The sequence below is a fragment of the Poeciliopsis prolifica genome, unplaced genomic scaffold (assembly GCF_027474105.1).
Source record: "Poeciliopsis prolifica strain line A6 unplaced genomic scaffold, Auburn_PproV2 SCAFFOLD019, whole genome shotgun sequence".
Lineage (NCBI taxonomy): Eukaryota > Metazoa > Chordata > Actinopteri > Cyprinodontiformes > Poeciliidae > Poeciliopsis > Poeciliopsis prolifica.
The window spans coordinates 2,746,624-2,890,802 of NW_026562394.1; the positions used below are offsets into that span (position 1 = coordinate 2,746,624).

General features: G+C 38.1%; 6 protein-coding genes across 13 annotated transcripts; 3 read left to right on the plus strand and 3 right to left on the minus strand.

The window, feature by feature from the left end:
• Window positions 1-4,405: 4,405 nt before the first annotated feature.
• LOC129368710 (transmembrane protein 47-like) lies at window positions 4,406-15,560 on the plus strand. Its single transcript, XM_055043802.1, has 3 exons — window positions 4,406-4,735; window positions 7,401-7,541; window positions 13,154-15,560. The coding sequence occupies exons 1-3, from the start codon at window positions 4,519-4,521 to the stop codon at window positions 13,333-13,335; spliced, it is 540 nt and encodes a 179-aa protein (XP_054899777.1). The 5' UTR covers window positions 4,406-4,518; the 3' UTR covers window positions 13,336-15,560.
• Window positions 15,561-21,540: 5,980 nt separating this feature from the next.
• il13ra2 (interleukin 13 receptor, alpha 2) lies at window positions 21,541-30,321 on the minus strand. The gene is made up of 9 exons (XM_055043954.1): window positions 30,105-30,321; window positions 29,820-29,971; window positions 27,303-27,459; window positions 25,883-26,003; window positions 25,373-25,557; window positions 25,046-25,200; window positions 24,553-24,700; window positions 23,443-23,566; window positions 21,541-22,701 (listed from the first exon to the last, which is right to left on the minus strand). Exons 1-9 carry the CDS (start codon window positions 30,187-30,189, stop codon window positions 22,578-22,580), a joined length of 1,251 nt encoding a protein of 416 aa, XP_054899929.1. The 5' UTR covers window positions 30,190-30,321; the 3' UTR covers window positions 21,541-22,577.
• Window positions 30,322-32,690: 2,369 nt separating this feature from the next.
• On the minus strand, window positions 32,691-75,497 carry lrch2 (leucine-rich repeats and calponin homology (CH) domain containing 2). Its single transcript, XM_055043344.1, has 21 exons — window positions 75,187-75,497; window positions 64,590-64,734; window positions 64,251-64,377; window positions 64,045-64,150; window positions 61,852-61,988; window positions 61,532-61,662; window positions 61,346-61,433; window positions 59,462-59,558; window positions 59,238-59,335; window positions 59,061-59,128; window positions 54,609-54,713; window positions 53,673-53,741; window positions 53,292-53,354; window positions 52,582-52,630; window positions 52,348-52,488; window positions 51,319-51,369; window positions 51,187-51,250; window positions 45,373-45,485; window positions 40,405-40,542; window positions 40,213-40,290; window positions 32,691-39,891 (listed from the first exon to the last, which is right to left on the minus strand). Exons 1-21 carry the CDS (start codon window positions 75,434-75,436, stop codon window positions 39,772-39,774), a joined length of 2,238 nt encoding a protein of 745 aa, XP_054899319.1. The 5' UTR covers window positions 75,437-75,497; the 3' UTR covers window positions 32,691-39,771.
• Window positions 75,498-78,281: 2,784 nt separating this feature from the next.
• zgc:163098 (uncharacterized protein LOC100037380 homolog) lies at window positions 78,282-88,636 on the plus strand. 2 transcript variants are annotated; one of them, XM_055043342.1, is made up of 24 exons: window positions 78,282-78,463; window positions 80,197-80,281; window positions 80,469-80,580; window positions 80,866-80,975; window positions 81,094-81,161; window positions 81,247-81,356; window positions 82,055-82,119; window positions 82,200-82,365; window positions 82,452-82,651; window positions 84,044-84,087; window positions 85,219-85,323; window positions 85,405-85,471; window positions 85,561-85,730; window positions 85,807-85,969; window positions 86,103-86,182; window positions 86,270-86,357; window positions 86,435-86,563; window positions 86,679-86,868; window positions 86,947-87,012; window positions 87,079-87,142; window positions 87,223-87,355; window positions 87,582-87,692; window positions 88,088-88,254; window positions 88,335-88,636. In XM_055043342.1, exons 2-24 carry the CDS (start codon window positions 80,204-80,206, stop codon window positions 88,453-88,455), a joined length of 2,607 nt encoding a protein of 868 aa, XP_054899317.1. In that variant the 5' UTR covers window positions 78,282-78,463; window positions 80,197-80,203; the 3' UTR covers window positions 88,456-88,636. The 2 variants fall into 2 exon arrangements, with proteins under 2 accessions (XP_054899317.1, XP_054899318.1); XM_055043343.1 differs by having other exon boundaries at window positions 86,682-86,868.
• Window positions 88,637-88,713: 77 nt separating this feature from the next.
• Window positions 88,714-99,656, minus strand: wdr44 (WD repeat domain 44). Its single transcript, XM_055043341.1, has 20 exons — window positions 99,107-99,656; window positions 98,040-98,073; window positions 96,929-96,991; window positions 96,191-96,806; window positions 94,991-95,130; window positions 94,775-94,870; window positions 93,574-93,710; window positions 93,410-93,493; window positions 93,189-93,295; window positions 92,596-92,747; window positions 92,389-92,527; window positions 92,225-92,289; window positions 92,001-92,117; window positions 91,795-91,917; window positions 90,802-90,993; window positions 90,606-90,707; window positions 90,406-90,521; window positions 89,626-89,753; window positions 89,411-89,545; window positions 88,714-89,330 (listed from the first exon to the last, which is right to left on the minus strand). The coding sequence occupies exons 1-20, from the start codon at window positions 99,175-99,177 to the stop codon at window positions 89,242-89,244; spliced, it is 2,706 nt and encodes a 901-aa protein (XP_054899316.1). The 5' UTR covers window positions 99,178-99,656; the 3' UTR covers window positions 88,714-89,241.
• A 2,033-nt stretch (window positions 99,657-101,689) lies between these two features.
• klhl13 (kelch-like family member 13) lies at window positions 101,690-140,451 on the plus strand. Of its 7 annotated transcripts, XM_055043606.1 has the most exons (9): window positions 101,690-101,845; window positions 104,127-104,199; window positions 106,968-107,039; window positions 122,273-122,414; window positions 124,498-124,630; window positions 127,578-127,774; window positions 128,832-129,627; window positions 133,596-133,709; window positions 139,874-140,451. In XM_055043606.1, exons 1-9 carry the CDS (start codon window positions 101,692-101,694, stop codon window positions 140,359-140,361), a joined length of 2,169 nt encoding a protein of 722 aa, XP_054899581.1. In that variant the 5' UTR covers window positions 101,690-101,691; the 3' UTR covers window positions 140,362-140,451. The 7 variants fall into 7 exon arrangements, with proteins under 7 accessions (XP_054899581.1, XP_054899582.1, XP_054899586.1 ...); XM_055043607.1 differs by lacking the exon at window positions 106,968-107,039 and having other exon boundaries at window positions 101,691-101,845; XM_055043611.1 differs by lacking the exon at window positions 106,968-107,039 and having other exon boundaries at window positions 101,703-101,802.
• Window positions 140,452-144,179: the final 3,728 nt, after the last annotated feature.

The following is a 144,179-nucleotide window of genomic DNA, read 5'->3' on the forward strand; positions in this document are numbered from 1 at the left end:
GGGTAAATGATGGGAAAAAACTCACTATCTATATGTGACAAATAATACATTTAGAGTAAAAGATTTTTAATCATTGGGTTCTGAAAGTGAATAAAACTTTGAAAGTGGACTCCAATGAACTTATGGTTCTTGACTTGAGAGATACGGAGGCATATCCTGGTGAGAGGATATGAAATATTGCCTGTCTTAATAATTAATTGTTATTAATTGAAACACGTTCTTGTCCTTGCAGGACATCCAGGACAGGACGCATGTCCTGGATGTCATTACAGGAGGGTGGTCCTGTGTCTTTACAGACACACAGGACAAACAAACAACTGTAAGATCAATTAATAAAACTGTAGAAATTCAAAGATTCTTGATAAATGATGATTAGCAGTACTTGGTTAAATTAAAAATGAATGAAATGTAAAATGAAACAATTTAATTTTGTTTGGCAACAACAACAAAAAAAACAATAAAATTTTTTAAGTGAGTGGAGACTTAAATTTTTAATAACTAAAACAATTAGTAAAAATAACCACAACAAAACTTATACTAAACTAATACAATCTAAACTTATGTTTGGTGTCAATGAACTCTGCATACATCTAAAATAGTTGTTTCTTTTATTGTGCTAATACAATCTAATTTGATATAAAAACAATAAACTGCTTAAAGAATGATAATGTCTGATTTATGATTCAATAAGAAGTGTGATATTATCTCCACCTAAACCAACAGGCAGCAGATTGTTTATTGAGATGTTGTTGATAAACATCTTCAGAGCAAAGTAAATTTTGGTTTGTTTGCATTTATGCCAAAAATAAATGAAGTACCAGTCAGAAAATATATACAGTAGAAAACGTATGCACTTTTTCCTGTAAGTGGTTACAATTATGTCTAAGATTTATAAAAACGATGGTTAATCGCAGGACGAGTAATAAATCCAGGCAGCAAATCATTCTGAGTCACAGGCAGTTTGAAATACCTTTTGGGTCTTTTAAGGACCTGCTTTTGTAGAGCTGGATAGCAGCACGGATCCTCTTGATTCACTGTTAGGAGATGAGTAGGACAGCGATGTGTTAAAATGTGCCGCCATCGTTAAACAGGGCCTTTACCAGTTACCATGGAAGCTCATTCACAGGCAGAAAAAAAGGCTTGAGAGGCTTACTGCCATTTAATCAGCCACTTCAGGAAATCCATGATGATGACATCAGGTGACGATGAAGCCTGGTCCTCATCACAGACACAGTGTAACCTGTCACCATAAAACATGTTGAATCTCACATTCCAGTTCTCCTCTTCCATCCTTTCTGCTACTAGTTTCTTCTTTGTCGTTTATGCATTTGGTTCTTTATACACTTATCTCAGTGATACGTGTGGCAGCGTGTGGGAGTCTGGACAAATTTATCTTCATGTTTCAAGTGTGGCTCAGACTAGCAGGGGTTTTGTAGGAGAAGACAATCCAAAACTATAATGCAAGACTTGCGTTCTCTTTGTGGCTCGTTTAAATCTCTATGTGGGCAGCTACCATTTTGCTGTCTCAAGTAGCTTTGTCTGCTCTGCAGATTTTCTAATGAGGGGCTTTTGGAGGAGGATGACAGGGCATTCTGGGAGGAGGGGCTTTCAAAATAAACCGGCGACGCGCTGTTCATGGATACACTTAATGCCAGATACCCCCCTACTCAGATGCCCTGCTGGCAGCTTGGCAGCAGTATTAGGATGGAGAAGGGTGGTATTAGTCTGAAACTCTCATTATGTCAGATATGCTGAAAACCTGTAATCCAGGCTCCAAATGATAGGGGAGGAATTAAAAAAAGAAAGAAAGAAAAACTCGACAACAAGGCTGCAGAGTCTCTTTGTTTGTACAATGTGGGGCACAAAGTGAGGAGCTTCTGGTCTCTTTATGTAGCAGCAGAAAAACAGGAAACAGCAGCAGAGATTTGTCGAAACCTGCAAACAAAAATGAAAAGAAGATGAGTGTTTGTGGTTCTAGTAAAACTGAAAGTAAATATCAGACCCTAAAAGTTTAGTTGCTTAGTACAGAAAAAAAAATCACAAAGAAATCTCAGCAGACAGGACCTTTATGTTACAGGTATTTTATGTAAGTGTTGCTCAACTGCTGCTTGAAATGCAGACAGTTGTTCAAATCTTTCAGGTCAACGAAACTCCTAAATGTCGAGGGTAATGTCTCCTGCTGTGTTTTATAGTCGAGGTGCAAGCAACCGAATCAAGAATAATGAGTACAAAAGGTAACAAGGCAAGCAAACAGAGATCCGGCTACCACTGGACTGAGCAAACAAGCCCACAAGCAGAGTGGATATACTGGGAGGTATTGACTTGCCTTGACTAAGAATAGAAAACAAAGTGAGGAGCTTTTACAGAAGCACTGGGGACATCATGAGGGCACAACAAGAACAACAGTAAAACTCAAAAAAGCATCACAGCCTCTTGGCCTCTGCAGTTTTTGATCTTTGTCCACTTTTTTTTTCAGTTATGAAAAGGACTTGAATCCCCAAAACAGGATTTAGAATAACAATCGGTACAAATATGGTGCAATATAAACTACAGTGCTACTATATTGGGTCACATTTTAGACTTTTGTTTTTGTTTAACTCCATAATTATCAACAATTGCTGAACTATCAGGAGAAATGCTTTAGTTTTGATATACTGAATACATTTCAGAGCTTCTATCAGGTAAAAACCATGCAGACTCCTTTAACTACCAGAGATCATCATAATGTTTTACACTTGCTTCTGTGCATATTTACCAAAAACACCAAGACAGTTTTAAGGAAGAAAGTTTTGATGCATTTTCATGGTCCAGTCTGCAATATAAATCTACTGTGGTGCAGCAAATATATAAAAACATTAATTTCAGAAAAATTATGACTCACAATTATGATCTTCTTTCTCTACAAGTTTTTCAAATAAAATGTGAAATGAAGACTCCCCATCCTCTGCATGAATATGGGTCCATTTACACCAAGAATCTGTATGTTTAATCATTAAATGTAAAGATTTATGTTCTGTTTTTGCAGTAGTGTATATGTCCTGCTGAAATCTCTTAACATTTGTCAGCAACCACTGACCATGGGAACAATTCAGTAGTAAATTAGTATATCCGACTATTTGCTAAATGAAAAGGGGAGAAAGAATGTTGCAAGGCTGCCCTCTGCTGGACGCTGTCAGCGGTGCAGAGCAGCTGCATCGACAGGGAGTTCAGAGAATGATGGATTCATACTGGATGTTTTTTTATTTATTTATTTTAAAAAGCCAAAAGCATTTTAAATTTAATCAGTCCAAAGACAAAAGGTGCTCTTGTTTTTGTTCTTTAAAAATAAACTGTAGAGGTTACTTTATTATGTGTTGCTGATTTAGTGAGTTATATAAAAATTGTTGTCTGAAAAACTGCTTGGAAGTTCCTTAAATTTGTGTTATGCATTTTCCAGGCACATAGTCCAGTATTAAAGCACAGTTGAGTAACTATTTGTTACCTTCATTTATTAAAAGTGATGCATTTTTAGATTTGAAATATATTTATATACCAAATAGAAAAGTTGAAGAAATTTAACTTCTTAATTTGATGCCTTGAAATTGTGCCTATAATAAAGAGTTTTCTCTTTCCAACACGGCTTCTTCAACAAGTTGTGTTGTTGAAGAAGTCAACAACACGACACGACATTTTGTCATGGTGCCGTTATTGTCAAAATGGAAGAGAAAAAAAACACATCATCACAACCATACTCATCATATGGTTGTGATGAGTATTACAACCATAATGCCCTAGGGTTGTAATATAACCCTATGGTTGTATGTAACTTTTACCAAAAAACTCATATTTTTTATATATTTTTTGTATAAAACAAATATCTTTACATTAAGCAATTTGGCATAATTTTTTATTAGCAAAATTATTTGGAATGATTGATGCTGAAAGTTATTTTGGAAAAACATCAGGATTATTTCTAGATACAATAATAATAATAATAATAATAATAATAATAATAATAATAATAATAATAATAATAATAATAATAATAATAATAATAATAATAATAAAGTACTGGTGTAATAATAATAAAGTACTGGTTGTAGTTCAATAACTTATTGGTTATTTCATTAATTGTTTATTTTTATCTTACATTTTAAAATTACAAATATTTCCACTCATGTGCTAAATTTGACAAAACAGATGAAAATGTTACAAATACAATATTTTGTATTATTATTATTAGCAGTAGTAATAGTAGTCGTATTATTTAGTAGTAAACAGTTTTTATTAGTTGTAATTACTTACTCAATGACTCATAAATCATTAATAAAACATCAACTGAGGCCGCTGCAATAAAAACAAACAAAAACTCTTTTTCACGTGGTCCTTTATTGTGAAAGGTCCATGCAACCGGAAGTGTCCCAGGCAACCTTCCCAGCTGGGCTCAGACAAAGCGGAGAGGGTGATGGTAGCAGAAGAGGCGCGTCGACCGCCGGAGAGCTGCTGCCGCCGCTACCGCCGCTGACCGGGACTGAGAAGATGTCCGTGGACGAGGTGTACGTGTTCCGGCCCTTCAAGCTGATCGCGCTGCTCTGCGTCTTCCTGGCGCTGTGCCTGGACGTGGTGGCTCTGCTGAGTCCAGCCTGGGTCACCGCCGAGCATTTCTCCCTGTCTCTCTGGGAGTCCTGCTCCCAGTCCGAGGCGCGGCGAGCCGCGGAGGAGGCTGCGTGGAGCTGCTTCTCCACCCTCACGTCTGGTAGGAGGAGGAGGAGGAAGAGGCTTTTGTTTGTTGTTTGTTTCTGCTGGGTTATTTTACAGAGGTTGTTGTCTTTAGTTTTCTGGAATGACTTGGAGCTTCTGGTGCTGAACACTCCTAATATAATCAGATTTTTTTTGGCGCAAAAAGCTTCTAAAAATAGAGAGCAAGACCTGAATGATGTTGTTTGATGGGAAAAGGTGTGAAGTCTTTACTGCTGCTCATTTAGGAAGCCACTTGGTGTTCTTTTGATCAAAAATACCACAAATCAGGAAGGTTATTTACTAAATAATTTGCTAATCTCACCTTGAAAAAGATGCACCTGTGACAAAATCCCTGTCTTCTTATTGGTGTAGTTTTAAGAAATCTTTCAGTGTTTGGTAACACTGAAAGATCTTAACTCAAATAGCATCTCTAAGAAATATACTGCTTTCTATTATTATTATGCTTTCTAAAAGCTCCTTTTGCCAGGTAAAATTTGCTTTATTTACTTTTAGGAAGAGACAGTAAAGGTTGAACTGAACTTTTGGTTCATGTATTTCAAATCTTGATGGTTGGACATTGTTTTTCTGTAATTTTAGTTTGTGTTTTAGGGAAATGTTCAGTGAAAGGATGAACTGTGACTGGTTTCTGCAGATATGTTTTTAAAAGCTGAGTTGTCCACATCAAATTTAGTCAATATCTCTTTCCAAAAAGTGCAGATATGTCTGTCTTTCTCAAACTATTTAAATTAGAAGCACAGGCAACATTTAAAACGGCCAAACTAAGAAAAGGATTTGAAGTTGACGTAAATTGTATTCAGCATCATATGTTAGCAACTAGCATTGCTGGCTTTAGCAGCTGTTGCTGTCTTGGTGTGGACTCCCTAGAGAATATTTTAAATCTAAAAGTTTTCCACCGTTAAGTAAATCAAGCGTGGCCCATAACACTCATTGTGTTTTGTTTTATTTTGTTTTGCAGCCACAGATTAGAGCTGACGACCCAATGTACTAGCTGATTTGACATTGAATTCCTTAAAGAAAACTCCACCGTAAACATCTCTGGCACATTAAACTCCAACCACCAGAAGGATTTAACGTGGTTTAAATTGTCACGTTCCACATCCTCCTCCTTTCTGGCTTCAGAGGGGCCAAACCTGGACTTGCTAAGTCAACATCCAGCACCAGTTTATCTCACAATCCTCTCCAGAAACAAACAGGGACCTGCAGCCTGTGGAATGTGTTGGGGTGAATAGGAGGCGGGCCCACTGCTTTGAGCTCATTAAAACAACAGTGGAGTGGGGCGTGTGGGGGTCAAAGGTGGAGATCTGCAAAAGGCAACAAAGGGCGATCATCCACATGTCCTCATGCTCTCCCAAAGGTTCGTTGACTTATTTGATTTTGGAGTGACATCATTGTCCCAAAGAAAATCACATGCAGGTGACTGGATTGATTAAAAACAATGTTAGAGAAGAAGCATACTTGTAATGTGAGAACATTGTTTCTCTGTGTGTCAGAGCAAATATGTAACCACATAATGGAATAAAGATGGTGAGAAAAATATCTTCTGGAGTTTCAGCAAACTACGTTCAGAGAGCAGTGATAAAATGTTTCTTTGGAGGACAAGAGGGGGATGTAAAAACAACTCGACTTATCCTTTTATGGTTTGGGTCAGAGCTCAAGGCTTGGTTAGATTGTTATGGTCCAGTCTTAAAAAAAAGAAGAAAAATAGGGTAAACGTGCAGTTTTATCCGCCTGCGGTTGTGGAGGTATTCTCAGGAAAAATATGTTACGATGGAAAGAATGTCTGAGTTTTACTTTTCTGAAAGGAGCAGCAGCAGTTTGCTTGGAGTTAGACTATTGACATTTTGTTTTACAAGTCACCAAGGATGACTGTAAAAAGGGATTTGCCAACACTAGAGCACCAAAATCTCCAAGTAGAACGTCCTATACTTGTTGATTTCCACGTGATAGCTGCAGTTGTGCTACGTTTGTGAAACTTTCCCACGTTCACTCCTTCAGAGCCTTCTTAAAAGATACGATTCTTCTTGTTCACCAGCCCATACACAATCCTCCACAGGTTCAAAGCTAAAGAAGCTTTAGCAAACTTTTGGATTTTTCACATTCCTGCTAGAGGAAACATTTGGACTCAACCTGGTTGTATGAAGAACAGCAGTGGAGAGATTTCTGCTACATTCGGTTCTCGAAGCCTAAAGGCACTGTTGTTCCTTCAAAACTTGCATTAAAAGTATGTCATTATTTACCAAATGACACTTCATGACAACAGTCATAAGCATTCATGAAGACTCCTTCATGTTCATGTCAGGTTTTGTCATGCTAAGGACATATCAGTGTGCATAAGACGCACCCAAAAGGTAAAATGTTACCCAACATCCTGGTTTTCCTAATATTTTAATTGCATGTAAGTAAAATGTTGAGACCCCAATATCAGTTACCTTCTCTCTACAGTAATGCGTACATTGTTTTTGCGGCTTGTTACTCGTGTTCCTGATTCTCTCCTGCAGGCTTGAGTCTGTTCTGCTCTGTTCGGTTCTCTGTGTAGGATTAGCACTTCCTTTGTGCTGTTTGACACAACGCTTCAATTCAGCCGCGTTGCGCTCTGAATCAGGTGTTTTGTTGTCAGAGTGGGATGCTCCTCTCTAACCTGCCTGTGTCCTGTCCTGCAGACTGGCAGATCGCCACCCTGGTGCTCCTGGGGGCCGGCGCCATCGCGACTCTGGTGGCATTTCTGGTGGCCCTCATTTCCCTCTGCTGGGGTACGAAGAGGCAGCACTACCGCATTGTGGCGATGTTCCTCTTCACTGCAGGTGGGCCGGCCTTTACGGCTCTCTTTGAGCGAGCGCATTTGGGGATGGAAGGGACAACTGATTTGCATTCACCACAATAGTTTCTGTGCTTCCACGTTTTTCTTTTCTATGCTCCCATTAAACAGAGGCGATGCAGAAATGGAAAAAAAGAAAACCATCAGAATGAGGTTTGGTGGTTGAGCTCATATTTTTGTGAGGTTCAGTCTGGAGAGTTGCTGCCGCTGCTTGAGCCAAGAAACGGCAGCCGCAGAATTTCCAACCCTACCAGCTAAAGTAAAGGGGTGGGGGAGCCATTAGAGACAGCTCACCCAGCATTGCCTCATACGATGGAGTCCTGCTTTGTGGAAAGATCTTTTGGGCCAAACCAAACTCTGTAGCGGAGGATCTAAATCTGAAACGTGTAATTAGGAAGAATCATGAAGACACATTCTTCCATGAAGACTATAGAGACTGTAATAACTGAGTCATAACTCAAGCCTCATTTAGCTTAGCAGTAGTGAAACCCTAACCACTCACTATCACAGCACGTTACTCACACTGACTTCAAGCAGTGGCAACTTCCAAAATAAAGTCAAATTAAATAAGAAACAGATGTCCAGCACACTACAAATAAACCTAATCAGTTTCAGAGTGTCAAGAAAACTTTATGCTTCTCAGCATGGAAACTTTATGACACGTTTATTATGTGCTAAATTAAGTCCAGGGTCAAAAGGCTTTTAATTCCCCATTTGTACGCTGCAAAAACACAAAATCTTACCAAATAGTTTCTAGTGCAAATATCTTCGTAAACCTGAAATAAGGCAAAACTAACTTACAAGTTACTTTCTATCAAAACATAGAGACTTGTTTTAGGTGAATAATTTCATAATATTGATGAAAAAGTGCTTGTTTTATTGGCAGAAAAATTCACTTATAACATGGGAAGAATGTCGTCTTCTAAGTGAAATAATTGTGTTTTTGCATTGTATGAGGATAAAATACACAAAAGTTGGAACTCTCTGGAAAATTGGTCAAAATATGCAAAATTGAACTTTTTCACTAGATAAATCCCTAATTTCCTTAACTTTGGGAGATCGGTGATGAGTGATCTACATACATTTGTTGGCCGGAAAGTTCAACTTTGGTCTCCCGAAGCTCTTTCTTCTACATGTTTGTTGTGTCTCCTTCATTTAAAATTGATAACTGCAAATAAAACTTCTTTCAATGATGGCTTTCCTTTGACAACCAATTCATCTATCTGAGCTGCAGATCTCTTCTAAAGCAACCGTGGGATAAGCCTGTTAGATTAGGTAAGCGGTTCATACCCAACAGCAGCATACTCTTTCCATTTTCAGATAACGTTAAGGTTCTTTGCAAGCTTTTCTAAGGTTGGGATGTTGTTTTATATCCTAGCCCTGCTTCAAACGTCCCCTTAAGCTTCCTGTTTTGTTCCCTGGTCTTTATGATGCCATTTAGTCACTAATGTTCTCTAGCAAACCTCTCAGGCCTTCACACAACAGCTGGATTTAGAGTGAGATTAAATTACACGCATGCTGTGGTGGAACGTCATTTTATTTATGGGTATCTGATTAAAGGCGGCTGAATATAAGTGGAGGCCCGACTTCTCAGATTTTTATTTGTTGAAAATGTTTCTGTTCTTTTAATTACGAGTGTGAAGGCGGTGACAAGACTTTTGTTAAACGTCCGCTTGAGCTTCCTGCCTTCTGCCATGGTCTTTATGTTACAAACATAAACCATTTTTCAGCTTTCCACCATGAATACAGAGACATCACAGCTTTATCCACTTCGTTTGATGATAAATTTCCCAAATTCTTGGCAATTTTACACATACAACATTAATCCAAGGTTGTTTATTGACCTGTTAACACTTAGCCTAATTAGCGAGCCGGACCGAAGGGGGCATCCTGACCCGGCTGTTTGTCTTTCAAAACTCCAGTTTGTACAAAACCTGCAGAAAAATTCAAACTGACATAATTAGTCAAAGTTTTGAAAATCAAATGGGTGTCTTTGACTTTACTATGAAAACATTTGGTCATTGAACTTTCACAGGGATCTGAGCTCAAACGCTGAGATCAAATTTCTGAAGTCTGCTGTTCTGGGCTTTTGGGCCACATAGTTCACATATTACAACACAAGTCTGTAGTGAACCGCTGTGGATCCTGAGCTCAGGCCATCACTCATCAGAAACATTTGGCGCAGTTTGAAATGAACTACAACTGAGAAGAAACACGATCAGCATAAATATGGAGGGGAAAAAAAAGCTTTTGCTGCCTGAAATAGCTTGGTCTCCTTTTGATCAACCACAATTAATGGTGTGTTTGCAAAGGCATCACAAGAAGTACCCGGCGGCCATCACGGAGAGTAAACAATGGCCGCAACCGTGGCAACACATGCAGGAAATTCATTCAAACAAGAAGGGGCGGTTTCTGGATCAATGAAATCTAATTGATGGACTAGACCCATCACTGATGCTAGTTAATGAGCGCTTAGGCTGCCAGGCATCTCTTACAACAAGTTACTGCTTTTTCTAGTAAAACGCAAAACCACTTCAGTTGGGTCATGTTTGGGAAAACATGGTTGTTGTTACTGGCAAAGGAAGAATTTCTGTTTGTTCTTTTTCACGATTAGTTTGTGCTAATGGCCACCGGCTTCGAATTGATGAAATAAAATTTGTCACGGCTCGGAAATTTTATTTTTATTTACGTTGTTGCTCCAAAAGCAGTGGATGGTGAGGAATTTAGGAAAAGGTACCAAAGTTCACAAATTGTGTTTTAAATAGTTTACGTTTAGTCTAAATGTAGACGACACAACTACAGTGGAAGTGTGGAGATTAACCCGTATTCACTTCTCAGAATGACCTAGTCAAAGTCCAGACTTCAATCAAATTGAAATCCTGTGGCAAGACTTGCAGATTGTTTTTTGTTGTTGTTTTATGATCCAATTATCTATTTTGCAAAAATGATAAATCATGCAGATGGAAATTATTGAGCTTGTTCTAATATATTATGCAATTATTTGATTTATTATTTATTATTTATTGTTTATTGCGATGGGCCTGGTTGCAACTTGACAAAATGTGAAAGTAGATAACAGACTTTCTCAAGCCTCTGTAAAACGGAGCAAAATGTAACTTTCTAACACTGAATGGCATTGAAAAGGAAGCTTTGTATTGTTCTCTCTGTGCAAACAGCTGCCACAAAGGAGCACTGTAGTCCTGTCAGTGGCTGAGGCTCTCCCTGTTATACATTTACTGCCAAGCGTGGGAATGCCGTGTTATTCCTTCCTGTGTGTAATTGCCTTAAGAGCCTGGAGAGAAAATGTCTCCATACAGACTCAGGAGTCCTCAGCAGAGCAGAGCAGAAGGGCTGGATTGTTAAAAGCCTCTTGGCAGGAGGACTGTGACTCTCTGGTATTTATTTTCTTTCCAGAAATATGACCTCAGCTCACTCTGCCGGGCCTCAGCGAACACGGCCCGGGTCTCCACTGCGTCTTGTAGGAAGGAAAGGTGGAAACACCTTTAAAGTCCTCAAGAGTCGCCCAGCATGCGTGCAAAGGAGCGAGCGCAGTGTGAATTATTTTGCGTCCGAATGGTGGGGAGGAAAGGATGATTCATGACGTTACAGCAAAAGCCTTCGCCCATATGTGAGGCGGAGATTAAGAGAATAACGGCTGATGTTTGCGACTCTTCACACTTCCTTGCGTGAACAAGCCTTATGTTGTGGGTGCCAACATCTGCTCTAAATGTCTGTCGCTGTCGGGGAGAAGCCACTTCAAGCAGAAACAGAATCCACCGTCTTTAGAAAAACCTTTTTATCTGTGAAGTTGTAAGGTATGCGTAGTAATAATTCACAACACACCAAACTAATTTAAGGCCTTTTTTGCTTTGTGACTTTCAAGTATTGGCATCTTTCTTCACATTAGAGCCATTTTTTTATTGGGTTTTTAGATAAACCAAGATGAAGCTTTGCATATTAGTGAAGTAGAAAGGAATTGATTCATGATGGCTTTTGGTTTCATTCTTACCATGTATGAAAATCTGATTTCTTTTAACCTGAAATAAAACCAACCATAACCAGCTGCCATTAGAAGTACTATTTACACCTGTATACAATAATCCTACAATTGCAAACAAATGTATAAATTGTAGGTTTGTTTGAAATCATTGGCAGACAAAATGAATCATGGAGCTGCAGTTTTTAAAACTATAAGAAAATCATGACTATACCCTTGATATTTTACGGGTTAATATTTGCACTTTTATTCATTTTTTTATTATTAAATTAATTTTACAGCAGAGTACAAGATACGTGGTAAAAGTAGATTACATTAATGAATGAATATATAGGACCGTGTGTGAAATTTATGGTTTTAAATATGGAGACAAACAACTGTAGCTGCAGCAAAAGAATAATCTACACAGTATTGAATCGTGGCGATAAATCCAATAATTCAGGCCGCACTATTCAGCATTGCTTTATTTATATATGTATAATGCAGAAAAGCAAGGATTGTTTTTTTTTATTCACTCAATAGGCATGTTTATGAATTTGAAATGACAAAAAGTAAAAGAACAATAGACTTAAGCCGAAGTAAATATTTAGTACGTCAGAATATGATCATTTCAAGCATCAGAACAAATAAATTAATAATCATTAATCAATAATCAGTCATTGTGTAAACATGTTATGTTCAGTTTATTTTTGAAAAAACATCTCACTGGTTTTATCCATCAGGTCTTGTTTATAGTCAAACCATCAACTTTTAATCATCATTTCAGCCTGGAAGCTGTTTCATGTTCAGCTTCATTAATATCACATTATCTTCTTTAAACCAAGAACTGTTTACACTGAATGTCTTCCCACTGATAACGGCGCAAACATGTTACAGACCGTTAGTTTGTAAAATGGGAGGAAAAAAGAACTTCAAAAAAGAGAATTAATCCAGAAGCAATGTTAGATTTTGAATTTGGAGAAAAATCTCCAAATTATTTCTGCTTCTCTAAGGCAGAGAGAAAGAAAAACTATCAAAATAACTCGAAAAATATCTGAATAAACTAAGTGAAAGACTTCAGTGAAACAATAAAAGAAAAGTGGAGCACATATTCTAGATTGAGTATGGTAATGGTTGCTGCCATCAATCATGGCCAATGGAGCAGAAAATTGACCAATTTTGCTCACAAGCTTATTTTTGTAATTTTTTTATGCTGTTTGCAGAGCACTTTAGGAAAGATTTTCCCTATTTTAAACCACATATGTGGGAACTCTACAATGCGTTGAACAACCATTGGTTTTTTTTCATGTTTTCCTCTAATACACTTTGTACAGTATGACTACTAATCTATGCTTTCATAGATTAGGAATATGCTATTGTTTGCATTTCCCTGTGTACATTACAGGCTTTGACTTTTAGGTTATGAAAGAAATAACAGTGAGTCTCTTTTTTTTCTGGTTAGAAGAGTCAATACCCCAATAACATATATTTTACAGAACAAAAAAACTGAACAGTTGTACGACATTTCAGTTTATGTGAGTAATGTAACGTGGAAGACTGCTGATAAAATCTTTGTTTGTTTATTGAGGAGCATAATCTCATGGCTGTCTTTCTGGTTGTAGTTGTTTTGCAGGCCTGTGCCCTGGTGCTCTACCCAATCAAGTTTATTGACGGAACGGTTCTACAGACCTATCACGAGTTCAACTGGGGCTACGGACTCGGCTGGGGAGCCACCATTTTCATGCTGGGCGGAGGGATACTCTTCTGCCTGCGGACGGACATTTACGAGGATGCCATGTATTAGTGAAATCCCTGCCGCGCTGCTGAAAATGCAAACATAAACCCACAGAAACTTCTTTTTGCGCTGCACAGGGCCTGTACGTCAGCAGAGCCCATGTCTTGTTTCTGCCTCCTGTCTTGCTCTTGCTGTTATTTTTAGACAGGTTGTGAAGGTGCTATTTAGGGCCAGGGCTGTGGGAGTGGATCTCCACCTCCACCCTGCAGTCACACTCAGCTGCCGGTGGCGTTTGGTGGAGGGGGCGAAGTGGCAACACTAAAGCACAGAGTTTTCCGGACTGGCTTGGGCTGCTGGACGTTTCCAGGATGTTTATTGTTAGAAATGACCTGAATGTGCCGGGGCTGACTAATCACCAGGACTGACTGACCTCCACATTTCTTTTTTTTTATTATTTTATTTTTATAGTGTATTTATGGCATAATTCTCTTTCTTTCCAGATATTCAGTGTAAATTTCCCCTCTTAAATTAAAGCATATCTAATAAGTGTAAATTAGACATTTTTTTATAGATGTGTAGCCTCTGAAAAACAGTCACAGTAGTTTGTCCCATAAACTCTACAATACAAATATTTCTATGTGTTTTGTTTGACATATTTTTTTACAAACTGTCATAACTGTACACCACAGAAACAAAAATACAAACCAGTTTGAAGCATAATATTGCATTAACAAAAGGACATTTTCAGTCAGACTCATTTTTTTATGCATTAATAGACAAATCCCTACATTTTAAGAATGTCAACAAAACCAAAAACTGCAGGAGGAAAATCCTGGACCAGAAAACATTTTTAAAGTCTTAATTGTATCATGATTACAGGCCATAGTCTCCCCTTCATCTCTTTTTATTATTATTGTTTTTATCTCGGCTCTCTCTCTCTCTGACTGCTGCCTATGGACTCCTGTTTATCAGAGCTGAAACTAAGACATCAACAGTCCCACAATGCAATGCGGTTTGATGTCTGCGCTCATTCCCATGACTATTTCAGTTAACATCTTAAATGTGGCACTTTAAAAAAAAAAAAAGGTTTGTCCTTCAAATTCTTAAAAGTGTGCAAAGCAGTTCTAAGTTATTATATCTGGTTGCCAGCATGAAGTCCAGGCTGCTAGCTGATGAGTGAAATTCATTGAATCATGCTTCACTACATGACACATTTGACATATGTTTGTAGTTTGAGAGTTTACACAAACTCTCATTTTGTGTATCTTCATCCCTCTGTCTAGTGTAAACTTCCTAACTTTGTTAATACAGGTTCTTTAAAACAAAAAACAAGGAATTGAGATATTTCAGTTGTAACTAAACCAGTGATTGTTTAGCTTCACCTTGGTTCACCTGAAAGCTCTTTACTGGCAGTTCAAGTATAAGGAGCCGTTGCAGCAGGTACATAAATAAAACGAGGCCTTGACTCCGGTGGACGGCTCTGCTGCAGACTAAACAGCCACCGAACCACCATCATTATCTGGAACACATTCCTCAGAGGAAGGCGGAAGCTATTTAAAGAGGCTCCAACGGGGCTGCGAGCTAGCAATGTAGCTACATGGAACATTTTAATGTTCAGTACCTCATTTTACTGCATTTTAACAATTTACTCATAAATTTAGGATGGAAAATTGTTTCTTAAACAGCATTTAACAAAGTCACTGAAAATAAATCCCTTTTTATTGCTGTGCTTTAATAACAATAATAGCAAAATCTAGATTTATTTTATGGTCTAACTGTTGTATTCACAGCCAAATAGACTTTAAATGGAAACTGGAGGAAAATAAACAATATAAAAACAAACAAACAAAAATAACCAAGAAAGAAGTGGCAACAATTTATCCAGAAGTTAATACAAATGAAGCACTATTATTATTATAATTATCATTATTCTTTAAAAAAAAAACAAAGAAAGTATCATCCAAAAACCAGAATATATAGGAAAACAAAAAAAAGCCTAATTTATGATTAGGTGTCCAATAAATGTATACAGGTTAGGTGAGTAGTTTTTGTTGTGACTAATTCATGACATGAGTATTAACACACATCTTTCTTGTTGGAATATATTCTCTTGGATGCTCATTTAGAAGAGAAAATGGGCGTCTGTCATGTATTTATACCCCAAGAGAAAAGAAAAAAATTAGAAAAAGTTACATTCAAAAATAGAAGGGGTGCAACTACAGCCAAGTTTGTATGTTTGTTGTGACATTACTGTATTTCTACCCAAATAATTAAAGATATTTAGTTCAAAAGTTGTATGTTTCTCTCTTTTTTTTTTTTGTGGTGAATAGAAAATTCAGTTTGAATATTTTTGCACATCTTAACCATCGTGGCTGTGATGTGCCAGAAATACATAGACAAGGGAGAAGCTCACAAAATAATTGTAAAAAAAAAAAAAATCCTATTTTCACTAATCAAGTGCATTTTCATTTATGGTGCGATTAAAGATGTTAAAAGTTTAAGGTGGCATTCCTCCCGTGTCTGGTGGAAAAACGGGAAGCATTGTCACACTTGAGCTGGTGAAGGCTGTCTGCAAACTGCTGCAGCTGAAGAGGGATAAACATTTCCCACAGCTGCAGCAGCGTGAAAACCGAACAGCTGCGAAGAGTATTTACACCAGAATCATCAACCCCCAAGGGAGAAAGGAATCGAGATTATTTCACCGTGGAGACTTGATGAAGTTGTGCAGTCCTGTTTTCTGAATGTATGTTCTTATTTATTTATGCAGGGTATCTCATTGAGGTCCAAGCTCTCATTTACAAAGAGAGACCTGAATTAAATTAGCTAAAAACAAGAGTAGGTTTCGTGAGAAGATTTCTCTCTTTGTCTTAAGAAATTTGAGATTTTCAAAGTGGATTGTTTCAGATCCTGCTTTAGTGTTTCACATTAAAGCAGCAGAGAGAGAAAATGTTTTTTTCCCCCAAGTTCTGACCTTTACTAATGGAAAATCAAAGGAGAGCAAATCTTGAAAGTGTGGCCTGTGACTGGGGAGCTTTATAGATAAAAATGTACCAATGCATTACTAAAAAATATAAATTACAGTAAGTGAAAGCCTCATAGCCTGCTGAACTTTACCGCACCATGATTGACAGCATCCATACATATGTAGACAAGCGGAGTGTGCATTTTTATACACATCACAATAATCAAAGCGAGGCAGGAAGGTTGTTAAACAAGATGCTTCCTAGCACTTTAGCTTTCTGGGTCTTAGAAATGTGACCTAAAGGTCAGAGGTGAGGCGTTCTAGGCCATCATAATTCAGCTTTTACAAATTGTGACTCCATTCAGTCTATATAGAGCATGATTTAGTTACATTAGTAAAGAACAGTTTGTAAAGTTGAGCATTTTTGACATAGCAGTGATCAAAAACATAAAGCGTCCTCCTACTCCCACATGTAACCTTGTTTATCCTTGAACTATGCACATTCATTATCTGCTGTCGGTTTTCTTTACTTTTAATCAGCAGCAGAGGCTGTAAAATGCATCATCTCACTGCCGAGATCCGTCTTAAAGGTCAGTGGTGGGAATGCCTGCAGGCTTTCACCCTCAGGTTTCTGCCCACACAGATGCTCCAACTTTCTGCTTTATCTCTGACAATAGAAAAGTCATAAGAACAACATGAAATGTCTCGACAGAGACACAGTTTCTGTGTGCTGGTAGAAAAGCGAGTTGCTACATTTCCTGGTGCCCAGACTGTTTTCTAAGTGCACTTAGTGGGTGTTGTGTTTAACAGCAGCCTTTATAATGGTGGTATTCTTCCACCTAGTGGTCAGATGAATGTGATGTCAAGTTGTCTAGCATAAACATACATGCAATGCCACTTTTGGTCAAATGCAGATCGCAATTTATTAAAATTAACAGCTGGTTCTGGGAGAGAAACATTTGTTAATGTTTTCTTTGTTTCTACCTAAGCTTGAAACGGTACTCTGTATTTTGTTTTTGTTTTTTATTGTATCTACTTCTGCTCATTCTGAATATATTTTATTAGATGGTGTTTTCTTTATCAACAGAAAATAAGCAGAACCACTACAGACCAAAGCTTTGATGGCAGATGGTGAATCCTGCAAAATCCTGTTAGTCAGAATTTGAAGGGAGTCTGTCCTGCGGAGATTCGCCTGGCCCCTGGGTGTAGTAACCAGCCAGGCCCTGCACGCTTTCACTCTGCAGGGACAGATTCCAGTTACTGAACCCGGGGGTCAGAGACACATCGGCTCTGACATGCTGTCACCTGAGGGAAAACAATTCATTGCTTTACCCAAACATTTAAAACATTTATGTTAGAATTTTCTGAAAATAAGCACAAAATCTAAAGACCAGACCTGAAGTAGTTCAGCGCCGCTGATCGTCATGAAGATGAGAGTCAGCGAGCTGCAAGGCTGATGAACTGACTGAACAGCAACACCTGGGCTGTACATTACCCTCCTACCAATCTATTATCGACACTGGCTCCGCCAAAATTACACATTAACCCAAATAACTTTACTTGCTTCTCTTCTACTGTCACCACTCTGCAGGCCCCAGGGTCCCATTTAACCTACATGTGTTCTTACTGAGGGCTGTGAATGGTGCAAATCCTGCACTCAAGTAACTTGTGTTATCTCTTTAGGTGCGATAAAATTATCTGAATATCTTGCATAATATTCCACTTTGTCTTACAGCGTCCAGATAAGATGAAGCGCAGTGTGAGCACAATTCTTATCCACAAACTCTTATTACCATTTATCTATGACCATAAATAAATCCAGGCCTAAGCAGAGTTCAGAAGAAAAGGGCAGCGTGAACCTGACAACATTGGTGGGAAGCAGTCAGCTGCCATGGCTGACCTTGAGGATGTCAATGAATGCTGGATCAAACATAGAGCTGTGGTCAACCTGCAGCCAGGTGGTCATTTTCTCAACCACAGAGAGAGAGAGAGAGTATCATGCACCAAGCAGGTTTGTGCTGGATAAGTATTTGAGATGCGTACAGGACAATCTTCTTGAATCATTATAGTCTTTTGTAATCTCCCAGTTTTTCAGAGAGTTCATGACTACTAAGGTTCCCTGGACATTTAGAAAAGAGCAAATATTCCACCACATTTAACAAACAAATTACTGAACATGTTTGAAAAACTCCCGCTGAGTTTAATCTGGCTAACGGACACAAAAGTCCCAGTGGCTTTAATAAACTGGTTAGAGTTTAAACAGATCCTTTCCATGGAGACTTTGTGATTCCACGATGTCTCTCTTTCATCCAGACCCTTAATCTATATTCTTGCACATAATCTGCTTCCTTCAGAAGATATTAAATGTTTTATCTTCCCATGTTTAACCAATACCCTGCCTTTCACACCATGTTTCCTTAGGTCTTGTTTTCTCTCTACTCATCCTGAAAAACATAACTAAAAAGCAGGAAATCAGGAAGCGAAGACGCTTATTTACTCCACTGTGTCTCCAGTGAACTTTCAGTGGATCATCTAATGTGTCCCTATTACACCCTGGAGTTTATTTAACATTTGACAAAAAAAAATCTCATAAAAGCATTAAAATATGAGCAAGTTTCACAAGGCATTGTAAAAGATTTTAAGGTAATTTAATTGAAACTTGTGTCCTTGATCCAACATATTTGAAACAAATAGCTCAACTAAAGCTAAAGACTAAATACTGAAGTTTCTTGAAGCAGACGCATTTAAACGTTGAAGGATATTCTGGCTACCTTAAAGTCTGCAACTGTGTGACTCGTACCAACTAATATGAACACGCCGATAAAACAGAGAACAATTATGGGTTGTATTTATCTTGGGAAAACAGTGTCTTCAGTCAGAGATCCGCCTTGCCAAAAGCCGTCACCATCTACAAAACCTTTTTGAATAATTTGAATTAATTTGATTTTATTGATCCCAAATTTCTTTTGTTTCCTTTGTGATCAATAAAGTGTTTTTTGATTTAATTGAATTAGTGAGTAAGTTACAAATCCATTTCTAATAAAACTAACGCATTTTAGGTTGCTTAAAATGCTCCTAATAAATCTTAGGAAGGCATCCTTTTATGATTACAGCAAACAAAACAGAAATAGGTTTTTCTATTTCCTTTCAATTATTTGACCAATCAATCTTTTTTTATTAAGTTTTATCAGTTTAAATTTATATTATTCTGAGTTAGATCATGAAATATTACTCCTCATGTTATGCTTTTAATTTTACATGATTCAAATTTTCCTTCTAGCAACAGAAGTGCAATACTGGTATTTGGCCAGCAGATGTCGCCCTTGATACACGGTCCCTGGAGTAAATTTACCTTATTATAATAATATTAAGTTATTATAATGTGGTCATAAATGTGCATCAGCAGCAAACACTCATTGAGGATGTAACTAACAGAGCTGGGCGTCATTTCCGGCCTTTCTGGATCATTTCTCTCACCATGATTAATTGACTTTGTGACCCTTCTAAGACTGATGTCGACGACTCTTCCTCTTCTTTTTTTCAATTTCTTATTTCTGTATTTACTTTGGTTATCTTTGTAAGACATTAAAATCTGACAAAAACAAAAAAAAAGTCTAGGATAAAATTATGAACAAATCTGCAGATTATTTGTGATGACAGGTAAAATGCAAAAGATATAAAAATCAGACCATATTTAATCAAAGTTAATTGGAATGAGTTTGAAATATTATTTTAAGACGCAATAAAAAGCATAAATCTTCTGACAACCTTTTCTGTAAGCCTTTTCTGACACATAAAACTCTAAACATTCATGAGAACATTAATAAAATCTGCATAGTTGTGCAATGAAATAAAATAAAGCAAAATTGCAGCAGTCAGGGAATGTGGTAGCTGAGTTTTTTTTTTTTTGTCCTTTAAATATACATTTTTTTTTATATAAAAAAACCCCCAGAATATTCCTCTTTCACTAAAAGTGTGGAGTGTTTTTGTTTATTTTGGTTTTCTTCATCATGCAGTCATGCAGTATGAGCTACTGAAAGATATTCTCAGTTCATTAACTCTTCAAAGTCTACATTTTTCTCAGGAATATTTTTTCCTCTGGCAGCAGAGTTTGGCTCACTGTCGAGATGAAATGCATCCCTCCTGCCAGGCTTATCAGAAGACGGGAGGAATCTCGTCGGACTTTATTTATGTATCCCCAAAGGCACTAATTCATCATTGCCAAGTTCTCAATATATTTATTATTCCACAGAAAACTGACTGTTACCCAGCACATATTTCATCCACATTGACAATAATTACAGTAATTAATTCTTGAGTCTGTAGTTGAGTTTGCAGAATGAGAATTATGCCGATTATACAGTTAAAAATAAAAGAGATGTGATGAGAGAAGTGCACAAAGTTAAGAAATGACAATAACAGTTTTTATTTTCATGCACAAGGATTCATGTTTTCAAGTGTCATAATAAAAACTGACTTTCTCAGCTCCGGTGTTTCCTCCTCTCCGTCCTTCATGTGTTTCACTGCAGGTTCTGTTGCGTCTTTCTGACTTTGGCTCCTTTGGCCTCCTGAGTCCATGACTCGTCCAGGCTTCGTCCCCAAAATACTCACTTGTTTTTTATACCTGGCCCTCCTTCCAAGGAACTGTCTTACAAGGCAGGGGATTGGAAAACTCTTGGTAATTTGCCTTGGCATTATGTGATTTTTACACTTTGAATCTTTGTGCTCTTTCGGTTTGAATCCATTTATTTTGTCAACCTGGTTTGTTTTGCATATTGTCTTTAGTTCTTGTCTAAAGTGTCTTTGGATCCCTTGCAATCCCAGCCACGGTTAGGTTTAATCACTTTGTTGATCTACTTTCTTTTGCTTTATCATTTTAGACTCAGAAATCGTGCCTGTTCTATTGTCTCTACGATGTTTTGTCTTCAAAAGTTCCTGGGAGAGACGAGAGTAAATCAGGTCAGATGGTGTAAAGTTTAGCAAACGTTATGAGCCACAAATTCTGCATTTCTTTTCTTAGCTGTTTTAAGTTAAGAATCAGAACATAACATTTTAAGAAATACCACATATATTGTTTATTCATAATACCGTATTAAAAATAAATTACAAAAAGGAATGTATACAAATCTCTTCCAAGCTTCACAAAAGCAGATATTTATCTAGACTGTAATATTTTCTTCCCACTTACAGATATGAAGCTACTAGGAAATGTCAAGTTCTTAATTAAATGAGGAGAAAATACTATATTTCAATATGAATATTACCAATTTTAAAATCTTGTGCTTTCCTTTATATGCAAACCACAATACAAATTATTTTAACTCAATTTTATTTGTTGAACAAAACCTAAAATGTTTCACATCTGAAAATGTATGTCCAACAAAAAACAAACATGAAAAAATACATTCGTAAAAGGTAGTATAGGAGCATAAATAAAATCTCCTTGTTTTAGTGCTAAATTGATAAACATAGAAACAAACAATTCATCCCCACAATTTGAATATGCAACAAACTAAGATATGCTGTGTATATGAAGGCCTACATCCATTAGATCTATACTTCTATTTACATTTTCAGGTTATTAGAGCCATAAAGTAACATTAAAATTCAAATGAAACCAGGAGGCAAAGGGAGTGCGGTGATTTTTAACTCTTACTGTCAAGGTACCAAACATGTCTGCTTGTATTGGAATAAAGCAACCATGGCAAAAGTCCTACTGGGGTCAATTCCCCAAAAATGGCAAAGTTTGTGGCATTAAAACACTTACACACTCATTTCTTCTGGTCATGTTACACTTTGAGTTGCAATAGAAATACTAGGCTGGTGAATAAAAACTTCTCTGGTTCAAAGTGTGCAACAGAGATGGTTACAAATACATTTTGAACACATTAACATCACGTTTCTTTTATTTTTTGTTACATAAAAAATCACTTGTTTTATCAGGTTTCTGGCAAGATTTGAGGCCCATATTAAACAAGTAAATACATTGATAAAATACATAAATGTACATGGATATACAATACGCAACAATTTTGCAACTTCTATTAAGTAAATCACTTGGCAAGACATGTGGCAAACTGTAAAACATCTTGGTTAAGTAACTTCAGCTCGTTTAATCCTCCAGTTTTGACAAAAAAAAATAAACACTAAACCGAAAACTCTTGATTTTTTTTTTAATTTCCCTATAAAATAGCTTCCTTGTTCTGCTTAACATATCTGTTGAATGTTAGACAGTTTTGTAAAAAGAACACTGTACAGCGTAGCACAGCAATAAACTTATCTGGACAGGCAGCGTCAAAACTTAAGTAGAAGTGCAATGAACAAAAAAGAGACGAGTTCTGAAATGTTTTTAAATGACAACATCAGTGCAGATTTTCTTGCCACTGTAGATCTTTGAAACTCTCTGAGTCAAGTTGTTGGTCAGCAACTTGGGAAGCAGAGAGTCCACTTTGCTCTGTGGTCCTGATTTCCTCCTGTTATAAAAGCACAGACTGGTCTTTAGTTTATTTTATATTCTTTGCCCTGCAAAGGTATCGAGCCTCCTTCAATATCTTCACATTTAATCACTGCAAACTTCAACTTATTTTGCAGTGTTTTTTCATTTCAATTGCTAAGAACAACTGGTGCACAATTGTGAAGCAAACAGAAAATGATGAAAGACTTTCTAAATCTTTCAGAAATAAAAATCTGGATGATGTGGCATTTGTGCTCAGTCAGTTTCCTCAAAATAAATTCCAGTGCAACCGATTATTATTAAAGATCACTAGGTTATTATAACAGTATTGTGTATTTTGGACATCTTAATGGATAGAGTATTGCACTGTACTTAACTATAAACTTATCAAGAAAAAGCACATTATCAGAGTGACCCAATAAAAGTCCAGAGCTAACTCCGATAGAATCTCTGACAGAAAGATGTTTACAGATGTTTGCCATTCAATTGGTCTGAGCTTATTTTTGCTCAAACAATGGGCACAAATTTTAGTCTAGACATAAACCTGATAGATATTATTACCCAAAACCGACAGGGAAAGAATGAAAAACAAAGAAATAAATCATGTTATGCAGCAAAGCATAACTCCCCCCCAGAAAGTAAGGGAAATAAAGAGTAAAGAACATTTAATAAACATGAGCAAGCTGTTGTTTGTGCTTACTAATATCAACAATCACATGAGTGTGTGGAAAAATCACATTGTGCACGTGTTTAAACTCACATGCTGACTGCTGCCCACACACACAGACACACCACCAGGGAGACAATGATGACAACAGCAATGTAGATGTAGATGGACACAGAGTTCATTTCTGGTCCCAGAGGGGTTTGTCTGTTATCCAAATCTGGAACAAAATCAAATAAAACCAGGTTTGTTACAAAGAAATACTTGATTATAATATTTGATTAAAAACATGTGTTAATAAGTAACAAAATCCACAAAAACCTAAAAGCAAATGATAAATGTGAAAGCGGTGTAAAATATTCATTTCAATAGTTTTGGAAATCCAAGTTTTTGATCTAATAAAAGAGGGAACCACCTGCAGGTGGTGCTGTAAGAAAGGTTAATGCAATCTGTGACATGCTGGATTGCATCACATAACCACAATAATCTGAAATCTTACTGTCACATGTTGTCTGATCGTAGAGGAATTAACAATTAAAACTCAACTTCAGGTGCTGCAATGCCCCATGAAGCCACAAACGGTTCCAACACAGATTGTATTGAAAAGACTGAAGCAAATTTCTGCTTTACTATAAAAAGAATCACCCCAAAGAAGCCAAACTAGATATTTGGCAGATTTCGTAAATGTAGGTTCAAAAGGGAAAATTATATTATAAATAAATAATTTTAGGGTAAATATTGTTTACAGCATCATTAGGGCTTTCTAAGATCGACCCACTCTGTTAACAATCATTCAAAGCTTTCATGGGTTATTTCCAGAAAACATAAATGTTTTCTAACTGTAACATCCCAGAATTTTAGACGCTTATATTTTCATCTCTGCAGAACAGCAAATCTAACTGTCTACAGCAATATTTTACACTTTGATTTAATACAAAATTTGCAGCACAACTTTAGTAATCGTCCATCTTGCCATTTTCATGCGCAATAATTTTTGTGGACAGCATCAGAGGCGTCTGTTGCAAACTTATTGCATTAAAGGGCTATTTTTCCATGTTACTAGCCCAGACTCCATCTGTCTGGATCATTTAATATTAGCTCAATAGATTTAAAACTTAACACAAATTACATTTAAAAAGATTGTTTGTCGTTATTTTTATTTATCTAAACAGGGGTGCAGGGGTGCACAGATTTTAGAGTCACTACCTGGATGGCAAGTTTCATGGCTCCAATCACTCCAGAAGCTTTGGTCCACACAGTAAAAGTTCAGTCTGGACCGAACCTTGAAGCAGTTTCTCTCATTGCTGTTGTTGAAAGGCAGAGTCAAGCGAGGCTTCTCGGTGTGAATGTCGTTCTGTCAAAACAAGTAGTTTTATAAAAGAAGTTAAAGACACAAGGGGAAGTAGAATGACTAAGTGTTATTTTAAGAGCTTAAGCACAAAAATCCGATGCGATTTAAAAATTTAAAAGTGGCTCAAGCTTTGAAAATTCTTCAAAATGCACTGGAGACCAAACGCTGAACGCTACAGTTTCCATGAGATTTCAGCACACCTTCACCAATGCTGCCTGCGTTAGCAATACATTTTCAAATTCATTCAAATAAATATTTGTGCAGAATCTTTCGACAGGATTTTTTAGAAAGAACATATAAGCTGATGCAGTGAGTCTTATCAGAAGGTTCATATCTGATCAACCATACCAGAGATATTTTTCCATCAGCCCCCACATGATGATGTCTCACTTCCCACTCAAGGCAGTGGGCAGGAAGCCTCCCAGCGGGATTCTCCCAGTGAAACTCCAACTCCGTGTCAGAACTCGTTTGCAGATGCAGCTTATCTGGAGCTGCAACCTTCACTGCAAAAACATTAAAACCAAGTACAACATATCACCAAAGGAGAAAGGAGGAAAACCTAATCTGGTTCAGAAGAAGAACGAGAAGAAGAAAAAAAAACAATGACAGAGTCAAAATATCAGAACGAGATACTGAACTACCACAGAGCTTGCATGGCAGCTGTCATGTACACACCTTGGTTTTGAATCTGCAGAGAGACGAATGTTGCCTTCAGGGGCCCTTCATGGGAGGAGCCGTTTACACAGAAGTAGATGTCAGTGAATTCAGGAAGAGATTTTCCTGGGAAGTTGCAGCCCTTCCGAACTCCACCTGACACAATGTAGCTGGGGCATTCAACTGCCTGATCCAGGGGCTTATGCCTGGGAGAAAAAAACAAAAATCCAGTCATACAGGTGGTAATGCTTAAGATTAACAAAACAAAAGAGTTGCTGCCAAAGTAAACATATATATCCGCAATAATTTACGACAAGCATTGAGGTGTAAGGTGGGAAAATAATGACTGAAAGTGAAGAATTTATGAGGCATGACGGATGAGTCACATTCAGAAAGTTTCCAAAATGTTCATATGCAGTCGTTTTTCACTAACAAGAACCGCTATCTACAAAGGATTTACAACAAAAACAATTATTTATGAGCAAGCGAGCATCCAGCCAAAAAGCTGCCTTGTTTAAGCAGGTTACATACCAGAAATAGAGAGTCTGCAGGGCGCTGGGTGGCGTCTGCAGGCTGCGTGTCCAGCTGCACTCCAGCTTCTCCATATTATAGTACACGCAAATAAACGCTTTGGCTTCTGTATCCAAAACTCCTAAACACAACAATAAAAAAAGCCACACAGCAAATGTTTCTTATAACCTTCTGTACCATTTTATATATCCCATGTTATAGGGCAGAGATATCTTTGGATTTTGTAGGATTTTATGTGAAGAATCAACAACAAAGTGTCGTAATTGAGACACTTTAATTGTTATAAGTAAAGTGTTTATTTTTAAAAACTAAAAATTAACACTTCTTAGTGTTAATTTATGGTATTTAGTTTTAAAAAACATGGATTTTATTTTTTTATAAAAGGAAATGAAAAAAGAAATCACAAAATAGTGCAGAATATTAGTATTCATCCACACTGAGTTAATGTTATTTTATTAATTTTGTTTTGCAAAAGAGTTCAACCTCATTTCTATTTGATATTCATTAACTCTGACCAGCTTCCCAGTCTCTCCTGATTATTTTGTATTATTATTTTGATTTAATTATGAGGGTCCATCTGAAAATATTGTATGAGTTTTGGAGTTCTTAAGTTTCATACTTCTTCCTTTTCAAGCATGTTAAGATTATTGTGGTAGAAAAATGTGTCTTTTGCATTTCTTGTTCATGTGTGAAATTTTATTCTTCTATCCTGTCTGAAATAAATAAATAAAATGCATCCCCACTGCCACCACCGTGTTTCACAGTTGTATGATGTATTGAAATGCTTTGTGTCCATTTTACAACACAAAGCATTTCAAATGCATCTCAAATTGTTCAGTTTTGGTCTCATCTGACCAAAGCACTTTTTGTTTATATCTGTCTAAAATGTTTACTTCCACTTCCTAATTATGCACCAATATTTTTTGGTCTATTAAATACATTCACGATGAAATACATTCAAGTTAATGTTTGTTAGAGCCATAAATAGGAAATATTTGTTATTTGTATGATGGTTTGTTTTTTTAGTTTATCATATTTATTTAAGAAGACTAATATTTGTCCAGGTCATTTTCATTGTGCAATTTAGCTTTATTTTGAAAGGCTTACTTCCTGTCGAGGCATATGGATTACCTATATGCAATGCAGTTTTTGTTTTGCAAAAGAGTTCAACCTTTTTCTTTTGGCAAAAAGGTATTGTAAAACTGATTTATCATCATTTTTGTGTTTGCAATTTTTACAGATAAAGAATTTTTGTTAAATTCATGGTTTGCACGCATCCCTTTACTTCCAGTGTCTAAGGAATGACAGATATTGGACCTGCTGCCATGACAAGGTTTGTGATCAAGTTCAGGGTGTGTCCATGCTTCTGCAAAGCACAGCATTTTGTGCTACAGATGTGAAGCACACGTTTAGGGCTGACCTGTGCTGGGAGGCTTCAGAATCAGCTCCGTGCAGTTTTTGCTCATGATCATCGTGTTGTTGGTGCACTCTCCATTCAGAATGGTGTAAACTCTTATATGGACGTCTTTGGACGGGTCAAACTGGGCGCTGTGGGTCCTCCTCGGGGTTCTGAGAATCTGTCAAGCCAAACATCCAGACATGTTGTTACACATCAGAAATACACTTGAAGAGTTTTAACTCTTTGTGTACATTTACACGCGAAGACAGATGAACAGAAAGAATAGGTGTTAGCTGTTTCCAGGTTTGATGGAGCGGCCTTTAATCCAGAATTGACACAAATGGTTTTTTTCCTGTCAGGTTTATCAGAGCGTAATAGTTGCAAATATCCAATTATTTTCTTTACCTCAAAGTTTCAACATCAATCCTTCAAACGGTTGTTCAAAACAAGTTTGACAGTAGAACCTGGTCTCTTCCAGTACTGTACCAATCTGCCATTATCTTCCCTGACTGTGATTACAAGTCCATAGTGCTTGAATGATGTGTCATCTACCTGTTGTGTCATTATTCTTAGGAAACAAATCTATGACAGCATGTTTGTGAGTCAGATTGGCAGTAATGAAAACCTTAACCCTCGGTTGTTAAGGTGTCATTCAGAAAGTCTTAATAGCGTGAGTAATTTTCCACTGCTAGACAAGCTCATGTTTCAAGGTGCCAAAATGATGACATGACTTTAAATGTAGCATTCAACAATTCAAGTGTGTCTTCTCGATTAAGCGCTGTGTCAAGAAAATATTTTCATTTAATTAATTTATGTATTGTTTTTACTACGTTATTTCAAAGCTCAATATCCAGAAAGTCAGTCCAAGGCTCTGTTAGACCCTAAACAGAGGTGCAAATTTATTTTAAATGCACTTTTCCCTGATTTTTAATCTTATTTTTAATCTCCACATCCTTATTCAAGTCTATAATCTTACTATGCATCTTAAAATTTGATTATCTCCTGTGGGATACGTCTTTAATGTCACCAGTATCATCTCTTTATTTGTTCAACTGCTATTTTTGATTTTGCCGCTGTATCAGAATGTACTCTGTTCAATGATTAAATGAATAAGGTCCTGCTGCCTCAGATACTCTGCACCGATTTGGCACGTCGGCAGGAGAATGGTGAATCATCACGTTGTAAACCTGCAAAGACTGAAGGAATTCTAATAAAAAAAATGTACCAACAATTTATAGCTCCACAGCTATAAATCAATTTAGACATCAATTTAAAGACAGTCACTGACACTCTTAACATGGAGGGTAAGCCACAAAATGTCATTGTTGAAGAGTTGGCTGTTCACAGAGTTTTGTATCCAAGCATATTAATACAAAATTGAGTGAATGGAAGACGTTTGGCAGGAATAGGTGCACCACTAACAAGGGGAGACCAGCACCCTTGGGAGGATTGTCCAATCCATTCCAGACACAGACTAGACAAATGTTGCATGTTTGGGTTTCCATGTCATCTGATGGTTTTCTGAAGTCCACAGTCAACGCAGCCGATTACCAGGAAATTCCCCGAACTGACAAGCTGTTTTATTTTCCTGCAGGACTTGCCACCTACTTACAAGGTACCAGAAGCTGGGACAGTGGTGTTCCTGTTCTTGATTGGCCAACAAACTTCTCTGACCTTTAACCCATAGAACATCAAACAGGGAAGACAACCCAAAGACAGCTATCAAAGCAACCTGGTCTTTAATTACTCCAATGCATTAATAAGTCACAGCCACTGATGCATTCATTCATGCAGGAGAAAACACAACCATAGAAATGTACATACTGTAAAACTGATAGTTGTGCTTAAAACCTGAGTTTTTGGTTGGACTGACGTGGTACTTTGATTTTTGTGATTTCTGTAATAATCTCTATAAAATGATTATTTTATATATATATATATATATATATATGTGTGTGTTTTTGATATTTAAAATATATTTTAAATACTATTTAAATATATAATTTAAAAATATATATATATATATATATATAGATAGATAGATAGATAGATAGATAGATAGATAGATAGATAGATAGATAGATAGATAGATAGATAGATAGATAGATAGATAGATAGATAGATAGATAGATATAGATAGATAGATAGATAGATAGATAGATAGATAGATAGATAGATAGATAGATAGATAGATAGATAGATAGATAGATAGATAGATAGATAGATAGATAGATAGATAGATAGATAGATAGATAGATAGATAGATAGATAGATAGATAGATAGATAGATAGATAGATAGATAGATAGATAGATAGCTAGATAGATAGATAGATAGAATAGATAGATAGATAGATAGATAGATAGATAGATAGATAGATAGATAGATAGATAGATAGATAGATAGATAGATAGATAGATCGATAGATAGATAGATAGATAGATAGATAGATAGATAGATAGATAGATAGATAGATAGATAGATAGATAGATAGATAGATAGATCGATCTATATATGTGATAATGGGATCAGCACTCACCTCCCAGTAGTTCTTGTACGTGTTGAAAAACTCCAGCTGGTACTGATGAAGGCACTTTGTCATTTTCGTCAGGCTGCTTGGTGGACTCCAAGTAATCTGCATTTGTCCGAGGAGACCAGAGTCCAATACCGCCAGATCCTCAGGGGGATCCACTACAAAATAAAGAGGACATCTCCACTTATTGATCCTCCACAGCATTTCTCTCCTTTATTTTATCATAGAAACGGTATTTTAGACACAATCATCCATACTACAGCTCCAATAATCATATTAAAGGATGTTAACCTGTGGTTGCACAGCAGCGCATGCTCCCCCTCCAGGTTATGAAGATCAGCATTAGTGAATGAAGAACACCGGATTCATTAGCCATCGGTGAAAACCAACAAATCAATAACAACAAAAGAAAACTAGAAAACAGAAAGATACTGTAAAAATAAATAAAATCCTGAGAGGTGTGATGTGACCGCTGGATTTAACGACTTTGAGGAGAATGTGTTTAGCTTAAGCTTTATAAAAGTGGGCGGGTTCCGTCGGTGAAGAACAAAACTCAACTCGTTCGTCTTTCTTCCCCCTTCTGGTGATTTAAGGTGAAGCTGAACAGACAGCTTCACTGTCGAGTCTCCCGTGTTTTACCCCTCTTTCCCGTCCTCCCACATGACTAATGTCGCGTAAATCTCCCGTATTATAATACGATGTAAAAACAAAACATTCCTGTGCCTCTTCAAATTTTATCATTTCACCAGCCTACTGAGAAATGCCACCCAGGCTGCTGCAGGGGCCGTCAGCGGGAACAAACCAGGTGTTGTGCACAAAGTGGTGATCGGTACTGAAAAACCACTGATCGGGTGAGATCGGCGGGGTGCGCGCCAGGGAAGGAAAACGCGCGCCAGGTGCGCGTCAGGGAAAGAGCGCGCCAGTGTCTCCTCCAGTCGTTTTTAATGTTTTTTCTCGATTGTTTCTTTAAGACAAATTATGTAAACACCAACAAATTTCCATAAAGCTACAACTAAGGTTAAATGACACGCAGTTTGTGCGTGGAATGACTTTGTTGAAGATTTAAAAAAAGAAGAAGAAGTTCGCCAGTTCCCACAGGCTCTATGACAGGAATGCATGTGAATTTCCACAGTATATCAGGGAACTGAGGTAAACCTGTCAGATTGCGGTTTGTAAGTGGCTGACAGGTAGTTGTTTTAGACTTCTTGTAAGCCTGCCTTAAAATATAAGAAATACTGGACCTCAGTCGAGTATTTTGCGGTCCAAAATTTGAGAGGCAAGTGAGAAGATGCATCCATTTCCACGTGAATGCGTGGATCATCACGAAGTAACCCACGGAGAATACTCTCCCCCATTTTTTATTGTAAGAAATTTAAGATTTAAATAAAACTGAACATCCATTTCCTAAATCTCCATCATCCGGTGGTGGTTCTTATAATTATTAATACAATTATTATTATTATTCAATGTTATTGGATTTCCTGCCCTGCAGGCACTTCAGTTTTTTTCCACTTTTCCTTGTAAAGACTTTTTTTTTCTGCTGGTAAGCAGGTCATAAACTGAAATGTATGATGTCACCATGTCCCAGTTCTTTTGGTACCAGGATGTCAAGTCTTGGCAGGTTTTTTTTTATAACCACGTATTCAAGTTTAGTTCAAAGGCAGAATGTCACCGCAAGTTTTTTTTTTTTTCAATGTGTGGTGAGATTGCTCACCTGTTTTATTTACAGTGAATTGCTGCCCAGAAGGTGTGCTAATGTTTGGTTTTGTGAATTTGTCTATAGACTTCGACAGAATTCCCTGCAGAAATATTTTTGAAAATATACAGGAAAGATTCTGCTGTTTTGATTTTGATGATGTTTGTGTGTAACAAAATTCTTCTACCAAACCTTTTAGGACAATTAATATTGAATCGTGTCCACATATAAGTGACAAGAGATGCTATCAGAAATCCACAGAATGATCTGAAAACAACACAGGCCCCAAACAGAACCAGAAGAATGCTGAACTAAACCAAAGCTACAGATATAACCAAAACCAAATCAGAGTTTTCTGTTTCATGAACAGTTCTATAAAGTTATAAAGTACCTATTTTTCATTCAGCTTAACCAATTCTGATTATTTCTTTTTCTTCAAAATCGCTGAAATTTTGCATTGTCCCATTTAAATCCTCAGAAGCGAAGCTGGTGAGGCAGCAGAGCCGAGCCTCACCTGGGATTGATCAACATCTCTAACTACCAATCGATGGGAGGATGTTCCTCCTGTCTGTACGCCGCCAATAAAATGGCTAAAAAAAACATTTAATATATGAACTGATTTGATTTAATTTAGCTTATGCACATAATGTACATAATGTACAGTATTTGTTGTCTCCAACTGTGTGTGTAACGTGTTTCCACTAATAGTATCCCTACAGTTCATATGAGCTCAGAGGCCCTTAACAGGAAGGAGATACCAAACAAGTCTCAAACCTCTGAAGGAGTCCCATTGTTTCCAGGGAACAGCTATAGAAACGAGTTGGCTGGCTCCCACAAAAGGATGGATGAAATATGCTCCAACACAGAAATGGTTATAAGAGAGAGCTTATATCACACCATAAGGGCTTGGCAGCAGATGTGCTGGTGAGTGTAAGACAAACAGAGAGGCAAATATTTTAACAGGTTCAAAAGAGGCCATGCTGAGCCAAGACTACCCCATAATAAGTCATCATTCATTATATGGTTTGCATGTAAGACGTTGTTTGACACCAACAACCACAAATGATTTCAAAGGCTGCTGTAGTTCCTTCATAAATTACCAACTAGATTTTTATGATGGTTTTTCGAAGTTGTTTTATAACCCAGACACAGTGCCGTGTGTAATAAAGACACTCATAACCTGAGGTTGCAAAGAGTTTGATTTATTTGTACATCGACATGAATTGTTTTAAGAAATCCTTGGATTTTTATACAGATCATATTTACAGAGGTTCACTGTTAGTCATTCAGTTGTCTTGCATGCATCAGATTTTTAATAGAAAAAGGTTTTTGTACATGAAGTTTGACTTGTCTTGGCAGTGTAGTATTCAGACGTGACTCACTCTGTCACTTATGGATCCACGCGATTCGTTAAATCACAAAATGATATAGAAAAAAAAAATTAAGTTGATAAAGATGAACTCAATGCATAGAATTATCAGTTATTAATAGATTAGCACCAAAACAATTAATTCTGTTTTCTTCATATTACTGAAATTACAGCTTGTTCTGCGGAAGCTGCTGGAAAAATGTGTGAACCTGAACCCAAACCTCTTGCAATTTAGAAATGAGTACAAAATATGAAGTGATGTGATAAAAGTTGCTTTGATCTTTGAGAAGTTGCCATATTTTATCTCAACCTTTCTTTAAAGCAGGATTCATTTTTCTGCCTACAGAATCCGAGCCAGAGCCTTAAATGACGCTGATTTACAACAAAAAGCCCAGTGCCAAACATTGCGATGGTACAGATTAAGTAGATGTTTTTTTCCACGTTCCACGTTGCATGCATTTAAAAACAAAACCTTATGTGTGAAGGAGTCAAAGTAGACATTTATCAGTCATTACATTTCTCCAGTCACTGCTGGCCATGATTTAAACACGTGTTTTTCAAGGAAGTGCAAAAATAATGAGTCTTTGTTCTGAGTGAAGCTGCTTTCTTGAGGTCTGAAATTTCAGAGTTTTGTCTTAGTGTCCCATTGTTTCCTAAACTGTTTAGTACTTGTCAGTACATGCAAAAATAAAAACAATCGACCTTTTCGAATACTTTCTGTCGTTTCTAACAAAGGTCATGTTAATTTTGTCTGGCATTTGGAAACCACATTTATCATTGTTGTTTGTTTTTCTTTTACAACCTGCGCAAAACTAGCCATCTTTACAGCTGCAAAACCATCCCAGAGTTTGCATTTCTCCTTTCAACAAGCCTTATTATGAACCTACACTTATACAGGTATCTTGGCAACATACAACTAAACCCACAGATGTACAGCAGTTTTTGATACGATTAAGGCGATCACCACGGAGAGCATGTTTACCAGTACAGAAAGGAATGCATGAACAGCATGTTTGTGATTTTGCAGAGCGAGTGGAAGACGGTTGGGTAAGCATCAGTGCAAATCACCAGCATGTCTCGTTCTCTGACATTTGAAAAAGTGATGAAAGTTTTCCATACAAGCAACAACTGACTTTGTTTTTATGTCCAACAATCAGATAAGGTGATGACAATTCATTCGTTACTGTTTCCACTCCACCGTAACGAATGCAACTGTTAGAAAAAAGCTTCATTTCACCTGTTTAAGCTCTACAACGCAAAAAGGAATTCAAATATCATCATTTCACTTTCAGTCAAATTGGATTTTATGGGATGCACCAACACAATGTAGCAAATAATTATGAGATGGAAATAAATGAATACATGCTGCCTAAAGTTGTTTTTTTTAATAAATATCCTACAAAGTGCAGAGTCCATTTACATTCTGCTCCTTTGGTCGCAAAAAACTTGCAGGTGTAATCGCAGAAAAAGTGGGTTCGGGAAAGTACTGACTCAGAGTTTTATTTTTAAGAAATTTTGACAACACTGTTTATGTTTGGCTTCCACTTCACAAATATGTGAATATGTGACGTGGAAGTCAAAACTAATCACAAAAAATGGTGTTTAAAACATAAATTTTGCAAGACACCATTAGAGAGAAACTGAGCTAAGCTATACTAAGCAAGACTCTGCAATTTGAAATCTGTGCCACAAAACATTTTGTATTAGATGGATCAAACTGCATGTACCAGCAAGTGACGATTCATAACTACATAGAAAAAACAGAGGAACACAAGCACCTCAGTGTTGTGACACACCTTGTTATGTGCTTTACAGAGAAAAGTAATGAGTCATCTTTTACAACAAAGAAAAGCACAAACGCAGACATAAGTTCTGCCCCAGTCCTGCCCTCAAACATTGTGGAAAGATTTTCATGTAATTGCACTTCAAAGCAGCTTATACACTTTTCTCTTTTTGTCTGCAGGAATTAATTGTACTAAATTGTGTCTGACAGGTGATTATACCTTTTGTGAAAATCATTGCTAATCCTATTCACACACAAGTACAATTTAATGGTGACTATGTAGTGTCATCATGAGCAATTATTACATATACATTTTAAATAAGTAATGATGGGCGACACGCAAGGCAACACAACTGAAGTATAAATCATAGCTGCACATCGTTTTCCTGTGCTATAAAAGCCTTTTGCATGACCTAGCAGAGCTGAGACTTTGACATAGTGTTATAAAACACTACAGTTTATAATCTTATCAATTTTTTCATCAGTTCAATGATGACACAACAACTTCACTGTATGCAGTGGGAGGAATTACTCAAACTGTGCTAAAGAAAGTGTCCTTGGGGGACTTCACACAACCATAACACAGATTAAGCCGGAAACTGGAAAAGTGAAAGCGATTCTGTGTTCTCCATATGTATGATAAACAGGATGCTTTGCATTGTTTTGTATATATACAGCTCCAGGTAGAAGAAAAGGACTTTCAATGCACATGAACCTGCTGTGTGATGATAGGAAGAGCTGTGGCAAAGCATAATCTTTCTCTTTTTTTAACCAGACATTTAAGATGGAAATTTCTACAAACATCACACCAGCTCAAGACATAATGAATCACTTTTTTCTCCCAAGACGACAGGAAACTGTGGGTGTTTTTGCATTTGCTTGTTTGCTGACTGTTACTATTTTACAAATTGTTAGACACAGTGAATGACACAAATGTGTGGAACTAATAACACCCCAAAACTGTCTGAGAGGGCAAATATGACTGGCATCCGAATCAAAAGCCAAAATAAAAACCATTGCATGCACAAAACACATTTTTCTTGCTGTCTGACATCAGTCTTTGTTACGTTAGGATGACCAAAATGAGTTCTGTTTGCTAAATGTGAGAATGATGAGAGAAAATGCTTTTGGAGAATGTTTTTCTTACTCTCATCAATTTCAGGAGTTTATATGTCGAGATTAGTTCACCTTTAAACAGTCTGATAAGCCAACATGACGTCATAACAGGTTTAAAATCAGGCAAGATGTCTGCAGGAGAACCGTTCTGCAGAACAAAAGCAAAAGCCGACGTTGCCTGAAGCTGATAAATGTGTAATTCTTGACTGTGAAACGAGTTCTGGCCACTCAACTATCAAGTATCACAAGCCTCAGAGTTAAAAGTTGTGTGGAAGAAAGTCAGTTGAAACTACTGACAGAACCGAGTCGAAGGATTTGCAAGACGAAATGTTTGAAACAAGTCAAACAGCTTGGAGCTAAATCAATCGATATGCATGTAAACTACATAAAAAATATCTTTTTCATTACTTGCATAATTAGCAAACAGAAATATTTCTGGTAATCCTACCTGATGTTAAACAGAAACATTTTACTGTGATTTGAGTGAAAACAATGAATAACAGGTTATGTATCTTTGCAGAGTGTAATATGAATTTCAACTGTGTTTAGATCCAAAGGCTCCCCTGAATAGTTCTGAGTATTATGAAGATATTAGAGGAAAAACAACAAAAGTACATTTTAACTGATAAAAAATATAAATAAAGGAATAAATAATAAATACCCCTCAATTAAGGCACAATATTCCAGGTTTTTGATGCTCTGATGGTGAATACTGGAACACAATCCTCACATGTTTTCAGGAACTGAAGCTCTTCAACATTAGAGATTTAGAAAACTGATTTGCTACATCTTCACTCAATATCAAAGCAGTTCTTTGCTTTCTAACATTTTGGGGGGTTTTGTGTGGTTTTAGTTGCAAACATTTGATGGAATTAGCTAATCAGGTGATGCTGAAGGTGAAAATCAACGTGGCACTAGAGAATATCAGATTTTCTATTTGACTGAGGTAATGAAACCATAATGACCATAATGAGAACAACGTGTGCAACACTGTTCTAATTATGGTTCAAAATAATTGTACATACACACGGATCTGTCCACAGGTAAACATGTACACAGTGCCTCATAAAGACATTCCCACCATTTCCTGGGAAGCCATTTTCAAATTTATTCTGTCCCTTTTGAAACTGGAGCAACCAGTTGACTGTAGAAATAGGAAAATACTGAGGAACAGCTACTTTGATATCATTTCCTTTACATAAATGAAAACAAATCTGGCTTGTTGGAATGGCTTTTCCTTTTGAAAAAATGTCTCAAAGTGGTCAATTTGTGTGCATAAACTTAAGCATTTACAATAATAAATGCTTCAATTTTCTTTATTTCTAGAAATTATTTTGGTCCCTATAATTGTGGTGATAATTTCTTTTTTAATCCCACCTCACTGAGTAACTGCACTTAAATGCAGTGTCGTAGTGTTCAAAACATTTCTGGGGTTTCCACACATTGTTAAACTTGCCACACAGTCTTTTTCTCAGAATCCAGCATTTGCAATTACAATAATTCATGCATTACTTAATTTGGCAGTAATTTAATCTAACAAGTGCCTGTAGATGACCTCATTTTCCAAGGTAATTTCTTTTATTTGCATCATGATGCACCAATTATTTCCAAATAACACTGCACCACTTGTGCCTGAGGGAATGCTATCATGTAGTTAAGACATGTTGCTGCAAAGGCATGCAACTCCCAATGTGAAAGAAGGATTCTGTTTTATCAAACATGTTGAGAAAAAAGAAAACACTTTTGAATATATGCTCATTTGATTTGTTTCCTGAGATGACAGGAAACTATGGGTGCAAAGTTTGACATCCTGGTGTAAATACAAAAAGCCTGCATCCGTAATTTTTGAGTCTATTACATTTTTTAAATCTATAAATGCTTTATTCAGGCTTGTGTGGTGGATATATATATGGCAAATGCATATATATCTTGAGGTCAGAAAAACAATATTTAAAAAAAAGACTCCAGACTGATTTGTGTGCAAAAATAACAGGCTATTTTCATGTTTTGAGGTGTTGCTACGATCAAAAGCTATTCTTCCCTTTAGATTTGTCAGGCAGGTTTCTCCAGCTGCAGGTGAGCTGAACCTCAAACTGCTGGAAGAGTTCAACCAATCAGAGGAATCAGTGTGTTGGCTAGCAGCTTATTGTGATGTTTGATCAGAAACAAATGTTCTGCTGCACCTGAACAACTTGGAGAGGTTACGATGTCACGTACAACAAGTAAAAGGATTAAATAATCACACCAAATACATTTCACTGAAGTAGATCTGAAACCGCGTACAGCAAGCTGCCTTGCTGTACGCGGTTTCAGAGCGGGAGATTTGCAGGAGGATCTCTGAGCAGCAACAACATTAACATTGGTAACATTTTTCAATTGAGGTCAGAAAAACAATATTTAAAAAAAAGACTCCAGACTGATTTGTGTGCAAAAATAACAGGCAATCAGCAAAAATAACAGGCAATCAGATACTTAAACATTGAGGAACACATGAACTTGCATGTACATTAGAAACGCCTTGGCAAGGACCATTCATGCATAATCACAGTGGTCAAAAATGTCACCCCATTTGCAAGCAAAATACAGTGCCTTGCAAAAAATAGAAATTATATATACTGTATATATAACCTTTTTCACATTTTATCGCATTTCAATTACAAACTTCAACTTATTTTATTGAGTTTTTATGTGATGGAAAAAAAGGGAAAAGATCTGCCTTTTTCTTTTTTAGTGAAAAGAAAACTTCAGAGAGTTCATGTCGTATTTAATCATGATAGTACTAAGCAGAATCCAGTGGATAGAGTCCATATGGGTTTAATTTAATGTCAGTGTAAATTTAGCTGCTCTGTGAAAACCTCAAAGGTTTGTTGGAGAACATTAGAGGCTGAGCAGCATCAGGGAGAGCAAGGAGCACAGCAGACAGGTCAGTGGAGAGGTTTTAAAGCAGGTTAGGTTCTGAAAAAATATCCAAAGTTTTAAAGTTATGTCTGCACACGACCCTGAGCAAATTACCTCCACAGAGAAAGCACAGAAAGCTGAAAAGGATCAACAGAAATACAGCAAAAAAATATTTCTCCTAATCATTGCAACATTAAAATAAGATTTTTTTTTTCTTGTCAAACATTTTAAAAACTATTTATTAGTTTCTGTCCAACTCAAAATTATGCCCTACTTTGGTGCATTTTGGTCCATCTCATAAATAAACAATAAAATACAAAGAAGTTTGTTGAGGACAAATTGTGGAAAAAAGGTGTATGGAAACACTAAGCATTGTAGCTTCAGTACAAAATAAATTATGGCTTTTGCAGCCATTTAAAGATGCAGAAAAGAATCAGAACCTCAGCATTTGTTGTTGGTTTTCTACAGAACAGCACCAAATCCTGCTGGAACCTGAGCTTGATCTCAGAAAGAAAAAGCAGAGTCCAAAGTTCATGGCAGCCGTTTTCCTGACTCAGGGTTTAAGACATAAGAACATGGCAAAAATAGAAGAAAAAAAACTAATAAAACCAATGAAACATTTTGTTTAAAAAAAATCAAAATGTCTTCTTCTTAAGTGAAACAGTGAGTTATGTCTGTTATTTCTTTGCCACACTGTGCTATAACAGCGTGGATGTCCAATCTGTAGTGGCACTTGCAGAGTTGGTGGTAACAGCTGAGAGGGAGGTAAGCTCTTCTCATTTATCCATGGTCACATCTGTCTTTGCGACCAGGTTAACAGTGCAGCTGAGGAATCGTCATGTTATAAATCCATTCTCAGCCCAGGAACAGGAATCAAGAAACATGTGATAATGCGTTGGACTGGAGCCGATTGACGACAGACTTCATTTAAGGAGAAATTTTGCGTAATCCCGTCTCCTATTTCAGTCAGGCAGAAGCAGACGGTCACAAAGCCACAAGTCACAGAGTCCTCGCCCCAAAAACAGGGGTCCTAAGTCCCTGGCAGTGTGGATATGGGCTCATCACTGCGGGATATAAGCAGCATTTACTCTCCGGGTCAAATGGAGGACAAGTGAGTGGACTTTGACGTGGGCAGGTCCAGCAGAGCCTGGACGGTCACGCCGACCTTTACCAGACCTCGCTCCTCTAAGATGTGATGCGGCAGACACAATTTGTCCTGGATTAACAGAGAGATCATTCATCACCACCGCTGGCAAAACCACTGATGTCACTTTGCAGCAACACTCACTTAACGGAGACGTATTTGTCAGAGAAATTTTCCTAAATGACAAATTGCACTTTGGGGGAAAAACATTAGAGTCTCAGCTGCAGGAAGCTTGAATGACAAGTGCATAAAAAAACTTGTAGGCCTCTTATAGGCAGCGTCATTATTTTATCATTTATCTTCCATAGTCAATGATTGTTATCACTTAGTCATAAATCCTACAAAACTAAACAAATAGAGAGTGAAAACATGTAAAGTAAAAAAATGTGTTACCTGTGAAACTCCAAGCTTCTTGCACGCTTCCAGGAAGTTTTCAACATTCCTGCGGCATTTTGCCATGCTTAGCTTTGGCTGGAAGCCACAACATTAATCATGTTAGTTGTTTAGAATACACATTCAACTGTTTCATTTTCTCTAAATGCAGCAGTTTAGAGCAAATAATCCATTTGAATCTGGAGTACTTACTACTGCAGGTGACGGCACATGAATGCTGGCAACGGATCGGGGACAAATGTGATTGGCTAGATGGCAGAGGACCACTCCATCCATCAGCGCCGCACCCACATCATCTGGAAGGAGGACCTTCAGTCGGGACTCAATGTTCTGCACACATTAAAGATGACACAAAAACGTCAAATGTTGAAAAAGAGAAAAGTGAGCGGAGTGAAGTTCGCCTGAGCGCGTGGGAGTTTTACGGGAATGCAGGACAAATTCTCTTCAAAAACAGAGACGGTTCAGCTCAAGTAATCTGTTTTGGATTCCTTGTTTTTACTTCTGTACAACGAACTGCTTCCACCTGCTTCAGTCGTCCAGAAGCCGCATTCAGAAATACCTCCTCCAATTCCTCTTGCAGAAGTCACTGTATATGCTTCTTAAATACGACAGAGACGCAACGGTTCAGTGTCTCAGGATGACCGCTGGTCCGCCTCTGGGATTATTTTGAACATGTCTAAAAAATTAAACTCTTCTGGACCATCTTCAACTATTTCTAAAAGTGTCTAGAGTATTTATGTCGGAAAGTGTCACCATCACGTAATAAAATATATATTTGCATATGTATTTTGTGAGGGGAAGGTTTAAAGGTTACATCAGAAAGCAGATTTTTCTGTAACATAAATGTCAAATTAGAGTTTCCTTCACAGTATTGATGATTTGTGCATTACAGAAACAACTTGATCATGCATTGAAAACAAAAAAAAAGACTGGATAAACTCACAAGCCACAGATTGATATCTGCAATTATTGTGACATCCGAATGACGCACAATAGTCAGCATGTTTGAACCACGGTTGGGTGGATCCGATTGTCAAAAACAAAACCAAAAAAGTACATTTTAGTTGGTGTTTGTTTGGAAAATCTGGGCTTATCTCACAACCCGCCGTTATCATGGAAGGACAGGAAATGCTGCTAACAAATATGTTAGAAAGAGACATTTTTAAAAATGTTTGTACTATTTTACTGCTGATGTACATTTGTGATAATGAATCAATGAAAAAAGTCTGGTTTCCAGTAAAACTAAGCTTCAAATTTCATGAAGTTAAAGTTAGAAAAGTTTAAAAATGTAAAAACAGATGCGAAGGCCTCATTGTTTCACTGTACTTGAGGCTGAAATGAGTGAGTTTGTTAATGAGCACCTTGAACGAATATATTTAAACAATGGCTGTGATAGAAACAAAAACTAATTAAATAAATTCATAATTTTTCTACTGGTTGATTAGAAGGGCATTCATTGATAATTCAATGTCTGTGTGGACATATTGAGCAAGATCCTTTTCAAACAATACAGGAAGTTCAAAGACAAAACTGACAGAAATGAACATTTCTTCTTTTTTTGACAAGTTTAATTAATCAGAAAGAAATACTTGGACCTTTGTTCAATTGCTCACTGACTCTGGACAATAATCTCGACACAATTCATCTCTTCTATCAGTATAAAACTCATCTATAGTGTCTTTTGTCCACCTTCTTCTGTGACCTCCAGCTCTCTGCAACTCACAATTTTTCCCTGGGACAAGAATAACGAGACATTTTATTTTCAAAAATATAATGATTTGATTCAAAGTGAAAAGAAAAAGGTGAAACTGGGAATCAATTCAACTCCAGTCAGGAATATGTCAGAGACCTTTATGTGGACAAATACTTTTTGAACTGGTTGACATTGATGGCGTTTCTTGTTCTACTCATGATATGTAACAATCTGGTAATCGAGAAAGGGCGAGTTTGTTGCTTCCATCTTTGCTATCTGTGATGCGGTGAATGGCATGTCGGCTCCGGCATCTGAGATCAAAACAAAAAGATTTCATCTGTTATCTCATGGCAGGGCGGGGCGGGGCGCGGCGCGGGTGTGTGGGTCTTGTTCCCATGGTTTTCATTCCTCGCAAATGTTGGTATGTGATACTGTGATAGCGACTCAGTTATTGCACAATTGTCAGCTGCTCATTCAAGATGGAAACGTCGATGACAAAATCTTCATCTGGGTAAAATCCTACAAAGGATGGAGCCAAAATATGATTCTATCAGGAATTGTCTTGTCAGAAAAAGGCTTGCCTGAAACACTTTGCTTTTCTTATTTATGTTATCACCACCAGCAATACATTTCTTTGGAAAAACAATTTCTTGCAATACCCTGTGAAAAGCGTGCTGTAATATCAAGACATCTCTTTTCTCTGGCATACAAAAGTGTGTATAATGAGCCGTAGTTACCGGCTATACAGGAAAGACCCTATAAGTGCTTCCAAGTGACAGATTATATCTGCTTATTTCCAATTTAAGTGCCATTATCTTGGAAGTCAAAATGATTAATTGGACCGGACTGTTTACGTTCTTTTGTTTAGTTAAAATGCATGTGATTTCACAAATGTTTAGAAAATTTGAAATGGGAAGATTCCTTACTAAGTATAAAAGGAGTGATATTTGTGTGAATCCTATTCATTTCATGCTAAATGTCAAGCTCTGGTCTAAATCCTAACTGGTATCTTCTCAGCTTTTTGACTTTTCTTAAAGGACCTGCCGGTCAAAGGTTTTCATGTTCTAATTTTAAAGACATTTCATTAAAATTCTTGGCAAGTGAAACTCCGGTCCATCAGATTAAGAAATGACTCTGATAATCTCCAAACTGTGATTGGATTACAGGAAATCGATGCTCGTGGCAGATGTTGTGAAAGCACTCGTTGTTCCTGGCAGCGTTGTTGTCGCCGAACTCCTGGATTCCATTAAGATGCTTCACCATGGTGTGATGCAGGCCTGCTGGTTGGATTCAACACTTCTTTTCCAGATTGAAAATGTTTTCCAAATGTTCCAAACAGTCAGATTTTCTCATTAGAGAAAAAACAAATAGCTGCGATTTACCTCTGTGTTTCATGTGGAGCGTTGGCTTCTTAGCTACCCTTTTTTGTTGCATCCTTGTCAAAAAGTGTCACTCCCACTGATGTGCTGCCAACTTTGAGCAAGCTCTGCACCGGTGTGAAAATGATTTGGACGTAAGGCACACTTCTGGCCGTTGCTGGACGTAAATCAATGTACATATAGTTCTAATCTTCTTTGCAGAATTGCTTTAATTTAGCCAGACTGAAGGATTTTTTCCAATTTCTAAATTGGATTATAAGACATAACCTTTCATTTTGGTTTTTAGAGATGTTCTTGTTTAGAGCTTTTCAGGTTCATGTCTTTCTGAACTCAGGTAAGCTTGAGCTTAGATTCATAAAGTCATGACTTGACATTGTGTTTCAGAAAGTAGGCTTCCTGGTTCAAGTTGCCCACATCAAAAATGGCAGCGTAGGCGCTGATCGTCACACTCCAGAAGCTGTCAGGTTTACAGCACATATTTTGGGTACATTTGTCAGAATATAGCCAAATACTTAAACTCAAGTCTTGGTTAAAAATCTTAACAAAAAGCTTTGGTTCAGAAAAGTCTAGTTTATTCTGCCCTTCTCATAACGCCGGGTGTCTGCAACTGCAAGAAATAACACAAACTTTGCATGCAGGTTTTGATTAAGGACACATGCGTCGGCTGATTCCTCTACGGACATTTATTAGATGCATCAGGCTGGATTCAGGTGCTGTTCTACCTGCCAGACTCTCTCATTTTAAACTGAGATGTCAAGAAGATTAAATGATGTTCCCAGAGGTATGACACACTTCATTATCATTTAAGACAGACTGGGATTGTGCTTGAGAGATGCAGAAGAGGTCCGGTGTGCCCTGATGATTGTTCGAGAAATGTTTACGCTTCCAGTTCAGCATTTTGCCCCCAAGCGACCTTCTTTGCTCGTTCCAGCCTCACTGTGGCTCCGCAGAGATGAACGCATCTCTGCTGCCTGACCTGCTTAGCGTTGGAAATAAGTAGGCATAATAAGAAATTAGGCATTATTTATTTTCTGGTCAGGGTGCGACTTGTTTCTGAGCTGTCCGTTCTCCATAGCGCCGCCCCTTTAACTGAGGAATGTGAGCTTTGTTATTCTGGCTACTTGAACTCCTGAATAACTCATTATATTCTGGTCTCATCTGCTCTTTAAAGTAATTTTTGTTTCCAGTGCTGGGAAGATTACACCATGTTTTCCATGTTTCTTCCAGTTATGAATAAAAGTTCTTAATATGTTTTTTCCTAAAGTCTTCTCCAGATATTTAAAAGCTCATATCTTGGGTCTGGATTTCATCTAACTAATGAATGTTTTTCTTTTTCTGAGCCTTCTTTTGTGTTTTTGTTTTCATTTGTGTCATGATCTGGACGTTTTTAAATGCATTTTCTACTGAAAAGCTTTCATAGGCTTTGATTTTCTCTATACAAAGTAACTAATGTTGATTTTTTTTTCTTATGAATTATCTCTTACTGACATTGTCTGGAGCTCTTCCCATTAAAACCAGAGAAGCTCACTCATCCACGTCTCACCGTGGATGAATTACCAGGTTGGGTGTCTGAAGCAGTTCTGTGGTAATGCTGCTCTTTAGTGGAAGTCGGCCAGTTTCCTATGACCATATTTGGTATTTGGAAGAGGCTTTCCGTTCCCTTTAACAAAATTAAAAATCTTAGTTCTTCAAACCTTGATCCAAACAATAAACAATCCTAAGTTGTTATTTGATACTATTGCTGACCAGTTTGTCCAATTATTTCAAATGATGATTGTTGAAATGATTGTCAAAAATAGGATCTCTGTTCCCCTAACGTTTTGAAAAGTATTCAAAGACTTGCATTTCTTTTAGTCATCTCTCTAAACTAGAGCACCGCTGATCATATTCACATTCAATTTCTAAAGTATTTGTCCCACACAGTTACATAAACACTGTTAAATCCTGTTTGAGTGTACATTTTCTCCAGCTCAATTAAGAAAACTCTAGACGTTGCAACACAAACAGGATCTGGCAGACCGTACTCTTCGTATGACTCATCGACTCGTGAGAACTAGAAAAACGTAAACAGGCCGGGAAGATTCTGACCTGCCGTAAAAGGCCAATCTGCTCCATTTCCTCTCTCAAATGCTCCATCTTCCTCCTCATGGTGAAGCTGGGATCTGTCGAGCTGATGTCCTGTCGGGCTCCACGAGTGAAGGCTGAAATGACAAATAAAGAGCGCTGCTCCAAGTTCAAGATGATACACAGTGAAAGGCGTCAAAGTCCAAGGCTCAAATGTTTTTGTAAAAGTTCCTAGAAAACTGCAGTGATTGAGCAACACGCAGGTCTGGAATCGACTGAGAATCACAGGGTGATGAAAGTAAACAGGTTTTCACACACATCTGCAAAATAGATGAGCATATTTCTAATACATTTTACATTATGTACAAAGCAGATGTAATAAGGTTAAGAGAAAATTCCTGTCACTTATAAACTTGTTTAAAATGACATTTCATCAGCTCTAATCAAAACTACGTCTAACATCTTATTCTTCAAACATCCACATAGTTATTGACTGAAATGGTGAATGTTTATCTATTAACATAATAATGCGACTGTTTTTGACTTTTTGTTCAGGTTTGACATTGACATAAACTAAGTGTGAATAATATCATATTATATTATTAATTTGAACAATTTATGGATATCAATGGAATAATTATGCAACATATAAGAAAAAGAAGAACTTCAGAGTTTTGGTTAAAATTTCTCTAATGCACAAGGTTGATAAACAACCTGAGCCTGTGATCAGGTCAACCTTTTACATGCAACTTTAAATCAGAAGAACCAGAGACAGAATGGAAACCATTATCTGTAGACAGATGAAACTCAACAAAAAGCACAAATGGCTTTGGATCAAAACGCTATTCCATACCAACACAAGCACTTAAGAAAAAAAGAGTTTTGGTTTGGCTTGCAATAAATCTGACCTTCTTTCTGCTGATATAAAATAGCTGATCTGTGCTTCAGATTACAGATAAAACAAGAGCATTTTGGCCATTAACAGCAATAAGCCTAAAAGCATGACAGCAAAAGAGCAGAGTTTTAAAAAAATATCATCTGCACCGCTGCAGACATGTTTGAAGAAACAATGAGACAAAACAGCCCATTAACAATTTCACAGTTATGTTTGAACATAAAATGTTGTGACAAGGACTGGAACATCTATAAAGTTTAAAAACTAGTAGGATTTGCCCAATACTTAGAGATGCACACATCAGGCATTCCCCAGATGATGTCAATTTCTGGTTTTCCTGTAGGAAAACCAGAAATTGATTCAGACTTTGATGGATTTTCATGTTTGTTGTTTTTGCACAGCAACATCTGCAGAAGGTTTTGATGACTCATGTCCTTCAAATCCAACAGAAAATGAGGGAAATTCAAGATTATCCCAATCAATAAATAGTGCCAAAATTATTCCCTGAGCAGATTTATTTTTAAAAAAATCATTTTATTCAATGAAAAAGTTTAGATAGAAATGAGTCAAACAGCAGAGGAGAACAGAGATCACAGCCGGTCAAAAGAAGACGGTACTTTGTGTGTGGGATTCCTCCATTAGACCCCACAGCCGAGGGCCAAGATGTTGACTCCTCTCCAGCTGCGGCTCAATCACAAGGACTTAGTTTAAGTAATCTAATAAAATTAAAAGGAAAAGAAAGATTTCATGCTGCATTCCTTCCATCCAGTAAAGCTGAAGTCAAGAAGTTCTTCAAACCCTTTCCTTACACAACATCTGCCCCTGCTGGGGTATGAAAACCCTAATATGTCCTCCAAAAGCCTCCATTAAGAATCCTTCTGTTGCAGCCTTAGGGGAAAGACAGATTTGTTAGATTTTTTTTGTTATTATTTTAATCTTATGATGTGTTCACACCAAAAGCGTTTCAAGTCTCAGGTGCTTCTGGTTTACATTCAAAGTCTAAGAGGAGGCGCATCGAAGGCCGTCGTGTGTGCACTTTTGATCAGTTCACAGCAAATGCGTTTCGAGTGTCTAGCGCAGCGTAATTTAAACTGTTTTGAGCATTTGGCAAGAGCGTCACATGCGTCCGACGCTCCACATTGACTCTGAATGTAAAGCAGATGCGCCTGACGCTCAAAACGCTTTTGGTGTGAATGCACCTTTAAGTTCTTCAGTAGAAGTAAAACAGTCTGAATGCATGGATTTCAAATTTGAGGTCTCAATCGGTTATCTTAGCTCAAAAGGATTCAAGCAACATCCCTGGGACTCTCTGCGAGTCACTAAATCATAACCTGGATCAGATCCAAGAGTCAGTTGTAAAAGAGGGAGAGCAGGAGCCTGATGACGTCTCAGTTTTATTAACCCAAGTAAGGAAGAGCTACGAGACATTCTGATGAAAGTCTGAAACCAGCTGTTCTGCTTAGACACAGTTCTTGGTGTCTAAGAAATGCAATAATGACTGAAAAGGCAGGCAGGATGTAAGACAAATAAAAACGTTTTTTAATAAATGTTTCTTGAGCTTCTTGAAAGAAGCAGGTTAACACATTTACTAGAGCAAAAAAAAATCACCAAACAAATGCCTTCTCTGAAATAAGTATATTTATAGAGCTGACATGGTGTGTATCTGATGCTTTTTTAAAAGATAAAGAGACCGTTAATAACATATTGCATAGCAGAAAATCCTGCCATCCTAGTCAAGTTGCTCTTTGCAAAATGGAAGCCAAGTCAGAAGAACCAACAAGATAGGATCTTATTCAACACTATGTGACCCAAAACCAGCTTGGCAGATTGAAACCAGGGTCACAACAGACATGCTCACCCTTCTCTCCTTTGCTCTTTCCTCACGTCCCCCTCAGCGCTAACAGATATTTTATCTCCAGCTTGAACAGGAGTCAGCAGAGACTCAGACAGGTCAACACTAGAGGATTTTTCAGATGCCTGAGATTCTGTCACCACACAGACAGGAATCAAGTCAGGAACAGTTTGTTCTAACATGTTCATCTCTGTCTGAACCATGGGAGGGTCCACCATTATGGGACCCATAAATCGTATCTCTCGTTATATCACTTCCCTAAATGGACACCATCAAATGGGAAAGATGAGGGAAATACTCCAGAAAAGAACCGTGTCTGTACATGAAGGCGATGGAGGGGAGCAGGTACATGAGTAGGGACTGGAAACTCCCATAGTCCTGCAGCACAAAAGTCAAGTGTGGGTAACATCAGAGAAATCAGCCCTTTAAAAACAAGCTTTTTGAAACCATCATCCAGTTTACACGCAGATCTGTTCCCATTAGAACCGACCTGGTTTTACACTCAAGAAGAAAAAAAACGTCTCACTGCTAACTTTATATGGATGAGCGGTGAAATCGTGTCTACTCAGACTGATTTTATGAGTCAAGGCAGAATTGCAGCATCTTTGGAAGTGGTATCTTTTTACTTATCTCGATACGCCACAATTCATCCAGACATGCAATTATCAAATACTCCGTTAACGTGGGAATCAGCATCTTTAACTTGATATGATGACAGCCAGCGGTCAAAATGGCGCTCGCTGTCATCATGTGAGCCAGCCGAGATGAAAACCGACTAGTTTTCCTCTAGTAAACCCAACATGCATTTGCCGTTGGTCCCTACTTACGTGGCAATAAAGTAAGTAGGGACCAACGTATGAGTACAGACTCATATGTTCTCAAAATAGCAGCTTTTAATTTGCTGTATAATATTCCTCAAAAATAGTGAAGCATGAGATTCTTGAGTTTTTTCTATTGGTTTACACTGTAAAAGTGCAAACCACAAGTCCTGTGGCCAGTTTAATGCAGTTACTATTTGTTCAAAAATGCCAAAACATCAAATTTGTTCAAAATTGCACCTTGCACTAAATCAAGGTGCAATCTGGCCAACCTTAACTAACCGTGCATTTATCTGAGGACTCGTTGGTGACTTCAAGAGAACAGATGGTAATGTGGCAAAGTAATCAGTTCGTCCTGCTCACTCAAATGCCAGAACATAGATATATTCATACAAATAGTAAAATAATGAGCTGATCTGAATTTTTTTTTCATTATGTTTGGGCCAGTAATAAGACAAAATGAAATACCTGCATTATTTGAACCTCTAGGTTCTCAATGCCTGAATGTCGCTGCAAACATCATTGGAGACACACAGTCACAAGACTGAGGAACAGACCATAATGGAGAAACTCACAACTGAAGGAGAACCGGACCTCACATTAATCTGATGACAGTTTAAAGAGCTCATGAGCTCCAAAATAAATACTTGCTGTCTGTTTTGGAACACAGTGGAAATGCCACTTTTGATTCATGTGCATGATATTTAGGTGAATGTCAAAACAACATCTCTGACTTTAAATAATTTCACAGCAGAAACAAACTAAATGACGCAGTAGCTGTTCCTGAATGAACTTGACACCAATTCAACTGTAGATTGAACTGATGGCAATCCACAGGACACAAACCACAAACCAACACAAACCTGAGGTTTGTGTTTTTATTTAAGCGTTTTTGAAGCTTTTCTGTGGTAACATATCTGCTTGTACAAATAAGAGGAACAAATAGTTGCTAATGCCCCTGCATTACTGTATGACTCAATAAAGCAGTAAAGACAGGAATTATTTGCAATCTGATATTGAGTGAAGAAGCAAAATAAAAAGAAAAAAAAATAGTCTGGAGAAATTCCACAGAAAACCCTTCCCACTTCCAGAGAAAGGCAGGTACCAGTGAACCAATCCTGAGTCTGTGCTTCAGCACTTTCACTCTGCACTTATTGTTCAAACTTTGATCTCTACAGATGATAATTAAAGTTGTTTGCTTTTGCAGTCCCCATTAATCCTTGCAGGGTATAATTTATTACAAAATTTATACCCCATAAATTTACATGTCACATTACAGCCACAAACTACAATATACTTCATTGTTGTTTTAATTATTTACCAAAATGAATTGTAACTGACAGTTTTCATAAATTTCAACGTGAAAAAGTGTCTGCATCTGTGTCAGACATTAAATAAAATTCAGTTCTACTTTGTGGAAAATGTTTTTTGCTTGTTTTTCGAGACTTGCATGTTCAGAGACAGAAGATTTCTCTTTTCAAAGTAGCTCAAGCTCAGTCAGACTGGACATCATGGGAGAACCAATTTTCAAGAGAAGCTCTGGACTTTGAGCATTGAATGGAGCTAAATGCACAAATGTACCTCTAACTTTTCAGATTTTCTTTTTGTACAAACTTTTGAAAACAGTTTTAATTAACTTCATAATTATGCATTACTTTGTTGGTCTATCATATAAAATAAAAATAAAATACTTTGAATTTTGCAGCTAGAGGATGATAAAACGTGAGAAAGAATTGTTTTGCAAGGCAGTTTGGGACAAAAATTTTTTTCTTTGGTTACAAAGGACGGTTGTTCTCACTTGGTTTGCTGTTGCCACAGTTACAATATTTGCAGGTAAGAAAGACATGAATCTTCAGGCGGAGCTGAAGAGGAAAACACAGGTGTCATTAATTTGGCAAGCAGAACCTGCAAAACCGAAAGCAGCAGGCACTCATGCATGTCAGGGATATCATGGGAATATACCTGAATAGAAGTGCACACCACACTTTTAAGATTTGGTTGAAGGTAAAATCCTTCAACCTCACAATTAGGCACTTCTTTGTCTTTGTCTGTCACACAAGATTTTAATAAAATATGTTTGTGGTTTCTACAATCTTGAACAAACTGCTATCATATTTGCATGTTGAGAGATTCCTCATCTAGCACGTAAACTTCCCTAGCCCTGTCTAAATTGAATTCTAAACCCAACAGAGTAGCAAGGACAGTAAAAACAGAAAAAGAAGAAATTTGAGGCAAAAGCTAAACACAGCAGGAGCTTAGCGCTTTTATGTTACCTGATCTTGGTTTGAGTCCAAACACTGTCAACGTGGTGCTGAAATCAGCGTTGCACAAACCCTCCTAATGACACAGACATTAGTTAGATAAGCTTTAGGTGAGATGTGTACACAACAGACAATCAGACCCACCTCACAGTCTTCGTTACCGCTGGAATTTTTACAACCGCTCTGACACTTGTACTGTCGGGAAAAGCAAAACATTTCCATCATTAATTTATGATTAGTATTTGACATGCACAGGAGGAGACATGTAATATTTTTCTCATTATCTCATGTGGCATTATTTCGCACAATATAAAATTATGTTCTTCAATAGGTGTACATTTATCTGGTGAAGTAAAAAAAAAAATCCCACAACTATTTGTCTTTGCACAATGTTTTTAGATCATCCAATCTTTTCTTTTAATCTCCTTTCCTCACTCTTGTTTTCTATAGACTGATAAGATTGACTTCGTTTCGTGTTAAATATTTCTGTGTTGATTTGGATCACTGTGCTGCAGAAACACATAAAAGGGCCAATTTTATATTTCTAGGAAACAAGAACACAGGGAAATAAAAGACATTAGAGAGGAAGAAATCAAGAAACAAGTCGAGAGAAATTGGAATGGAACTGATAAAGAAAAACATTTTAAACAGAAAGAAAAACAGCAGAGGAATGAAAAAAGAGAGAGAACAAAGCACAAAAGAGCAAATAAGGTCATGATAAAAAAAAAGAAATTAAGAAAATAAAGGAAGGAATGAAAGGAGGTGTAGAGGAAGAATGGAGGACAGAAAAAGCAGCTGGAGAGTCACAAAGATGTGACTTTTAGGCAATCAGAAGGAATGAAAACTAAATACAAATACTTTTCCGACTCCGATTTGCAGAAAACATAAAAGATAGCAGATTTAAAGAAATACTGAACATTCAAGCAAAAGGTTGGGTTTTTCTAAAATTGTAAATGTAAAAGTAATCTAACGTGAGGGTTCTTTGATATCTTTGCATCCTCTTGTACTAGATGGGAAGAGATGGTGTACCTGCCACATGACAGCATACTGTTGAAGAGATGCACGTCAACAAGCTAATTACTGAAATCACTCAACCGTGACAAAATACTAGACAGATTCTGCCAGCGTTGAAAAGAAAGGTGCAGATAGCAGGATGCTGCAACATGGCCACACCTTCAGGTAATCCTTCCTCAGGTACTTGTTCCGCCTGCGGTCTTCGTTCTGGTTGAGGACAGGAGGAAGTTCGGGCCATTTTGGATCGCAGTCTGATGGTTCTGATTTCAAGCTCCCATCAAAGGAGCAGGAGGACGAAGGCTGAAACGCACAAAGTCAAACGACTCCCGTTGTCAGACCACAGCAGACAGAAGAGCGTGAATTTTGGTAGAATTGTGCATAAAATCTCCGTACCTGCCCACTCAGTACTGAAGCGCCGCTACTTCCTTCATCCAGAGAGGCACTGAAAAAATCAGTACGACTAAAATTAAACAAAAACCTTTTCACTCATCCAACAGAATAGAAAACTGAGGATTTGAGTTTTCTGTGTTTATCATGGTCTCTGTGTAACGGCGTTGTCCCATCTAACCCTTGATTTGTTACACCTGTTCCTGACTGTCTGCCTGTGTATTTAAACCCACCTGTGTCTCTTTCCCTCATCTGTGCTAGTCTGTCGTTTTTGGTGTTTTTTCACCAGTTGTTCCCAGTGTGAGGTCTTAGTCTCTGCTCATCTGTACTGCCTGGATTATTGTGTTTTCACTGCCTTTAAATGATCATTTCTTCACTTCAAACTGGGTCAACTGCATCTTCCATAACCACAAATCCTGACAAAAACATTGTTTGTTATTTGTCTGATTTTAGTGCCACGGGAGGCGTAACAGATTAACCTGATCAAAGCTTTGAGAAAAAATTAAAACATCAACATTGTGCAGATTAGTTGTGCAATTAGCCTTGAATAAAATTTGAGACAATTTCAGCTTGTGTTAATTCAGTGCTGCATTTTTGTCTTTAATTGTAAAATGTAGTTTTATCTGTTTTTAATTGGATAAAATCAGCAGTTTCCCTTTAAGATGAGTAAACTTGACTCAGTGGATTTGTGGCTTTGCTGGTCGACTGATTCGTACCTTCGAGCAGCCTGAGGTGGGGGCCTTGGTTTGCTGCTGGAGTTCCCTGAGTGACTCAGAAACCTGCAAAGAAAACAAGTAAACTGGTAAAACAGGCATGCTTTTATGAAATGATGCAAATCCGGTTAATCGTTGGCAATGAAACAATGTTTCTTCAAATGGCTTAAAATACACACTGCCGGATATTCACTGGAAACTTGAGTAACATGGGACAGCACCTATAGAGTGAAAGTGATAATTCCTTCCTTGCGTAATGTTTCTTTTAACAATGGCACTGACTCATGTCACTACAGTTCAGACACAACCGCTGAGAGGAGACACTCGTCTGCAAGCATGACATGCAAACCGGCTGTGAACGATTGAGGGGGGAAACCTGCATACCTGTGCGCCCTGCCGGTCACCCTCCGCCGGTGGATTAGACTCTCTGCTCTGCAAATTAAGGACCGTCGTCTAAGACATCAGACAAGCCAAAGCAGAAGACAAGCCAAAGCAGAAGGAAGAGATAATTAGAGAACCATCAGAAGTAGGAAGAGAGAGATTACATTTGAGGAGACAAATGAAGAAGATAGAAATGATGGAGCAATGTTTGGAAAAACGAGGGGAAATATCGGCCAGAATCACCAGAAACATAAAAACACCAACACACTTTGGCTTGATGCAAGAACACTGTAATTGATTTTTTTAATAGTTATTTATTGTGATAGACCAATAGAAGTAAATAAATTTCTTTTCAGTGAAACAGATGTGAAACGTTGTTTTGATGGTACTTCTGCAAACATCTGAACACTGAGATTTATGCTCATTTTGGTTTTGCAAAATAATAGAAGATCAATCAGATTGGCTAGTCTGTGCACACAAAAGGCACATAATTATACTTTTCACCTGTTTTTCTGTGAGCAGGCTTATAGAGTTCAACTTAATTATTTTTGACGTATCTAATGTTTAGCTCCATTCATCCTCTTGTTAACTCTAACTTTGGCTAAAAATCTGACTGTCAGAAAGCGCAGCAGTTTTTAAAGAGACAGAGGCCCAATTTGAAGGTGTTAAATCAGGAAGCAAAATTTAATATTTAACATATAGCATGTTGATAACAACTGAAGGAAACTTAGCTACTTGATTATGCTATAGAATAGCACCATGAGCCTGCAAAATACATAATACCGCCCCTTTAAAAGGTTCAAGAGAGAAGAATATTCTTTATCAGCTTTGTGCTACAAACGTAATGTGGAGTGAGGAACAAGGAAGCGAGTAGAAATGTAGGTTTACAAAAAAAGATGAAGGTCTGCCATGAGTGACATCACGGCAATTCCCACCCACCTGTTCTGCTGTTCCTGCTGCAGAAGCTGCACAGCGATCTTCCTCAGATCCAGCACTTCTTTTAGCTCATCATCCTCTTCCTCAGCTAACTGGTCCTTGTCAGAACTGTGAGGAGATGAGGTTTGAGTTTACATTAAAGGCTTTGTTGCAAACTTTAAAAACACACAATTCTGGTCTGAGTTGTTGTCAAATGAACTCATTCTGTGTTTATCTCGCTAATGTATGATTTTCACATGACTGTCTCACTGCAGGCTGCATTTGTTAATGTCAGCAATAGGTGGGGTTGTGTGTACATAAAGGAAGCCAAACCGCCACATTAAATTAAACGGGCAGAAGCTGGAGAACGCAATCTATATCTGAACCAATCAAATGAGAAGACACCTTCAAGGCCATTTGATTTTCTGGTTTTTTTTTTACTAAATAACTGAACTAAGTGGGATTGTAATCCTTATAATCTGGGTTTTATTCAAGTTTATTTGAGTAAATGCTTATGTGTCTAAAACTACTGCAGGATATATAAACATCAAGAGAAAGAGCAACAATAAACAAGTTTACAAAAAACAATGCATGGCTACAGTTTCCTGGTTCTGTCTAACGTCATTCCTCCAACAGGCGCCAGGAACAAATATGAAGAGAGCCAGGTTGTCTTGCTTTAAGCAATATTTAAACAAATGAAAATGCAATGGAAATCCTTCCCTCCTCCTTTTATGTTGTTAATTGTTCTCATTCTATTGCACAAGCATTTCAGTTTCTACATGTCGCTTTTGACGCAGTGTGGATTCATCTTGAGCAACTAAATTTGCTTTTAAATGCTGAAAAATAACAAAATATTGCTTCTATCCACAACTTTAAAATCTGATTATCTATGCAAAGCGTCCAAAAATAACACCAGCAAACAACTGCCGTTAATTCAGTCGACAAATCAAACTTTGAGTGACACAAAGGAACTCTCCCTGAGCCAACAAGGTCTAGCACAAAACCATTTTCCCAGCCAAACTGGAGGCAAAGACTTCGCTTTTGCATCCGTCGACTTTTCAGTGAAGACATTTGTGATGACACTGGTTTGTATAAGACAGACATAGAGTTAAAACCTGATATTTACATGCAGTGTAAAAAAGTTTCCACCAAACAGAACTGGTGTAACTGAGTCAGATTAGCAGACCAACGAGATCACAAACAGATTTTACCACTAATTTCCAAGATGAGATCATGGTTTTGTGACGGTCACTCCAAACTGTGGCTTTGGCCTCCATAAACCACTTTGCAGCTAACATGGCTATATTTCTGGAGTTATTGTCAATTTGAAAGACCCATCTTTGCTTGAGCTACGAATTTCTGGCTGATGCCTTGAGATGCACGGATATAAACACCTCACGGCCTGACAGAGGCAGAAAACACCGAACCAAAACCCTTTCTAAAGTCTTACAGCGTCTGTCTGTGTGGTTTATCTCAGTTTGAATCCAACTGTTCTGTGAATGCCTCTACGGTTTGATAGACTCTTTAGATTGCAATGATTGTATAGTTGTCATGATAAAATCTTTAACATCTTTTCACTTGAATTAAAATGCGCACAAGAGTAACACTCTGGGTCCAGACTGGTTTTCAGATCTTGGGTTTACAGGTAATTCTCAACCTGTGAGGGCAGGTTGAGAATTACCTGCCCTCACAAACTGTAAACACAAGATCTCTGAAGCAAAATACGCTCTATTGTTCCTTACTGTTGTTATCAAAGGCAGATGTGTCACAAACTCTCTCTGACTTCTGGAAGTTGAGTCTGCATGCAGAATGTGAGATAGTGAAGAGAGAAACAGGAAGGTACAGTTTGGCTTTGTCCAGGTGAGACACACCAACCAGGAAGAACACCCAGCAAGTTAACAAGCAAGTTTTATCCTCTTGTTCAAAATGCAGCTGGGTGTTTTTATTCACAGAAGGACGGTTTTTGGATTACTTCCAACTAGGTTCTCAAAAAGAGGAACTGCCTAACAATCAAATTCTTCAACACCCGTGTCGAGACGATGGAGGCCGTCCTCAGGCTGATTTTTTTGAAAACCTTCACTAAAGCTAATTCAGAGAGATTTTTTTTGGTAAAGTTAAAACTTTATGAGCTAAATAAAACGCAAACATTAATTCATCAACATTCTCTAACCAATGATGTAACTCATAGTTTAATTACTGATTATTTTAGATCCAATATAATCACTGAATTTAGAGTTAAAGTGCTGTCATAGTAGATTCCTTTTGTGAAGTGTACAGTGACTGTTCCCTTCAGAAAGTCAAACTTGTGACAGATTTGAGATTTATCAAATATAATTATTTGTCAGAAGTGCTGCCTTATTTGTCAAAGGAAGTTGTACAAAGTATCAGCTGCAGTTTTACCAACACTTCTGGCACCAGTGATTCTGTAGTAAACCAGTATTGCTCAGCAGGAGCATATTTCCCCACATAAATTTGCACGTAAGGTGGGTTTTACTTAATTTTTCACCTGTAAGATTATGCAGCTGCTATGACACCTTTTATAGCCGGCAGTGTTGTAGTCAAGACCAACTAACCAGAGACCAAGACAAGACCAAGACTGAGGAAGTCGAGACAGAGTCAAGAACAAGACCAGCGCCCCGTACTACATGACACAATAAAATGTGAAATATGATCAAAATTGCTTCTCAAATTGATCTGAAAGATTCACATTCCCATAAAAACACGTAGATGTTAAATACTTAGAGTTGAAATAAATGTAACCATGATTAAAAGCAGAACAAATTCTTTGCGCGGTGGTCTCATGCCATCCCAAACAAGATAACGCCCTGGGTGTTTGCCCATGTCATTCATGTCAGAAACCATCACTGTCTGCACCATTAAACGTAGCAAGTAAGGCAATGCATTAACTGTGAACAATGCTCAACTATGAACACTGACCAAGGAGCAACAAGCGAGAAGTAATCAAGCACAAGGCGCTCATGGTGACTGTTCTCAGCCTCTCTCCTGCTGCACAAAGAGCTGTAATGTCTCCCATCATGACAGGAGACAAAAACAATCCAAGAGCAATGTGCATGCTCTGCATGCTTTTGTTCTTGTGTTTTATTTATTTTCTTGAAAACCAATTTATGGAAATGAATTTCCTAATGAAGTCTGCATGTGCTCTGTTTTGACCAGTGATGCAGGATTGCTAGAAATAAGTACCAAGAGATAAAGCAGGCTCAGAAACTGGACACATGGATGCATCGGCCGGATCACACTCCAGTGTTTTACTGGCGCACTTTCAGCTTTGCTCTATAACCATTTGGCCTTGTGTTGCTTAGATTCAACATGCAGAGTTTCAGATTTCAGAGCTTCAGGATGAAACTGTTCAGAGTTTCATCCTTTTCCTGACATCTTGTAGATTTTGGAATAACAGAAGAGTATAATTCATCTCGTTCAGTAAGGCTCTAAGATGTTTTGACATTTAGATATCGTATGAGTAAAAATTATGTTTATTCCTTTCTGATCTGCTGCTTCCTTTCATCATCAACTTCCCTGCAGCCCTTCGGTTGTTTCAACTCTTGTAGTCCACTGTTTACATGGACAAAGCTTTCTGACTTGCATCAAAACAGGAAAGAACAGAATCAAACTCCGGATTTAGAGACTTATATATATATATATAGAAAAGTCACAAATGTTTACAGCATGTCAAAACAACAGCTGCATAGCATCTGTACATGCTGGGGTTTTTCTTATAATGGTGCTATAACTCAAAGTGCTTTGCTAAATCAGTAACCTTTTCCACTGTTGTTATGTAATAATAACAAACTTTCAAGAATTTGTTTGGGATTCTGTGAAGCAGACCAACAGGAAGTTGTTTAGTGGTTTTAAATTTTATGAGAAGAGTACAAAAAATGAGAAGTTTATTTTTTTTCTACATTTCCTAGGCTAAATAAAGAATAAAATCCAACACAGTTCATCTGTGACTCAATCGCAGCTGGTTTGTGAAGGATTTATATTTTGGACATGGATACCAAAAACAAGGTTGGACAGAGCAGAAACTGAAAACCTGATAAATACTCCAACAGCTGTAGGTATGGCGTTAAAGTTTAGATCTTTGCACACAGATGCTGAATTTCAAGTATGACCAAGCATTAACTAATTTGCATGAAAACTATGGAAAATGTGGAAATGTTTGGTCAACATATCCCAAAAGGCCTGCATATGTAACTGAAATGAGTTCTGACTCAAAATTCAGGCCACACCTATTTTTATTTTTTCTTTGAAACCTTGTATTTTTTTCTTCCTATTATGTTATGTGAAGTTTGAATGAGTAATAAGGATAAAAAAGAGCAGATGTTGTGCCATCCTGTGAGCCTGCGTCCGCAGACAGTGAGTCATTGACGTTTTTGCCATTTGTTGCATCCAGAGAGCCCCAGCAGTTTTCGCCTTTAAAGCTCATTTGCACGTGAATCAGAGAGTTGATTTCAAACTCACCCGGACTCCTCCTTCCAGCTGTCTTTATCTTTACATTGTTGGGACATGTTTAAAACTTTCTCCAGCTCCTGAAACACACCCAAAGCAACATTGCATGAGGATCTGGACAGCAAAACTTCCCGTTTGTTATTTTTGTTTTTTTAAGATCTTGAAGAAAACACAAACATATGCAGGTACCTTTATACAAGACACATGGCTGCTTTGCTGCCCATCTTTCTCTAACAGAGCAGGATCCTCGTCGGGGTTGGGCTCTATAAAGTCATACAGATCCTGATCTGATAGAGGGAGGAAGCATCCGCGTTCGTCACACAACTGTCACATTTTAGGCACTTCATTCTATAACCCCCATGTGTCTTTGTTATTGCTGTCAAAGGGAATGTGTGATACTTATTTTGGGTAACCTTTGCAGGAGTCCATTTTGGAGAGCAGGGACAGAGCGTCGGCGCGGGCCGTCTCTGAGACCTGTGAGTGGAGGCTGACGGTGTCGTCGTCTGAGGGCTGCGGACATTTAAGAACAAAACCAACCTTATTAGAAATTACTTTTATGGCCTGGTGATGCGACACAGAACATGCGTTAGAATGGAAATGATACAACATAAAGATTCCTTTTACTTGCTTTTGTAAAACATTTATTTGTCTCAACCTTCATCAATCAGACATCTGTGGTATGCTGCCTTTGACGTGTTGCAATTCTTTCGCTCCGAGGCACAAACTGAAATATCACCAACAGGTGAATTATGGTATATGTGGTTTGATTCGCTCCACATTCTCTCCTGTCAGCTCTGATTCATTAAATTATTTCAGTTGATATTCCTTTGTCCATCTGCCGCCGTTTTTCCACTCAGCGTTGTCGTCACAGACAGTTGAAACCTGACGTTTGCTGACGCGACATACAAAAACACATGCATTTTTTTCACACTAATTGATGTGAAACCAATAAACTTTTCCAGTTTTAGGGTCAATTACCAACATTTTTCTATTTGCTAATTTCCAGAATAATGAGAGAGAAAATTTGTTCTTTGTTATTACTTTCTTCTAAGTCAAAATACAAACACACTTCATTAGTATTTGGTACCACTGGCCTTAAACTGTAAGATTTAGATATAAGCTTCTCAGAATAGTTGGCAGGAATTTTGGCCCATTACTCCTGACAGAACTGGCGTCGGCCATGTTGGTAGGTCGCCTTGCTCGAGTCGCTGCACATAAATTTTCATTGGGATTGAGATCAGGGTTTTGTGATGTCTGCTCCATAACATATTGTCCATTTGGAAAACACATTTGGACCCAAGCCTCTTCTTCCTCTCTTCCAGAAATGATGGTCTTTGTCCCCGTTTGCATTTTCAAACATGACTCTGGCTTTTTTATGTCTGTTTTGAGGTGATGGCTCCTTCCTGGCTGAAGGAATGGACTCATTTCACTGAGGATAATAACACATTCTTATCATCTTCAGCCAGTATCTTCACCAGGTTTTTAGTTTTTGAGTTGATACACTCATTTCGGACCAAAGAATGTTCCTCTCGGATCTCTTAAAGTGTTTTTAAATTTGTGATTTTGAAGAAACCAGTCAAATAATTGTTTTCTCATTATTGTAATCCTTGGTAATCCTAAATGACCAAAAACAGAAAACAATTTGTCTGATTATGTGTCAGAAAGTGTCAAAAACGCAGATGTCTTTGTATAATGTATGTAAACTTCTGATTTTAACAGTACACTTTGTGATTGAGGTTTTACGTCTCTATTATTTCCTTTTTATCCTCCGGCGGTTCACCGCCTTCCATTTTTTGCGTCGATATGTCTGTGCAGTTGGTTTTGTTTTTGCAAGTTCAAAGCTGGATTGACAACTCAAAGATACCAATGTTTTTCTCTTCAGCTCTGACTGACGAGACATTGTGTTATTTCAGCTGCCGCAGCCCAGGAGTTTTTTTTATTAATCATTGTAACCATAAAAATAACAAACCAAATGAGAACAATAATCCTTTGACATCAGAGTAAAACATTGTAATCCTAAAGTGCTTTGCAGAGTATTACACATTTTCCACATTCTGCCATGCTCCAGCCACCAAGTCCAATGTATTTTATTGGGATGTTATGTAATAGGTTAACAAAATTGTGCAATATTAAGTTAAAGGACAATGAGAAATGCTTTTCAAGATTTCCTACAAGAAGGAAAATTGGAAAATCGATATGTGAATTTATTTTTGGTTCTTAAAAAACAAATTAGAAAGAAACTAAAGGCTCTTTGAGACATCTGTGACCATCACCCATCGATGTGTTTGAACTCTGACCTCTGTTGTCGACAGCCTCTTGTCACCATTGTCACTACCAATTCCAGAGTCAGGCCCATGATTCTTACTGGGATAAAAATCTTCCATGCTGTAAATATACAAAACAGATTGAAAATGTTAAAACGAATAAACTACTAATTAGGTTGGGATACATATGATATGACATAATGATGAATCTGTCGTTGCCTGTCAGTGAGGGGCTGTGGAAGACATCGTTTGCTCAGCGTCGGGAGGTCCAGGGTGTCTGGCTTCTTGTCCATTCGACAAGCCTGGATGTTCAAGTACTTGAAGATATGCACTTTGCCCTTAAGGCAAATCTGAAATGCATAAAATCCAAAACTGAACTCAGCTCACTGTCAATTACCACTGCAGACAGAATGATCTCCTCTCAACCACTAGATGGTGCACTCGTATCAGGTTCATCTCATTCTTGTTTTATGTTCACAGGTAAACATAAGCATGTCTTACTTCATACATGAGCACAACACTGGAGTGAAATAACTCACCTGTGCAGGAGGAGACTGCATAGGATTATTGTCCAAGATGATGTACTCCAGCTGCCTGAGTTTCCTGAAAGCTGGAGGAATCTCTGTGATTTTATTGCAGGAGAAGTCAAGTCGGATGAGAGGCAGATCTGCCAGCTCTGAAAAGGAACAAAATGAAACCCTGACACAAACAGCAGAAATGTAGGGGACACGTTTTTCAACATTTCACCAAGTTCTAAAGTCCTTCACTGGCTCTTGAAGCTTAAAATCCTGTTGTTTATAAATCAATGAAACACCAAAACGCATTAAATCTGGAAGCAGATCTTCTGGTTCTGGTTCTGCTCTGCATCACCAGAACCAAAACTAAACATGGAGAATCAGCATTCAGCTTCTACGCACCACAAATCTGGAACAAATTTCCAGAAAACTGAAAAACAGCCAAAAAATTGACTTCCTTTAAACCTAGACTAAAAACTCTCATTGTGGTTAGTTTAACAATCTTCATGTTCCAGTGATACAAAAATCACCACCGCGAAAGAGTGTAAGTCTGACCTTTAATTACCCAAATAAATTCTGACTAAATATGAACCCCAGTGGATTTAACCCTCTTTAGAGGACGTTTTCTAACTTTCTCCAACCTAATAAAACTCATTTCTCTTTTCTAAAGTATTTAGGAGCCAACTTTGCTTTTACCAAGAAGCATCATGGAAAATTATTGAAGCACACAGGGGGTTTAAAAGCATTTCATAGCCTAATAATGTGTAGGTTGTAAATTCCTTCATTGTGAAAAATCTTGACGTCTCACCAAATGAAGATATTTCAACACTGACAAAGTCTCCGGTTGCATCACCAAAGTAAACAAGTGGAAACGGTTGATGCAGGTTTTAAAAGGCAGCAGATGCATTTGTTGCAATCGATCTTAATGGCTTTTTATACATAGTAGTCTGCTTACGGCTGAGTCAGCATTGACTGAAACACTTCTTTCGATCAAAATTTATTTTGATTACTAAAAAAAGAGAATAAAATCAATACAGATTTTAAAAAACAAAGAAAATGCGAGAAAAACAAACACAGTGAAGCTGGTAGAGGAAGGCTTGCCTGCTGAATGTAGCTGGTGTTTTAAAAAGTCAATAGGGCCCCCGACTGAGCAAATCGATTACCCGGCAGGGTGCCTACAGTCCTGTCAACCTTAAACTTCTAGATAAGATGTGGAACTGCAATAACAGCGGCACCAAACTGTATGGATTTAGTCCTATAACTTAAAATGTTTGTCTACATATTTATTTCTAATCTGCTGAGTCTTTCAACATGTTGCAGGAAGCTGGAATCGACTTTCTGTGTCATCACTCTACTTACTGATGGTAACCAGATCTTGTTAAATAAATATATTTTCAATAATATTAATATTTCAGCTCTGTAGAAACAACAGCGGCTTGTACATCCTTGTTACACCTGATTCAACTGTACGAAGTTGAAAAGCAAATGAATTCATGAAAAATAAAACTTGACTTCAGGAAATGTGAGGCTAGTGTAGAAAATCAGGGAATATTTAAAGTATTAAAATCAAGGTGAGAGGCTTTTTATGACTGCCCTCATTGACATGCATGGAAAGGGAATGAATTTATGTTTTGTTACGAATGAATATGGGATCCAGTTAAAATATTCCCACACTCCAGTGACAGCTCAGTTCATACTGGCCTTGGTTCAAAGGAAAGTGTGAGGAGGATTTTTTTACCCCAAAACCCAAAACCGCTTGATCTCGTTTGATTCTATGACGTTCTTTTCACGGTGGTTTTCATTTCTTGGCAGTTTTACTTTCTGACAGCATCTCATGAGCGAATCTGCCCATAAAAATGACTAAGCTGGCTTCCAACTAACACTCTGTCAGAAAGTAGATTTATTGTCCAGTCAATCAGATTCTTGTTCATCTGTGAAATATAAAACTATTTTAACAAGTTGTGTTCCACTTGGTGACATTTATGACTTATGTCATACAAATCAAATTTTTTATTGGTCACAAAACTATTAATCAAGTTTAGAAATTGAAAACGGATTGCCAAAGAAACCAACATGACAGGAAACACAAAACAAAAGCTTCCAGCCAAGTGTTTTTTGGCTCTCAGAGTTCAGCCACGCTTGCCAAAATCCACAATGCAATACTCTGACGACGCATCCAAAACTCTGAGAGCTGCACGGTGAGATACAAACACTGACCCTCGGGCAGCATGTGAAGACAGTTCTTCCTGATGTTGAGTTCACGTAAGGCTTGGAGCCTCCCCACCTGCGCCGGCAGGACCTGGATCTCGTTGCAACTCACGTCCTGGAAGTGGAGGAAAAATGTGGGAAAGCAGAAACACTCTTATCTGTCAACGTGCATCACATCATCGGGTCAAATGCACAGATGCCTCGGCAACGCTCACCAGCTCCATCAACTCTTTGGCCTTGCCAATCTCTTCAGGGACAGATACCAGTTTGTTGTTGCTCACAAGCAGGACTTTGAGGGGGAGATTGAACAGGTGTTTTGGTAGAACCGACAGGAGATTTCGGCTGTGGAGGAAGATAAAACATTGACCTACATATCAAAACTGAGCATAGAGGTAGTGGGAATCGAGTTTCAGTACAAAAAGAGGAATTGTCTCCTGTTCGTGTGAGCTTGTTTGTGCACAAAAAAGCAGAACAAGCATCTCTACGTACACATAAAGCTGCAAAACATTAGCTCTTACTTTGACTGAATGCAATAATAGAAACTCATGGCTCACCTGATGTCAAGATAAGTCAGCATCTGCAGATTGATAATGGCTTCAGGGATGGATTTGATGCAGTTGTGGTAGAGGTTGAGTGATTCAAGTGGGGCAAAGAGACAGACCTCTGGGGGGATGTCTGCCAGATGATTCTTGGATAGATCTACAGACAGAAACAGAAAAAGTGTTTACTTCCAACATGCAGAGGTAGGATACCCGTAAAAGCCCTTTTACGGTCAAGGCAACATCCCAGTGTTTGATTTAAACCCAAGAGGCCATGAGCTAGAAAGACAGATCAATACATCTCTGTGACAGACCAGTGGCTAACATGTCTTCTTCATCGAACAATGGTCTAAAATTACAGAGGAGTCCGAAGCTTTGACTGTCTGAGTGCTGCTATGGCTGCATCTTTCATTGACCTTAAGACTTGTAACAGCCTTAGACTTGTGCTGAACTCAAGTCTTTTTCTTTGCTGTAAAGCAGCAGATCTTTTGTGTACTGTTGATAATTTGTGGTAAAGTTAAGGAAATTGGAGGCCTTCCGTCTTAATTTTAACGTTCAATTTGTTTAAAGCGCCTGTCTGACAGTAAACAGCTCAACCCATAATTTTTATGTGCAGCCCACAGATTGCACCTCCATCAATCGGCTACATCAGCTCAGTCTTGCAGAATCACTGGGGGTTTGTGCTTACTTCTAACGGTCACTGGGAAAGAGGAAAGGCATACTATAAGCAGATCATCAGTCCATCGAGCATACACACACACACACACACACACACACACACACACACACACACACACACACACACACCTGAAGAACATTTGGAAAGACCCGTTCGTTTGGACTGTGGGAACTGAGAGAACCTAAGCAAGCACTGGAAGAAGATGCAAACTTTATACAGCAGACTATTTAAACTATGCCAGAAAGCTAGTGCCAGAAAATGAAATAACTTCAATGACCTCTTCAATTTCTGCCAAGAAATATTCTCTAATATTCAGTTAGAAGAACCTTGTTGACAGCTAGAAAATTATGTAATCTGAAACAGAAATTGCAAAGGGAAATTAATTCGAGCATTATCTGATAGGCATGTAAATATTTAACTCTGTGTATAATTTTAGACAACATTTGCATAAAATTCTAATCGGTTTAAAGTAGAAGTTGGTTGTTGTACAGCAAATATACTAGCTAGAAACGAAAACTGTTTTCCATATGTGGACTGAGGTTGAGTTGCTGCTGTTACCTATAATGTTGTAATGGAGATAGTGCGTCTACAATCCAATCCCTGCCCTGGTCAGATCTGACAAGGCAGTTTGATGTGTTGCCTTTAAGTACAGGTAATACAGGTGTTTGCTGATATTAATTTATTTTTGCTCACTCTCACAAGCATTAAAGAAAGAGCCTCCTGCCGACTGCAGTAGGTTTTGCTCCTTTGAGAAGATAAAAATAATCAATTTGAGTCAGCAGCTCACAAACAAACAAACAGCAAAATTAGAGAATATGTGCATGCACAGGGAAACTGTTCATGAAAGAGAAGACTGATGTTAGTCAACTGATTTTGCAATTGCTTTGCATAAGATTATATAAGCTAGTCCTCTTCATATGCTGACTGAACCTTATCATCATAGCATAAAGTAAATGTTGTTAAAGCCACTGAAATTTCATTTATGTAACACAGGTAGAGAAAAACAAATGAAATTGAATTTTAACAAGCTAACAACGCCAATTGAAGACAAATTTACTAAATTTGCTAATGTTCAAAAGAGACGCCTGAATAGTGAGGCGTAAAAGGATATAAAAGGATAAAAGGCACTGCTATGAACTTTTAGCTTGCACCTCAGACATTTTTTTTTTAAAAACACTTTTCTCTCTGAGTTTTAAAAATTATCACAAGCCGAGATGGATAAACAAATTAAATTTAAAACCAAAAGACTTTAAAATTATAACGTAATATTTCAAAAATAACTCGGCGCATTAGCAATATTTTAAGGCAATATATTTATAGATGACATAACAACTGTAGTAATCAATGTTTGGTATTATTATCTTCAATTTTAATTAAAGGAAACTGTAATATACAGTTCAGTTTTGTTTTTTTGTACAAACAATCTAATGTGGTATTTTCACCAATGGCCATGATGACATTATGAATATTTCATAATGTTAAAAGATTCAGCTTGCATTTTTAGAACATGTCAAAACTCTTGCTGAAATATAAGTATATATAAATTAAACTACATTTATTGATGAGAGCCTTTTAATAACCAGTTTAATATAAGTTTTCATGATGAAAAATGCTGACTTATATCATCACTTGCATTTAATGGATCCAGACCTATTTTCTGTTTTCCCATCATTTGTCAAAGAAAGTATTTCAAATGCTTGATAATTTATCACATGATGAGACACATTGGAAACTGCTGAATGAGGTCAGGATGGGAGAGGGAGTTACAAATTGAAGCGAATATTTTAGCTTGTATGCTAAATATTTCATAGCAAGAGGAAGATGCAAATGTAAAGCTGCACTTAGATCCAGTAATTTTAGGACGGATGAGATCCATGCTCTTATTCCTGAGCTGATAAAGCTGTCCTAGAGTATAGATGCAGATATTAGTGAAACAGAATACATAATTGAGAGCATTTGAAATTGGACATTGTCCTTTTTTTTTTAATTACTATTTCAAGGCTCAAGCCTGAAAATTACATCAGCTCCACTTGTGACATAAACAAGCATAATCTGAGTTAAGATAACTTTCACTGAGATTTATTGTCATCCTCCTTATATTCAGTAATTATATAGTAGTCATAATAGTAGTCAGTTTGTGTGAATAAACAATAATCTTAAAACAAGCTACAAAAGTTAGCTAATAAGCAAGGAAGCTAGCATATATACATATTTATATATTACTCCAATTCTCTTCAAGCCATTCCTAATGCTAAATAAATGCTATTAAACTCAGTTCAGTCCTTGTATAAAAGTGAAGAACAGATAGTTGGTTTGAAGAATAAGTTAATTTATATGTTTCCTTCCAGTCATTGTCTATATGCCCTCTTATCTTTGCAGGGTCACGGGTGTGAGGGACGCAGTCATTGGGTGAGATATAGAATAAATCATGTAAATACCACAACATTAATTCCTCAATTTTTTCTGCTGCCTTTGTTGTTTCTCAAGGTTTCCAAATCACACACCTAAGATATTTCCATAAACAGTCTTGAAAAACACAAATAACTTGTTTCCACTTAAAGCAGCATCTATCCAAACAGGCTTCCTTCCATTTACCTTCCAATAAACATTGATTTAATGGGTAGAAGTGTGTGTTTGGGTGTGCATGTGTGCGTGCGTGCGTGCGTGTGTGTGTGCATAAGTGCACAAGTGCATGAACAATCTTATTTTCTGAATTATCTCCGGCTGACAAGATAATTAGAAACCTCTGTAAAGAGCTGCGTGGCCTGAGATAAACAGAGCGCTTTCAATTATTCTGTCCCACCACAGAAGACCCCCATGCTTTCTACTGAAAGAATAAAGACTGCAGCGTTTCCACCATCTGAAAACCAGTCATTACATGCGGTTACCACTTTATTAAACAATCAGGCTATTCACGTGAAAGCAACCACTCTAGTTTGGTTTGGATTCGCTTCACTTTTTAACAAGATTTGACAAATTTAGAAACCCTCACCACTAATTAACTGTGAATATATTCACAGACCTCTCAGACCTGAACTCTAACAGTGACGGCACAGTCAGTCAAGCAAAGACAAAATAAATGTAGAGGTTAAAGGGAACAGAAATTACCACAGGGAGGGACACCTCATGGGAGGTTGTGGGGTACACTCGCTCTCCATTAGGAGTGGCCCCAGCGACTCCCTGAGGCTCTGACTGTGATGATGTAACGCAGCTGTGCACAGACTATCCACCTGCCAAACAACTGGGGATTCCTCCTTAGCACTGGAATCATGAGGGTCGACGATAGCACGATACGGGAGGAGGGATTCAGGGGTCTTTTGTACGCTCATTTCTGTCTCCTCCTTTTCCAGACTGTGCACCATCTGCAGGCCGCAGCGGGTCTTTAATCCACCTGCTGGTTTGCTCAGAGCTCCCACAGGACAAAGCCTGAGGCAGAGGAGCACTCCATCACGGATCCACTCCGCTGCACCCTTAACGCTGCATCGCCAATAGATTCATTAAGGTTGGAAGTGCAGATAATATCCTTTCTTCCTGTGACACAGCAGAATCTCCAATAATAGATTTCCCATCAAGGTTTAAAGCAAACTAAATGACAACAAGCATTACTTTTTCATGAAGTACCTGAAAATGGATTAGTAAGAGGTAACAGATTAATACTGAACAGTGAAGGCACAAACAAAAGAACTTCCTAATGGAAAGAAACATGATGCAAACACAATAATTAACCTGCGGTTAATTGTCAGCACCCTACAGCAGAAGTGACCAGCCTGTTTGTCTGGCCCCCAGTAGCTTTTGTTCCTGCTGGTAATATGGGTCTTTGTCTATGAGGCCACTGTGTCAAGGGGCAGCTCAAAAAGATGATGAACCTTCAAGATACCATGTATTGCTCATAAGCATGTTCACTCTCTGTGGAGTGAACACTCACCATGTATTGTGCACACAGTAAGTACAGTAAGAATTGTAAGGAAATAAAGTTGCATCCTTCATTTTAAGGACTCTAGATTTCATCTGGTCAGTTCTCTGATGGTTCAATACTTAGTCTGTTTATTAAAACAATTTGACATTCAAAAAAAGACATTTGCACAAACAAAACAGGCTTTTTAATGCTTTTTTGGCATCAAAAGAACCACTGTGAAAGACGAGAATATAATACAACATACAATACAGATTTGATTGTGTAACACCGGACTGCTTGCTTAAAAGCAGTCAGTTTAAAGCAAAAATCAGTTTTGTGGAAGGAATGCAAAAAAGTAAAAAAAAGGTTAAACCCCTTCCTCATTCAAGGGACTAAAGTTTAAATCATAAGAATCCAAAATAGGTCTCATTTTGTGGTCCAGTTGACTGACAATGTGCAAAATAAATAATCTTGGTGGCCAACTGACTGAAAATGTCCCATACTTGCTTGCTGTATTAATCACACATTAACTTGGTTCATGTCCAGATCAAATACTTCAAGCACACTTCGTAAAATATTTAGCTGCCTTCAGGCCATTTCTATATTTTCTCTAATCCAGTGTCTGTAAGCGCTCGAAGGCTGAACACAAAACTCTGCGACTAAGAACACCAATTCCCACATGTCTCTGAATCCAGCCCAATTCAAAACATTTAGCATCACAGTAGCACTAGTGCAAAATCTTTATTATTCATCAACTGCAATGCTTTTCTGAAAGTATGCAAGGACTGTAAAGGGATTATGTGACCTTGCATGAGTAGCTCAGTCAAAACTTAAAGGAATAGAAGCACTTACTTGTGGATCTGCAGAGTTGTGGCTGTAGCCACAAGGACTACAAGAATACTGCGTCTTGTCCATATACTACCACTGTTAATAATATTAATATCCACCCACCCATCTATTGTCTTTACCCGTTACACGGTCATGGAGTGGAAAGACCATACGCCGGGATTCAAACCAAGGACCTTCTTGCTGCAAGTCCACAGTAATAACAACTGTTCCACTTTTAGTTTATCAAAGAACAGCTTGCAACGCATTAACTATCGGCTGGTTTATTCTAAGAAACTTGATGCACATTTTGCATGCCAACAAGGTATTCAGCCTTTTGGATGGAGTTGATCAGATAGAAGAGGAAATATGAAATTATTGCAACTGGTTTTATCATTGCAGTTTTTATCAGTGATACAGTCAATAAATTATTTTTCACATCTTGCATTTTCTAATTGTCACATGCAAAATGAATTAGTTCTTTCAAGCATCTGAACTTGAAATACTTCATAGATACATAAAGAAGACATAAAATACTGATACCAAAGAAATTGCATCTCGTTCTAAACATTTTTTTTTTTAAAAATGGTGGATCTGTTATTTCTTTGTTCAGACACAGTTACATTCTAACATCTGTCATCAATATGACTGATTAAAAGGCAGGATTTATGATGCACACGTCAAACACAAGTAAAGACTTATTCACTACTTGTCTAATCTTTCTGTAATGGTTGTCACTCATCAATGTCAGATCATTTTTGAACATTTAGTGGACTGTGCATCAATCTACCAATGCACAGGTTAGAGCTGTAACATATCACCATGACCTCAATACTCCGCCTGTCGTTGAGACAATAGAATCAATCAGAGCTGCTGTAACATGAGAGCCAATGATGAAATATTAAACCAAGGTCTAAAACAAGAGTATATTTTAGATTTTTTTCTCCAACAAGCTCTTGAAATATGATTTTTCTGCCTCAATAATACAAAATGTAAAGTCACTGCCTACTAAAGGAGCGCGCTCATCTGAAGACCAATAGAATGTGATTAAATTTTGATGTTTACGTACAAAAACAACAAACTCAGCAGCTGAGAGGCGGCAGACACCCTTTACAGCTCGCCACTCCATCACAAATACAAAACATGATTTTTCTTTTAATCTATAATAAAACACTCAACTGAACAATTTACTGTCTATACTTATAAAAAAATAATTGCTTATATTTCTAAGATAAGTTCTGAAAACAAAACCAGTAGCTGAAGATATCACCCTAAAATGAGTCCTGAAAATTAAACCCTCGGTTGTTTCCTGTTGTGTTTTTAGCAGCCAGGTCTCACAGAGCCCTGTGGAACGGCTTGGCCTTTTTTATTCTTTTGCTTACAGATAAGAGGCCCTCTCAGTGTTTGCATGGGTTGATTATTAAATTAAGGAATTTGGCTAAGTCCGTGACCTTGTGCAGAGATCACCCTTCAAGATTCCAAGATCCCAGGAATGTGGTGACGACACATTGCGAGATTTACTCTGTTCACTCCACACTAATTAAAGGTACATAAGCTAAGCACATCTGTTTCAACAAACATGTTGCTGTTGTTGTTGTTGTAGCTGTGAAACCCCTGAAGCAAACTCCCTCATGTGATGATTAAAATTCATTCATTCCCCTTAATTTCAGTATTGGTATAAAAGAGGTTTTCTAAATGTAGAAGGATTCTCTTTACAAATTACAGTGACACTTTATTTGCATAAGACTGATATGACACTGTCATTACCATAACATATCACCTGTTATGAACATGAAGGAGTCTTTGTGAATGTTTATGACTGTTGTCATGAAGTGTCACTCTGTACATAATGACACTTTTAATGCAAAGTTGTGCTAAAACTCCCCCAAAAAGTCAATTAAAAGTGTCAACTTTGCATTAAAACTGTCATTATTTACCAAATGACATTTCATGACAACAAACCCTATTTTGCACTTCACTCTCCCTCAGTCGGGCAAAAGTACTTTTTGCATTTTGTTCTGTCACAATCACCAGGTTTAATGTTTTTATTGGGGTTTCATGTGACAGACCAACACAAAATGGTGTATAATTGTGCAGTCAGTCTGTTTCCCTTGGAGTTATCAGTTGTGTACGACACAAATTAGATCAAAGTTGGTGGGAAGTTGGATGAAGCCAGGCAATAGTGAAAGAAAACATGTTAGAAACAAAAGACTTAAAGTCTTACAACCATAATGAGAGGGTTTATATCAAAACATATTTATGTGCTGGAATATGTAGTAAAGGCTTGAAAATTGATGTTTACAGATGCTCTCTGTCCAACTGTAGACTAAAACATGTTGTAGACTAAAACAAACTCCCCAACACTCCTTGAGCTTTAAGCTCACAAAACTCTTTATAACGTTTATCATCTGTGAATCAAAGCCAGAAAAAGGGCATCCAACCAAACAGCTCTGGAATGAATTAAGAGATGATTTAAAATAACAGTTTCTCCTATTTTACTCTTTATAGGTAAATGTTTGAGTAAAATAAATTTTGTCATTTTATCCTATTAACTACTGACAGCATGTCTCTGAAATTCCAAGCAAAAAATTTGTTTTTATTTGCAGAAAATGAGAAATAGTCAAAATAACAAAAAAGACACTGTGACTTCAGACCTCAAATAACTCAGTTCAGAAATCAACATTTGGTGGAATAACCAGGAGGTTTTCATTGGTGGTCTCTTCATTTTTTCCACTCTTCTTAATACCAATATTGTACATGCAGTGGCAATTATGATTCATCATAATGCTGAATCAAGTCAGTGTAAGCTTGTTCTGCTAACCTGTATATCAGGTTATCTGCTGAATATCTGTGTCGCTGTCCTGCACCACAGCACAGGCTGAGGGCAGCGTCACAGAGGGCTGCTGCTTTTTCTCATGGGAAAACAAACCGAGTGGCGACAAAGTGCAAGTAGCCAACAGCAAACAGGCACTGATGTGTTAGATAGCCTCTCTGCTCCAGCTGATAGGATGATCTACGGAGGTCACCTGTGTCTGGATTCTGGAGCAGCCGTGTTTTAAAGTCAAACAAAACGCGTCATAATAGAGTTAAGGTCAAACAGACACATATTGCAGTTGTTGTAAGATAACTTAAAGTTAAAGCAATTCATTTTTAAGAGCAATGTGCTTCGTTGAAAATGGGGAAAAAAATGTAAGTGATCACTTCTCTCAGATTGGATGTAAATGAGTTTCTTCCATCAGCTGGTCTGAAATGCAGGCATGTAACATGTTGCTGATGTGCAGGGCGGTGTTGATGTCTTTGTGCAAGTGAAAGTGTGACTTCCCTCCAGCGCAACCCTTTATTCAGAGTACCGACACGCCGACATGAAATGAAAGTGAAGACACAGCAGTTTTCTCGGTTGCTGGATTAGTCTCTATGAAAAGTAGAGGCTTTACAGGCATGAAAACGTCTGTTTATATCCCTGATTTTCATACCTGGAATATGCCATGCTCTGGAGATAACAGATGACAATCATAAGTCTGGATTTAGATCAAAATGAGCTCATTGCTACAACAGCATGATGAACAAAACACCCAGCGTTTTAGACAAAATGCAGACCTTTGAAAGTCACTTTATTCTCTCTTCTTGTGCCAGTGTGGAATGAGGAAAAGTTAATAAAGTCAGTTGGAGCGGAAAATGAAGCAGCCATGAATAAAAAGAGACATTTAACTACATCTTTAAACTAATATTCCTGCTCTCATCAGAAGCTCATTATTTTTTATACAGCTTCTGGTGCTTCTTTTGACTTCAGATGTGTCAGTTTCATTAAAAAAAAACACCCTGCTTCGACTAACTCCCTGGGGCTGAGAGGTGTAACACAGGCCCGGGGCTCATCAGAGGAATAAGCTGCTGATGATAAAGTGTCGCCATATGGCTGGTGGACACATCAGAGGACGAGACGTTCACTGTGAGAATCAGCGTCTTCTGGATAACAAGGACAAAGACTGACAATATTTGTAACAAACATTTTCATGAAGATTATACTCATGTTCTTAATTTTTGTTTATTTAATGAGTGAGATTTTTTTTCTGTGTTTGAGCAGAGATGATCAAAATGATGTCAAAGTATTTGTGTTTGGCATAATAAGAAGAAACCATGAACTTTATCTGACACTTCCTAGGCTTTTTGTTCATGTCAATAATTTTAAACTTGATTTCTATAATGCAAATGTTATTACCAACTGAAAAGAGTCAATGATCAATCAATAAGACAAAAATGATCCAATTCTGATAGGCCCATTTCTACTAACAGATACATAATTATCTGTTAGTGTTAGAATAAGTTCAGCTTTGTTGTTTGAAAACCAAATTTATTAGATATGTTTTGCAAATTGTTGTTAATCTTTGACGAAATACCATGAAATCTAGGTATTTTTATGAGAATCTCATTCCTGCCAGGCTTTCATGTGCAGCACTATAGAAGCCCAGTGCAAACCCTGAATGTCAAGTAAAACTTAGTATGTGTGGTATGGCTCTACTAACACAGCAATAGAAGAACGTGACTGACCTACTGACTGACCTGACTGCAGCATAAGGTCACCTTTCAGGCACAAACCATTAATAAACAAGCTTGGAGAAAATATAGAGACAGACCAGCTCCCCTCTTTCTGTTTGGCACGTTCTAAAATTTATGGATCTATATCAGCACAGGCATGCAGGCAGCCAGGGGGTGAGGCTCTGAATACCCTTCATCTTTTGTCTGCCCAAAACGAAGAAGTGCCCTCAATGCGTGGCACATGCACCGCACAAAGGATACGAAGCGTGTAAGGAATGTGTAACTTGGTTCATTCATAATTTGCTTCCTGGTGCAAAATGAACTGAGTCTTCAGTCCAAAGCGCTGCACAGCGCCTGCTTGTTGGGTGCGCCTGCCGTCTCATTCATGTCTCCAGGGGAGATATAATAATGAAAGCTACTGGCGTCGGGGAAAAAAGGCACTGAACCGAGTCCGCGGAGGAGCGCAGATGTGTGATATGTGATCCACTGGACGGCAAATTCAACGAGGATGTTGAGGTTTAACACAAGTCAGTCCAGCTTCCCCCCATTTAGAGGCTGCGCCTCTGTCCAGGAATAAAAAAAAGAAAAGAGCAGAAATCCACGCACAAAGCGAGCATGCTGCGTACATGACCCTCCCACCGCTCTGAGTTGGATCTGCAGGCTCCAGAACAGCGACTCACCTGCTTGTGTCGTATCGGTCAGGTCGTAGTTGATCCCCGGGTACTCCCTCAGCTTCCTGCCGCTCAGGTTCAGGATCCCTGAGCTCACGGCATCTTCCAGAGCCCGGTCCAGGCTGCGGGCAGTGTGGTGCTGCTGCTGCTGCTGCTGCTGCTGGTACTGGGTGACAGCCGGGCTCCAGTGGGGTCCGCTGGCGCAGTCATGGTTTTGTAGAGCAGTGACAGCTCCTACACCACCCTGACCAGACGCCATTTTCGTAAAAAAAAAAGGAGAAATTACTCCTCGTAGAATAATCCGAGCGCACAGCGGCAGTTTCTGCGCTCATGCGCATGCAGGGTGCGTTCCCCGGACCGACGCTAGGGGATGGGCTTCGGAGGTGATGATGATGATGATGCTGATGAGGATGAAGAGGAGAAGGAGGGGGGGTATGGTAGCCATTTTAGGCTTTAACCCCCTTTTTGCCGCCTGGTTTTAGGAAGCAGAGCCCTGCAGGAGGCAGGAATCAGTCACATTTCCCCATCTAGTGTGACGACACTGGGTGATCATGTTACATCCTGTTTCAAAATAACATTTAAAAAATTATCCTTTGACAAGATGCGTCTGATCCCTCTAGATAAAACAACATTTCATTCATCTTTACTTTTAGTTTATCCATATTACAACCAAAACCACAAGGTTATTTCCATTTTATCTCATAGATCAACAACAAGGATTGTGAAGTTGAAAAGGAGATTTTTTTTTAATAATTAAAAATCTGGCTGTGTTTCTTTCTATTTAGCTCACAACTAATTATTCTTCCCTGGCTTGCCGCTGCAAGAGGACGACTATTTCTTAGTAGGTTTGCAGGTCTGCCATCCTCTTTCCCCTGTTTTTTTTTTTTTTTTTTTTTTTGGGATGATGAATTAAAAAGAGTCTTTTGAGACGTTCAAAGGTTTGAATATTGTTTTGTGACCAAACCCTGCTTGCTTTACACTTCTCCAAACTTAGTCTGTCCTCTGGTCTTCCATCATGTTGTTTGTTTGCTCATCTCCTCTAACAAACCTTTGAGAATTTCCACATTTGATTAGAAAACAGAGAAGACAATTGATTATTTTCTTTTATTTCCAAATTATTCATCATGTTGGCCTGTTCCAATAAAAATACAGTTAAGTTTGGTTTTCTAATGTGAGAAGACGAGGTGGTTCGAAAGTTGCAGCTCAAACCAGCATTAAATTACAGGACCCTGTAATTTAAGCGTGAAGCGGTGAAGTTGCTAACACAAATCGTTGTGTCTAAAAAACGAATGGAAAGTTGTGAGGAAGGAAAAAATGTGGAAGAAAAAGCAAGGAGTCACAGGTATAACCTGAGCCTTGGGAGGTTGATGAAGAAAAGTCAAGTCAAGACATTCAAAGGGAGAGATTCGAAGATCTACACTACAGCTGGACATACACAAATCAAGCAGAGGGATTATATATGTCTACTTTCCAGAGAACACATTGAGATCACCCAGAATGATCTGCGTGTTGCTGTAGAAAGTAAAGTTTTCTTCGGGAACTTTTATCTTTGCTACCTAATCTAACAGGTGGTGGAAAGGTTAATGGCTTTAAATATTTTAATGTGCTTCCAGTTAACGAAGTGCTGCCGAAACGTACTAAACTTATTCTACTTTTGGAGTTGGGGCATAAGAGACAAATAGAGGATTGCACTGCAGTGAATGTTTACAAAAGGCAAGTGTACCCTTTAGGTCACATGGACAGAGGAATTATAAGAAGGCTGGGAAAATGAGAAATGATCTGTTAAATTGACTGAGGAGAATGAAGATGGAAACTAGAGTATGCACATTTTTTGTGTTTTTGTAAAACTGCTGTTTATTATTCATTTTTTTAGCATTATTTTTGAGTTTATCTGAAAGTGGGTGATGAGATAGGGGGTAGATATTCAACAAAGGGTCACCAGGTTTACCCCTGTGCCGCTGCCGCGCCCCCTGCTGCTTGCTATTTTTACACATTCCATAAATTCAGATTTTTGTGTATTTTTGTCCATGTGCTTAAAAAGTGAGCTCTTATTGTCACATGTCAATTTTCTAAGCTACAGAAAAGTAATGATTAGGGATGCACTGACGTAAAAATTTGGGCCGATATCAATATCCAATATTAATATCTCAGCATTTATCAGTATCAGTATTTACATTTGCCTACACTTCTGACACCTGTGAAGTGCACAATTCAGAGACTGAGGTCCAGACAAAAGCCAAACAATCTTTAATACATCTGCAGATGGAGAGCAAACATACACTGCATTAGGCTCAAATTAAGATCCGCTCTGACGAACTCACAGTTGCATAGTTACTTTATTCATCTCTCTTTACTACCGAGGCAGAGACTCAATCTTCTAAGACCAAACAAAAGAAACAAAGGAAAACATACGGAATCTTGTATGATCATTCACTGTAATGTCTACGGGATGTTAAAACTAAATACTCTATCTCCATGCAAGGAAGGCCACGGGAAAAACAGCAAGTTCCCAAATAACTGTCTGTGGAAGTTCAGCAACCCAGGGAAACTTACTTCAGCAGACACATCTTGTTTCATTAGTTTGTACACCTTTCCCAGCTGCACAGAAAAACACCTTGACTGTGATTCAAAAAGCATTACATTTATATGATACATAAAGGAACATCATTTAATACGAATAAAACTTCTTCACACACCAGAATCCTGCTCTGCACTGAATAAATACCGCATAGCTAGCTCCCTCCCCATCCTGAAAAACATACATAAAAGATCGATATAAACATCAGTAGTTCATATCGTACCAGATATACTTATCAGATATAGTTAAATAATCGATTGTTGATACCAATAATTATTTCTACTATATATTTCCAGAGATTTAAAAGTAATTTTAGTACTTGTTAGCCTTTTTGAAGTTTGTCAATGTACTATTCCTTCAATAGAGAAGGCGCATTTTAACTCTAAGATCAAAAATCTTCAGAGTACCATTGAGATGAAGTGTTTCGGGTCTGGGTCAAATGTGCTCTTCTTTTGCAAATCAAAATAAGATGTATTTGTAAACAGATGAATCGCATACCAGTCACAGCCAGTCGTGTTTCACAGCAATCTTTGCTGCCACTGCCGTCCAGCCTGAGCAGCCGTCCTGCCCCCACCGAGGAGCGACTCAGGGATCTCCTTGCATCTGAGTGTCTGGCTGTGGCAGCAGAAAACCCCAACAAAACACAAACATATGTCATAACCAAAATGGTGGCGCATTAGAAAAAGACTCGCAGAGTTTCTGGCTGAGGTATGGCTCTGTGTTTTCCCTCGGATGGGCAGTTGGAGCGTTGTGGCGTTACGACAGGCGGACGGTTGGCTGTTAGCTAGCAAGCAGGGATGTTTGTTTCTGTAGGACACCCCCTGGTTAGAAGATGGAAACAATTAGCACCACTGCGTGTTTGTGTTGAGGCAACTGTGTTATCGGATTGACAAATGTACATTGTGTGCAGCAGTAGTCGCGAAAAGCTGCGATTAGCTTCATATTTCAGCAGAGTCAAGGAACTGGTGGCTAAGCTAAATATTAGCTTAGTGAAATGATGGCTTTCAAGCTGACCAGGCCGATTAAAACTGTTTATTTTCATAGAAATTGCCTGAAATACTTATTTTTTTTCGCTGGAAATGTACTCATTTATGATATGTATGCGTTAAGAATTAATATATATATATATTGAGTGAAAAACTTTGTTTTTAAAAGCTCTCATGAAATTTGTAACATGCTCAAATTGGATGTTTTCAGTTAGCAGACAACAGACTTGGGCTTTGAATGCATCTTATAATGTGTATAATGTGTACATTATATAATTGTTTTAGGATCGCACAGAAGTCCATCCATTTGTTTTAAGATGCATTATTATACCCTGACCCAGGCAAAGCTGCACTCAACTGACTTGTATTCACATCCTAAGTATTGATAGATATCATTCAAATGGTCAGAGATCAAATCAGCTGGTTTCTCCACAAATCTGCAGAAGACAAAAAAAAAAGTCTGATTTATTTAAAACTATTACCTATTTTTAAAAAATCCTGCAACATGTCAAATATCCTGCAGACTAAAACAAATCAGGCACTTTTTGTTTTGGTTTTAAGAGGGATGACTTTTCCAAAAATATTCACATTGTTTTCTTCTTGGTAATTTTAGCTCAAAGTTTCATTTGATTGTGTTGTTAAAAGGTCTGGTGCTGCCTATCTTCTACTTTTGCTTCACCAAACTTATGTTGTGGTCTATGTTGAGGTTTTTAGATATTATTAACAGATCTAAACTGAGATAGGCTGTGTATGGGCCAGTATAAGATTATCTCAGTATGTTAACCTTGGGCAAAAATACCACAGTTTCACAGTATTGCTGTATTTAGATCAGAAAAGAAAATAGATTTAATTGCTTAAACAGGAATGTAATAATTGCCCCATTTGCTAAAAAGCCCCTCAAAACATTGATTTTTGCAACATAATATTATATATTGACTTCATCCAAATTACTAACAATAACTACTGACTGACATGCTTTTAGCTTCCAAACGTTTGAAATGTATTTTCTAAGGTTTTACACGTATAACAAGCTGATATCAGGTTAAGTAGTTGGGCTATCTATTCATGTAGTCAGCCTCCAGTTGTCCCCTAAAAGCCATGTATAGCTTTCCAACTGTAGTTTCAAACAGTGTTAAATTAATAAGAGGGATGGGTCACACTCATTTAATTCCCAACCCAATAACGTTTTGTCTTTCATGACTGAAAATTGATTTTTATTTATTTATTTCTTGTTAAAGTATATTAACCTTCTTTCAGCCAGTTGGCTAGCAGTGCTTAGCACCAGATTGGAGGAGGGTCAGTGCATTTTGGCAGTGTTGAATACAGACATAAGCGAATAAAATATTTTTATACAATAAAACCTGTGAGCAGCCCATGTGATTATTTCATATTTCATCAATATTTTACTGCTGGTTGTTTTTAGCTCTATGTTTCAGTTTTATTTATGTCTTTCAGGTTAAGCATGGCGGACAGAAAAAGAAAACCAGCTGCCTCCATCAAACCGATCACAAAAAAAGAGAAAGTCGAGCAAAAGAAAAAGGTATGCTTGCATTAGCATTTGTTCTGTCTCTTAATGTGTTTTATTTAAAGAGAACAACTATGGATGGTCATGTGTATCAGTTCCAGACTAATAATTGGTTACTGTTAAGCTTTGTTCCTTTGGAAACTGTAAAAAGAGGTAAATTAGACACAAGTTTGTGTTTTTATCTGTCTGTGTGACGCTGCAGGAGGAAGAGAAAGCTGCTGAAGTTTTTGAAGAATTTGTTGCATCTTTTGAAACCAGTGAAAAAAGCAAAGTGAAGACTTTTGTTCGCGGGGGAATTGTAAATGCGACTAAAGGCGAGTATGGACCTTTCAGTGATGTTTGACCTCTGATTGGAAACTTCAGATGATACTTCCTTCTTTTCAATATCTGGTGCAATGCACTTGTTCATTGTTTCTGTTAAATAATAAGGACCTTTAATGGAAGTGTTAAGTCCTAAACTGTGTAGGATCTAAAGTTTAATCTTCTAGTTACTTAGAACTGACAATATAGGACTGCATCATGTTACTGCCATTTGTACCTACATTATGTTTTGACTAAGAATATAAAAGTTTGTTTTTGGTGGGTTGTACTTTCTGTAGAGGAGGAAGAAGCAGAGATCAAGAAAAGTAAGCTGTACCGACCCCCCACAAAGTTTGTCCCTGTGTCTCAACATGCCTCACCAACGTCCTCGTCTGACAGCAAAAAGGCTGTAAGTTTGTACTCTTTACATCTTTGCTGTGTCATAGTTTCAATTCACTTTCAAATCTTCAGAAAGTGTACCATAAGGTAGCACTAAACGCTGTCTTTACTGCCTGTTTGATGGACAGGCTTTCAAAAAGAAGACAGAAGAAAAGAAGAAGAGCAATCTCGAACTTTTTAAAGAGGAACTTAAGCTGTAAGTCTGACACACTTTTTCCAGCTATATGTTTTAGTGTCATGATGCACACACAAGCTTGTTATTTTGCATGGAAATTTTTCAGCATTCAGGAGGAACGTGAGGAAAGGCATAAAAGGAAGAAAAATGACTCTGAGGCTGGAGGAGAAGGAGGAGGATACGGAGATCTGGACGTTCCATTATCGGGACGATCAAGTGAGTTTTTTTTTGGTTTGTTTTTCAGGTCTGATTAAATATAGAAATAAAAATAAGAATGAGAAAACTCTTTGAATTTATTTATTCTTTATCCTATAGTTTAAATTTTGTCCCCTTTTCTTGAGTTTGACATTTTTCATGTCCCACCTTATTTATTCCTTGTGTGTCCTTCTTTTGTTCCTTCCTCTTTTTATTTTTGTCCAAGTACTTCAGTACTTCCTTCCTCATCCCTTCATCCTGCCTTCCTTTTTTCTGTCTTTTTTCCTTCATCCTCCATTTCTTCCTTGTCTCCTAGGCCTTCCATCTGTCTTTTCTTCTTTCCTTATTTGGGCTCTTCATTTTTTGTGTTTTTCATTTCTTCCTTCTTTCTGTACCACCTTGCTTCCTTTTTTCATTCCTTTCTTGTTTAATATCTCTTTTTTTAATATCCTTTCTTTAGTTTATCTCTTTCTTTCAACAACTTTCTTGCTTGCTTTCTTTCCTTGGTCCTGTCCTGTCATGTTAGTTTCTTATTTTGCAAAGTCTATGTGCAAGTCCTATTGTAGAAATAGCAGACGTAAAGTCACTGAACTTTTAATTATTTAAATTTTAAATGAACATAAAGAACAGAAGACTGTTAGAAGCTGAGTCTGGGAATGTTAGATAAGAAACATGTAGGAACAGCTTTAATTAAATGCCCCCTCTGTTCTGCCCCACAGTGCTGTACGATGACCTCACAGCCCCGGTCACCACTAACCTCTACATTAACTGCATTAGCCCAAAGGTAGCAGGCGTACTCTCAGTTTTACTGGATTTAATGCTTTTAAATATGAATCTCACACTTCTGTTTTTTTTTCTGCTCAGATGAATGAAGACCTACTCTGCAGAGAATTTTGTAAATATGGCCCCTTGGCCAGCGTGAAGATCATGTGGCCCCGAACGGACGAAGAGCGCTGCAGGACTTCAAATAGAGCCTTCGTGGCTTTCATGACTCGGAAAGATGCAGAGAGAGCCATGGCTGCTCTAGACGGTGAATTGGACCTTCGAACTTGGTCCCAATTTATTGAACTATCATCGTTTTGTTCATCTCTGACAGCAGTGTGTTTGGAACCACAGGTAAAGTGATTATGGGCTTTGAAATGAAGCTCGGATGGGGCAAACCAGCCCGTATCCCACCTCAGCCTCTGTACACACCAGCTGGGGTGAGGGTGGCACCTCCTCCCCCATCCGGCCTCCCTTTCAACGCTCAGCCCAGGGATCGCTTCCGCAACGACTTCACAAAGCCGCTGGGCTCGTCCAAAGCAGAACTGGACAAGGTAAAGCCTCCTCGTCTGGCTGATGGTGTCTAGCTGAAAATGCGTTGATCAAGATAATGTTTTAGATTAGGAATGGTGACCTGAGGAAAGCATTCGCACACTTTGAACCTTTTCACATTTTGTTACATATGGCCACAAGCTTACAGATGTTTGCATCCCTGTCAGTAAAAACGACAGAGACGGCGCTTTCATCTCCACAACTTCCTCTCAGGTTCTTTAGCAAACCTTTTGAGGCCTTCATGGATCAGCTGGATTTATACTGATATTAAATTCCACAAAATTTGAAAATATGACTTGATTATTTTGTGTTTTTTGTAAGATTGATACCTGAACATGAACTATAAAGTCTTAAAAGCATTGTTAAAAAATCATAAATAAATAAACAATGCTAAGCCTGGTGAGGTCTCAAGTAAAGCCACATGATTTATAATACAGTGGAGAAAATTATTTAGCAAAGAATGTTTTTTTATCAATTTTTTTTTCAAAATTGGCGTGCTTCCATTCAACAAATTTGTTTTTGTAATTCCAATTTATGCAATTTTATGGTCAGCTGAAACAGTTTGTCACATTTTTGTTTATGAACCTTTCACAGTTGTGGAATACTTACGGTTAATTTTAATGTTAAAATCCCTACAAGTCAGATTTATTATTGTAACACATTTCTGCAACAAGGCAATTCAAAGTGCTTTACATGAAATATAAAAAACATAATACCGTAACCAATTCTGAAACAAGTAAACATTTTATTTTGCCAAAACGCCATCATCAGAATCAAGAATAATCAACATCAAATATACTTATAAATGTTCCAGTTGTTACTTCAGAGGTAACTTTAAACAGGCGAGTTTTAGCTTCAATTTAAACATTAGTAAAATACAGATTTATGGTCATAACTGACTAAATGTGAAGGTTTAAGGCGTCTGAACTCTTTAGCAAGGTTTTGTAGATGAGTGTGAAAATAAAGGGTGAATCTTTTTTGTAGATCTCTTCTGCAGAATGCATGAAGGTTGAAAATTTGTCAAGTTGTTTCAAATATTACCTGGCAGCTGATCCAGGATCGACAAAATCAATCATGAATTATTGTTAAGTGATTTTTAAAAAAAAAGCATTCTGTTACTTGCTCATTTGTTCCTGCATTGCAGTTTTATAGGATGCAGGGTCGTATTAAATGTCTGATGCCCTCTTTGGGTGCACATCAGTAACTGAAGTCTTTAGTTTTGGGTTCCATAACAGTTTTTCCCCCCTACATGTTGAAGTTTTTACCATCCCTCCCCAGTTGTCTGATCATGAATGCCTCCATTGTTTTCTATGCTGTATGTATCCTGCAGTGTTTCATCTGTACAGGTACTCACTTTTTAATATCTTCACTATTTGGTTTGACTTCACAAACAGACTCTGTCCGAAGCCGTAGTCAAAGTGGTTATCCCAACCGAAAGGTACACACACTCTTCTTCCTACGACTGACCAGCTGTCATAGCATTAGTGTCATAAGACAGAGGCTGAGGCGCAGTCATCTTGTAATCATGCATATTCAGTACAAACTGCATTTATTGCACTTTGCATACACATATAGTAAGTCACATAGAGAGTGGGAGTTAGTAAACGTACAGAAATACTCTTTTCAGGGTCGGGGGTTCGCATGGGCTGGCTGAGACACTGCAGACCGATACAGCTGGAAGGCAGATAGCTTCAATGCTAACCCAGTCAGGATGTAATTAGCATTTAGCGCTAGCTTTCTAGTACAGTTCTGTAAATTATAGCACCTGTTCAAGGGTACAAGTAGGTGCAGATGATGCGAATCTAACTTTGGTTTAGTGATTGGGCTCCATCAATCTGCAGGAGCTACACAGGATATTTTACCTTTGAATTGTTTCTATATGTAATAGTTTGACTGTTATTTCATTGAAATATCTAAATGTAGCCATCCCTGGAACTAGAATCTACTAAGGTTTAAATTAGTATTCTCCACAAAAAACCGGGACTCCTGATGAAGCCTTCATATAAGTAGTATAATCTCACACAGTAAAATGTAGAAAACTGAAGGACTGTTAAAATAAATGTTAAATTAAGCCTGGAGTTTTTGATATTGTTACAGTTTGTAAAGATCCAATCGTGACCCGTTCTTAATTTTCATTGGTGTGTCATAATGCCATGAAGTTTTTCAACATTAAAGTTTATTTAATTTTATTTTATAGGAGTTGTTAGGAATGATGATTTTGTTCACAAATTTGCTGGGAATATTTTTTTTGTCCCCACTCAACAAATGCATTGATGCTGAAGGTTAGATTGATTTTTTTAAAAATTATCATTATTATGTTACTGCGATAAAACACAAACAGGGTTTTACACATTTTTATCAGGGGTTCCTGCTATTAACGTTCCCAATGATAATGTGGGGATCAATGTTTGAAGTCAAGAACAGTTACTAAAGTTTTTTAAGCCTAAATTATAGCTGAAACAATACAGTAAGGCCTGTAGTTTAGTGAGGAGGTGATTGGTGTCTTTATGTTGTGTTTGACTCTGGGTTCAGTGTGTATTCTTACTCACGCTGCCATTTCTCCCCACAGGAATCTGTTATTCCTTATTCACAGGATGGTAGAGTTTGTGGTGCGTGAAGGCCCGTTATTTGAAGCCATGATAATGAACAAAGAAAAAAACAACCCAGATTACAGGTAGCTATGCTAAACTATGAAGTTCCATTAGTACAAAAATAAAACAACTCCAGGTTCATTTATAAATAATTTTTTTCTCAGGTTTCTTTTTGACAACAAAAGCCAAGATCATGTGTATTATCGTTGGAAATTGTTCTCTATCCTCCAGGTGAGTTTGCGTGACTGAAACGTCTTTAGAAATCTTTGTTTTTATATAAAATGACGTGTGGATTTAACATTTCGTCTTGTGTCCCACAGGGCGAGTCCCCGACAAAGTGGAGGACAGCAGAGTTTCGGCTGTTCAGAGGAGGCTCTTTATGGCGACCCCCCATCCTCAACAGCTACACTGAGAGGAGTGACGAGGGAGCGGCGGTCGAGGAGGCCGCTCCTCCCGAGGAGGAGGTGAAGAAGGGCCAGCTCAGAACCGAGTAAGTCTGGATCTGGGATGCACGTCGGCTTCCAGCTTGATCCGAGCTGAATGTTTGATGTTCCCACCCACTCCAGGCACCGACAGAGACTGGAGACTCTGGTGGAGGAGCTGACTCCCAGCAGGGAGGACATCGCCAACGCCATGTTGTTCTGTCTGGACCGGGCAGATGCAGCAGAAGAAGTCGTGGGACACATTTCAGATTCCTTTTGTTCGCTTCAAGTTCCTCTTCAGAAGAAGGCGAGTTCTGCTATTTTACAGTATTTTTTTTACATTTATCATGTTACAGACATAAGCAGCGATTAAGTTCAATCCTTCCTGTCTGCTGTAAAATATGCGCTCACATATTTTCATTATATCAATATCCCCACAGATTTCTAGATTATATCTTGTGTCGGACATCTTGCACAACTCGTGCGCCAAAGTAGCTGGGGCATCATATTATCGGAAATAGTAAGATACTTTCTTTGAACTCACTTTTAGAACACCCATGTCTTTATTTGTGGTAAATGTAATGGGTTTTAAAATAATTCTCTGCAGTTTTGAAAGCAAGCTACCACAGATATTTGAGCATCTACATGCAGCACATAAAAACATTCAAGCCAGACTGCAGGCTGAGCAGTTTAAGGTAACAAAAGTCATTTGCTTCAGCCAAAATAGAAGAGAAGGGAAAGCTGAAACATTTTAACCTCCCTGTCTCCACAGCAAAAGGCCATGAATTGTTTTAGAGCATGGGAAGACTGGGCCATATATCCCCAGCCTTATCTAATCCAGCTTCAGAACATCTTTTTGGGCTTCGCCAAAGCAGGAGAGGAGGAGACGGAGACGCCGGAGGTGAGCTTATCTCCTCGCTGCAGAGGCGACTGCTGCTTTGTGTTGCCTCACCAGCCGGAGATGTTGACAAATACCAATTAGACCAAGTGAGTTTTATGCGTTTGTCATTTTGGAGGAGGTATCTGGTGAGATTGACGGTGCACCGTTGGACAGAAGGCTTATAGACGGGCTCCCCATGGGGAAAACTCCAGTGGACGACATAGATGGCTGCCCCCTGGGCTGGGACCCCCTGGACGGCGTCCCCGTTGATGACATCGACGGTGTACCCCTAAACGCTCCTATTGATGATATTGATGGAGTTCCCTGTAATTCCACTGTTTAATGTCTATACAGCTGTTACTGCTACTTTGTCTGCTGCTTATTGAGGTTTGTTTTGTCCTCAGTGGATGAAAGCAACCTTCCGCTCTCCAAAGTGCCTTTGTCTAAATGGGAGAAGATCGGCGATACTGGTAAGACGTAGCTGGACGCTCCTGTGACTGGTTTGACCCTGAATGGTTCTGCTTATTTTCTTTCAGTCCAAACTGACTCCAAGTGGGATACTTCAGGGGAGCAGGATGATGAAAAGAAGGTTCATATCAGGTAAAGCTGAGTATCATCAAAAGTATTTCATTTATCTGGAAGGAAAGGAAAGTTGTAGTAACTCCATTATCTGGCTCCAGCTGTAACTCACAGGATGAAGACGAGGACTCAGAGAGTGACAGCAGCGCCGATTCCTGCAGGTCGCCCAACTATGAGGGGGCAGTTTTCCCTCATATGTCTGAGAGTAAAAGAAAAAGGCTGAGGGAGGTGGAAGTAAGTGTTTGCTCCATCATTTATCATAAACTGGCCTAGAGATGATCTCAGTTTCAGTCCTTGTACACAAATTACTTTTAATAAATGTGTCCAATTTTCTATTCACGAAAGAAACAAACACTTGTTTGGAGAGACTCATAACATATTTTAGATAAAGTTTAGTATCAAATAGGATTGTATTTAAACAGTAAAACTTAGTAAAACTGACCCAATGTTTCTGAACCAGGTAAAGGTTATGAAACTCCAAGATGAGTTGGAATCTGGAAAGAGGCAGAAGAAATCTGGAATGAGCATACAGCAACAAGTGGAGAACTACAGGAAAAAGCTGCTGCAGAAGGTGAGCAGGTCCTCTTGGGATAAATTATTTCATAAGAACATGTTTAAATTGTTAGCGCTATCATCATAATTTACCATAAGAAATCAAATCTGTGTTCTTCAATAGGAAACTGGAAGAGCATTTTCTGAGTTGTGATTAAATTATTAGTGTCACTTTTAAGTCATGTGCGCCATCTACTGGATGAAACATAAACCTACACCCTTTTTCTACAGCACTGTGTGGGAATACAGTGCTAAAATACTTATACAGCCACCAATTTCATAGTATTTTTGTGTAGTAGTTCAACTTTTGTTCAAATTGTCTAATAAAATAGCTTATTTTGTGAACAATTTGCAAACAAACTTAAGAGATTTCTGAGATTGAATCAGTTAAAATGTTTACACTACCGCCTCTAGGAGTTTCACAAAAACGAAGAAAAGACTGAGAGGTCGAAGTCTAAAGACGGGCAGAGGGAAGAAAGGAGACACAAAGAGAGGAGCAAAAAAAATGAGGACGGAGATAGAAGGCTGAGCAGTAAACTTGGAGAAAAGCCGAGGAAATCAAGGAGCATCTCTCCATCAAGGTAAAATATAAATTTAAAGAAAAAAGCTCTTATTCCATATAGATGAGCTTAGGATAATTTATTCTATGCCCATTTTTCAGAACAAAGTCTCCTAAATGGTCCAAACGTTCCCGATCGCCATCTCCAGACCAGAAGGTCAGCAAATCCAAGTCCCGGTCCCCACACCGCTCCCACAAGAAGGCAAAGAAGAGCAAACACTAACCAGATTCAGGACTCTGACATCAGTCTCTTCTCTCGGCTTCACCTTCGACAACCCACACGAGACTCAGCACCTTTTTCTATTGTGAAGTTTCACCACTGTACCTACTTAGATATATTTTGTTTTTAAAATGACATGTTGCTGCAAAACGCCAACACTAAATAAATCACCGTTGGTGAAGAATGTTGCTGTGGAAGACGTTTCCTGAACTCGACAAGGTTTTTGAAAAAGATTGCCAGAGAGAATTTGTATTTGTGCAGATTTTTTTTTATTGAGGAAATTCCATCATTTTGTTTACAAAAGCTGTAGGATTACAGTGCTATCATGAAATGTGTTTTCTGACCAGGGCATTTATCAAAAGTAATCAGTGATTTTCTGAAACATTTAGGACACCCAATTTGAATCATTAGTAACGTCAAACACACTGAAATGACTTATTTTAATAACAAAGGAATTTGTCGTTTTAATCCAACTTGACATTTCACCTGAAAGACTTTGACCGTTTTGCTTTTGAAATTTGTCTTACCTGAAAACCAAGGAAACAATGAAGGTGCTCATAGCTATTGAAAATAGATTTTTATGTTTTCTACAGTAATTCTTGGCCACACAGTTAGAAACTTACATGTCTGAGCTCAGACAACTTTTCTGGATCTCTAGATGCCAAACCGTTCAGTTACCTGGTACGAAAGATAAAAAAAGAAATAAGACAAGGAACCCCAACTTGCCCACTTTGTACAGTCTCTCTCTTTAGGACTAATCTCTGCTGAACAGGCCTGCTTGTGGAGCGCTCAGTACTTTTTGACGTTAATAAAAACTTTAATTGCTCCCGTGAAGTCAGCAGAGAGCAGAACCTCTGTGTGATCCGTTTTCAGGGCTCCTGGAACAAGAAAGCAACAATAAGCAGCACTGAAATGCAATACTTCGTTTTGAGGAAATAAGATGCAGGACAAAACGGACCTGATGGTATCGTCTCAGAGTCGGTGGAGTCCAGGCTCTTGCGGTCCGCTTCTGGTTTCTCTGCGAGTGTTTCTTGAGGAACAATAAGATCTGGATGGGGGGCAAATACTGCAGAGGTGACCACTGCGTTGTGTGCTGCAAGAAGAAAAAAAAAACACTTCAGAGTTAAGACCAATACATAAATAAATGTATTTTGTGGGCAACACAGTAGATACCTTTAATTCCTTCCCAGAAGTCATTGCGGTCTCGTCGTACAGATGTGAATTTGCTCAAATCATGGTAAGTGCTCCAGATGTAAACGTATCTATCTTCTGAGCCACTGACAATGAAGGAGTAGTCATGGCTGGAGGAAGGCATGAACAGTTTCACGATTAGTTTTTAATTGAAATTCATATCAGAGGCCAGCAGAGGGCCCCAAGGAGCTGCAAAGTTTGCTTGCATGTTAGTTAGGTCAGGCTGATGATATTTAATATCTGACATTACCAGATTATTTTTAAAAAGATCAGGCTTTACATCCAGAAGCTTCAGGAACAAAAAAGGGAAATAACGTGAAATTAAAAAAATGAAGGAAGTTGAGAAAGAAAGACAAAAGAATAATGGGAGAATAAGAAATGAGAATTTCAAGATGGGAAAAAGAAATGAAGGGAAGAAATAATCAGGATAGAAGGAAAGTAGCAAATATAGGAAAAGGGAAATAAAAGGAAAGGAACTGGATGATAAAAGAATAGGAGAAACAAAAAAGTTGGAAGACAACTTGGAGGCATTTAGACAACAGAAAAGGAAATAAACTTTAACCTTCCTCCAATTTATTTTTCTACATCTCCCCCCACCTTGAAATCTAATCCTAAACTATTCCAGCCTGTGTTGTGTAGCAATTTTAATAATTTTTTTTTTATTATTAAGAGGCCCAGAAAGCAATTTTTACACCACTTTTCTCTTTATGAAAGCAGAAGCAGCACAGATTCAGTGTTGAGCAGGATGGGAACATTTCTCACCTGAAGCTGGCTTTAATCTGGCTGCTGCTGTTGACGTAACCCTTGTACTTCATGGACAGAGACAAGTCCCTCAGGTCATAAAGGCGAATGCGGGAATCATTTGAGGTAACCAAAATCTGCCGGAGCAGACAAGAGTTGGAGACGTAACCACCCTCACAGCAGCAAAGTTAACAAGTATTCTCAGGGAACCGGGGCGTTACCTTGTTCTCTCCAGGCAGAGGCTCAATGCCGGTAATTTTGCGGCCTACTTTGTTCCTCCCTCTAGTTGATCTCACGTGAATTTGAGTGTGGTATTTCAGTCGCTGTTAAGAAACAAAGGAGACCCACATCAGACTGTGAATTTGCATTAGAACAGTTATGATTAAACTGATCTTAGGGATAAAAACAACAAGATGCCTCTGTGTCGTAGAAGATGCAGCGTCCGTCGTAGGTGCCAATGACGGCGTATTTTCCGTTTTGGCAGAAGTTGGCGGCGGTGATGAGTCGTGTTTGACCGTCCACCTCGTTCCACAAAGCCACCTTCTTGTCTGGAATGTTCCAAAGTCGCAGTTTGCCGTCCAGAGAACCGCTTAAAAAGTATCTGTCATCCTACAAACAAACAAAAAGGAAAAACTGCTTACCACAGAACCGTTGAATGTATTCACTATGAGAACAATCCTAATTTTTTTTATATATGATCAAACTAATGAACAGCCCATAAATATTGAGTTAAATGTCCTTTTGCAAGTTGAACCACACACTTTTTGTAACCATCAATTTTTGTGGTTCACTTCTGACTGAACACTTAACCACAGTGTTTGGCAGAAATTGTAGCTCTCAATTAAGAAGGAGCAGTCCATAAATACTTTAAGGTATTTTTAGGTAAGATCCCTTAAAGTCTGCTTCATCTGATCTAAAAACTGTTTGAAATTATGATACGACACTGCAATGAGAAAACTTCACCATGTCCATTTGATTTTAGGACATGGTGAAGAGTTTGTAGATTTTCCACAAGTGCTTTGCAGTTGGCACTGTTACCACTCTACTTCCATTTTCAAGATTCATTTTGACTCATCCAAATATTCTCACAAAATGTCTGTCCTGTTCTACCACAACACAGCTGAACATTTCGGTCCAGCAGACGTGGATTTACACTAAAGTCTCAGTTCGGATGAAAACATATAATGCATGTTAAAAAGTCTTTGAGTTTGGAAACAAATATCCAGTGAGGATTATGCAAGGAGCTTTTTGGTTGCTAAAATTCAACCAAAAAGTGTAGCAACAGTGAAAGGTAACCTCAGCGCAGACCCCACACATGCTTAACACAATCCAATGATCATTAAAATGTGGTTAAAAGTCATTGATTTGTGTGCATTTGTGCCAAGACAAACACACAGCGACCCAACTTACTCTGGGGTGGAAAGCGATGGCTGTGACAAAATCAATGTGCTGAAAGCAGCAGAGGCACTCTCTCCTGGATATGTGCCACAATCGAACCGTCTTATCCATGGAGGACGACAGCAGGAAAAAGTTCTGCACAGACCACAGAATAAGTCAAACATAAAAATACAAATGTGTGTTAGGAGGGAGCAAAAGTGTAATGGTACAGTTATTACCTTTGACCAGGACAAGTCCAACAGGTCGGCTGTGTGACCCTTGTACTTGCAGAAGGGGACTTGGCGGAAAGGGGCATTTCTGTCTTCGGTGTCTGGGTCCTCTGGGACAGAGCTTGCCTAAACGGTAGGTAAGTCATTTAGGAAAATGTTCTTGTAGAATGCTGCTCTGTATCTGCTATCAACACGAGATGTTTGTGAATTAGAGTAGATGCTACTGCACTCACCCCTGGATCTGTGTCAGATTTAGATGAACACAAGCTTTCCTGAGAAGGAGAAGGAGAAACTCGACCTGGAGGACCAAAACATCTGGCATGAACTCCAGAATCGGTCGTTTTGCTGCATATTCAACCACCAGAGAGCGCACAATCCACTTTAATAAGATGCATACCTTCAGTGTTGTACTTTAATCTCATATTATTGAAGTAGTCAAAGGCGGTCTTCAGGACCCAGATGCGAACAATATTATCCTGGCCTGCAGTCGCCAGAAGCCTCCCGCAATGAGAAAACTTCATTGTCCAAACAGCTCCCTTCAGAACGAGAGACATTTGTAAAACCGCCAACAAAGATCACTGATTTAGGGATGATTTAGCCTTACCATGTGCTCTCCGCTCAAATCCTGCACAACCTTAATCTGGTCAAAGTCGAAGGGACCCTTGAAGCTGTGAGCTGCCTTGAACTTGGCCGGTCTGGTGTAGGGCATACCCTCATCATCACTGGAGGAAGGATCATCGGGATCTGTGTGGAACACTGAAGAGCAAAGCAGGCAAAAAGCAGAACTCAGATTATTAAAACTGTATGAGATCATGTAAACACAAGACTTGTCATGCAAACATGATGTTCTAGCTAATATCATGAAAGTATGATGTTAGCTAGTTCTAGCTCATTGAGTCACAACGAGGTAGAATCCGTCTCATCTTGCTTAAGTATTGACTTAGCGAGGCTTTTTAGGTGTTTCTTTGTGAAAATCTAACCCAAGCTTCCTTCTCCTAAGCAATATCCACTACTCTGTGTAGGTATATCACATAAAATCTCCATAAAAGTTTAAAATTGTGGTTGACCTTTGACAAAAGACATAAAAAGTAGACTGGAGCCTCATAAATGTAACCATAGGTTATGAAAGTTATTGTAAACCATCAAAGATTGCTTGTTCACACAAACAGAACATTACTAATCATTTTGTTTCTGTACCTTCATCACGCACACTTTTCACTTTATTGACTGCTTTCTCCCCATATTCCTCAGCAAGGTGCTTGGCTTTCTTCACAGATTTGCCCAGGAACTTTTTTAGCTGGGTCCTGGTTAAAAACCAAGACAAATGCATTGCAATGTTTTAAATAAAATCACAGAATGTAAACGCAGCAGGAGAGAGAGAGAAAGCCAGGGAAAAAAAGGCAGCTCAGCAACATTACGTTCTCTGCTTCAGTTTTCCTCCATCCGTGTCCGTCAGCGGAGCCTGAGACTTTTCATCGTCATCCGACTGTGCCGCATCGTTACTAGGAGAAGAAAAAAATAGCAGCTTCCTTTACATATAGTTAAAATGAACTAAAATGTAATCAGTTTTAGTTTGACTCACGTTATGTACTCCTTGGTCCTCCTCATGATGTGCAGAGTGAGAGGGTTAATCCCTGTAGGAAGTTTCTCCTCAGCTTGAATCAAGGGAATCTCCTCTCCAGTGTCCAAGTTCTTGATCATGACACTGGCCAGTATTTCCTGATTACAATCACATAGAAATGCGTTTCAATAGCAGTGGAGACTCAGGCTGCGAATGTGGAGCTCTTGAAAAAAAATATCAATCAAAAATGCATTAAATTTTGTAGCTGGAACTCTGGCTTTGATTTCCTGTAGTTTATAATAACTAAATGATTTTGAATCATGGAGTGCTAATTGTGGTCAGTCACACATTAACTTAGTGAGAAACAGCCTGGATAAAGACTGCAGATGCAGCAGCAGCATTTCCTCTTCTCGCAGAGCGTCGGGCAGACAAACCCACACAGTTTGATAAGTGTGGGAAATCGAAAGTCACACTTTCAGAGCATTGTCTGATGTCTTTTTTCTTTTTTGCAATATGAGCAAGTTGAGAAAAAGAGCAGCAGGCAGTGAGAACTGAAGTGGTAGTTTGAAGAAACAAGAAGGTTAAGGTGAGAATACGAAACATTGCACGTGGTTTTTAACCAACAGCAATATTGTTCCTGCTGAATATAAATCATCCTCACAACATGATGCTGTCGAAACAGTTTTTCACAGATTGTGGGAACTGTGCGTTCAGAGCGATAGTTTTACATGTATCCCTAAAGTTTCACTTCCAACTCCACCAAAGATTGAGCAAAATTGCAAATTAGACTCCTTAAGTTTTCTTTTAAAAATGTATTCATTCTTGCTACTCTTCAAAGTCAGATTTGTCGCGTACACCGTAATAGCTGATTCTTCTTCCTCAGCTGTAGATTCCTGCAGCTCCTCTGGGCTTTTCTCTTCCTGATCGGTCAGTTTAAGTAGACTGATCAGTTGTATTTTCATTTGGAGGCATCAGTGTAAGCAGGCTAAAACACTTCTAATTTTTTTGGAAAAATAAAAACCATGTATTATTTCACAATTTTACACTACGTGTCATCTTATCACAATAAAACTTGTGATAAAATCTGAAAAACTTCAAGGGGCATGTAAAAATCCCATTTACAAGTGGGATTTTTATTATCAACAACAAAAACGCATTAAAACTGGTCAAATCTCACTTCACTACAAATGGTAAAATCCTACTAAAATGGAACGGGTCTCACTTCGTCTGTCAGTTCTCTGCCAGAGTTAGAACGAGGACGCTGAGGGCCGGGGGTTTGTTCTCCACTCTGGGATAAGGCTGGTTCATCCTCATTTTCCTAAAAATTAAACAAATTAATAAAAAAACAGAACGCAATTGCACATTAAAGAAATGTACCTAATTTTGTGCAGAAAAAAAAAAAAAAAAAAAAAAACTCCTGGTCTACGGACTCACTGACCTGCGCAGTCACCACCTTGTCTCCACTCGTGGCGCTGGCCAGATCCAGGGAATGTTGCAGGTCTTTAGTTAGACACCTCACTGTGCTGGAGGGAGACATCAGGCCAGACGGCTCCAGAGAATCACCGGTAACCGAACTCACTGCAGTCAAACAACATAAAAAAATAACCCGGCATGTTCTCAAAATTAATTGTTTTAATTAATTAATTAATTGCTAATTGTTTTATCTTTTATTACCTTTCCCTCTGATGGGACAAGCTGCACAAAATGTACCGTTTTGTTCCAGTTATTGATGGCTGCCTTCACTTATTCACAATTTTTGTACAATAAGGTGATCTAAGTACAGTCTCTGCAAAATATATGTTGAGCTAAGTATACACACATAGATAAGGCTGTCATAATTAATTAATATCATGTTAAATTAAGATTAGATCAGTAATTTCCATTTTGATAACATTTTTCAAAGGGCAATTTTGTTTACAGAGATTTCATAATTCATTTTATTCATGGTTTTGGTTGTGTGTGGTTTTTATTTATAGTTTTTGTTATGTTTTATTTTGAATATTTAAAATGTCTGTTTTTGTGTGGAGCGTTCTGTACAAAATTAAAGTTAAAAAGTTGAAAATGGTCTCAAAACAATACTATTGTTGGTCATTTTCAGATTTTCTGGGACAGTTTATTGTCCAGTAAAGTTATTTTAACAGGTTTACCCATGGAAAAGTCTCAAAATTCCATCTAGGACAGCTACAGGTAGGTGTGAAGTGAACAGAGCAAAATGCTGAACTTGAATCAAATCTGGGTGTGAACTCTTATGTAACTTGATTTTTTTCCCCCTCACATTTCCAGCATAACAGGTGATTCTCAGCTGAATTATGTGGCATTCTATTCACCATGTTGTACTTTGCTTATATTCTAAAAACCTGGTATTTTAACAGGGGTGTGTCAACTTTTGAGATTACTAAAGTTATTAAAATTTGAGCTGGGGAATGAGTGTGTGTCAGAATGTCATACTGTGTGTCATGTTTGAAGAAATTATAGCAATGTCTTTGCTGTTCTGTTATTGATTTACTTGTGCTTTGACTTGTTCAAACAAACCAGAAACCCAGTTTCAGACCTTTTGTCTGCAAAACACTTAAAACCGCTTCATGATGAGTTAAAATTTTCACTTCTGTTTTTGAAGAACCAGCCAGTAGTTTCTCACCTTCCAAACCACTTGGCCTCACACATTCCTGAGACATCCTGGAGGGTAAGCTGCGGCAAGACGGTGGTGGAGGTCTGGGCGGTGGACCACCACCAGGAGGTGGTGGCCGCGTGGGAGGAGGCTTCTTTGTGCTGGCTACAATATCGGGTTCTACTGTGAATTGTCGGGGGGGTTTCAAGGGCCCTGGTGAGTCTGTTGGAACCGGCCTGTCTGTTAAGGGAACTTGGTCCAAGATGTCTGCGGATCTCTGCTCCTTCTCCACTTCTGCCACCAGAGCGGTGCCAGCGTCCGCCTGACTGTGAGTGATGGTGCTGGTGAGGTCCGGAGGCTGCACTCGCTCTTGTGACTCGGCTGAAGGTCCAGGCAGAGTTGGGAGTTCGGCAGTGGCTAAAGAGAATTCTCCATTCGTCGTAACGCTTTCCTGTCGCTCCTCCGACCCCTTGACAAGTTCAGGTGCGACAACCAGGACGGTTGACTCCAGGGAAACATCCCCAGCTTCCAACTCTCCTTTTGGCTCGGGTTTCACATCAACCTGCAGTTGATCCAACAACTCGACCACCTCGCAGACATCTATTGCGCATTCTTTTTGACTCTCCTCGATGATGCTATCAATGATCTAGGAACAAAACAGAAACAGGAGTTTATTCAAGAATGCCTGCAAATACTAGCTCTCATGTCAAACTACAACTGAGGTGTATGAGTTTCATTTATTTATTTTATTTTTTTAGAAATTTAAACCTGCAGAGAATCATCCTGCTGAGTTTCCGTTGAGCCACAGGTCACCAAGCCCTCTGATGTCTCCTAATAAACAGAAATAAACAAATGTCGGTGTTAAAATAGCAAAATCATTTTTTGTAATATTTCATTTTGAAAGCAACATTATTCTATATTTAAAAAATATATATTTGTAGGTTTACTTATCAGAAAAAAATACAGATAACTTTGTTAGCAGTTTGAATATGGGCTTTAAGAAGCCGTTTTGGTGTCCAAAGGCAACATAACATAAAGTCACAGAAACAAATACGCTGTTTGACTAAAGGGATCTGCAGACAAACATAATTTTATACAGAAGATCTTAAAAATTATAAAATCTCAGATTAATAAAACTTTTACAGTAACATCAGTCATTGTTCATTGAGAAAAATTTTCCGTATAATGAAGTCAACTGCCTTGCTGCAAGGTAGATGCTAAACAGACCCAACTTATCTATGTTTGTTTTATTCAGATATGGCACATTGGCTTCTTACGAAATACTTTACTCAATTGTACAGCTAGATATCTCCACTTTAATCAAATTTTGTGTAAAGGAATTTATTAACTTTGCAACCTGTCTGCAAGAGCAATACCCGTTAAATCTAATTTTTAACTTTATGGCAACACAAAATCCTTCAAAGAGATTTAGCCTTTTGGTTCTCAGAGCGTTACACAATTTAACCTCAGGATGAACATGTGGAAACATGAACTCCTGGGAAACTGGAAACAGTAAAAAATTATGGCCTCCAAAAGCTTCTGAAGCATCAGTTGCTTCTCTAGAATCATTGAGAATTTTCCAAAATCTTTACTAAGTCTGTGCCAACAGTGTACTATAAAAGCAATTAAAACCATAAAATGTCCTACAATTTGAAATAACAACAAACTGTCAATAACGCTCAGAAATCAGTCAAGCTTCAGATAAACAACACCTGCTAAATTACTTGGTTTATAAAGTTTATTTCTTTGGAAAAAGCAGAGAAGTATTTGTTTCCTCCTGCACACCACCTCTGCATTTTTGTTCAGCTCTTTATTCCAAAAGGATCAGAAATCACTAAATACATAATTTCAACAAAGTTTTGATTTAAAACAGACATACCTGAGTTGACGGAATGACAAGCTTTGCAGGTGTCCTAAAATGATAGAGAGTTGAGATGATAGGTGCAGTGATTACCGAGGCATTTTGTATTCCTAACCAGTTTTCAGAGGGAAACATATGGGAATAACCAATATGGATAATGTGGTACTTAATGTCATAACAATACAAGTGATACTACAAATTATCTTAAAAATTCTTTTGTGAATATTTATCATTTCATCAGTCTCGTGTACAGAAATATCGGTCTTAAAATAAAACTTTCCCATTATCAACAAGTAAAATTTACCACACTAGTTTCACATCAACCTGCAGTTGATGTGAAACTAACGGTACAAAAATAATAACTTTCAATTATATTTTGAAGAATAAATGCAGCTTTTACCGAGTAAGCTGTAGGAAAGTTGACATCAATGGCAATAATCCCAAAAAGTTAGGTTTTTTTTTTTTTTGCAATTTGCAGCCATCACAGGATTCTTAGTATTTTTAACCCTAAGATAAATCACTTTGCTCATATCTAGCAAGACTGTGCCTAGCCAAGCTTATTTGCCAAAATTGTTGGGCTTTACTTGAAGTTCAATGTGTGACTATGACTTCAAACACTTCCCTCTGATATTTAGTAAATAGGATGGAGGAAAAAGATCAAGTTACAAGTGAAGAAACCAACACCTTCAATGCCATGTTTGGTGTCCGTTTTTCCGTACATTGTGTTTTATGTTATTCTGGTTAAACCTGACAGATGTCCTTTTGCTGTGTTTTGAACTGAAACTAGAAAATGTGCACAGTAACCTTATCCTTCTGTTTGAGACCTATCCTATCATGTGACTCACTTATTTGGCTTCTCCCTCTTATAATATCTACCTGCTACTCAAGTGAAGTACAGTACAACAAATGAAAACGGCAAGAAAACCAAACGGGCTAATCCTTTTTGAAACGGTTCCTTTTTAAATGAAGCAACACGATTTGTGCCTTTGATTAACTAATATCAAGTGACAGATTTAAAAAAATAATCTGTTTAATTTTACACATACTAAGTATGTGTAAAATTTAATATAAAATGCTTAACTTACTCTTTCGGAGACAAGGTGACGTCCTCTGGAGCATCGTAGAATTCTTCGTTGTCACTTGTATCTGACGCCATGCTAACGCCAGTTTAGCTCATCAGCTAGTCCAACTAAGTCGTTAGACAGCTGTGTAAACGCTTAAACTGGGACTTTTGGGGTGACGTACATATGCGTTATCTCTTTATACCCTGTCTTATCAAAATTAGCAATTGTGGCCGACGGTTCGGCGGAACAGCCACTTTCCTGTCTAACCTAACGCCATAATGTTAGTCTATGCTAACCAGCTGACAGGCTAACAAATGTATTCCGATGCTAACGTAGCCTTCTGCCCGTTTATAAATCTGTCTCAATCACAGCAAAGCGCCCACCATAAAATCTGAAGTTAGAAGACACTTTCCGGCTGCAGCACCACTCTTGAACAGCTGTACAGCTGACGACGAGGCGAGGAATTACTTCACAAACGAGCCGTTAACCTAAAACAACAATATTTTTAACGGTGATTCCATAAAGAGTAAACGGGTGGGTCAAAAGGCGGGGCGCAGCTGCTTCTACTCCGCTGTTATGACAAGTCGATGTAGTTTAGAGACATTACTGCCCCCTACCGGGCTCATTGGGAACAGGAAGAGAGAATAGCTTATCAATAAAAAATAACAAGAAAAGCATTAAAACTGTAAAAGGAAAACGATATATTATATTATATTATATTATTATATTATATTATATTATATTATATTATATTATATTATATTATATTATATTATATTATATTATATTATGGTTATTTTCTGAGTTGTTTCTAAGGTAAATATTTCCCAGGTGATACATTGAATTTTTTAATTGCAAGCTTTGATTAAAACTGAGTGTTAGACACATGCAGTCTGCAATATAGAGCAGACTGCATGTGTCTAAACACGTTAAGTTTTCAGAACATGCCAATGAAAATATATTAACTAGTCTATGTGATTTGTTTATTTATTATACAGCCACACACAAAACTGAATTGAGTCAGTGAATACAAGGCAATATGCAAAAATTCATCAAACAAATTCTACTTCTACATGTATTTGAGGTTTGCAGAAAAATGTTTATGAGCTTGTGCAAGTATTAGCAGCAGTTACCAGTTGGGATAGCAGCATCTGAGTCAATGAGCTGGTGAAGTAATTAATTTACAAAGAAAGCTTCTGAAATGACAGACCACTAGGACAACATAGGACTATAAACTTAATATTTGATTGTCTTTAGTCAGAGGTTTCTTCAACATCCTGCCTGGCACTGTGATAGAATGGCACACCTGCAACAAGTGTTATAAACTTTCCTTGCTGTGAAATATAAGCTGTAAATAGTATTATAACAACATATAAGTGACTTGGAATGACAGAAACTCAAACAATCACAGAGCAGAGTCAGAGGATGCTGAGGCGCATACAGAGTGCAGAGTAAATAGCTACTGACTTCCAAACTCATATTCAGCTTTGAGATTAGTGAAGGACCAGTGTGTAAAGAACTTCCTGCAATGGGCTTCCATGGCCAAGCAGCTGCATGCAAGCCTCACATCACCAAGTGCAATGCAAAGCATTGGATGTGATTTTGTAAAGCGCAACACAGCTGCTAGAACATTGAAGATGTGCTCTATGGAGTGACAACTCCGTAATCATGCTGCTCTGACTGGCTCTGCGTTCAGTAGTTGCCAGGAGAACAACCTCACTTCATTTGGCCAAGTGAGGGCTGTTCTTCTGAAATTGGACTCAGCTCAATAGTTCCAGGGAAAGGAAATCACGAGTGCTCCAGCTTACCAAGACATTTTGAAAATATCATGCTCCTAAGATTTTGCAAACAGTGTTGAGATGGTTCTTTATTGTTCCAACATGATTGTACATTTTTAAAAAAGTCCATAAAAACGGATGAACAAGTTTGTTGTGGAAGAACTTGACTATACTCCACAAAGTCTTGGCCTCAATCTAGTAAAACCACTTCTGAGATAAAGTGTTGACTTTAAGATAGTCTTCTCACCTAACACCAGTGTTAGGTGAGAACCTTACAAATATGTTTGTAAGATTCTTACAAATATATTTTTTGAAGAATGGTCACAATTTTCTATTAACAAACTCATAAACCACATGGGAAGTCTTCATAGAAAAGTTCAGTTTGCAAGGTGTTAAACATTGCAGATTTCACTCAAATTCAAATTTGTGAGGGCAAGTGAACCGATTTTTAGGGAATAAAATACAATTCCACTTAAAAATTAAGACAGCACTATTAAACAAATTTTAAAACTGACTTCCACTTAAAGCTGTGAATACTCTGATTAACTTAGCAATCTGTAGCACATAAATCTTACTTCAGCTTTTGGCATTATTACAAGTTATGTGCTGTTTACTTCAATGTAAAACATATCTGAGCATTTTGAAAAAAATAAAATAGAATATATGTATATATTGCAATACACACATGTGAACTGGACAAATGGTAGTCTGGAAACCTACCCATTTAAAGAGCACAGGAGTACACCCTGTTCAGCCAGCCTCAACGTGCCGCACATGAAGCAGGCTCTTCCTAAAACCACTTTATTTAGTAACGGAAGTTTTGAGCCAATGGCAGAAGATTGCCAGACTCTTCCACCAATGGGAAGTTTCGATGTTCCCTGCTCAACAGTAAACGAGAATAGCATTGGATTGTCGGGAGAAGAAGGCGGCTTCAGCCTTGTAAGTGGATTTGAGGGGCTTGGGAAGGAAAACAGGGACGCTGGTAAGGTTATCGTGCTTCGAAAGGTAATGGAATATATATATACTTAAAAGTTTACGTACTGTGTGAAAAAACGTGTAAAGTGGTGGGAATATCGCACGTTGCTTATTTAACTGAACGAATACCAGCTGACAGTTGGGCTCAGGCATCTGCTGGCTGTTGCATATCAATCAACCAACTAGACTAACTAAACCAACTAAATTTTCGTCTGACACCGGGCAGTTACGGCTCACTAAACTAACTAAACCTACTAAAGCTGGATTTGGAGACTTGTTTCCAACTTAATAATCTTAAAGTAGTCGAGTCTTTTACCGAGATTTTAGGCTAGCAAGCGTTGACGTTAGTGTCGGCTAAGCTAGTTAGCTAGGGCTTGAATCCCAGAGGAGGAGAATGGACCGACATTGTGAAGGCAACAACATGACCAGAAAAGCAACAGAGATTTGACAGTGTTGACTGGTTTTGGTTTTGTCTGGCTACTGTCCTATGTTGTTTTAATCTGTTTTAGTGCTAGTAAATAAGACCGCACTGTCGCTGAGAGACGAGTTTTAAAAACAAAACATACCTCAAGTTTAAACACACTTAGATCCGCCTATAGCTCTCTGTTGTTTATCTTTGCGAACCTTCAAAACAAATGTCATAACAACCGAGATCAAACTTAAATAGGAAAGATCACATAAAGAGAAAGGAGCCTTTATTTCCCACTTTGAAAAAGCTAAATTGTTTAAAAACAGAAGTAAATTTGTGTTGATTACTTATGCTCACTGTAGATATTTGTTTACCCTTTATTTAGTCCAGTTATACACAAAGCCACAAGTTGAAAATATAATTTCTTCTGTTTAACTTTTAAATCAGTTAAATACACAACTGTGTTCTTTTTTAATTTAAAACACTGGTGTTAATTTTATACTTTGAATTATCAGTTTAAATTTTTATTTAACTGTTTTCAATTGCTTTTTGTACTGTGTGTGTGTATTCTGATGAATGTTTTATTTGAACTCTTGTTTATGTTGTCCAGGGCAAGTCTATTGCCCTGGACAATAAACGTTTTCTTGGTTACATAAATAACAAATTAAAAGCGTAAAATTCAGTATTTTTTCTTGTAATGAATAAATAAAAAGTATTTGCCATAAAGGTAAGCTGTTACTGCTTACCTTTAAGCAGTTACTGCATTAGAAGAATGCAGTCATCAATAACTTTAGAAGAAAACAGTGACTACAAAATCAACAAAGGTCAGAGAGGCAGCCAAAAAGTAATGATTGTTCATTCTCTGTATTCCTGCACCAAGGACTAGGTTTGTCTTACGGAATAATTTAATTAAAAACAAAAAAAAACATATAGAAATGACCAAAATCTCCCTAACCCTGTGGTAGAATGTGTTTTGAGTAGATTAAATCGAACTTAAACATTTTTCTCAACGTTTCATAAGCTATATTCACCAAGAAAACATCTATTGTCTGTTCAAAGTCTACAGCATGTGTTTCTTCCTTCAGTTTTGGAGAACTGTCAACATCTCTGCAGAACTTGATTAGATGCTAATGAGTTCTTTTGATTTTAATGTGCGAAGAGTTGCATTTATATTGCTGTTGGATTTTGACTCCTGAGGTATTGGACTTGGAGATCCCCTGGTCTAAAGCTCATTTTAAAAGCACCTGTACAAAAGGGAATTTGATCAATTTAAATAACATTTGCTACGCAGAGTTTGGAAGTATTGCCAAGTCAAAATGTGGCGTACTGATATACCAAGGAAGTCTGATTGCTGTCCCTGAATAGCTTCTTCAAGAAAGTAGTTACAGAGATTGTTGTGCCTTTTCCCTATTTTCATTTTTGCTTTAAGGAAGAGCAATCTAATGTGCTTACTATTATTTAATGTGACTTGTAACTCACACAGAGAACTTTATTTGTGCTGTGACTCAGGTTGTACTGTGAAGAATAAAATGTATACAGTAATAGAATCGCTTAATTGTGCAGCTATTTCACTAGGGTTTCACAAATACAGAAAGTACTCGATCCGCAACCATTTAAATAAGGTGAACTCCTTTAAACAAACACACATTGGCGTATATATTATTTGTTGTATGTTTGTTTGAAAAAGGTGTGGGTTACATATATATTGAAGAGAAAACAAAATGTTCCCAGTCTGACTAATCCTAGTCTTCTGTATCTCCTGCCACTTGGAAGAAATTCAAGTAGACAGTGTTCAGTTTATTTATTATTATTTAAGGTGTTGAACTTGGATTTAATTCTGTTAAGAACTTTGCTTTGATTTCTTCCTGTTTTTGTCCAGGTGTGCTTTGGGGGGAGGGTATGGATCACCCTGCACACAGAGGAGAGACGATGCCTGTCGTACTACATGACAGGTAATTTATTGTGTCACACTGTCTCATCATTTTGTAACTCATTTTGAAAGTAAATGAATTGTTTTAGTTTTTATTTTCTTTTATGATTTTCTACTATTTTTTAGCTGGTGACTGTGTACTGTAATTAAACCAACAGCAGACTGACATTAGCATTACGTGAGATGGTTTAATCCCTGATTACCCTTCGAGAAACAAAAGCAGTCCTCGCCGCAGTCTGACCAGGACTAAAAGCGAGCGCCAACAATGTACCTCAGATTCCTGGGAAAGACCTCCAGTTTTTCCTTTACAACAGCTCAACAGTTAAAGTCATTTAACGCACTTGACAGATGCGTGTTTAACACTGGCTAAATCTGTCGATATTTGAGTGTAGTAACACTCAAATGTTTTAAAAGCCTTTGACTTGTCGCTACACTTGGCTCGCGGCAGCTGAATAGTTTTAATAAGCCTCTTGCAATGTTTGAAGCATCAAACAAGAATACTAAAGGGATCACACACAGAACTGGGGGGATTGTTTTCTGTTGTTATTTTCGTTTCTAGTATTTACGAGCAGCTGCATCTGTGAGGCAACAATATCCTCTTGGATCTGATTGAGAAGCAGTAAAGAAGAGTATTTAAAGAATTGAAAAAAATGAACAGCTTCTCAGACACAAAGCTACAAAAAGTCATTTTTATCCCCACATTAAATGCTCAGAGCTTTCTCAATTTAATGACAGTTATCTAAGTAAAGGGTCATAATCTATATAACAGTTAATTATTGCAGTCTTTTTTGTCAATATAGGTATATTTTATCTTTTCACAAAGAATCATTTTTTCTGAAACTTCATATTTTACCCCTGCTTTTTCATTTTTGGGTACAAAACATTTCTCTTTATTTAAACTCTGTATGCTATTATTTCCAGCAATAAAACTACAGCCAATGAATCTGTCACAGTGATTACAATTTTATAGCTTAGATGACGTCACCACAAACCCTGTTGAAAAGAGCAACCTCGACAAATATTACAGAGATTTCCCAAAATGAGAAGAGGAGGAAGAGTTCAAGTCACAACTATAAAGCAAGCAGGTGTTCTGAAGCCATAATTACCATAGTGCTTGTTTTCCAGCATTGACAGGATTATAATTACATTACAGTCAGAGGAAGTTTGTAACGTCCACATTTTATTTTTATTAAATATGGACTGGGTAACATTTTTCAAAAGAGCGTTAATTAGACACAGCAGCAACGTGCCTTATTTCATAACTTCAAATCTGTTGTGGTGGTTCTTAGTAATGCCTGAAAAGAAAAACTGACCATGTTTTTTATGATACGCTGCAGCGTTTCCTGCAGGGTATTATAATCCATTAATCTTCCAATAACACATAATTATCAATTGATCTTTTCAAATTTCTGGTCAACTTTAAACATTTTTTGACTCAAAAACATGACTGTCTGCTCTGGCACTCAGCCACTGGGCTAAGTAAGCTTTCTGGGAGAAACCCTGGACTGATTTGTGTAAATAGGCAGAACTAAATAGAAAATGTATTATTTATCTCTTTCTGCATCAAGTACTGCATCATGTTTTGACATAATATTTTTTCTTTCCCATTTTTCCATAATAAACAAAATCATCATTTATAAACTTCCCTTTTTCTCCATTTATTGCTCTTAAAATAAAATTAGCTTGGTCTGACAGAAAACTACCAGGGTGCAAAAACCTCTTCACAGCAGCAGTAGATGCTGCTAAAAGGTGCCTGGTAAAGTTTTCCAACAACAGCTGTCTGATTATGTTAACTTTCTGCATACTAGATCACGTTGCTCAATGTTTTTAATTAGTAACCTCCTGTAAAAGGTCAGCTTGTGCGATCTAGACTGTCACCGGCTGCAGCTCTTGAGGAAGTCTGTGGTTTCTGCTCTTAGTCATCCTCTTTGTTGTGGTTTGGGTATGTGTGGCTATGCTTTAACATTGCTGAACCACGTTTAATAGAAACTCTTGTTGCTTATACTGCACTCAATTAGAGGTTGCTTGGCTTTTATAAATTGCAGCATATGTCTCACAGGAGTTTGGCAATGTTGTTGCTACAGCGAACTGTGAATTCTGTCTGCACATTGGTGACGCACACCTTTACCTCCACCTTGTTGTTGGCATTGCAACTGTTCTAGATGAATTTATCATAGCATAACGATGACAGAGCCACAAAAGCAATGACAGCGCTGTCATCTCATGATTGTAGTTGTAAATGATTCAGTGATAGTCTGACTATAAATAGAAAACCATGTGCAAGACGTTGGTAAATACCGTCCTTGCTTGGTGAATGTAAACTTTATCTAAAGAGTAATTCTTTGTGAACACATTTTTAGGCATCTGCTCTAATCAGAGTTTGCTTGTTCCACCTAAAACTTTTATTTTTTTATTTTTTATTAAGTACTTCCTGGTCTCCCAGCAACTGGTGGCCAACTTGGGAGTGATTTGTGTGTGCCTTATGCTTGTGGTGGGCAATGCACATGCTGCTTTCTCTGTGAAAGTGCAGAGACTAAAATAGTGGAGCACAAACTTGCGTGTCTGTTATTGTAGGCCAGGGCATAACCAGTCGCCCTGTATGGGATACTGTAGTCTATCACAAAAAAAAAAAAAACTAGTTCACCTTTAAGTTCTAGGTTTCTACCGTTTGCACATACCTACAGTTTTGGGGCACATGTCATGTTCACAAAACATGAAAACATGAAATGACTAGATTTACCCAAGAAATTAAATCAAAATGTATAATTGAATTTGTCATCTGGGGTTCAGTGGAAGAGTTGTCGGCGCTGTGGATCCAATTCCAGCTTCCTCCTGTACCAGGTTGATGTACCGCTGTGCAAGGTATTTAGTCCCAAGTTGCCTACCTATCTTTGTATAATAAGTTTGTTAGCATTAGTGTGTGTGCTCTTGGGTAAATGCGGTTCTAGTGTAAAGTGCTTTGACTAGAAAAGTTATATATAAATTGAGTCCATATAAAGCAGAAGAGCAACAACTGTTACTGCTATTGCAAACACAAAAACAATCTAGCCTTAATGTTAAAAAATAGGATGTTGTTGATAATATTTTTTTATCTATGACTCAGGGTTTCTGTACAGCCTGTGAAAATCTTGAATTTATTTAAATATTTTTCAGGTACAGATAATATCGCAAAAGAGAATCAGACTACAGAGAAATATTTAGATTTGCTAAACCATTGCCTGTCCTTTCCTCATACTTCTGTCATCCCTTCTTCCTTCCTCACGTTTTTCCTTTCTTGTGTTCTTTCTTCCCTTGTCTTTGCTTTCTTTTTTTCTACTCCTTGCCTTGATTTCTTTCTTCTTTCTGTTCTTCCTTTTCCTCCTTTGTATGTTTTCTTCCTCCCTTTCTTAATTGTCTGTGTATTTCCCTCCTTGTCTCCTTCCTTCTGTTCCTCAAGAGCTGCACAATAAATTAAATTCTAGTCATCAGCAAAACATCACTGTCTGCAATTTCAAGAAACGTGCTATAATAGAACACAAAATTTGATATTATTGTAGCAAATGTTCAGCCGTGGTTTTGGTCTGTACTTTCTGTTCCTTTTTTTTTTTTTTGGCTGAATGCATATTTAATGCATACCCACCTGAAATATCTGCTAGAAGGTCCTATTCAGTTTATTTTACAATCAACATAAAACAATTGTAGAGGAACCCCAATGACTGTATATGCAGATAACCTCTGAAGTTACTTTCCCATACAACAAAAGAACTGGTCAAGTGGCATAATTAAAACATAATGTCATAGAAGTAATGCGTTTAGCTATTTTGAATCAGAATGTGAAGTTTAGATAAGAATTTAAACAGCAGTAGTTTTCTTTAATAGTAAACACAGCTGTATCATTGAGAACATAATGTACAGAGATCAAGGTGCACTAAATGGCAGAATTTACATAATTTGCAGATTTATAGAGGGTGTTTATGGACATTATGTAATTGAAGAGGTTGTTTATAGGAGGTGTGATTTATGGGTCAATAATCAGTATATACAGAAGGGCAGTAGAAGGTCTACCTGTGAAAGAGAGAAGAGTTATTGTGCAACAGAGGGGTGAATGAGTGGTAGGATCCTAAGACGGTGCTCTGCCTCAGACGAATGTTGTGAAACTTACTATGAGGATTCTTGTGTTCAACTCCCGACCCATAAAAACTATCTGCACTCCGTTTGGCTCTGAGCTGTAATCCTTACCTCTGTAACGAGGTGGCAGTGTTGCCCAGCGACAGTGTTTTCAGAGATCCTGAAAGGATGATGGAAGCGCAGCGCTCCCTCCCTCCTTCCTCTCTCACTCCCTCCCTCCACGAGACAACTGTGAATGCAGCAGGGAAAGCAGTCGCGTTGAGCGCAGTCCATTGGCTTCTCAGTGCTAAAGTCACAACCCCGACTGTAGCCCTCGCTGCTTCCACCAGCGTTCCTCTGCAGCTGCTGGTGCCACCGCTGCTCTCCCTCCCCCTTAAATGGTGTGGGCAGAGTGGGATGGAAGACTGCATTGGGAATCTTTTCATGGAAATGGTTTTTGCTGCTGGTACTGCTGTAGCACCATCCTGGTGACAACAACATGCCGTTGAAATGGAAAAGCGGTTCTCCTGTCAGCTGGAAATTCCCAGTGCCAGTCCTTAAGACATCCAGGTCCTCACCCCTTTCGCCTGCCTACATGTGAGTAAGACCTTAATGGGATTTGCGTTATACAACTGTGGTAGTGTGTTTCTTGGATTTCTGTCTGGTTTTTATTGCTGGCTTTATTTATTTAAATAGATTAAGGTGCTATTGTATATATCATGCACTTTATTGGGTAGACTGCGACTGAGCTTTGTGTGAATCAAGAGATTTGCCCTCGTCCAACATGATTTTTATGGTTCCACCTTAGAATGCTTTTCGTTTTCCGTCAAAAAGGCTTGTTGTTCTGCAAGTCCGGACATGGCAGACACCACATCCCTGACTCTTGCCCTCTTCCTGTGACTGTGTGTGTTTTGGAGCTGGGAATCAGTAGCTTGGGAGGAGTCTGCCTTTGTCAGGATGTCTGACATGCCCTGGTTTAGAAGCTATTGTCATCAGCTACTGTTCATGAAGGGGGAAGGGTAGAAAGCGTGTGCTTCACACTGCCTCTTGCCATCCTTGCTTCTACTCCTCTGTCAGAGCGCCGTTCGGTTCTTGGCGTAGCTTCGGCTTACAGAGCGGAAGAGCCGGATTTTGAAGGGGAAAAGAAAAACAGTTCTCAAGGCAACCTGTGCTAAGTGAGCTAACTCACTGCCTGTAGGAGATTTCTTGTTGCTAGCACAGTAATTAAAACGTGGATGGATTTTGACTAAATTAGGTTTTTCCATCCTCCAGCTTTTACTTAATAATTTCCCCAGAATTTTTTTTCTGATGACAGTAAACAGTCATGTTCTCATCTGCTTTGCCTATTTAATTTTTACTGTAAATCTCTACAGGTGTCCTGAAGCTACAATGAACATACAGTACACATAGTGTCAGCTACCTGGCACACCTTAACTGCTTAAGGTCTTAACTGGCTTACTGTAAAACCTGGTAACTTTTTTGTTGTTGATCTTATCCCAAATGGAAACTATTAGAAAAATCCAACTTTAATATAAAATATGTAATTAAAATTAATGTTTCACTGAATAGTAATCGATTTTGGGATCATTGCACTAATTTACTCACATTAGTTATTGTAACCATTTGTCAGCAACTCTGAGCTGAGTGTAGACCAAACTCTCTAATTATTTCAAATAAAAGGACACCAATTGATCATTTGTATTAGTACATTCCTTCTGTTGTAGCAACAGTACATATAAAAGTTAATGTATCCAAGCTGCATGTCAGAGTTTTTTATATGTTTATAGTGCATTGCAAAATAAGAAATGATAGTGCTACTACTGTGGCAGCTCTTGTCATTGGGTTGCAAATCTTAAAGTGTTTAATTGGTTGTGGAAGTGGCTACATACAGTAATGTTATGGTAAATCATGTGCACACAATGACAATCGAAGTGCACTGAAGCATCGAGTTGCCGCTTTACTTTGCTCTGTCTTGCTCTGCCTACTCAGACCACTTACTATTTTGAAACCTGAAAAGTTAGCTGGGATTTTACAGGCTGATATTTGGGGTTAGTCTGTGGTAAGGCAGAAGTCACTCTTTATAAACCCGCTGTCCATTTGCCTTAAGATATTTATAACTGGGTCTTGCTGTGTTGGCGGGGTAATTTTTGTGTGTTCTAGCTAGCGACTGATGGAGGACACAGAAGAGTACGTTTTTAGAATATACGAGGTACATTGCGTCCACCAAGTTAACAGCTGGAAACATCTCTGTTCAGTGTCTTTTAAAATCATTTATATTCTTTAAACATTTTTTATGTGCTTCCATGTTGCAACCATAACTTTGTAATGTGATAGACCAACACAAAGTAGCACATGAATGTGAAGGGTGTAGCCTAATAATACCAATTACCTTTGGAAGTCACCTAATTAATGAATTGGGTTCATTTGTGTGTAAATTGAGATGTCCTGTGAAGGCTTCAGAGGCTTGTTCCAGGACATCAGGGAAGAAACTGCATTAAGAAGAACAAGAATCAGAAAGGACAGGGAGAAAGTTATGGAGAAGTTCAAGGCAGAAATAGGTTGTAAGAAAATATTCCAAGCTTTGAACATCTCACTGAGCTCTGATCAATCCACTGTCTGAAAACGGAAAAGAGTTTGAAACAACCGCCACCCTACCATGACATGACAGTCCAATTAAGCTGGCAGGCCAGCTTAATTGGGAGCAAGAGAAACATTAAATGCAAGAGAAACATTAAATGAGAGGAGCAGTTAAGAGGCCAATGGCAACTCTGGAGAAACTACAGAGATCCTTGGTTTGGATGGAAGAGTAGTAGGGAGTTAATCAAACTGGAAGAAAGCCACTCACATTGGGAGCTTCGCACAAACCTTGTGAAGGACACAGCAGACTTGTGAAAGAAAGTGTTCTGTTCACATGAGACCATGTTTTAAATTCATGGAATCCTGCTATGGGGATACTTTTCCTTAGCAAGGACATGGAAACCGTTCGGAGTTGTTAGGAAGATGGATGCAGCTAAGTACAATCCTGGAAGAAAATCTGTCAGATGTTGCAAAGAAAATATTCTTGGGTGAGAATGCTCACTCTAGCCATTCACAGGTTCCAAACAGAGATGGTTAAGTCACCCATAGTTGTGAGTTTTACAAAATTAAACCAGCATTGCAAAACAGGAAGATGAAGCTCAATACCTTCCATAAGAGTCCAACGTCTTCTCATTTTATTATTTTAAAACCAATAATAGGGAACAAGTTGAGCTTTGTTGGCTGAGCAAATGGTTCAAAGGGAAACTGAAAAGTTCCACTTCTCATTGCAGATTATTTCTGGTATTTCTTACACTTCTGTGTCCTTCAGTTGACTGGTTGCAAACCATCTCCATCTCTACCTTGAACGTTAGCCTTGAATTGTCTTCTGAAAAGGATTTAAGTCTTAACCTAATTTCAATTTCAGAAATGATGGCATTTTCTCGTCACACTTGCTCTCTGTTCAATCTGACTGAGCTTGAGGTATTTGACGAAGACGAATGAGCCACAAAATGTGGTTCTACAAAGTGATTCACATTTGAAAAATCAATTATTTCTATTTGATAAACACCTACTATTCTGTGCTGGATTATCACAATCCTAACGTTGAAGTATGTGGTTTTTAACTTGAATGAGGAGTAATTTCAAGAAGCATGAGTACAGGGCACTTCTACTGCAGACGGTCTTCTACAGACACTTATGAGAAATGACTTCATTTCACTGAGAGTATAACATTCAGACTGGCTGTTATTTCTATATGAATTGTTATTGCCTTGTGTTGTCTTTTTATTCAAATAAAGTCAATAATTACCAAGGACCATATTGTCATTTGCTGACCTAGACAATAAATTCTCAGACTTTTCTTTCTTCCTGACAGCACTTGGAGTCATGTGCCTGATGTGTTTTTATCAGAATTATTTAGTTGTCATCTACCTGCTAATGCACCTCAGAACAAGCAGCAGCAGAAGCCAGAGATGTTGTCAGTGTGTATAGGTGTGAACTGAGAGGTGAGGCATGCGTTACAAGGCTCTAACCAGTGGTGTCGCCTGTCAGCTGATTCAACAATGCCACATAGCTTTCCTGTGGTGCTCAGCTTCCTTTGTATGGATTAAATTAAATACCAAAGGACAAATTGTGGTGTTTTGGTGAGTAAAGGCATTTTTTGTGTCAATGAAGCATGACTAATGTATGAAAAGCGCTGTTGTGTTCCAGTAGTCAAACTGCCACAATTGCCTGTTTGATTCTTGTTAGCACTTGTCTTTTTTTTTATCTCCTTCCCTGTGTTGTTCTCGCCTTTTGTCAGCAGTCTAATGGATGCAAACTGCATAAAATCCAATAAGAGTAGGAATGCATGTTGTGGTTTGGGCCTTTTTTAGTGCTTTCTATTTAAAGTTTTTATTCAGTTTAATAAAGTGAGAAGTGATATTTGTTTGGGTTTTTTAAGACTTTTTTTTCATTATATCTTTCAGTTAAAATCTTGGCTCCTTGTAAAATAGCTTTCTAAAGACAATGTCTTTTTTCTGTGTAAAAAGTGTTGAGATTAAAGTAAATCTGTGACTGAATAATCTCCAAAGAAAAATAATCAGTTTAAAATAAGAAAGGGACCCCAAAAAATGCTTTGATTCTCCTTTTTTACCAGATTGCTGCAGGAACATGTGATATGTTTTGTCTGTAAAGTCTGTAGCTGATTTAATTTATCCAGGTGAAGTTTCATTTGAAGATGTTTCTAAGCCAACCTAGAGTCAATTAAACATTTAATCTTTTTGGAACAAATCACAGGATGTATAACATCCGATATAGATATATTTTCTGAAGAAAAATATCTTCAGATATTTGCCAGAAAGACTGCAAATATCTTAGGGTCAGACTGCTAGGGTTAGGGTCAGACTGCCAGAAATGTGCAGTCCTTGGCACAGCCAAAACACTGCACAGGACCCTTAAATTCATGCTTAAAAATACAAATATCAGATTCAGTTTTTTTTTTCTAAGTATGCTGTGAGATCTATCTAAGCGTGCCTTAATTAAACTTATTCAGGGAAGAAATGCCAGCATTGAGGTTAAACTTATTTGGCTGTTCCAAGCTACTGTAATAATATTTTAAAGTCCAGCATAAACTGAAACACTAATATTGGCCTACTCTAGACATGCACCAATCAAATGACCAGAGATGGGGCTTATTCAATTTGTCTTTGATTGCCTCTGATTGTGGCTGGCAAGGGAAATACTGGAAAAATCTACAAAAAGCAGCAAAACTTAAAACGCTCATATTAAACAACAGAATGTACTCTCATGCATTGTTTCTTTTTAAGTTCAATACAAATCAGATAATGGTTGGAGACATTAGCTTTGCTGCATACACAGGGATAATCTTATAATGTCTGCATTTCCGTTGGACTCAGAACTCCAACCTCTACCTTTTTTCCCCAGAATCAAAATTTTTCAGAAAACCAGAAAAGCCTCAATGATACAACTTTTAATATGAACGTCTTACCTGTTTCATTTACTGGCTTGAAGGTGACGCGCTTGTAACAAAATACATGACTTGTGTTTTCTTCTCGAGTGCTTGGCTTGATGTTAATGATCACCATTCTGTAGAAACATAAAATAAAGCTTTACTTCATCTCTTTTGTTGTTTGCATGACAACAACCTAATATGAAAAGTTGCCTTCCTGTGAGAAACATCTGCTGCTGTTTTCCATAATGAACTTTTAGTTATAGTATTCATATTCATCTATGTTAATCTTGCCTTGCGTGTAGACACAACGCAGTTTAGAAGCACGACGATGGGGAAAATAGGTTTTAAGGTTTTAAGGTTTTAGTATACCTGCCCTTTGAAATGGACTTTGAATTCATGCTGATTTGTGGCCACTTCTCATAAATGGCAACAGCTGCCTGAGGGATTATTTTATTTTTATTGAAAGGCCAGGGGGAGGTACAGACCGACTCAAGTGGGTTTACTCAAGTGAAGCTGTCATATCTGCACTCATCTCACTCACATAGACACATGCTAGCACTTTCAAAGGCTATTTATGATGGAGTGGAGTTTGCGTTCACAGAAAATGGATTACCAGCCAGGATCTATAATAACTAAGAAAATAAAGAGAGCATAAGAACGGATGCATTACAGAGGACTGACTGAATGTCAAGTTTATTAAATCAGATCCCTCATGGTTCAGTCTGAAGAGCAGAGCAAACATATGCACGGACCCAAAACTTGCGGCCAATTTTATCTCGTCTGTTTATTAGTGCCTTTCTAAAAAGTTTACATATTGCAGATTTAAAGACATAAAATTCAAATCAGTTCTCTACCCCAAATGTTGCCAAACAGAAACGTATTTCTCCCAGCAAGTCAGAGCCAAGCTACCTTTATGTTTGCAACTTCTTTCCGCCTGCAGCCACATTTCAAGGAGGTGCAAAGTTTCTTCCAGCCTTTCTCATTAAGGACTAATGCCGGGTACGTTTTTGGTATGGCGCTGGCATAGCTGCACTTTGAGGTCATAATTAGCCTCATATAATGACAGGTGTGCCCCACCAGAACATTCAGGGTAATTGAATATGGAAATATACTATAATAATGCTGACCTACGTGATTATGACATGATCTGCTACTAACTGTGCATCCCTATTTGTGGAGTGACAAATTAAGCTCCTTTGTATGCGGAGCTGTGCCTCCACTCATTTGAATACAGGCAAGGCTAGTTTTTGCTGACATTTTTCATTTTTTATGGCTTTTGCATGACTCCTGCATCTTTGCTCAGATTCTAGTTCGGTCTTGGAGTAAACGTTCATGTATTCTCCCCTAATTAATGGCTTAACAGACCTTTTGATAGAGAGCATTACTTATTTCAAGACAGGTTCTTCAAAAAATAGAAAATAAATAATGCAGCTTGTTTTATAAAACCTGCAGATATTTCTTTCTTTCTTTTTGGCTTCACCTAGTGTCTTACTATTTTATCTTCAGCTTCTGAAATATTGACGGGTTTGATGCTTCACATTTTATAAAAAGGAGTTTGGCTTTACGACTTGAAGTTTATATTAAAACATAATTTTAATATTCAACACTTGGTGCACCCAGATACTGCTGAGATAAGGTTACTGCAAGTACTTTGGAATTATTTTGAGATGGGAAGATTACAGATGTGAGGTCTGATAGACGAAGTGAACATCATGCAAAGGTGAGAGAATATTATTGTTATTTTTAAATATCAACATAATTCTGCAGGAAATTACATAGCTTGTAAAATGTGAAAATCAGATAGTTGTACACAATTTCATATTGCTGTATTTAGAACTCTTTTAATTTTCTGACTAAAAATACTTGTGAAAGTGACCTGCAGACAGCCTCATTGACTGAGGTGAGGGCTGCAGCCATGCGGGTCATGTGAATCTCTGTGGTCAGAAGTTGGTCAACGTGTAGCTTTATTACATTTCTGTTGTAGGTGATTGAAAGGACTCTCGGTATCAAGGTATTTTTATTGCTCTGATTAGAGACAAATTGGGATTTCCTTCCCGGCTCAATTTGCAATAACTCTCAATTCAGAGGTTTTCCGCTCAATCATTGTTCATGTGATTCTGCTGCTGAGTTGTATGATCCTTAACTCTGCTGTAGTAACACTATGGTCTGTTCGTCATTTCTTTTTTTTTGAGCGTTACACATACAAAGCTGACACCAAACGAAGTGGGTTCACAAAGAAGTTAGATTGATCATGTTAAAACAAATTAAGAGAAGCGTAAATGTGTTGCTATTAAATACGACAGGAAAACTGTTTCTTTAGTTGTATCTCCAAAGCTCTCTGGCACATGCAATAAGGAACCAGTTCCCATGTTTCTTTTCTTTCTTTTTTTTTCAGTCATTTGGACAACGTTGGAGAAAGACATTCTCCTCACAATTTTTTCTCTTTCACCACTAAGGGCCAAATCTCTGCTCAGGGATGATGGGAGCCATGTGATAACTACTAAATCGAGCATTACAAAATGTTTAAGTGAAATGGTCCATGTAGTTTTGTCAAGGTTTTTTTTTTTTTCCACACTCAACCCAGGAATTACATCAAGAATGAATGAACATGACCACCACAGGCTTTACAGTTTGAATTGATTTGTACAAAACCGACTTTAATCATTTTAATTCCAATTTTCTACTGAAGTACAAATACATGAGAACAACCTTGTGACAATTTAATCAAGCTTTTGAATTTTATTATAACGGAAAATATTTCACACACAGGACGAAGCAAATCAGCCTTCAGAAATCAATCAGAATTACAGGAATGGTTCTTTTTGTTTAGCTATGCACAAAAACTTTCTGACAAATGCAAAATGAAAATTTTAACATTAAATCTGTCATGAAGCTGCTGAGATATTAAAACCAGTAAATGACTAGGGTTAAAACTTCAAGTTGAATTATTCTTTTAATAATTGTAAGAGATTGCCATTCGTCTACCTCTGTTATCACTTTTAGCCTTAAATTATGCCACGCAATGTGTTTTATTGTATATTTATTTTATGATTTTGCTCATTAGTCCACCCTTCAGCCCATCCACTTTGTGTTGAATATGGTTTTGCTTTAATTTATCATTGAAAATTAGTTATAAACAATTATAAAGTAGCAACCAACAATGTCATAATGGCCAGTAAATATAACACCTTTCAAATAACCTAATAACTCTGGTTGCTTAAAATAAAGCCAATAATGTAATTTCAGAATAATGTATCCATTTTGAGCCAGTAACGCATTACATATGTTTGCATTATAGTAGTAAGCTATTGCATTGTAGGTGAAATACTGAGCAAAAATGTAATGCATTTGGGTCAACAAAACACAGTGTTCTACAAAGTATTTCTTTAATAACCTATTCTTACATGAAATTGCATTACTTTCATATGTAAACCAAGTGACACAATTCTAAAGCAATATTTTCTGCAACAAAAAGCAAAAAAATATTTGAGAGTCAATTTAAAGACTCTCAAATTGAGTCTTTAAACCATATTGAGGACAGTGCTGCATAAATCAAATACTTGAGTTAATTATTATCATTATTCCCTTCAACAAAAACTGTTAACTACCATAATAAATGAAAAACTTTTTATGTTATTTGTAGTTTATTGGATTACAGTTGGCTTTATTCCAGGTGAAATGGCCAAATTTGGGATGAAATTGCTTTATTGGCTGCTACACAAAACCACATTTCTGTTTTTAAGTGGTTCACAAGTGAAGCAAAAGGTGGGGAAATGTTTTTAATCTTGCTATTTTATCCTAAATCTGTCGTGTTGTAGTAATTTTTGTATTAAGTGTTGACTCCCACTAAGAGGCGAAGACGATGATGATGATAACTTGAAGCATTCATAAAGTTTGAGATTGAGGAAAGCAGAAAGTTTGTGCTGGATGCTGTAGCTTCTGTCTCTCTCTTCGTCCCGGCAGCCACCAGCACTCCTTTATGGTTTGGACAACCCACTCTCTACTCGCTGCGTGTCCGACTTACCACCTGACGGGGTAAATGTACAAGTACATTGCCTGTGCTTTGTGTCACCGTGATTGTGACTGCTGTTAAAACCATCCATGTTTAGTGGTACTCCTGTTCACAAGCTCCTGCTAGACTTAGTGAATCATCATCATGTCCGTGCAAGACGTGACCTTTTTACCAGTCCCATATCTGAGTGTTGCCCATTTGTCTGTAGCAGGCCTTTAGCACATCTTGTATATCTATTTTTACCTAGGTTTCCTTATGCCTTCTAGTGCAGTTTGCATCTTGATGTGCTTTTTATTTTTTATTTTTTGCATTTTCTGTGAATTTACCTTTTTTGGGCTTCCTGAGTGTTTATCGGTTCAGCATGTCAGTGGAGTTAAAGGTCAAGTCAACCTGTTTCCTAATGTTTATATCAGAAGCTTCAAACATCTTTGACTTAGAGGTCAAGCCTTGAAGAAAGACTCCAGGTGACTTTCAGTCATCTCAAATTTTCATGATGTGTTCGAGGGCAATTGAGGTGATACACAACATTTTCATTAATCGCCTTCTGTTGGACTTAAGGGTCACTTCAGCAGATCCAAGCAATAAAAAAAGTTAAGGCTATTTGAAAAGAAATTATAAGTTTCCATCCCCTTATAGTTTTAATAACATTCAGTAAATAGTAAAATATTACTACATTCTTTTAATTTCAAATCAGTGACTTAATTATACAACAGAAACTGTTTTTTGTTTCTAATTTATTTTTGTCTCTGTTAATGTAAAAGTAATTTTCTTGCTTTTTAGAAGGAAAATCACAGCGTAGGATGTTTTCTTTTGTAAATTAAAACTTTTCTCAACTTTGCTATTTATTTATGTATTTATTTTTACTGCAGTTGCTGAAATAACAAATAACATGCATTGTTTTTATTTTGATACATAATCTTTGGCAAAATTGAAGAATGTCATGGTTAAATTAATTTTCATTGCTTAATCAAATTATCTGGTCAAGATTTCATTTTTGGAAAATCTTTTTTTTTTCACCTTTTCACTCTAGGTTTTTGTAGTTCATGATGACATCAGATCGCCAAAATCCCACCATCTTGTTTTACCACCATGTTTTACAGCTCGCATTTATTTCAACGTTAAATTCAGGTTATCTTGCAAAACGGAGAGTTGAAATAAAAGTAAGTTTTTGAAAATATTTTTGGTCATTTATAATTATTTTAAGAAAAAGCATAAAAAATCAATTAAATTCTGATTTATTATTTTAAAACTGCAAATTTTACTTTCAAGTGTTATTTTTACTTTAGTTTTCCACCTTGTGACATTTTATTGTTGAACCTGGAAGAAAGTGTTCCCCATAGTTTAATTTGTCTTTGTTTTGAACTGATATAGCAACCTTCTTTCAGCCAGCCGACCAGCAATATGCGAGCAGCACTGCTGAGGAGGTTACAATAGTTTAAATATATCGTGCTATTCTGACCTTTAAACTATTAAACAGTAAAAATGAAATGTTCCACTAAATCTCCTCCCACCTTAAATTTAAAGGAAAGAAATGAAATTTCCTTTAAAACTCAGGGAATCTTTACCAGTGTTAAAAACCTCTCAAACGTTCAGCCAGGCGAGCATTTTGAATTACTTCATTATATAAATAGTCCATTCGAAAAGCATTAGTCTTTTCCTTCTGATGAGCGCTGCCTGCTCTTAGCCCTGTTTGAAGACTCTGCTTTAAAACCCTGCTGAGCCAGACATTTGTGTCGACGGATATTTGATCAAAACCAGGCCTATCTTCTCATGGAAATGAACACTTTTAAAACCACCATGCAACATTCATTCACTACCCTGTTACCTCAATATGCTCCTAGTGGAATAGTTGTAATATTTTAATCCTGGTTTTCATTCAGTATTTTTGCACATCCTGTGTGAAGGAGCTTTTAAGCATTTTTTTCCTGAGATTTCTTTTTATGGTTTTTTTAATTGAAATGTTTCTTAAAACAAATGGGAATGGCTGACCTGTTTGGGTTATTCTGCAGATTAGTTGTTATCCAATCAAAATGAGCTCCATTCTATTGTGTGTTTACATTTTTCTGCATAAATGTTTGCACTGTATATGCCGAGAATATTCCCTTTGGCACAGTGGGAGATTTTTCACACATTTATTCTCTGTGGAGAAGTTAGACTTTGCACCATGTTACATCACAGTGTTAAGGTCCTACTGGTATCATAATCTTTATCCCTTTTCATGCTTTTAGTTACACAGTTCTGGGGAAAAAAACAAATGTTTTGATTATGAAAAACAGTGCAATTCAATCCGAAAGGCCTTTACTAGCCAGATTGAAAACAATGTCGCATCTGAAGACATAAACGCCACATGAAATCACTTCCAGAATTTTGTCGGTTCCTCTCATCCGGAAACCTTAACAATTGCACAGCACGTCACATCACAGTCATTCTAAAAATATTTATTCTTTTCACATTATCTTTCATTTTCCAATGTAGCTCGGAGATGATTTACTAAATAGAGGAGCAGTTTATCTAAACAGAACGCTTTGTCACTCATTAATATTCTGCTTGAGTCAGAAGTGTCGCCACATGTGAAAAGACACCAGTATGGTTGGTTTATCATCAGCGATAAACCAACAATAACTAACAATAACTATTTATTGTTATTGCTTATAAAAAATGTCCTTGGAATTCAGCTTTATTTTTAATTAAGTACCTAATAAATATTGGATTAAAGTTTTGCAAACAAAACTTTGTATAAGCAAAAAGTGAGTAAATAATACTTGTTGAAAATTGTGATCACCAAGTGTAGGGAAAAAAATACACAAATCTATAACAATGATTTAAATCATGGTGAGAATAAAGAAAATGGAAAAGACTTATTCCTTATGCTCCTAAAATAGTCTGACACATTACTACACTTATATCATTTGTTGATCTGCATTTTGATTTTCACTCGTGGACTTAAACAAGAGCAAAAAGCAACTATTCAATCTAGCAAATATTTATTACGATGTATAATTCTTTGTTTTTCAAAGTTGGAAATTTTTCCTGAGGGGCTTGGACTGATTTTTGAACATTTACTAGAATACATTTAGAAGCTAAAACACTGAAGGTTGACTATTTAATAGGGATTTTTATTGTTATTGGGAAATGTTTTTACTTAATGTTGACTATAATGACAACAATCATACAAGTTCACTTCACTGACTGTCATTTCTCAGTCACACAGGTAGCATACTGCCTACTGCGTGCAGCATTGAGGCCACACCCCCTACATGCACTGTGCATTTCTGTAGCTCAGAAACAGATTTATTAAAGCTTGGATTACCGAGGGCACCTTCCACTGCCTGCAGCGCAACACCGGTGTAGCCAAACATTTGAGTTCATGGATTCCATACCCTGCATCCACAAAGTACATATTGTTAAATATTCAAATAAATAAAACATAAAAAATGCATAAAGTGAGGTCCAGTTAGACTCCTGCTGGTTCTAAACTTCTTTCCTTTACCAATGATGGAGACCACAGAGCTCACTGGGACCTTTAAAAACAGAAGTTTTTCTGTGTCCTTCCCCATTGGGCCTCAAGACCATCTTGTCTTAGAGGATTACAGACAGTCCCTTTGATTTTATGCTCGTTGTTTGACCTCTGACCTACACTGTCAACTGTGGAGCCACGACAGGTGTGTGCCTTTTTCAAATCAAGTTAAATCAACTGAATTTACCACAGTTGGAATCCATTTTAAGGCGTAGAAACATCTTAAGGATGATCACTACAAAACAACAATTGTGTATACTTACATTAATGTTTATGGTTTTTTCCCCCCCAATCAGTAAAATTTCGAATAAGCCTGTTACATAAAATATGGGAAAAGTGAATTCTTTCCATTTGCTCTGTAAAGTGAAGTTTGAAATTATTGGGTAAACAGATCTGTGTTGTAATTGCGTCAGAAATCCTGACGCAATGGCGTTACATTTCATCAAAAAACTATATATAAAAACAAAACAAACAAAAAAACTACACTTGATATTGGGCTTTCTGTTATGAAGGAAAAACTTTCTCTGTTCACAGCATTACTTTTTTCTTTGGTACTGGAGTTTTGATCATTTCTATGAAATAATACCTAATAAAACCAGTAATAATGCCCAGATTGAAATTACCGGAAATAATATCACATCTCAGTGCAAATCAGCCTGTTTGATTCACAACATTTTTATTTATTTTTTTAAACTTGTATACAAAGTTTTGAAAGATGCTTTTGGAAGTTGAGTTTTCTCTGGTTATGGAATGAAATAAAATAGCTGATTTTCAGCAATTTTTTAAATTATTTGTCACTCATCAGGAGCGCATTAAAGATTAAGGCCTCATCCAAGGACACTTTGATAGATGAGGAGGAGAATGAGACCGAAACACTGATAGGAAGGGTCAGAAACCGGGTTGATTCACTCTACATTGGAAATATTTTGTGACAATCCAGCTACGCACCTTTTTACCACAGTTTTTTTTAAGAGGTTATCGTTAAAAATTGTAATTTGTTTTTATTTCAGATCTCTCGTGGAGGACGACGACGCTCACATGAAAGTCGCTCTGGGCTGCAGTGAAATGGGCATCACGACTCACCTTCAAGCATCGAAGACTGGAAACACACGGTTTTTTACAAGCAATACACACAGCTCTGTGGTTCTTCAGGTGAGAGTGCACTCTGCTTCATGAAAAAAATGAATAATATGAGTTTAATCTGGGCCATTAGAGTTTTGCTTGTCTGTTGGTTTAGTGAGTACAGCCTGAGTTTTACACTTTACTACAGGTAGGAAATGTTGCATAACCTTTAAAAAGACTTCCTCATCTTCCATACATACATATTGTACACAGGGTGGAAGATTGTGGAAAAATTTGTTGGCACTGCTGTTAAAGATGTAAAATGTAAATAACTTTAATGTTTTATTGTATAATCTTACACTGACCTTTTTTTTAAAAAAATTCAACCTACAATTTGAGTACATTTATTCAGTGGGGAAATAATTGTTTAAAAAAGGAATGGTCCTCTCTTTACATTTCACAATGTTTGTCTCAGAGAAGGAAATATAGTCGCTGACTCCTGTTTCATAAGCTGAGCCCAAATATATTCATATCCTTGGCAGGTTTAGATTTAAAGTCATTTTTATTCATCTGAGAAGTTTGTCTTTGAAAATGGCAGGTGTCTCTCAGAAGGTAATAAAAATAATCTAGAAGTAGTACCAAGTTTGACGTTTAACATTTTATTTTAAAAAATACGACATATAACCGGTGTAAATTATTATTTTTTTTTTTGTGGAATTACACCAGTTGAACCCTGTTTATAATTCCTTAGCAGCTTTCTGCCTGTTTATACTTGTGTTTTGAGGGTTTTATCTTTTGGTGAATCTTGATTCATCAGGGGAATGTTTTTTGTTTATATTTTGCTTAGGCCATAAATTCCAGATTATTTTCCTCCTGAAAGACCTTGTAACAACATATTTTAAGCTTTTCTGTCGGAGGGTAGTAGGTTTTTAGCATTAAAAGAAAAAAGGCCCTCAGAATCACAGATCCACCACCATACTTTACATATTTATTCTCTGTTTAGTGCCAGTCCTAACTGAAGTGCTAAAAATGCTTTCAGTTTTTAGCACCATAGAACAGAAAAAGGTTATTATCTGACAGTATTTAGTGGTTGTTATGGAGACAACATGTTTTATGTGTATTTGTGATGAATTTGATTATATTTGACAAAATCTAATGTTTGTTACTCGTTTCACAGTTGATGTTTTTATGATGTAAATCGTTTGAACTGCCTTATTGCTGATGTGTGCTACACAAATAAACTTGACTTGACTTTAAATCAGCTGAAATGTAAATATGCTTTAGTTATATTTAGAAATTTAAAAGTGATTTTTGTGAGTTGGAACAATTGAAATTTATTTGTTAAACTACTATTTCCCGATATTTGAAATATTGAATAAAGGCTGTCAGCCTAATGGTTGGACATTTTCAGCCCTTTTGGTAAAACATTGTGCATTTCTTGTTTGTGTTTTTTAAATGAAAGAAATATTTATTTTAGTTTCCCCCCCCCCACATTTATCTATGTCTATGTCTGTTTAGTGCCTTTTTTTATTTTCTGCAGAAGGAATGTTTATTCATAATGACGGCCTACCCTGCATGTCAGCATTGATTGGTGTAAAGTGAGGATTAGCCTGAAATGTTGTGGTCCCTGCTGTTTGCTGCAGCGGTTGTCCTTGGTCACCAGCTTTCTTTCAAAATGAGAAACCGTTGGCTCCTTTAGCAGTTCATTATTCTTTGCTGTCAATGCACACTGCGGGGGAATGATAATGATTTTTCTAGCCTATCTCCCACCTTATACTCGGATCCTGGAATGTGTTTGTTTCTGGTGGTGAATTTTTACGTTAAAATTCACCCCGCTCTAGCACCATTGACTTGATTTTATGCTTTCAGGTTATTTGCATAAGCCACCAAAACCCCCGTCTCATTTGATATAGTAGGTATAAAAATCTGTTGTGCAAAAGCGAGGGGCAATATCAATAATTTACCTGAGGAAATTACAAAACTGGTGAGTTGATTTTATTTCTGTCACCAGGAGCCTTGATAAGCACGTGATCTTCTTAGTCTGTTATTGACTCAGCTGAGGAGTCACTGGATGAGGGGATAAAAAGCCGCTACTTAATTTAGGTCCCCTAAGCTGAAGCCAGAAACACTTCCTGCTCGTATAACTCTCACCTCCCTTCCCTTTTGGATTCAGGGATTTGATCAGCTGAGAATAGAAGGTTTGCTGTGTGACGTGACGCTCGTTGCTGGGGACGGCGATGAAGCTTTTCCTGTTCACCGCGCAATGATGGCCTCATCCTCCGACTACTTCAAAGCTATGTTCACAGGTGGGTCTGCAAACTCTGCCTCTTTGACCAGAAGGGCGCTGAAGCAGGAATTAAACAGATGCATGTCACGTATGTATATGGGTTGAGTTTTACTCTGAACCTCAGTTAGTGCATCGAGAAATTGCTTCATGCTCTTCCCTGTATTAGGAATTATTTTTAAATTGATGTTTTAGCAGTTTTTCCTATCCAGTAGTAATTTCCTTTACTACTGGAAATTCAGTAGTAAAGAAATATTGAAAACCTTTGATCAGCACTATAGAGTTTATTGAAGGGATAGTTGGAACTTTTTCAAAGGAACATTTTGTGAAAATATTATCAGTAAAAGTTCCTTTACATCAAGTAGGTGGATATATTATTAAAGAATTTATACATGAGTTAATTTAATATAATAGTTCATTTACTTAACATGTCAACAAATATGCATATGATTGAGTCACTTTTTTTAATATACTCATTATTATAGATCTGGAACATACATTCCAGACCTTATTTAACACTTTAACCATTTTTAGATGATTTTAACTGGTATAAAAAACTAAACTTGATGCAAGAAACTGATTTTCCTTATTTATAATAGACAACAGTCAAATCAATGTCATAAATAGGTAACACTTTAGCTTTAATAAAGCTACATACTTTTTAAAGTGAAATCAGTAATACTTTTTTAACAAATTTATATCAGATCATAATTTCTTGGTTAATGTCATGTTGTCATAACAAAGAGATTTTGAATAATGTCAACTTTGTATTCATGAAGACTTACTCATGTTCATGACAGGTGTTATGTCATGTTTATGACGGTGTCATGACAATCTTATTCATGACCCATCAGATAAAGTGTTACCCATAAATAATTACAGATAAGAATATTCTCAACTTTTTTGATTATTAAATTCCTATAATGACTTTTAAAAGCTCTTTTTAAAGTCAACAAATCGTTTTTTTTAAGAAGAAATGCAGAAAGTTAATCTTATTTGTTTTTTTTCTTTAGCATTTGATTTTATTTTTAATCTATCCTGGTATTGTTTTCATTTGGTAATGTGCGTCTCTTTAAAGGGACCAACAAATAAAACACATTATTATTATTATTACTTGTGTGCTTTTTAATGAACAGGAATTGCAAAATGTCAGTTGATTTTTACTTTATGAAAAATGTAAAAAAAAATTCTTAACAAGTAGCACCTGCACTGGGGTTTTCCCATCATGCAGCATTATTACGTGGGGATTTGGAGCCTTCTCTTCTCTCCACCTCGCCTGCATCGGAATGTGTTCAGCTGGTTTCACTGCTATGTATAGCTTCTATAGCTCCATCTATATGTGTCTGAATAGCTTCACACATTTGTGGGTGGTGACAATATTTCAAGCTGCGTTACCAAGGAAAACTCTGATCCACAGATAACTCTGCAGTAGGGCTGGAAAACTGTATGGAAGTATGATATTGCTAAATATTGCGATAACAGTAAAGATTGAATTTAACCCACATTTTTTTCTTTTTGTCAAAATGTTCACTCCAGTTGTCTGTAGCTCCTGTCACCTGGATCAGGTTTGGGAATAAAAGACAGTGAAAGTTCATTAAAGTGACCAAGTATGTTGGCAAACAATATAACCACTTAAACGTTTCACTCAAGCAGTTCTCGGTATGTAAAATATCTCAATTGCAAAGATGACAATTGGGTGAGATATATTGTCGACATATTGCTCTTCTCCAAATAACTGTAATTTATTCGTCTTTAAATCTGCAGGGGAGAGTGGTGATAAATCCAATTGTCTTAGCAACACAGATCCACATCTCAAGTTGCCTGTCACTCTACTTTGAGCAGAAGTCACTATTGTTTTCTGATTATTGTAATTATCCTGTCGCTTGTTGACTTCAGATTTTATAAAGTCTCAAGTACAGTAGTTCACAATATAATGAAATGTCCAAAAACAGTTTTTTTTTCTCCACTTTCTGTCAACACCTTAATCACATCCTGGTTAATTTGTCACATTATCTTTGAAAAGCAGCCGTGTATAAATGCAAAACTTTTACATTTTTCCCCTCATTGAGATCCGTCTGGTCTCCACTGTAGCTCTTCTGCCAACCAGTATGTCGTAACAGGCCCTTTTCAAAGTAAAATTGAATACATTTTTTTATAAATTTAGAAGAGTGAGACCATGTTGAGGCCATGGATCACCTGCTGGTTTCAGGTCTTTCTAAAGTTCTCTGAGAGTGCCGCTCGTCTGTCGAAGAAATCCTTTGATTATTATTCTGACCTGCCTGTCAGAAATCGGATGAGGGGCACCTGGCCGTGGGTGGCTTACTCTGAAATGATGATCTCTCCATTTCAGAATTACGACTCCAGCAGCGCTCACTGAGGCATTCGCAAGTTTAGAAGTGCAGCTGGTGTCAGCGCTGTTAGAATATTTAGCAAAAGTAAGAAATTTACCTGAAAACTTCTGTACTTTTACCAGTCATACCACTCTCTGAAGTACCTTTGTAATGAGAAATATTTAATAGACCATGAATTAATACTAAACCAGCTACTCACCAATTTCAGCTCATTTCTTGGGTTTCATTTCTTTTTTTTTAAATGTTTTACGACTTATTTCTTGTGTCATTCTGATTTTTACCTATAACTTAATTTGATAACTAATTTGCTGCAGACATCCGGTCAGATTTTTATGGCGATGTCTTCATCAGAAATACTTAAACTAAGAAAACTATTGTTTACCCATTACTCATTTTTGGCAACGCCAGAGATTTTAGATTATATGGTGACAAAAAGCTATGATTTAAAGAGCTTGTCTTAGTTGGTGTCTGTTGAAGAGCTGCTTTGAGTGGGGAGTGAAGGATGAAGGATACTGATCTCCAGTGGCTCCTGTCTCTGATTTATTATTTTAATGAGTAGAACCACCTTTAGTCATTTGTTCTGTTGTGTTTTTTTCCACCTACTCCCCCATGATGCAGGTGGAATGAAAGAACAGGATTTGATGTGCATCAAGCTTCACGGAGTAAACCGAATAGGCCTCAAGAAGATCATCGACTTTATCTACACAGCGAAGTTGTCGCTCAACATGGAGAATTTGCAAGACACACTTGAGGCTGCAAGTTTTTTACAAATCCTTCCAGTGTTGGACTTCTGCAAGGTTTTTCTCATTTCTGGGGTAAGGAGACAACAAAGGAGCTGTTGCATGTAAAAAAAAAAAACTTTGTGAAGAGCTTCAGCAGCTTGTCGTCGACACAAAGTGTGAGGAAACATATGAAAGTCAGAATAATCGCAATGAATCCTAAAAAATGTGTTCGTGACTAACCACAGGTACAATAGCTTTCATACGTCCATTTTCAAGATCGTCATTTTATCACAGCCACTAACTCCAGTGTGTTTTCTCAAGGTTTTGTGCGATAGATCAACACAAAGTAGTGTTGGTGTATATAAGGATTTTAAAAAGTAGTCTGTAGAGACACTTTTTAATGTGTGAGATTTATAGCTGCAAGTCTATAAATCTAGCTGCAAGTCTCTACCAGTTGTTTATACCCAGAGATTTTTTGCTCCTTTGCAAAACAACTGGAGCTCAGCCTCAGTATATGTGTAGACATTAACTTTCAAGTATTGCTAATGTTTTTGAAGCAGATGTATGTCTAGACTTAGACTTGACCATTGTACCACAATATGCTTTACTCTAAGTCAGCCATTTGTGGCTCCTGCCCTATGCTAAGGGTGCACCATGTCTCCAGTCTGTTGCTGGCTCCAGCAGGTTGTCTTCCAGGATTGCCCCTTGTTGCACTCTGTCCCCATGGCATGATGCAGCCACCAGGTTTTAGTTTCTCAACAATGGGTTGAGTTATGACTGAGATTAGATTTAACTCATTTTTGTTATTATTTGCAATGAGTTTGTTGCCCTGTGTTTCATTTATGGATGAAAATGAGGCTGAATATATAAGCATGCCACACTTTTCAGTTTGTGTAAAAGCACAAAACATGCTGAATAGCTTGCGTTGCTCTCTTTTCATTTTTCAGTTATCAGCTGCTTTTCTGTCACATAAAATCACCAAAACACCTGTTTTGGGGGATTTTAGTGACAAGATGTGTAAGTGGATTAAATACCTTGTTTACAATCTACAAACTCAATCTAGCTCTTTCCCTTTGTGATAGCCAGCCATCTTGGCTGCTGCTGATGGTTGCCGGGTTTTCTACAACTTACTCTGCTGCTGATTTCGCAGGTTTCACTCGACAACTGCGTTGAGGTGGGGCGAATCGCCAACACGTACAATCTGACGGAGGTGGACAAATATGTCAACAACTTCATCCTGAAAAACTTCCCCTCCTTACTGGGCACAGGAGAGTTTGTCAAGCTCCCGTTTGAGCGGCTGGCCTTTGTGCTGTCCAGTAACAGCTTGAAACACTGCACTGAGTTAGACTTGTTCAAGGCCGCCTGCCGCTGGCTGCGCTTCGAGGACGGTCGCATGGAATATGCTGCAAAGCTCATGAAGAACATTCGCTTCCCCCTCATGAACCCTCAAGAGCTCATCAATCATGTACAGACAGTGGATTTTATGCGCACAGACAACACTTGTGTCAACCTTCTCCTGGAAGCTAGCAATTACCAAATGATGCCCTTCATGCAGCCAGTAATGCAGTCTGAACGGACAGCCATTCGCTCGGACAGTTCCCACCTGGTCACCCTGGGCGGCGTTCTGCGCCAGCAGCTGGTTGTCAGCAAGGAGTTGCGGCTCTTTGACGAGAAGGCCCACGAGTGGAAGGCGCTGGCTCCCATGGACGCACCTCGCTACCAGCATGGCATCGCCGTCATCGGCAACTTTCTATACGTTGTGGGCGGCCAAAGCAACTATGACACCAAAGGAAAAACGGCAGTGGACACGGTGTTCCGATACGACCCTCGCTACAATAAATGGATCCAGGTGGCGTGCCTTAATGAAAAACGAACCTTCTTCCACCTCAGCGCTCTCAAGGGACATCTCTACGCTGTAGGTGGAAGGAATGCTGCTGGGGAACTTGGTGAGTTCAAAATCCACCATGTGGTTAATTTCTGTATTTTAAATCAAACACATTGTTTTCACAAGGGCAACATAAGTATGACTGACTTTTGTTAAGAGCAGATCATTAGATGAACAGAATTATTTTGAAATGTGTTTCACAACAAACTCCATATCAGTTCAAATTATGTTGTGCCAATTCACAAGGCATAATTCAATCATAGTTTAAATTTCAAGAGGCCACCAAAAGTACTCCATAATGCAAACATACAGTCATGTCAGAACTTCAGGAAAAGCATGAGCAAGAACAGCATGAGGCTGATTCCAGGTCTGATAAAGTATGAAAAGCAGAAACCAGTCCATGTTGATCAGACTCATTTTCACTTTGGATGTTTTAAAGGGATGATTGTACCAGAATATATTGATAAAACAAACAAAAAAATCGATAAATAACTGTTCCTCCAGGATTTTGTGATTGTTTGCAATCGAAATAACAGACTTTCTGGTCCCAATTTAGAAGTGATTGTAAGGAGTTTTTACAATATTTGCTGTAATATATGATGTTAAACGTGACTTTTTATCACTCGCCGTATCAATTACAGATTCAATGTTTTTGAGCAATTTTGAGAAAATTTCCAAAACCAGATCTGTTGGTTTTGTGTGAATTTGGCAGATTTATGAAAAACTGGAAGGACTTGATGTAATTTGGAACCTAGAGGGCCAAATAGGAAGAGTTTGACACCTTTGCACTAGATGTTTAAAAAATCTAGTTTCTTCTTGTGTTTTTGATCACTTGGAAAGCTTAACCATCTCAAAAGAGTCCAAACACATCAGGCTTTATAGTTGCACTCAGTGCTGACTCACTCACTGAGGATGAAGTAATCGCCTTCGGGAGAATGCCAACAATTTTATTTTTAATAGAATCAATTTTATTTAAGAAGAATCCCATAAAGTCATTACCGCTGAGTGCCGGGGGAATTGATGGCTCGTCTGAGCTATGGCTGTAGGTTTGGCAACTGTACTAAAAAGAAACCAAGGATTATTCTTTTTCTCCTTTATGAATAATGAAAAATAGAATGTTGTAACTTGGCGAAAGGTCTTTTTCTACAGCAGTAACTATTTTGTCCATGGTGAATATGACTCAGATAGATGTGTAGGGAGACATTTTTTTAGTTACTAGTAACAGATGTTAATGTAAAATAAGACTTGCAATTCTGCAAAACTGAAAAATCATATCTTTAAGAACAAAAACTGAAAAATGTGTAAGTTGTTGTATTTTACAATTTGTTAACTCAAGCAATAATCATCCTGAAAATACAAGCAGTTCTGTTCTCTTTTTCTTTGACTTCAGGGGGAAAAGAACAACGACAGAATAACTGCACAGCGATTAGGGAATTGGATTGTGATATTAATGCTTCCAACACTCTGTGACCTTTAGCATCTTGGGCGGTATCATCAGTGCCGGACGTTGGCATCTGCTGTGGTGACTCTCCATCCAACAGGCTGAATATTATGATGGCATTCAGAGGATGCATTTATGATCATTGGAAATGCCAGCAGACAAACACTGCTTTCCAAACAGTCCTTTTATATTATTAAAATCCACTGATCTTGTGATATTTACATGTTGGAGAGCTTTTACTTATTTGTCCATATATTGTTAAAAATTCTACCTTTCCAGTGAATTTTTCCTTTGTTTGCAAACATTGCAGTGGTGCACACACAAGGACGCTAATGTCGCTACCTGTAGGTCTTGAAAAATCTGTAAATGCATGACATTTATCATTATCCAGGTCTGGTAAAGTATGGAAAGCAGAATCCAGTGTGAACAAAATGTTGGTTTCCAGGCTTTATTGTTTCTTTTCTTTAAACTAAAAGACATTTCAACTTGACCTGGTTTAGGCATCAAACAAAACACTGAGACTATCAATTTGCTATAGGCTAAATGTGTTGCAATAGCTGTTTTTAATGTAAAATGTAAGAATAGTTTTATTTAAAAGTAGATTTAACTTTACAACAATCTTCTTCCATGATTTGTAGAACATACAGACAACAAAACTCAACTATGTAATTACATTTTAATCTTTAAAATTTGAGTCCAGAAAATTGTACAATATTGAAAATATGTAAGTGACCCAAGAAAAGAAATTAGTCACTTTCAAGATAAAAGATGATCAGATTTGTGATCATTTGAGTTTATTCTTTTTTTTTTTGTTTGTTTTTTTTCCCACCATGGGCCTGTACAAAATATCTGAAGAACTGGTCATGGTACAGGCGCTGTAAAATCTTTTAAATCAACAACAAGCACCTTTAATTTGACATGAATATTTAGTCTTTAAAGTGCTTGTTTAACATAATACATCTATAAGTAGTATAAAATAAATTACCTCAAATATCCTCCCAATCTGCTTACAGAAACACACCAATGCATAAGATTGTAGTGTCTTTGTCCTGGAGAAGTGTAATTTGCTGTTCTTCTTCTGTGCTGGTGCGTGTGACATTGAGTTGAGACCGGCCTGAAGCTTTGACAGGATCAGTACTGACAGCGACTGACACGCCCTTCAGAGTTTTAAGTTTTGGCAAAGTCGTTCTGTCTGAAACTTCCTGCTATAACACTATTTTCTTCTATTTTAATTCTTAAAACTAACTTTATGAGCAGATCAGTCTATGTATATGTTTGTTTATATGTTTTCCTTGCAGTCGGTTGGTGCCTTGTAACCAATCAGGGACCTCTGCACCCGTAGCCTTAAACCACAAAGAGGTGCCACCCAATACTTAAATCCGGCCATATAACTCCAGCAGACCGGACCGGGAGAGGAGCTGTCTTCTATTTTGGGTTATAATTAGACCAAAGAACAGAGCCTGAGCTCACCGACTGTTCACACAACTGCCTTATTCAGCTTTACGTTCCACTGCCTTCGCGCTGCATGTGGTTCAGGCCCGATGTATTTCTGGACGTGCCCTTCCCCTCCGCCACGTTTGTTTACTCTCGACGGGTCGTACGGGTGTGGTTTTATTGTTGCGTCTGGAATGCCCTGATTTTAGAAAAGGAGAGCTTAACAACGTGAAGACGGATTCACGGGGGGAATTTCTGCTTTAATGAGTACACACTGAGTCTTTCTGGCTCGCTTTACTGCCATCTCCCTTTAGGTTAATTTAGCTTCTTAAAATCTGAGAACAAATATGTATTTTGCTGTGCGTCTACTACTGTTTTTTTTTTATTTGTGTAACTTAATTTATACTCAATTTGTCGGTTTTCAAGGCTTAAATTAGAATATATGGGAATGCAGACAATTCAGGCCACTGAGTTATTGCTGGCAGCTTCTACATTAGATTAATTCATCTGTAATTGTCTCATTGATTTCACAGAATCCTATAAAATTCTCTAAATCCACCTGCTGCTCTTTCTGCTCACCGTCAATCAATTCAGTTTAAAACGATGTCTAGTTAAGTACCAGTGTCCTGAATGCAGTAAATAAAACTGCCTGTAGGTTTTCAGGATGTTTTCATCCTGTGATTACAGGAGAATAACTTGCAATAGCTCTTCATCATCCATGGTGATGAAGAGCTATTGATGGCAGAGACTGAAGTGTGCTTTGAGCCTTGTTATGATCTTATTTCAAGCACAAAGTAATCTTGTTGACGTACCCTTGTTGCTTGTTATGGGGTCGTAACAAGCAACCGATCGCTCGTCTGTGATTATCGCTCGTGAATCCCAGCGCCCCTGTTCTTGGATATTTCAGATTTCTCGCTGAAGTATCCTCGAGCACATTAGGATAAAGAATCTAACAATCACCCAATTTCCTGCACAGTCAGTGGACGCAGCAGTGGTTGGCGGGCCGTGGGGTGTGTTCTGTATTTAAGTCTGAGTTTTAGATCCCACACTGAGACCCTCCAAGGCCTCATTTGCTGCTCTTTGTCCTCTTTTAGTTGCGTCTTGACCCACTTTCTTCTAATACGGTCTTCTTTTTTTTTCTCCCCATCTCAAAGCTACTGTGGAGTGCTACAACCCGAGGACAAATGAATGGACGTATGTTGCCAAAATGAATGAGCCACATTACGGCCACGCTGGGACGGTGTATGGTGGTTACATGTACATTTCAGGTGAGTGTGTGCTGGGAGTCTGTATAAACCTTCTTATATTCTGAAGAGTAGAAAAGCAAAAAAGATGCATCATTCCATGTAATTAGCTCTTAAATTTTGTGAGGATTTTGCTCATTTATGAAAGTCAAAACAAAAATAAATGTTGAAACGTTTAATTATATTACAATTACATTTTCTGGACATTTTTTTTCATTGCTGCCTCAAAATTTCCTGCACTCTCCACAAACTTCATTAAACTTGCTTCTAAAAATATTTATGCGGCATGGACATAAAGGGCCTTTACAGTCCACCCAAATGGCCAAATACATCACTAACATGCAGACACAGGATGCTCAACACTTTAAATATAATACCTTACCAAATATGGCAAGAAAGCAGCCTTTACGACTGCGACATTGCACACGCTGGTATTGCTATGACAATTGTGATTCAGTGCATCTATTGTCTACTTGAAGACTTGGTTTGTGATCAGATGCTTGCTTTTGCTTGACTTGCCGAGTCTTAAAGAAAGTAGCCCGCTGTCGACACTCTGGCATCACACTTATGTCATGGTGGAGGGTTTGGCGCGTGCGGTGAACCTTAGGGGGTGGATCTTTAGGCGTCACATTAACACTTGTTCCTGTGATTGGAAGTGAATCCCGCGGTATGGAGATGAGCCCTATTTTCTCAGTGTGACTAATCCAGAGCAACACAACAAAAGGGGCGAACGTTTCTGCCGGTGGAGGGGAATTCAGGAGGACGGAGCAGGAGAACTGAAGGAGGTGTAGGAGGTGTAATACACAACACTGTTAATCCCTCCTGGCCACAACAAAAATTCTCCTCCTCCTGCGAGCGGCGGCGGGCGTTCAAAGGCGTAAAAGCCGACCCTGAAGTTCCCTGATGCTGAAAGTCAACATTTGACCACAGACATTCCCCAGCATTAAGTTATTCAAAGATGTTTAAAGGTTTTCCAATGAGGTGAGATGATTTGTACCAAATACTTGAACCAAAAAGTAGCGCTTAATATGTAAATATGATGTATTTGGCCTTTTGGGTGGACCATAAAGGCCCTTTATGTCAGCCGCATGGATATATTTAGAACCAAAAAGTAGCGCCCCCTTGTGTCAGTCTGTGAGTGGTTCTGGTATTGATTATTGAGGCAGGTTTTTTTCAGTCTGAGATTATTTACACAAAAGCTGTATTTACCCTGGATTTTTTTGTTGTTTTTTTTTGTTTAACGAAGACATAACTGGTAGCTCCTCCCACTGCAACAGTGTCGACTTGTGTCTCTCTCAATTAGTGAGTGTGGGAGAAAGTTATCCATGTGAAAATAAAACTATAATCAATTAATCCATCTGTGCAACTACACATGACAAGTCGAGTTAGTGGAAAGCTGGAGATGGAATTACAACAAATTTGAAATACGGGATTAAAATCTATTGTTCTAGATTTTAAATTACCACTGATGTTGGAATTCACCAGCAGTGAAATTAATAAATTAGTGATAATTTTACTGCGTTTAAGCTTGAGTATTAATCAGACACGCAGCCTCTGCAACAGGGATTGGGATTTTTATTTGTGCCTTAGAACATAAATGTACTTTTTATGTGTGAAGGATCATCCTCGCACTTTCTTCATAAAGAAAGAGTGAGTTAAAGTTAACAGAAATAAAGAGCTGTAGATAATATTAAATTGATATCAAACCAGTTTGAATGTAGAGCAGTCAACCTTTACCACTCTAAAGTTCAACCTGCCTACTTGGACATTTCAAACCTGGCTTGAAACATTAAGTGGTAAATGGCTAAAACACTGCAGTGGGGTAATAAGGCCCTCCTTCCTGAAAAAGGCTCCTAAAGTAAAAGCACATCTATAATTTAAATGCTTTAGTCGTTGTGACCAAAATGTCACAATGAGTAAAATTGTGGCATTCAAATTTTTCCAAAATTTTGTTCCAGATTTAGACACTGAAGTTGTGTGGAGAGAGTCAAGAGGCATATGGGACTAATAATTATTGATCCACCACTTAGTGAGTCAATTTTCCCCTGATGAATTCTGGCAAGTTATTTCTTAGATCAAGTGTTGAACAATCTGAATTCTCCCCCACTCATCAATACTAAGATTACTTTTTGACCCGTAAACACAGCAGAAAACAAAGTAGCATAATGACGCTATACAGGTAGTGTAATAAAACCTTTACGGGTGTATCTGGAAAAAGTACAAATCTCTTTTTGGTTTCTTTTGGACTCAAAAACTTGTATTTTGTTGTACTTTATGTTTGAGTCGAGTTGTAGTCAGCACAGTTGGACTAAATGAAGTTAACTGAGGCTGATTTTTAATGATTCAATGTTTCAGGAATCCATCCATTTTCTAACACCCTACTGGAGTCAGGAGTTGCTGGTTCCTCTCCAGCAAACGCTCCGGGCGAGAGGCGGGGTTCACCCTGGGCAGATCGCCAGTCTGTCACAGGGCAGTTTCAGGAATCAGTTTCTTATTTGATCCTACTTGTTGCCATGGGAAAGATTGACAAGTTAGCAGAACATGTAGCCCTTTTAATTTGATTCCATATTAGCCAAGACTTGAAGGACGGCTGCTGTTACCTGGAGACATGACGGATCATTTTCCCTTCAAGCTAAAGAACGAGAAAATATTTAAAACCAGCAATAGTGGAACATGCTGATGATGCAATAATCAAAATTATTAATTTTCTCACTGACGTGAAAGAGGCTTTTGCCACACACCACTTTTCCCCTTTCTGCACCGTTTACTATTTTTATTCCTCCTTTGCTGAAAATACAGTTTTACGATGTCGATATCAGGTGATAGTTTGTTTTTTTGAGGGGAGGCTCTGCACCTGTACCACCTAAAAATATGAACTGTTGGGCAGCGTAATGTCACTTAATGACTGCAGCTGCTGTCAGAGAGGAATCAAGCAGCGCGTATGAAACGTAGCTTTAATAAAAATGCTCCAAGAGGTCGCTAAGAGGCCTCACTGGCTCCCACAGTCTCCGAGGGTTAGAGTCTTGCGGTGCAAGGTGACCCACGCTGGAGTGCACTTCCTTGTCTGTCTGTCACAGCACATCAGGTCACTTTCTTGGTCTGTGCCGCTGTGCTGTCTGAAGGTATTCTGTCAGCTGGATGAACCTGACAAATGCACTCAGTCCACAGGCCGTCACAGCCGCAGCGCCTCGGCCCAATTCAGACAATACTAAACTACTGCCGCGTTTTGTTTTCCTATAAACACATTTCTACTCCCTTTTTTTGTTGTTGTTTTTCTTTCTGTTGTATTTTTTCTTTTTTAAATGCTTCACTGAAACAAGCCGTCGGCTCTCATACTCTACCGGTTGAATCATCTTTGGCTGCATTTTCTGCTCTGAACCCTCTTGGGCATGAAATAACATGAGCAGCTGAACACACCTGGATTTGGGGATTATCTGCCATTCCTCTCTGCAATCCCCTTGAGCTTCGTCAGTTTGGACATGGCTGTCAGTAGACATCCACTTTCTGGCCTCCTGATGGATATTTAATTGGCTTCAAGTTGGAGCTTGGGTCGAGCCTCTTAAAGACATTTTCGTGTTTGAAGGAGAACTGCGAGGCCAAGAATGCTCTGGAGCAGAACGACATTTTTCTTCACTTGGCTTTTTGTACTCTACATTTCTTTATAACTGTCTGCGGAGAGCAGCCCACAGTGTCATACTGCCACCACTCTGTTCTGCTTCGGGCTTTCCTGTGGACAAACATTCAGCTGTATCTCTCCTGCAGATTAGATGGGAAACCAATAATTGTTTTATTGGATAAGAGCCAGGAGACGCTGTCTTTATCAGCGCCCCTTTTCATAAACACTTTTTGTCTTCTCTCTGTGGGTTTTACGAAACAACCTTGGCTACAAGCAGATCATGATGCTCAATTCCGATTTTTTGCTGATATCCATATTTATGTGTTGTTGATTATATTATAAAGTGAGAGTTCTGTGTAAATGGTTTTAGTCCCCAAATTGAGTCGCATGCACAGAGGAAGAACGTTAACAAACAGCACCGGCCGTTTCTAGAGCATTGACTGCAGATTATGTAGGGGGGTTTGTTTGGATGTGTAGTCGGGTCCAGAAGTGGTCTGTCTGTGATGTGATGCACTTCAGTGACAGTCTTCTTTCACAAGCTCATAATCGTCATTTTTAGCCATCGTTTACATCCTAATTTACCACGTTTGGCTTCTTCTGGTGCAGAATTATGATGCATGTCTCTCATGACATAAAAGCTGCGATACGACACAGGTGCTTTTTGTTTATTTATCTCGAACATGATAGGAGTATAAAAATGACACATGAACAATGCAAAAGACATATTTTATAATCTCAACATGCTTGAAAAAGAGTATCTGAATTAGTACCACATTATGGGAAGAGACACAGATTGGATTTAAACTTTTGGGTGAAGAGATTGTGATTGGGGCACTCAGACTGCAGCACCTCCCTGTGATTGAATATCAGGGATTGAGGGGAAGTTCAAGTTGACCTGCCATCGGTTACACATCTCCTCTGGAGCCAGAGGAAGTCACAGTGGTAATTAAGCAAGCAGGTGTGAAGTGGGAAGCATTACAAGCAGCTGTCTGTCATAACTGGAGGCACTGCTGTCACTCTTTGGGTTTGTGACGGTGGTTCTGTTTACACAAACACACATTGTTGCATAAGAAGGCTTCTGTGGTCAGTTCTGTTTTCTGAAAAACCTTCCATCTAACTACTCTTCCATGAAAGTAAAGAAGCAGGTTTACCTCAGGGAAATCACCAGCTTTATGATTGAGTAAACAGAGCTGTTTTTCATCTGTATTCAACTTAACTATTAAAAAGTGAGATGTGCACTGGGAAAGGATGAAGTTCTGGAGTTTACAGAGCTGCATTCATGATGATATAGTCCTGTAGTAAGACTGATCTTATCTTTGCCGTTCACCTTTGAGGGATGTAACGTCAAAAATGATCGTCCGTGGGCGATTATTTATTTATGCAGAATCTCAACCCCTCACACCTGCGATTGTTATTGGACGTTTATAGAAACCGTCCTTCATCAGTTTCACCTCTCTGTCCATCCGCTGGAGTCCCGGGTGTGTCGGCACTCATTCATCCAGGTCAGTGCTTGTACAAAACGACTCTGCAGTGATTCAGCGTCCGCTCGGCTGCACAGGGAAATGCTTTGAAATAGAACCATATGGCATGAAATACAATAACCGTCTGTCCTGTGGCGACTAATGAAGGGCACTGGCTTCTGGTTGGTGTTTGAAGGTTGAGATCAGCTCAGTTAAAATGTGCTGTGTCCCAGTGCCCCTCTAATGTTGCTGATTAGACATTGAGACACTGGGGTCCCGATCAGACGGTATCATATCAAAGAAAAGGCCAAACCCTTTGAACTGGATCAAAATAGCAACACAACCCCCTGAGGAGGAATTACCAAGATCCGGACTTAACTCCAGCACTGTTTTTCTTGTCATGGGTTCATAATGGCTTCATACAATTGATGGATAAAGTAGTCGGGCTATCTCTTCATTTGATCAGTTAAGAAGGTGCAGCATCACAGATCCGAGTCACGGCGGCTGAATACCCAGATTAAACCGGAACAATGGACCGAGCACACGATCGCTGGGCGGCAACAAGACGACGGATTGTGGCTGAGAACGGCACGCTCCGCAAATCCTGCTCTGCGTTTGCTCCCCGCCTATGTGTGTGTGGTTGGGGGAGGAGGGGCGAGCTGGCTCCCACCCAAATGCATGCTGGGATTGTGTTCCTCTTTATTTTAAGCCTTCCCTGTAGACATGCCCTGTATATATTTTTTTTCCTCCCTGTTTTTTTTTTTTTTTCATCAGCTTTTTGTGTCCCGGCGTCTCCCGTCTGCTTGCGCATATGTGAACAGGGGCTTTGTAACGACGCACCGCTTTGTGCCGAATGTTCACAATGAGCGTTAAAAAGAGGCTGAGCAACCGCTGATGTTGCTCTAGTTTGTATAATTACTGTTTAATCTGTTTATTGGCTGAATTTGCAATGTGGGGATCGTGGAAGGATGAGTTTTAAAACCGTAGAGCCTGGGGCAGCATTATATTCTGCTGCTGATGAATGACTGATTAACAAGTCCATAAAGTGTTTTCCTCCCCAAAGATGATCAGACTGAGAATTAATTTTATGTTTTTTTTTTTTTTTGCTGCAGGGGGAATCACTCATGACACTTTCCAGAAGGAGCTGATGTGCTTTGACCCAGATGCAGATAAATGGACTCAAAAGGCGCCCATGACGACGGTCCGGGGTCTCCACTGCATGTGCACGGTGGGCGACCGGCTCTATGTGATCGGGGGCAATCACTTCCGCGGCACCAGCGACTACGACGACGTGCTCAGCTGCGAGTATTACTCTCCCGCCCTCGACCTGTGGACGCCCATCGCCGCCATGCTGCGAGGCCAGAGCGATGTTGGCGTTGCCGTATTCGAGAACAAGATCTACGTCGTGGGCGGCTACTCCTGGAACAATCGCTGCATGGTGGAAATAGTTCAGAAGTACGACCCGGAGAAAGACGAGTGGCAAAAGGTTTTCGACCTGCCCGAGTCGCTAGGCGGGATCCGAGCCTGCACGCTCACAGTTTTCCCTCCTGAGGATATCTCGGGCTCGCCCTCCAGAGAGTCGCCCCTGTCAGCACCTTGATAAATAACGAGGGGGTGGCTCTGGTCTGCTCAAACCCCCGTTAACCTTTCCCCATGCAACCCCTTCAATAAACACTCCTGATAGACATTGTTTGCACTTCTTTCTCAGACATTTGTTCTGCATCCCTGAGTCCACAGCCCCTAAAAACTGTGCAGAAACCTCTCCCTGACAGTCTACATAGGACATGGCTTGGCAACCTAATTACATGTCAACGTTGCATACTCAGCATATTTTGGCAGGAAATACCTTGACTTGAAACTTGACTTTGCAAATCAACTTTTCTACCTGATGTCCACAGAGTTTTCATACGTCCCGTTTCTTTTGGCGTTCTACCTTGAGATGTTGACTACGTTGTGACTCTCTTCTACTCTATGCCAGGTTGAACTACAGGTGACCCCAGGCGACGGAGGAATAGTGACAGAAGAGCTCCAGAGCTGATGGTTTTTAACTCAGGGGTTGGCCCGGGCCCCATATGCGTCTCCTTACAGTTTCAGCTCTTTCCTGCTGTTGGTATGAAACTGTTACTGAAACAATGTTTTCTAAATTTAATAAACATGATTTTAAAAAAATGTAAAATGGGTGTTGTGGTTATTGACCGAGGCAGGTTTGAGGTGAAGAGAAGAGAGTATGTGCAGATCATAGTCATTTTATAACGACTTAAGTGTTTTCTTTTTTTAAAACACAAGAATTGCATGAGCAGGTCTGGATTTATTGTGCTTTTTCTCTCATCTTTCCAAGGTATATGCTTTCTTAAAAATATAGACTTAAGGACTTTTTTTGAGAGTTTTAGTAATTTAAAGGAAAATGCAGAGATGGTTTTGAGTATGTGGATGTGTGATAAGGAAACATAAGCTGTTTTTGAGAGACCAAATTGTCAGTCTTGTGAAAAACGGTGTTTCAGGAACATGATTCAGTAACCAAGCTGATGACCAGCATGAGGTCACTTTGTTTGATGCGACTAGGCAGAAGTGAATCTTTGTTAAATGAATCCCAAAATGTGGTGTTCTTCCAACTTGACTCATCCAGTACCATAAAAACACCAAATGAGCCAAGAGTAGAGTAAACCGTTTGGCTCTGGTTGAGAGAATAACCAAGAGTTACATCAATCAAACAAAAACATCATTTTGTGCTTTTTGTGGTAACACTTGTTGAAATGTTTCTTGGCAAGTTTCACAGAAACCACATGCTTGTTGTAGCCGTCAACAACTTCCTGGTGTCGTTCTGGCCACAAGCAACCTTTCTGATGGCTGAAGTTGTTTGGATTCTTGGAACGGGACAAAACTTTTAAAACAGTCCATGTGGAACTGGCATCAACTGTGACCCTCAGCATTATGCTATCACCACTATGCCTGACAGTTGGCTTTGTAATATTAAGTTTTTCTTGTCAGATGGCAATGACTTCGTGCCATCTGACCATATGGACCCAGTCCTCCGTGGAGAAAGACTCTGGTCCTGGAGTCTCCGGTTGAGGGTTATTCTTGAACATCCAAACTGATTTCTTGTCATTACAAAGCATAACTGTCTGGGTCAGATGGTTACTACCTGGACACCAACAGGGCAACAATCTGGTTCCGAAATGGATAAATTAGGCTTCTGGACTCTTCCTGAAACCCAGACATCATTGAAGGTCGGTGGACTGTGCTCACAAGTTGAATCAGTGGGTGGCAACTAGCCAGTTTAATCTGGACTCTTGGAATAGCAGTCAAATATATTAACAGAATTAGTGCAGCAAGTTAATGGTGATTACAAAATGGGTAAATGGTGCGAAGCTCATTCAGGGTCATTTAGTTGAATATTATCCAAATTTGAGCATGGGTGTGGCTTTTTTTTTGAGTGTTTACAGTGTCTGTAAACGGGAGGACTTGGGCGATTTTGGACCTTTTATTCATTCTGGATAACATTCACTTGAATAGTTGCTTTGGATTTAGTCCTGTCCTTGGGATAATTGCATTCCAGCGAAACATTTGCACCCTCCCTCAGCTCATTAATCAGCAGAAGAAGGGAGGAGGATGGCTTCTTTTATCATTGTTTGTGGACCTGTCTGTAATGAATGGGCTGCGAAGTAAAAGCAGGACCAAAAAGCTTGAGTGTAGGAGGTTATCTCCATGCCGTTAATTGTTACAAACACAGAATTCATTAAACACAAGCTCAAAGTGTTGAGAAGTCCACATTGTCCCGGTGGTTGCAGCATCCCATGCAGGGATGTTGGTCTGTAACCAAAGCAGCGGTGATGTGAAGAAGCTGGTGACCAGGCCTGGCGCTCCTTCGGCTTTCGTGGCTCCTCTGGGCATCGCTGCAGACGGCAACGTTGCCTGCAATCTGCCCATCTGCTCCTGCATGATTAAGGCCTTAATAGCAGCATATGGTGTCCGAGACGTGTTCCTTCCTGCTGCTGGCGAGAACAAAAGGCTTGTAATCATCAGGTGAGTTTGGTCCACAGCTTTAAGAGCTCATTATATTCTCATTATATCCCATTAATGACATGCTGGAGAGCTTCTTCTGTTCCTCTGTCCCTTAAACACTGTTGTTTGATCAGGTCGTTCTTGCATAACATGTTTTGACGACCTGGATGTTGCAATTATTTTGTCTTTTTCTTTCATCGGCTCTTTCGTTCAGGATTTCTTTGCAGGTAACATTAAAAGGGGAATTTATCTTTTTTTTTTTTTTTGACATTTTGGAAACTAAAGTCACATCTTTTGAATAAAGGCCATAAATATGAGCAGCCTTTGAAATAATGGAAAGTCTTTAAATGAACAAAATATAGAGTATAAAAAAACTGATGACTCCATGATGTTAATTTAGAGGTCACAGTATAAAGTTAGTTTATGCTGATGATTTAGTTGGGTTTTTTTCCCTATTACACTCAAAACATTTTTCAACATTCATTTGAATTTCCATCAAGTTCTGTCTCAGAGCACATCACAATATTTACCTTTACATAAAACTTTGATTGGCTGCATTGATTTTTGTCACGTCATATATTTTAGTCTTTACTTGTTTTTAATTCCCAAAATCGTTTTTGCCAGTTAGATTTCATAATCTCATTTTACATTTAGAAATTAAATCCCTGTGGAAATCCAGAACAAATGACTAATTTAACCTTTTATTAGTGGGAAGACATATTTGCATCTCAATTGCTTGTGTTCAGTGGTCAAAGGTCACCAGTCTATCACTGGGCAATACGGTCAAAAGAAACAAGTTGGAGTCAATAATGTGAATTATCTTTGGATGGTAGAAGGAAACAGGAGGAAAACTAAGTTATTTAGACAAATAAGGAGAACTTGTTTTGCTCACAGTGCTGTTTACTCCTGGGATTTGAGTAAATAGCTTTCAGTTTGGGTTTGGGGGGGGAAACCCTGCTGTGCATAAATTCACTCAGTTGGGTGACATTTACATTCCTGTAGCATCTTGAGAACATCGCTGAAAGTGAGAATAGGAAGAAGAAGAATCAAAAGAGCAAACAGAAGAAAACGTTGCAACGGGAATTACATTTTTTTTTTTCCATCAGACAGGTGTTGAGGTCACCAGATATTTCCTTTTATGAAATTAGTGATGTGAAAAGGTGAATTCCCCCTCAGAGCTTTCCTCTGCTTTGTTCTTTTGTCACTGAAAAACTAGACTTTGTAGGATCCAGCCATTGTTCATGCAGGACAGCTGGGGCAGATTGTTTCCCGCTATCAGTGGCCGCTGGTGACTAGTCTATAGGGTAAACACACACACACACGCACGCACACGCTCCTAAGGAGGATTTAGAGACACAAAATAACCTGCATGCATATTTCTGGACTGTGGACAGAAGTTGGAGTATCTGGAGAGAG

Coding starts and splice junctions, on each gene's coding strand:
- LOC129368710 (XM_055043802.1), top strand. CDS start 4,519: ATGTCCGTGGACGAGGTGTACGTGTTCCGGCCCTTCAAGCTGATCGCG. Junction 4,736..7,400: donor CTTCTCCACCCTCACGTCTG/GTAGGAGGAGGA, acceptor CCTGTCCTGCAG/ACTGGCAGATCGCCACCCTG. Junction 7,542..13,153: donor GATGTTCCTCTTCACTGCAG/GTGGGCCGGCCT, acceptor TTCTGGTTGTAG/TTGTTTTGCAGGCCTGTGCC.
- zgc:163098 (XM_055043342.1), top strand. CDS start 80,204: ATGGCGGACAGAAAAAGAAAACCAGCTGCCTCCATCAAACCGATCACA. Junction 80,282..80,468: donor AAGTCGAGCAAAAGAAAAAG/GTATGCTTGCAT, acceptor GTGACGCTGCAG/GAGGAAGAGAAAGCTGCTGA. Junction 85,324..85,404: donor AAAAACAACCCAGATTACAG/GTAGCTATGCTA, acceptor TTTTTTTCTCAG/GTTTCTTTTTGACAACAAAA.
- il13ra2 (XM_055043954.1), bottom strand. CDS start 30,189: ATGGCTAATGAATCCGGTGTTCTTCATTCACTAATGCTGATCTTCATA. Junction 26,004..27,302: donor TCTGAAGCCTCCCAGCACAG/GTCAGCCCTAAA, acceptor TGTTGTGTTTAG/GAGTTTTGGATACAGAAGCC. Junction 24,701..25,045: donor CTGATGGAAAAATATCTCTG/GTATGGTTGATC, acceptor TTGTTTTGACAG/AACGACATTCACACCGAGAA.
- lrch2 (XM_055043344.1), bottom strand. CDS start 75,436: ATGGCGTCTGGTCAGGGTGGTGTAGGAGCTGTCACTGCTCTACAAAAC. Junction 59,129..59,237: donor GCCATGTGTCTTGTATAAAG/GTACCTGCATAT, acceptor GGTGTGTTTCAG/GAGCTGGAGAAAGTTTTAAA. Junction 51,251..51,318: donor GCGGTAACGAAGACTGTGAG/GTGGGTCTGATT, acceptor CTGTGTCATTAG/GAGGGTTTGTGCAACGCTGA.
- wdr44 (XM_055043341.1), bottom strand. CDS start 99,177: ATGGCGTCAGATACAAGTGACAACGAAGAATTCTACGATGCTCCAGAG. Junction 92,118..92,224: donor AATCTGACACAGATCCAGGG/GTGAGTGCAGTA, acceptor CCTACCGTTTAG/GCAAGCTCTGTCCCAGAGGA. Junction 90,708..90,801: donor GCATCTTCTACGACACAGAG/GCATCTTGTTGT, acceptor GTTTCTTAACAG/CGACTGAAATACCACACTCA.
- klhl13 (XM_055043606.1), top strand. CDS start 101,692: ATGGCAGAAGATTGCCAGACTCTTCCACCAATGGGAAGTTTCGATGTT. Junction 122,415..124,497: donor ACAGCTCTGTGGTTCTTCAG/GTGAGAGTGCAC, acceptor TTTTGGATTCAG/GGATTTGATCAGCTGAGAAT. Junction 124,631..127,577: donor CTTCAAAGCTATGTTCACAG/GTGGGTCTGCAA, acceptor CCCATGATGCAG/GTGGAATGAAAGAACAGGAT.